This window comes from Martes martes (assembly GCF_963455335.1).
Source record: "Martes martes genome assembly, chromosome: 4".
Classification (NCBI taxonomy): domain Eukaryota; kingdom Metazoa; phylum Chordata; class Mammalia; order Carnivora; family Mustelidae; genus Martes; species Martes martes.
Genome location: NC_137891.1, coordinates 190503282 through 190605819, shown reverse-complemented (window position 1 = coordinate 190605819; position 102538 = coordinate 190503282). Strand labels below are relative to the sequence as shown.

The 102538-nt window shown below is 60.1% G+C and overlaps 5 protein-coding genes across 19 annotated transcripts; 2 read left to right on the top strand and 3 right to left on the bottom strand.

The window, feature by feature from the left end:
* Positions 1 to 8997: 8997 nt before the first annotated feature.
* MIB2 (MIB E3 ubiquitin protein ligase 2) lies at positions 8998 to 21172 on the top strand. 5 transcript variants are annotated; one of them, XM_080800463.1, is made up of 20 exons: positions 8998 to 9430; positions 10447 to 10600; positions 14585 to 14854; positions 14938 to 15109; positions 15981 to 16087; positions 16172 to 16366; positions 16515 to 16657; positions 16774 to 16869; positions 17823 to 17927; positions 18010 to 18172; positions 18254 to 18387; positions 18478 to 18626; positions 18712 to 18868; positions 18955 to 19115; positions 19220 to 19346; positions 19450 to 19683; positions 20149 to 20327; positions 20409 to 20596; positions 20675 to 20740; positions 20831 to 21172. In XM_080800463.1, the coding sequence occupies exons 3-20, from the start codon at positions 14608 to 14610 to the stop codon at positions 21067 to 21069; spliced, it is 2862 nt and encodes a 953-aa protein (XP_080656589.1). In that variant the 5' UTR covers positions 8998 to 9430; positions 10447 to 10600; positions 14585 to 14607; the 3' UTR covers positions 21070 to 21172. The 5 variants fall into 5 exon arrangements, with proteins under 5 accessions (XP_080656589.1, XP_080656587.1, XP_080656588.1 ...); XM_080800461.1 differs by having other exon boundaries at positions 16762 to 16869; XM_080800464.1 differs by lacking the exons at positions 8998 to 9430; positions 10447 to 10600 and adding an exon at positions 14317 to 14391 and having other exon boundaries at positions 14585 to 14637; positions 14765 to 14854; positions 16762 to 16869.
* Positions 21173 to 22614: 1442 nt separating this feature from the next.
* Positions 22615 to 25111, top strand: MMP23B (matrix metallopeptidase 23B). Of its 3 annotated transcripts, none has more exons than XM_080801240.1 (8): positions 22615 to 22932; positions 23336 to 23406; positions 23506 to 23645; positions 23710 to 23877; positions 24213 to 24377; positions 24453 to 24563; positions 24678 to 24804; positions 24893 to 25111. In XM_080801240.1, exons 1-8 carry the CDS (start codon positions 22780 to 22782, stop codon positions 25065 to 25067), a joined length of 1110 nt encoding a protein of 369 aa, XP_080657366.1. In that variant the 5' UTR covers positions 22615 to 22779; the 3' UTR covers positions 25068 to 25111. The 3 variants fall into 3 exon arrangements, with proteins under 3 accessions (XP_080657366.1, XP_080657365.1, XP_080657367.1); XM_080801239.1 differs by having other exon boundaries at positions 22637 to 22932; positions 23264 to 23406; positions 23779 to 23877; XM_080801241.1 differs by having other exon boundaries at positions 22765 to 22932; positions 23264 to 23406.
* Positions 25112 to 25985: 874 nt separating this feature from the next.
* On the bottom strand, positions 25986 to 42145 carry CDK11B (cyclin dependent kinase 11B; the record flags this gene model as incomplete). 5 transcript variants are annotated; one of them, XM_080801233.1, is made up of 20 exons in its annotated part: positions 42033 to 42145; positions 41437 to 41560; positions 40600 to 40715; positions 39591 to 39718; positions 38395 to 38533; positions 31969 to 32105; positions 31351 to 31473; positions 30941 to 31036; positions 30696 to 30857; positions 30339 to 30404; positions 29691 to 29866; positions 29279 to 29369; positions 28248 to 28369; positions 27917 to 28022; positions 27503 to 27624; positions 27313 to 27420; positions 27119 to 27235; positions 26851 to 26999; positions 26645 to 26763; positions 25986 to 26479 (listed from the first exon to the last, which is right to left on the bottom strand). In XM_080801233.1, the coding sequence occupies exons 2-20, from the start codon at positions 41545 to 41547 to the stop codon at positions 25986 to 25988; spliced, it is 2682 nt and encodes an 893-aa protein (XP_080657359.1). In that variant the 5' UTR covers positions 41548 to 41560; positions 42033 to 42145. The 5 variants fall into 5 exon arrangements, with proteins under 5 accessions (XP_080657359.1, XP_080657361.1, XP_080657360.1 ...); XM_080801235.1 differs by having other exon boundaries at positions 29691 to 29860; XM_080801234.1 differs by having other exon boundaries at positions 41714 to 42132.
* A 1509-nt stretch (positions 42146 to 43654) lies between these two features.
* On the bottom strand, positions 43655 to 67597 carry SLC35E2B (solute carrier family 35 member E2B). Of its 5 annotated transcripts, XR_013966684.1 has the most exons (10): positions 67544 to 67597; positions 56137 to 56568; positions 55781 to 55916; positions 55243 to 55370; positions 52943 to 53063; positions 51204 to 51257; positions 50642 to 50714; positions 48435 to 48580; positions 46359 to 46682; positions 43655 to 44881 (listed from the first exon to the last, which is right to left on the bottom strand). XR_013966684.1 is itself a non-coding variant. In XM_080800859.1 (9 exons), the coding sequence occupies exons 2-9, from the start codon at positions 56456 to 56458 to the stop codon at positions 46445 to 46447; spliced, it is 1218 nt and encodes a 405-aa protein (XP_080656985.1). In that variant the 5' UTR covers positions 56459 to 56568; positions 67544 to 67597; the 3' UTR covers positions 43655 to 46444. The 5 variants fall into 5 exon arrangements, 4 of the variants coding, with proteins under 4 accessions (XP_080656985.1, XP_080656988.1, XP_080656987.1 ...); XM_080800859.1 differs by having other exon boundaries at positions 43655 to 46682; XM_080800862.1 differs by lacking the exon at positions 67544 to 67597 and adding an exon at positions 66989 to 67072 and having other exon boundaries at positions 43655 to 46682.
* A 4105-nt stretch (positions 67598 to 71702) lies between these two features.
* On the bottom strand, positions 71703 to 96993 carry NADK (NAD kinase). Its single transcript, XM_080800672.1, has 12 exons — positions 96810 to 96993; positions 83329 to 83547; positions 81616 to 81699; positions 78153 to 78282; positions 77252 to 77360; positions 77009 to 77094; positions 76055 to 76157; positions 75534 to 75688; positions 75212 to 75311; positions 74972 to 75129; positions 74212 to 74294; positions 71703 to 73835 (listed from the first exon to the last, which is right to left on the bottom strand). The coding sequence occupies exons 2-12, from the start codon at positions 83478 to 83480 to the stop codon at positions 73655 to 73657; spliced, it is 1341 nt and encodes a 446-aa protein (XP_080656798.1). The 5' UTR covers positions 83481 to 83547; positions 96810 to 96993; the 3' UTR covers positions 71703 to 73654.
* Between the last annotated feature and the right edge of the window lie 5545 nt (positions 96994 to 102538).

Here is a 102538-nt window from a genome sequence, read left to right as displayed (position 1 = left end):
CTCCTGCTGCGGAGCAACGTCCGCTCCACGACTTGCTCACGGGGTCCCCTGCTGGGGGACATCGGCAGGCTTTAGCGATGACAAATAAGCCACTTGGTTATGGGGCAGAGGATATGAGTGTGATGAACACAGCACTCGGCCGGGTCATCTTCCAAAGTAGCCGCACTGGTTTCCAGTTCTATCAGCACCGGCACCTCGGAGCCTGACCCTGGGCTCTCAGCGTCCTTATCCGCAGAACAGGACGGAGGCGCCTCCCCAGCTCCTTGGCCTGGGTAGGAATTACGTGTGAAAACACGCGTGAGGCAGTTCTAACAGGGGCCACTATGCACTGAGCACGGAAAACAATGACGCTGATGATTCAACTAAAGAGAATCGCGGAGGGAAGGTGGTGAAAAGGGAGAGGTTAGGTGGCGGGCGCCTGGGTGGCTCAGTGGTTAAGCATCTGCCTTCAGCTGGCGTCACGGGATCAAGCCCCGCTCGGCGGGAGACCTGCTTCTCCGTCTTCTCCGTCTCCCCCTCCTCCTGCTTGTGTTCTCTCTCTCGCTGTGTCTCTGTCCAATAAGTAAAAAAAAAAAAAAGAGGGAGGTTAGGTGGAGATCTGCCCCTCGCCTGTGGGGCATACTGTCCAAGCTTCTTTCCCGCATTCTGCTTCCAGAAGGCAGGCCGCCAGGCACGCCCCCCAAGGGCGGAAAGAGAGCGGCCCAGAGCGCAGCGAGGAGCCTCACTGCGGGAAGTGGCCCAGGAGGCCTCCGCAGGGGCTGAGCTGCTGCGTCTGGCCCAGGCAGGCGGGGCTCCAGCACAGAGGCTGCCGGTTTTCCCCGACACCTGTTCTTCCCTCGCTCCTCGGTAATACCTGCACTAGCTTACCCGACGCCTATCTCCATAGAAACCACACATCCCAGCCTTCCTTGCAGCTGGGTGTGCCAAGTTCTGGCCGCCGGACACCAGCTGCTTGAAGTCCCCTTGCTACCGGGCGGCTGGCGTCCGGGCAGGAGGGAACCAGGAGGACAGGAGAGCAGCAAGGAGAACAAGACGGGGGCCCTGGGGACTCGGGACCTTCGACACCGGCCCCGGGGCCACCTCCGCTCAAGACAGCAACCATCCTCTGTCTGTTTTATTTTGGGTGTGTGGGTGGGGAGACAAGAGTAGAGGGAAGAGGAGAGGCCGGCCCCCCGCCGAGCAGGGAGCCTGATGCGGGGCTCGATCCCAGGACCCCGGGATCATGACCCGAGCCGAAGGCAGATGCCCAGGCGACAGAGCCACCCAGGTGTCCCTAAACCACTTTTGTCTGGAAGTTTTCCGACATGCTTGCTTGAGCCTGAGCCTACCCACTGCAGTGTCTCTTAAATTTGAACAGAGAAAGAAGGCTCATCAGACACTCGAGGAAAGCGTTCAACGTGGAGCAGAGGGACCAAAGCACATGGAGGACGGGACACTGGATGGAAGAGAGTGCCTGCAGGAAGCAGAAAAAACAGGCTTGAAAACTCGATCGTTAAATATAGAAGTAATTCCAATTTCTCCATAAGTGAGAAAAAGTGCATTTATGAAAGAACATTGTCTACGAAAAGGAACCAGAAAAAAATAAACACGCACTCAGGAAGATAAAATACACGAGAGTTTCCGACGTGCCGTTCCAGCACCGACGGACAGGTCCGTGACTCCCGGCAGATGCTCACTTGGTGCTTTACAATTTAACTAAAAAAGAAAAAGAACAAAAATTAGCAAAAATGAACTAAGAGGCTCTCCTCGGTGGCTCAGTTGTTAAGTGTCTGCCTTTGGCTCAGGTCATGACCCCGGGGTCCTGGGATCGAGCCCCGCATTCAGTGTGGGCTCTGCTTCTCCCTCTCCCTCTGTCCTTCCTCCTGTTTGTGCTCTCTTGTGCACTGTCTCTCAAATAAATAAAATCTTAAAAAAAAAAACCTTAAAGAAAAAAATTATGGTTTCACACAAACCTCACGGGATGTTTTATTTATTTTATTTTTAACTTTTAAATTTTTATTATTTTTAAAAATATTTTATTTATTTATTTGACAGAGAGAGAGACAATGAGAGGGAACACAGGCAGAGGGAGTGGGAGAGGAGCAAGCGGGCTCCCCTCCGAGCAGAGAGCCCAACACGGGGCTCGATCCCAGGACCCTGAGATGGTGACCTGAGCCAAAGGCAGAGGCTTAACGACGGAGCCACCCAGGCGCCCCTTAATTTTTTTTTTAAAGATTTTATTTATTCATTTGACAGACAGAGATCACAAGTAGGCAGAGAGGCAGGCAGAGAGAGAGGGGGAAGCAGGCTCTCCGCTGAGCAGAGAGCCCGATGTAGGGCTCGATCCCAGGACCCTGAGACCACGACCTGAGCCGAAGGCAGAGGCTTCACCCACGGAGCCACCCAGGCGCCCCTTAATTTTTTTAAGATTTATTATTTGAGAGAGAGAAAGAGAGAGACAGTGAGGAGGGCAGAGGGAGAGAAGCTGACTGCCCCATTGAGTGGGGAACCTGACACAGAGCTTGACCTCAAGGCCCTGAGATCACGACCTGAGCCGCGATCAGGAGTCGGGCCTTTCCTCGCGGACGCCCCGCACGGAACGTTTCGCACGTCGCGGCCGCTCACCGCACCCTTCCTCGGCGCTCCCGACGGCGGGGCGGCCGGTCTTCACGCTCCGGCTGCTCCCACGAGGGTGTCCCCGTTGGGCGGCATCGGCTCCGGCGGCTGCCCGGCCCCTGGGCTCCTCGGCCCCGCGAGAGCCTCCCTCGCCGCTCCCCGCGGGGTCCGCGCTGTCCGCCTCTCCCCGCCGCTCCCCGCGGGGTCCGCGCTGTCCGCCTCTCCCCGCCGCTCCTCCTGCGGCTCCAGATCGTGATTCTGAGGGAGGGACTCGCGCTCCGACCGCGCGTGGCTTAAATGTCGCAGATCAACCAGTCTCTTCTTCCTTTTAAGGAAGGTCTAGAAGTGCGTCCCTACCTGGAGCCGCCCTTCTGGAGAGTCACCCTTGCAGGACGGGAGAAGAGCTGGGGAAAAGGTCTGCTCCTTCCTGGTTTCTCTTACGCTTTTGTTTTCCGTCTAAAAATGATGCTGTTTCGCTGGGAGTTCTTCCACGCACGTCGCCGACCGGTCCCCTGGCTTCTGGTGGTGACGAGTCACGGGCGCACCGACCCACCTCTCTGGGGACCCGTCCGTGGCTTTTCTTCTTCCCTTCGTTCGCGCTGTAACAGCCGCTGTTCTTTCCCCAGAAAGCTCCCGGGGTTCGCCGGATCCAGCGCCGGCGGGGCCCCCATCTTCACGCTCTCCTGGCCCAGAAGCACTGGCCGGTCCTTCCAGGGAGGGAAGCCGGCGTGCAAGGTGTGTCCTCTTTGCAGGGGTTTTTGCTTTCAGGGTGGCTCTTTGGCTATGTGACAAATGTCTTTGTGTGGGACATCCAGTAGTACAGATCTATTTGAAGGCACGCACACAGGCGGGCAGGAGAGAGGGAGAGAGAATCCCAAGCTGGCTCCCCGCCCAGCACGGAGCCGGACACGGGGCTTGATCTCACGACCCTGAGATTGTGACCTGAGCAGAAATCGAGAGGCTGACACTTCCCCGACTGAGCCCCCCCAGGTGCCCCCAGTCAGGAGCATTTTTGTCATTTGATTCCCTGTTCTTCGGTGCCCTCGGGTTCCCTCTGCTCCTCTTGGGAACGGACAGGGACCTCCAAGGCGTGCAGCTCCAGCATTCCCAGTGTCTTGGTCCTCCCTCGTCATCATAAATGTACTTCTCTGAGGTAAACAAGGGCCATCTTCTCCATCAGCATCCTCTGTGACCTTCTTTTCTGTTTCTGGAAAATTGTGACCATTATTGTTCCATTTTTTTCTTGCTCCAACTTCTGCTTTTCCTTTTTTTTTTTTTTAAGATTTTATTTATTTGACACAGAGAGAAAGCCTGAGTAGGGGAGCAGCAGAGGGAGAGGGAGAAGCAGGCTCCCCGCTGAGCAGGGAGCCCGACGTGGGGCCGATCCCAGGGCTCTGGAATCATGACCTGAGCCGGAGACAGATGCTCAACCAACTGAGCCACCCGGGTGCCCCTCAGGTTCCAAACCCTCTTGAATCCAAGCTGGAAGAGTGCCGTGTTTTACTGCAGCAGTCGGTGGGGACTCTGGCTTCACAGGGCGGCCGTAGGTGAGCACTGCTCGTCCGGGATGAAGGTGGCCCTTGTCTCCGATTCTGGCAAAGTGCCAGAAGTCTCGGAGGTTCTCAATGCCAATGAGGAGGACGAAAGTCACCGTGCAGGGGACCAAAAACAGCCCCATGCTGATAGTCAAACTGTTACACTGGCCCCATTGCAAAATTAGTGCGTAGCCACCGAAGCCGGGATTGTTCTGGTGGAATAGATCCCCTGTCAGGGGTAAATTCCCCGCTGTCCTTTTTTTTTTTTTTTTTAAGATTTTATTTATTTGACAGAGATCACAAGTAGGCAGAGAGGCAGAGAGAGAGGAAGGGAAGCAGGTTCCCCACTGAGCAGACAGTCCGATGTGGGGCTTGATCTCAGGGCGCTGGGATCATGACCTGAGCCGAAGGCAGAGGCTTTAACCCACTGAGCCACCCAGGCGCCCCAGATTCCCCGCTGTCTTGACTGTTGCCATCTCCAGAAGGAGAGCTATGTCCTTAGGGCCTGGTGCTGACGGCGCCCATGGCTGGACTGGGCAGTGCGGGTGGGTAGCACGGGCATGCAGACATGCTCTCCTTTCTGGTTGCTGCATTCTGTTAAACTTTGAATCCCCTTAAAAATTCCCACGACTTTTTGGACCAAATCCCATTGTGGACAGGTCCTGTCGCTTCGGCATCGTTCCCAGTGGTTGTTCCAGCACCACAGTGTCTGCTGTCCTGAAGCTTCTCTTTGGTCAATCCATGTTTGAGCCAATGCACTCGGGTCAGTGCGGGTGCTTATTGGTACTGGAGTAACCGCACCCATTGTGGTGGGTTTGAGGCCCGTTGCTGCCAAGGCTGACCACCTTGACCCCATATCCTAACTCCTCAATTTATTTCATTTTCTATCTTGGAGGTCGGCCTTCTGTATGAGGGTTAGGTTGACCCAGACTACAGCTCAGAGGGGAGCAGCAGGCTCACCTGTGCCCTCCCTGGTTCAGGAACACACGGTCACCACATTTCCTGTAATGTCTCTCTGACCCTACAATGCTCCCACTTCCTCACAAACAATTCAATTTAACTCAATTCTAACACTATTTAAGTGGAGAGAGCATCGGATCTCACCGGCTCATAGGTCAGTCCCACAAGACCCCCCCCCCAAGGAAATATTTTATTTACTAGATTACTAGCTTATGATCAGCGGCTGTAACTCAGGAGCAGCCCTGTGGACCAGCTGCCTGCGGTCGGGGTGGGGGAAGGGTGCGGAGCTCCAATGCCCGTCCAGGCACACCACGTGTCCACCACCCCACGCTCCAGACCCCGTCCTTTGGGCTTTGAGACTTCATAACAGGGGCACGATTGATTAGGTATTGGTCACTGGAGAATGGGCTCAGCCCCCGCCCCTCTCCCATCCCTGGAGGAGGTCGGGGTGAGGCTGAGTCCCAAGCCTGCAGTCACATGGATGGTCTCCCCTCACCTGCCCCTAGAAGCATGAACATTTTCAAAGGGAAGCCTCACTAAAGTGGACTGCTAATGCTAGAAGGGGAGGCTGGAAGGAGCTGTACCCCCTCAACCTCAAATACAGGAACGCGTGTCTCCCCGAGGAAGAACCATCGACAAGAACCACCAATCACAGGCCCCACCAGGAGGTGTGCATTGCATCTCCTCCAAGAAATCCACTGCCCTGCAGCTCAGGCAGTGAGAACCCATCTTCGCCCTGACCTCCTGCTTCTCTCCAATGCGCTTTCATTCAGTCGGTGAAGCCTCTGCCTCCGGCTCGGGTCGGGTTGTGGTCCCAGGGTCCTGGGATGCAGCCCCCATCAGGCCCCCTGCTTGGTGGGGTCTGCTTCTCCCTCTGCCACTTCCCCTGCTTGTGCTTTGACAAATAAATAAATAAAATCTTAAACACAAAACCAAAACCAAAACCAAACCACCCTCCCAACCTCTTCCTGCTCCCTAAAATAACGTGAGCCTCTCCTTTGTTCTCTGGACCTGCCTGCCGTTTTGCCATAGCTCTCTGATCCCAAATCGTAATTCCCTGTTATTCCCAAATAAACCCATTTTTGTGGGTAAAAGAATTTTTGTTTTTAAAGTTAACAAAGACTTTCCAAAAATAACCTTATTAACAAACTCAGGAGCTGCTGAAAGAGACTTTTTATGAGTATCAAAACACTTTTATGACTCTTCTCACTTAGGAAATTCAGAGGTTTTAGGAGCCAGAAACAGAGGATGAAAACCAAGTGTAGGTTTCTTGGTGCAAGTCACACACCCGTCGAGGTTAACGGATTAACAGAAGGGACGGACGGTAACTTCCAGGTCTCCCAGGAAGGCACAAGGTGAGAACCAAGTTACAGGTTAGTGCCAAGAAGTCCAGTGCCCACCTGAGAGGCGGGCACCCACCACGAGCAGAGCCAGGGGCCTGGGTGACAGTCGGGGTCCTGATCGCGGTCATGAAAGCGGGACCAGAGCCCCGGGGACGAGAACTGCGTGCGGAGACCAGAGAGGGCCCCGCGCAGGCCCGCCGCCGCCGCCCTGCAGGGCACCGAGGAGAGAAGGGAAGGTCGGAGGAGAAAGCGCCGGCCCCAGTCGCGAGCGCCTCGGACTCTGCGGCAGCGTCGCCGGAGGCTGGACGCACAGCGCCGGCCCCAGACCTCCCCAGGCTGAAGGGTCCCCAAGCCGCAGGGCCGGTCCGAGCTGCGCTCCGAAGGAGCCCTCTGCACGGAGCCCGGCGCCTGGGCGACGGGAGCGGGAAGCGCGACGGGGGCGGCGCAGACGCCGGGAAGACGCGGGGCGCAGGAGCCGCGGCAGGGGCGCGGGGGGGAGATGCGCGGCTGGGCCGGGGTCGGCGCGGCGGGCCCGGGCCGGGGAGGTCGGGGGGCTCCGGGGCCAGGGTCCTCCGGGGCCGGGGAGGTCGGGGGGCTCCGGGGCCGGTGTCCGGGGGGCTCCGGGGCCGGGGAGATCGGGGGGCTCCGGGGGCGGGGAGGTCGGGGGGCTCCGGGGCCGGGGAGGTCGGGGGGCTCCGGGGCCGGGGAGGTCGGGGGGCTCCGGGGCCGGGGAGGTCGGGGGGCTCCGGGGCCGGGGTCCTCCGGGGCCGGGGAGGTCGGGGGGCTCCGGGGCCGGGGAGGTCGGGGGGCTCCGGGGCCGGGGAGGTCGGGGGGCTCCGGGGCCGGGGAGGTCGGGGGGCTCCGGGGCCGGGGTCCTCCGGGGCCGGGGAGGTCGGGGGGCTCCGGGGCCGGGGAGGTCGGGGGGCTCCGGGGCCGGGGAGGTCGGGGGGCTCCGGGGGCGGGGAGGTCGGGGGGCTCCGGGGCCGGGGAGGTCGGGGGGCTCCGGGGGCGGTGTCCGGGGGGCTCCGGGGACGGGGAGATCGGGGGGCTCCGGGGCCGGGGAGGTCGGGGGGCTCCGGGGCCGGGGAGGTCGGGGGGCTCCGGGGCCGGTGTCCGGGGGGCTCCGGGGGCGGGGAGATCGGGGGGCTCCGGGGCCGGGGAGGTCGGGGGGCTCCGGGGGCGGGGAGATCGGGGGGCTCCGGGGCCGGGGAGATCGGGGGGCTCCGGGGGCGGGGAGGTCGGGGGGCTCCGGGGGCGGGGAGGTCGGGGGGCTCCGGGGCCGGGGTCCTCCGGGGCCGGGGAGGTCGGGGGGCTCCGGGGCCGGGGAGGTCGGGGGGCTCCGGGGCCGGGGAGGTCGGGGGGCTCCGGGGGCGGGGAGATCGGGGGGCTCCGGCCGGCGGACTCCAGGCGCCGCGGGGGAGGACGGCCGCGGCTCCGCGGGAGTCAAAGCCACCGGCCCGCGTCACTCTGGTTTTCAGACAAACCTAGTCGGAGGAGTCCGCGGCCGGGACGCCTCCGCGCGCCCTCCGTCTCCACGGCAACGGGCAGCGTCCCCGCGCCGAGGGCCTCAGAGCCGCGCCACGTCGTGCCGACGCGAGGTGACGCACTTCCGGCGGGAGTCCCGCCTCCTCCCGCCAGGGGGCGTGACCGCGAGCTCCGCGTCCCGGCCGCGCTGGCCTCGGGTCCCGGCGGCGTGGCCCCCTTTGCCCGGTCCGCACGAGCCCGGTCCTCGGTGGCCTCCTGGGTGCCAGGGCCTCGGCGCCCGGCCGGACAAGCAGCCCGGCTCCTTCCAGTCCAGGCGCCGCTGCTCGGCTCCGCGCCCCCGGCCCGCGGCGCGGGGACAGGTCCGCCGAGGAGGCCGCCGCCGCCTTCTGACGACGTGCACTACACGCTGTCCGATGTGAACGCGCCTTCCGTCGGCGTTTGGCGCAGAGGCGAGCCCGGGCCGTTCCCGGGAGCAGGGCGGGAGGCTTCCCGTCGCTCTCGGGACACCGGCCGGGATTCCTTCCCTCACGTCCCGCCTCCTGCGGCCGCGTGCGTCACCGCCGCCGCGGAGCCTCCTGGGAATTGTGGTTCAGACCCTCCCCGCCGCCTCCAGCGCCAGTGGGCTGCAGACTACAACTCCCGGCAGGCCCCGCGGCGGCCCCAGGCGCTCCGGGCTCGGGGTCCTCGGCGGCCTCAGCCGGTGGTCGCGGCGCGGCAGGGCGGCCTGGCTGGCGGGGTTGAGCAGCAGCGGGGCCGCGGGCGGGCTGTCCCACACACCGAGGCCGCTCGGCAGGCCATTGGCAGATAGACTCGGCGCTTTTCGGCCCCTGGAACCCCCAGGCCGAGCGGGCGGGACGCAAACTTACGGGCAAGTGGAGGGGTCGACGGGGGCACTAGGGTCTGGCCGCGACCGGGGCCCGGGGCGGCTTCCCGAGGAAGGGGGATGGGACGGCAGGAGGCGGGGCGGCCCCGGGCTGGTGGGGCGGGGTCACGCTTGGGGGTGCGCGTCCGCCCTGCCCAGTCCGGCCCGACCCGCCCCCGCTTGTCCCCGCGGAGCCTCGGCCGGGACGCAGCGCCGGGCCCTGACGTCTGCAGCGCCCGGGCCGCCAGCCCTCCGGCTCCGCTCCCGGCGGCAGGTCGTGTTCGGGCGCTGCGGCTCCTGCGCGCGGCAGAAGGACTGCTGCAGCGGGAGCGAGGCCGCCAGAGCCCAGGGAAGCCCTGCAAGGCGGGAGGCAGGCCCCCGGGACAGCGCTGGGCGTCGCGGTGTTGGCACGGAAATGGGCATGTAGGCAGCGGGCAGCCCAGGAGCAGACCGGCCGGCTCCGTCCGCCCGCCGCGGTCCCGTCGGCGGTGCTAACTGTGCGTCTTGGCATCTCCCAGGCGCCACAGGGCTGGATGGCTCTGGGCTTGGACGCTCGGCAAGGCTAGAGGCCAATCCCCAGGTCTCCAGGCGCCAGGGCTGCAGCCGGCAGGCTCAAGGCGGGCAGGGGGGGCGACTGGACAACCGGACAGGTGAGCTCTTGAGAAGCTTGTGCTGTGACGGTTTGGATCTGCTGTTTCATCCTGTGGTTTCTGTTTGATGCCGTGTCAGAGGAGTTTGGGTTGTTGCTGAGTGTGTGTGTCTGTGCGCGGGGGGCTGATAGATGATGCGGCTTGCCAGTCCTCTGCGTTCAGAACCCATTGAAGAAATAAGGAGGGGTGCCGGAGCTGCGGCACCTGGTGGGCACCTGCGGGGCAGGGGGTGAGGCAGGCCAAATGGAAGCCTTGGCAGATGCGGCCCTTCCTGGCAGGTCCCCTCCTGGCCTGTTGCTCCAGATGCAACAAGTGTCTGAATGCCTTGCCCCCGCGCGGAGTGGCCAGTGCAGTGGTTGGGGCAGGACGTCCCAGTCTGCAGGGTGCCTGAGGGCCTCCATCTCTGCCGAGATTCAGGTGACGACGGCCCCGGTCTTCCTTCGGGCCTTCCGCCAGCTGGTGTCTTCTTGCTGGGCCAAGCTGGGGTTCCTGGGTGCTCTGTCTCAGGGCTTCCTCCCAGTCGCTAATGGGTCAGACTCCCCAACACCCAGAATGTCCACCTTTGCCTTAGCCAGACCTGCTGCATGACAGGAGCCCGTGATGCACCCAGTTTTGCCGGTTGACTGTGCCCCACATGGTGTCGCTCAGACAGCATCGCCGGGCACAGCCGGAGGCACAGGGAAAGGAGTGGCGGCCGCCTGTCGCACGTCATGTCAGTGTCATGTAACTGTGTTCTTCTGAATAAAGGCAACTTGCCAACCTCCTAGCTAAATGGGATTGGATCTTTATGGCTTTTAAAAGTTTTTCCAATAAAATATTCACAAATAGGGAAAACTTCTTGTTTCTGTGCCGCCCTAACGTGTGTTTTGGAAGTCGTTCTGCCCTCCCAGAGCTGGCGGTTCCTTGAGACAAGAGAGACTAGTGCCCGACAAAACAGACCCAGATGCCTGCCTGTTTGCTTGAGGTGGTTAGACGCTAAAAATGTAAAACTGCCTTTTAAAAACCGTTTTCTCCAGACTTGCTTGTTGGCTGCCTGTGTGGTTTGCTGTGTTCTGTGTCGGCATGGCTGCTAGTTTCCAACAGGAAATCTCGGGGGCTCTCCGATTTGTGACCCGAGAAGTAGCCGCTGAGTTTCTGGAGCGCTGACTCGAGGCTGGTCTGTGTTCTAAGGTGAGTTAACTTTTGCTAAGTGTGCGTCTGTCCTTCCAGTCCCGTGCTTTGACCGGCTCAGAGTCTTTCTCTTTTTTTAGAGAGCGAGCGAGAGAGCCCATGCGTCCTCGCATGTCAGTGAGGGGGAGGGTCCGAGGGAGATGGAGAGAGATTCTTAAGCAGACCCCGCTGAGCGTGGAGCCGGAGGGGCCTGATCTCACGACCCTGACGTCATGACCTGAGCCGAAATCAAGAGTTAGACGCTTAACCGACTGAGGCAACCAGACACCTCTGCTGCAGAGTCATTGTATTTTATTTTATTTTTTAAAAAGATTTTATTTATTTGAGAGAGAGAGAGAGAGAGAGAGGGAGAGAGAGCATGAGAGGGGAGAAGCAGCAGACTCCCTGTGGAGCCGGGAGCCCGATGCAGGACTCGATCCCGCGGCTCTAGGACCATGATCTGAGCCGAAGGCAGTCGCCCAACCAACTGAGCCACCCAGGCGCCCCCACAGAGTTATTTTAAACAAATGTCTTGACAGTCTCTGCCGGGGTTTGGGTGCCCGGCAGGGGTATGGCCTGTAAGCTCTGAGGAAAATGTCAGAATACAGCTTTTCCGGCAAAGGAAGAAACAGAAAGCAGTCTGCCGGGGAATATTCCCTGTGAAGTGGGTGCTCCCTCCCTCTGTAGCCTCTCTGGGTTTGGTCACTGCCTCCCGACTCCTGAGCCTGGGCCATTCCCCACTTGCCACCCCCTCCCCACACACCCTGGTGGGATCTGCCGAAGAAAAGTAGTGAGCCCTGATACCAGGAGAGCTGGGCACCTGACGTCCCATGGAGCCTTCTCAGCGCTGGGCCCCAGGGACGACGGTGACGACAGCGACAAAGACCAGGCAGACGGGTGGAGAGACTTGGAAAGCCCCCCGGCCCCCCATGCTCGAATTCCGTGCCAGGATGCTTCCGAGGCCCTGTAGGAAGGGACAGCGGGGGGGCGGGGGGTGCTGTTGGAGGCTCTGCTCGGGCCTGAGTTGAGGTGGCACCGTGCTGGATGGAGATGCTGAAGCAGAGGTCAGACGTCAAGACCTGTGCGGGGCAGGGGAGGGGAGGAGACCAGGAGGCTCCAAGGTAGCTTGCTGTCCTTCTCAGGTGCCCCTGGGTCCTGTTGGAAATGCTCCTGTAGCGTGTGGCCCGGGGATCCCTAATGCCAGCAGGTGGGCAGGCTGAGCGGCCGGCCCTAGAATGGCCCAGGACACTTGGGTCCTTTCCTGCCCTGAGTCCTTTATTTCCGTGTGGAGCCGATTTCTGGGCTCTGCAGGTGGGGTGCCCCTGCCAGCAGGGGCCTGCAGTGGGGCTGTCTGCTCAACGCACGTTTGGGCTCGTGGTTGCCTGGGACGGGGCACACTCTGGCTGAGTGTAGCTCAGAGGGGCCTGTGGGAAGGGCAAGGAATAGCGGTTCTGGTGGCTTCCCAGCGAGCAGGTTCCCCGAAGAGGGAGGCAGGGGAGGAGGCACGCAGGCCGCCAGCTCGGACTGTGCGGCTCTGCCCGGCTTGCGTATCTGTAGCAGCTGCTGATGGGGACCCGGCCGGCGGGAGCCCGTGGCGTCCCTCCCCCGTCTGGAGCTTGTTGGTGCCCGGGGGTCCCAGGCTTTCTCGGGGGTGTTCTTGCGGCGCAGGCCTGGGCTTGGCACTGCTCTGTAGAAGAAATGAGAAGCTCTTGGCTCAGGTGCCCCATGTTAGCAGGGGCCAGAGCACGGAAGGGAAGACAGCCAGGGAGTGACAGGACAAGGAGGCCGAGTGGCCCACGAGGTGAGGAGTTTCTTCATGGAAAGGCTCCTGATTAGTCCGTGGGTTGGGAAGGTTTATGGTTCCAAAACACCCACCTGCTTCTGCGGAAGCCCCTGGAGGTCCTGCGTGGGCAGGGTGGAGAAGCCACCGCCACAAGGAGCCTGTGCAGGAGGGAGGAGAATTTGCAGAAGTCGGAGCTGGATCCTACCCATGTGAGTCTGGGGCACAGACTGAGTCTGGCCCAGCCCTGCCCACCCTGTGCTGGATACGGGTCTCGGAGTGGAGCTGGGCAGAGGGCGGGTGTCAGATGGCCCATGGGGCTCAGCTCCTACCCCTGGCAAAGCCTGGCCACCATCCCTCCTCTCTGCCCACCAGTGGCCTCCGGTGGGTGGCAGTGTTTCCTGGGGGGGCCAGGCCTGGGATGCCTAGGGTCGGCCTTGGGGGTGGGGCAGGATGCGGGATCCTGGGGAGGGGCCCAGGCAGAGGGGCGACGCGTGGTTTCCCTCCCGTGTTGTTGGCCAGTGTCCTGTGGCTGAGGGGGGCCCCCGGGCCGTAGTGGGAGCTGGCAGTGACCTGGCTGGTCCTCAGCCACACCCAGCCAGCCTCGGTCTGCCCCCAGCCTCCTGGGCGCACCGTGAGGAGACGGCCAGACACACCCGGGCCAGCTGGTTTTCTAGCCTTAGAGCCCTGCTGGCGGGATGGCAGACCCCCTCCGGAAGTGGGGTGCTGACTGCCCTCTTACAGTCTGGGAGTCCCTGGGCCTCTCCAAGTCCTGTTGATTTTCTCTCTTAACCGTCATTCAAATCTAGCTGTGTCATTAATTACAAAACTACTTTATTAAGAAACATATAATACCAGGTTTCCAGGCGCGCCTGGGTGGCTCAGTGGGGTAAAGCCTCTGCCTTCGGCTCCGGTCATGATCCCCGGGTCCTGGAGATTGAGCCCCGCATCAAGGCTTCCTGTTCAGCAGGGCTCCCGCCTGCCTTTCTGCCTACTTGTGATGTGTCTGTCAAATAAATAAATAAGTAAATCTTTAAAAAATAATAGTACCAGGTTCCAGGTCATAAGTGATTGGCCTGTAATCAGCAGCTAGATTAGGAAGTAGGACGGTCCTGTGTCGCAGAGCCCCGTGGTGGCCTGCATCGCTGTCTCCCTGCTTCGGGAACTTTTTGTAAATGGATTCCAGTGGTGGGCACGTGGCTGCTTTCCTTCAGCATCTGCACAGCTCTGCCTCCCAGCTGTGGGCTGTGGATAGTACGGGGTGGGGGTTGAGGCTCCCTTGGGGGTAAATCCCATCTCATGACCCAGTTCACCCTTGAGGAGAGGGGACGGTGTTGCTGTGAACACAGGTGCCCCCTTCTTCTGGTACAGTCTGGAGCGGGTGGGCCGAAGTCCTGCAGAAGCTCAAGTGACCTCAAGGCACTGTCCCCCGACCTGGGTGGCGTCCCCCTCGTGAGTAGTGGCCTGGTGACCAGAACCCTGATGAGTCTGGCAGGGGGCACCTGTGCCAGGGCTGTGCCCCTTTACCTCAGGGTGCCTGCGTTCCCTGCATGCCGTGGAGACAGGCCCCCTGTGGGCAGAGGCGGCTTCTCGGGGCTGCGGACTTTTTAGTCTCTTCATGGTGTCTTGATGGACGCTGGTTCCTGACTTGGGCGCAGCCTAACTCCCCGGCCGCACGAACGAGAGTCTGTTTTCTTCTGAAAGCCTGGTTGTCTTACTTCGTGTCGATCTCTGCAGTACAGACCCACCAATGTCAGAACAGTAGGTCCTGGTAGCCCCCTGTGTGCCAACCACCCGGAACTGGGTCTGCCCGCACAGGTGGACCCCCTGTGGGCATTTGCCAGGTCTTGTTCCTGGGGGTCCGCCGTCCTCTCGCCAGGACTGCCCCCCCCCACTTCTGCCTGTGATCACCTGGAGGCAGGGTGTCATAGTGGCTGGAGGGGCCTTTCCACAGAGGTGCCCAGCTTTCCTCCAGGACAGGTGCCACTTGTACTTCCCAGACTAGTGTCCCCTGCTGCTGGCCGTCGGCCAGGTGAGCCTCCTTTGGTCCATAGCGCATGCGCTTACCACTCTTCCTGCAGCCTCGGGGCCTTTGCACATGCTCCCCTCCCCCTCCCTGCCTAGCTCTCCCAGACTTGTCCCCACCTGCCTCCGCGGCAGCCCTCCCAGAGCCGGTGAGAGCCTGTGTGGCCTCGATGTGGCCTGAGGGTGCCGTCTGCCTGCAGGTCCTGGAGCAGTGCCACCCACCATGGACCCAGACCCCCAGGCAGGCGTGCAGGTGGGCATGCGTGTGGTGCGCGGCGTGGACTGGAAGTGGGGCCAGCAGGATGGCGGTGAGGGCGGCGTGGGCACGGTGGTGGAGCTTGGCCGCCACGGTAGCCCCTCGACCCCTGACCGCACGGTAGTCGTGCAGTGGGACCACGGCACCCGCACCAACTACCGCGCAGGCTACCAGGGCGCGCATGACCTGCTGCTCTACGACAACGCGCAGATCGGTGCGTGCGTGAGTCCACGGCAGCGCCTGGGGCGTGGGGGTGGGGGCGGGGCCCGGGGCCCCCTGACCTTCCCCTGCCCCCAGGCGTCCGCCACCCCAACATCATCTGCGACTGCTGCAAGAAGCACGGGCTGCGGGGCATGCGCTGGAAGTGCCGCGTCTGCTTCGACTACGACCTGTGCACGCAGTGCTACATGCACAACCGGCACGACCTGGCCCACGCCTTCGAGCGCTACGAGACGGCCCACTCCCGCCCGTGAGTTCCTAGCCGGCGGCCCCCCGGGCCTGGAGCCGGCCTCACGCGCCCCAGGCTGCAGCTCGAGCCCTTCCTGAGCTGCCTCCTGGAAGAGTGACCGAGGTCGCGGTCCCTCCAGTGGCGTGGTCACTGACACCAGCCCCCACGCCCCATGGAGGTTAGCCCTGTCCACCGGAGCGGGCCTGCAGGGGTTGGTGCTGGGGGCGGGGTGTCTGTCCTGGCACCAGCCCTAGAACCGGGTGTGGCTGGCTCCCCCGGGCAGCTGTGCTGGGGGCCCCGTGATGGCCTGTGTGGCCAGCATCCCCGGTGGGAGCCCCAGTGGCCCGTGCTGGGAACTAACCCAGAGACACAGCTGGGGACACCCTGCTGGCCAGCCTAGGGGGCTCTGTCGCTGGAGGGGGCGTGTGGAGGGAATGAAGCTGGGAGGATCTCCTGGGCTGGGGCGGCCACCCAGAGGCCCCACCCACAAGAGGCTGCTGCCCCATCTCCTGGACGGGTCCCCACGCCGAGGGGAGGGGTGTGTGTTCGATCCCAGCTGCCTGCCGGCCAGAGCAGGAAGGGGGACCAGCTGTCTGGGCGCCTCTGGGCAAGCCTGTGTCCTCACTCTTCTGTTTCTCTGTGCTGAGCCCTCCCTGGGCCAGGCTGCGCCCTGAGCTCTGGGGCGACCCTAACAACTCAGCAGCTCACTAGGGAGTAGGGAGCAGCAGGTGTGGAGGGAGGACGGCGCATGTGGAGGCCATGCTGTGAGGGGGCCCAGAGTGGAGGGCACTGACCAGCGGGGCCAGCCCTCCTCCCCGAGAGCTGGGTGGGGCCGGGCTCACACCCTCGCCCTGCCTCCCACGGGGCCCAGCACCCACTCGCTCTCTTGCAGGGTCACCCTGAGTCCCCGCCAGGGCCTCCCAAGGATCCCGTTGAGGGGCATCTTCCAAGGCGCGAAGGTGGTGCGGGGCCCGGACTGGGAGTGGGGCTCACAGGACGGTGAGTGGGGGTCTAGGCTGCCGCTGGCTACGTGTGAGCCTTGTGGCACCGGCTTAGCCTGCCATGGGGCCTTTGTCCCTCCAGGAGGGGAAGGGAAGCCGGGCCGAGTGGTGGACATCCGTGGCTGGGACGTGGAGACGGGCCGGAGCGTGGCCAGTGTGACGTGGGCCGATGGCACCACCAATGTGTACCGTGTGGGCCACAAGGGCAAGGTGGACCTCAAGTGTGTGGGCGAGGCAGCTGGTGGCTTCTACTATAAGGAGCATCTCCCAAGGCTCGGTAGGGTTTGGCCCCAAGGACACCACACCTGCTGCCCAGCTGCCCTCCTGCCCTGGCTGGGTCCTGGGGCAGCGCTGGGTCGGGGCTGGGTGGCGTTGCCGAGTGGAGGGACGCCGCTGCTGAAGGGGGGCCTGTCGCCCGCCCTCAGGCAAGCCGGCGGAGCTACAGCGCAGGGTGAGTGCCGATGGCCAGCCTTTCCAGCACGGGGACAAGGTTAAGTGTCTGCTGGACACAGACATCCTGAGGGAGATGCAGGAAGGCCACGGCGGGTGGAACCCCCGGATGGCGGAGGTGAGCCGCCCCGCCTGCTGAGCCCCCGTGCCCGCCCTCCCCACACCCTCTGGACCCCCAGCCCTCCCGCTCCACCCAGCCACAGCCTCCGTGACCCGCCACAGTTTATCGGACAGACGGGCACCGTGCACCGCATCACGGACCGTGGGGACGTGCGCGTGCAGTTCGGCCGCGAGACGCGCTGGACCTTCCACCCTGGGGCTCTCACCAAGGTGCATGGGGGGCTGGGCTGAGCCCCGTCTGTTCGCTTCTGCACCCCTCCGTGTACCTCATCGGCTCTGGGAGTGCCTTTCTCCAGTCCCTAGGGAACAGGGGAGGGCTTTGTGGGGTCCAGAGGGGCTGAGTTTCGTAGGGAGGGGATCCTGGCGTGAAGGGACAGAGGCAGGTGAGGTGCTGGGCACTGGTGGAGGCTGGCGGCAGCCCGGGCACTCGCTTTCATCCTGCTGGGCCAAGAGGCCGCTGCAGCACTACGTGTGGGGAGTCACCTTCTAAAATGTTCCTCAGTGGTGTGGCACGGGGAGCACTCGGGGGCGGTGGAAAGGCCCTTTAGGAAGAGGGTGGACACAGCCCCGGGTGGCGGGGACGGGGTGGGCACAGCGTTACGCGGATCAGGGCCCTGGGTGAGGCGTGTACCCCTAGCACTGGGCTCTGGACCTGGAGTTCTGGCCCCTAGAAGGTGGGGGGGGTGGGGGGGTGCCGTGAGACCCATGGTTTGCAGTCAGTCTCATACAGGGGAGGGCGCAGGTGTGGGGGAAGTGACCAGGAAAGGTTTGGGGATGGGGGAGGAGTGGCTCCTGACCCCCACTCCCATGGTAGTCTGGCCCCGCCCCCTGGTTGTCCCAGGGTCCCACCCCCACCCCCTGTGCCGTGCCATCTGCTTCTCCGTCTGAGTGTCGGGACAGGCCCACCTTGGCTTTCACCCCGGAGTTGGTTTTGGTCTGCTCCGGATGCCACTGCCTGGCTGGCTGGCTGGCGGTCACCCCCACGGCTCCAGGGCTGCCCGCCCAGGACGGACCTGGTCACGTGTGACTCTCCTCCACCTCTGAGGCAGGGGCTGGGTCGGGTTCAGGTCTGCCTGTTCGGGGGAGGTGCCCTCCTGCCCCATGGCCCAGGGCAGCCACACCTGCCTGGGGGTGCCCCTCACGTGCCTCTCTCTCTCACTCAGCACAACGCCTTCTGGGTGGGCGACGTGGTGCGGGTCATCGATGACCTTGACACCGTGAAGCGGCTGCAGGCTGGGCACGGCGAGTGGACAGATGACATGGCTCCTGTGAGTGCCCCGGTGCCCAGCCCCACCTCCCCTCCCGCCCCGCGGGGAGACCCGCCTGTGACCTTCCTCTCTCCCCGCTCAGGCCCTGGGCCGCGTCGGGAAGGTGGTGAAGGTTTTCCGGGACGGGAACCTGCGTGTGGCGGTTGGCGGTCAGCCCTGGACCTTCAGCCCCTCCTGCCTGGTGGCCTACCGGCCCGAGGAGGACACCAACCTGGACGTGGCTGAGCGTGCCAGGGAGAACAAAAGTGCGTGAGCCCGGCTGGGGTGGCCGGCAGGAGGCTGGGCCGCCCTGGGCCACCCCTTAACTGGAGCCCTGCCCCGCCTAGGCTCCTTGAGTGTCGCCCTGGACAAGCTGCGAGCCCAGAAGAGTGACCTTGAGCACCCGGGGAGACTGGTGGTGGAGGTGGCCCTGGGCAGTACGGCCGGGGCCCTGGACCTGCTGAGGCGGCACCCCGAGCAGGCGAGCTCCCGACACCCCCCTGCCCTCTCTTTAGCCAGCCCCGGGGAGCGGGGAGGAGGACCAGGGACTGACCGTGGGCTCTCCCGGCAGGTGGACACCAAGAACCAGGGAAGGACGGCCCTGCAGGTGGCCTCCTACCTGGGCCAGGTGGAGCTGGTGCGGCTGCTGCTGCAGGCCCGGGCGGCCGCGGACCTGCCAGATGACGAGGGCAACACGGCGCTGCACTACGCCGCCCTGGGGTGAGGCCTGGGCCGGGGTGCGGTGTGGGCGGGGCACGCCGCAGGGCAGTGGGCATCGCGCCCCTGCTGCTCCCTCTCCTGTCAGGAACCAGCCCGAGGCTGCCCGCTTGCTCCTGAACTCCGGCTGCGGGGCCAACGCCCTGAACGGCACCCGGAGCGCAGCCCTGCACGTGGCTGTGCAGAGGGGCTTCCTGGAGGTCGTGAGGGTCCTCTGTGAGCGCGGCTGTGATGTCAACCTGCCTGTAAGTGCTGGGTCTGCTGGCCCCGGGCTCGAGGACACAATGGCGTGGACCTTCCTGCCGAGTGATCACTGGCCCCCCGCCGGCAGGATGCCCACGCCAACACGCCTCTGCACTGTGCCATCTCGGCGGGCGCTGGCGCCAGCGGCATCGTGGAGGTCCTCACCGAGGTGCCGGGCATCGACGTCACTGCCACCAACAGCCAGGGCTTCACCCTGTTGCACCATGCGTCCCTCAAGGGCCACACGCTGTGAGTTGGGGGGTAGGGGCACAACCCGTGGACCACACTCCCGTGGTGCTGTGGGCCACTGCGGGCACAGTCCGGACCCCAGGCACATCTCCCCGCTCCCCCAGAGCTGTCAGGAGGATTCTCGCTCGCGCACGCCAGCTGGTGGATGCCAAGAAGGAGGACGGCTTCACAGCCTTGCACTTGGCCGCCCTTAACAACCACCGGGAGGTGGCCCAGATTCTCATCCGCGAGGTGTGGACACTGGGTGCTGGAGCAGCCCGGGGCCCTGGGGGTCAGGCCCCAGCTGGGGTCCCTGGGCTGAGCCGGTGCCCACCCCCCTCCGCCCCTCCCTCAGGGCCGCTGTGACGTGAATGTCCGCAACCGGAAGCTCCAGTCCCCGCTGCACCTGGCCGTGCGGCAGGCGCACGTGGGGCTGGTGCCGCTGCTGGTGGACGCGGGCTGCAGCGTCAATGCCGAGGACGAGGAGGGGGACACGGCCTTGCACGTGGCGCTGCAGCGTCATCAGCTGCTGCCTCTGGTGGCTGATGGGGCCGCGGGGGACCCAGGGCCCTTGCAGCTGCTGTCCAGGGTGAGGAAGTGTGGATCTGGGTGCTGCAGAAGTGGGCCGGACTGCCCGGCTGCAGGCAACAGGCGGGCCTGAGGGACTGTCCACCTCGGCTGTGGGCGACTGCCCGGGGAGCCAGGCCTTCGCGGGGGCAGGTTGGGCTGGGGCGCTGGGGTTTGCCAGAGGCGTTTTCTGCCACCCGTCAGGGCAGCGTGGCCTGACCAGCCTAGGAAAGGGGATGGGGTGTGGGGTGGGTGTGGGGGGGGTACCGTCTGGGAACTCAGCCCCTGGCCTGGGGCTCCCTGGTGGGGGCCCTTTTCCTGTCTGCCTCCCTCCTGCTCCAGCAGCCTCAGATGGCGATGGGGTGCCTGAGGCTCTGACCGAGGCCCAGGCAGTCAGGAGCTGGTAGGGCGTCCCCGACGGCCACTAGGCCGGCCCTGGGGCCTGCTCCGGGGCGCCTGCCTTCACCGGCCTCTGTCTGCCACCCAGCTACAGGCCTCGGGCCTCCCGGGCAGCGGGGAGCTGACGGTGGGCGCGGCGATCGCCTGCTTCCTGGCGCTGGAGGGCGCCGACGTGAGCTACGCCAACCATCGCGGCCGGAGCCCGCTGGACCTGGCCGCCGAGGGCCGCGTGCTCAAGGCCCTGCAGGGCTGCGCGCAGCGCTTCCGGTGAGCCCGGCGGGGCGGGGGGCGGGCCCGGGCACCCTCCCCGCACCGGGGCCGCCTTCAAGCCCCCTCCTCCCACCGCAGGGAGCGGCACGCGGGCGGCGGCGGGGGCGCGGCCGCGGGCCCGAGGATGGTGCTGGGCCCCCCCAACACCGTGACGAACCTGCACGTGGCCGCGCCGTCGGGGCCCGAGGCCGCCGAGTGCCTGGTGTGCTCGGAGCTGGCGCTGCTGGTGTTGTTCTCGCCGTGCCAGCACCGCACGGTGTGCGAGGGTGAGTGCGGGGGCTGCGGGGGTGCGGGGGGGGTGCCCGAGCCCACGCGCACCCGCCCGACCGACCCCCGCCCCGCAGAGTGCGCGCGCAGGATGAAGAAGTGCATCAGGTGCCAGGTGGCCATCGGCAAGAAGCTGCGCCCAGGTGCGTGCCCGCGCCCCGCCCCGCCCCGCCCCCCCGGCTCGCGGCCCCGCCTGCCCTCACCCCTGCCCCCTCCCCGATGCCGGCCCGCAGACGGCACGGAGGTGGCCAGCGCGACCCCGGCGCCCGACCCGCCGCGGCAGCTGGTGGAGGAGCTGCAGAGCCGCTACCGGCAGATGGAGGAGCGCATCACCTGCCCCATCTGCATCGACAGCCACATCCGCCTCGTGTTCCAGTGCGGCCACGGCGCGTGCGCACCCTGCGGCGCCGCGCTCAGCGCCTGCCCCATCTGCCGCCAGCCCATCCGCGACCGCATCCAGATCTTCGTGTAGCCCCCCCGCCCCGCGCCCCGGCCGCGCCCGCCGCCTTCCGGAGCCACGTCCCCCCGCCGCCTTCGCAAGCCCCCGCGCCGTGTTTTATAAAAAGATTCTCGGACTTTTGCGCTTGGTGCCTGCCTGGGGCGGGCTCGGGGCGGCGGAGGGGGGGGGGGTGTCCGCCCCGGGGTCCCGCCCCGCCCCGCCGCTGCCCCCCACCAGGGCTGGCCTGCGCGGCGCCCCCCTCCCCGCTCCGCTCCGGGCTCTGCGCTTTGGCTCGTGCCCCGCGCGTCCTGCCCCCGGGGCGAGACGCAGGCCGCCTCCCAGGCTCCCGGCCTGGGGCCGCGGAAGGATGGACCCTGGGGACGTGGTGTCCGCCAGAAGTCCCCGTGTCCGCCCCGCTGGTGGGCTGCCGCCGACCCGCTGCTGCGTCGCCCTCACTGCCCCTTTCTCTTCCCCCGGCGGACTGTGAGGTCGTCTCTGACCCTGTTCTCTCCCGGCCGGTGGGGTCCCTGCTAAGCAGGGAGTTGGGGAAGGGGTTGGGGGGGGGGCGGCACGGGTAGGGTCTTACCGACCCTTGAGCGTGGTAGGCCGGCACAGGGCCCCGGGGAGAAGGCAGACCCAGGGCAGAAGGGAGCCATTTGTCGGGGCACATATTCCGCCATGAAGAGCGGGGCGCAGCTCTCCACTGGGCTCGGCAGCCGGACAGGGCGCTTTCCAAGAACCACCCGAAATGCTCCCCCGGAGCCTCCCAGCTGTCGGCCAGCAGCTTGGCACTGACCCCGCTGGCCTGGTGTGCCGCTGTCACTCTGGGCGCAAGGCCTGGATGGAGAACACGGAGTGCCAAGCCCCCCGGCCTGGTCTGGCCGAGTGCCTCTTCCTCTGCTCCCTCCCCACACCAGTCCCTGTCTGCTCCGGCCCTCTCAGGCCTCCCGAACCCAGTTCCCCCGGCCCCAAGGAGCCCCCGCCGGCATCCCACCTGGCTCAGCTCCTCCAGCCCGCAGGCCGCCCTGTCGAGGCTTCCAGCCTCGGGACGGTGATCCCCCGGCCCCCCAACCCAGGCCCATTCCAGACCTTGGCCGCAGCCGGGGCTTCCCTGCTCCCACAAAGCCCGCACCTCGTTCGCTTCCCTTCTAGCTCCATAGGGTCTGCTGCCTTCAGCTCCCCCAGCCTGGTCCTCTGGGGTGCTGTCCCCATGCCCCTGCCTCTGGCCCCCACCGTCCAGCACCCAGTACTCACACTCCTCATCCCCACCCCTCTCTCCGGGACCTGGGTCAGGCAGCCGCTGGGGCAGGGGACAGGTCCTGAGTTGGCAAGAACAGAGCCTGCTCTCCCAGGTCTCGCTCGCTGGTCAGGGAGCTGGAGGCGCTCCATCCCGTGGAAGAGCGGGACTCGGGACCCCAACTGCCCACCCCTGCCCACCCTTCCCTTCGCCGGCGCCTCTGGCGTCTACCCCTTCTCTCGCTGCCGGGCCCTCCTCGCCCCCACCCCCCACGTGACCCCGCCCAGCAGGCCCTGCCCAGGCTGCTGCCACCGACCCACAGGCCCCGGGTCCGCACCCCAGGCTGGCGGCAGGACTGTCCTGACAGTGGGGACGGCCGGCCAGCTGGTTCCCTTCAGGGGCACGCACCTCCCCCCCGCACCCGTCCCTGTAACCCGAGCCGCTCGCAGCGCCTCCCCGCGCAGCCCCGCTGGGCCCGAGGCCCCGACAGTGAATCCGCAGGCGCCATGGGCCTCGGGGCCTGCGTGTCCTCAGCGGCGTCGGGGGCCCAAGCCCGCCGGCTGGAAGCTGTGCTGGGCACCCTGTGCCTGCTGCCCGCGCTCCTGCTGCTGGCCCGGCTCGGGGCCCCTGCCGCCCGGTTGGGGGCCAGCGGGGCACAGGTGAGAGCGGGTGTGGCCGGGCGGAGGGGTGGGTGGCCAGAGGGTCCGAGAGCCTGCGTGTCCCCGGGGGGGGGGGGAAGGGAGGGGGAAGCCAGCATCAGGCCTCCAGCTCCGCCCAGTCTGACCCGGGCTGTGGTCAGTAACCTCCTTCTCCTGGCTGTGGAAGCGCTGGCCGGGCTGGAAAACCCGGACTCGCAGAAGGACCAAAGGAGGGAATTTCAAGGCTCCCTGAACCACGCACCCGCCTGCTTTCTTTAGTTCTTTTTCCAAGCTTTTTCAGACGTGGGGACGGTCCCTACTGTGACCCCACGAGCACTCGCTTTCCTTGAAGGGAGCCGTCGCCGCCGCACCCTACCAGGCGGGTGTCTTTGCCACTCCAGGACCCGGTCCTCCGCCCCTCCAGGTGCCCCGCAGACGCCGCTACACGCTGACCCCAGCCAGGCTGCGCTGGGACCACTTCAACCTCACCTACAGGTGTGACGGTGGCCCAGGACGGTGGGTGGCCCAGGACGGTGGGCACAGGGGAGCGTGCCCTAGCCCTGCCACCACCCTTGACCTTAACCCCCATCCCAGGATCCTCTCCTTTCCGCGGAACCTGCTGAGCCCCAGTGAGACCCGGCGGGGCCTGGCTACCGCCTTCCGCATGTGGAGTGACGTGTCCCCCTTCAGCTTCCGAGAGGTGGCCCCCGAGCAGCCCAGCGACCTCCGCATAGGTGCGCGCCGTGCCCCCGCCCCCGCCTGGCCCTGTGGCCCCCTCTCAGCCCTGTGCTCCCCCAGGCTTCTACCCGGTCAACCACACGGACTGCCTGGTCTCCGCGCTGCACCACTGCTTCGATGGCCCGACAGGCGAGCTGGCTCATGCCTTCTTTCCTCCGCACGGTGGCATCCACTTTGACGACAGCGAGTACTGGGTCCTGGGCCCCACGCGCTACAGCTGGAAGAAAGGTGATGGCCTGGACTCCTGCGGGGCCCTCTGCACCAGGGTGGGCACGGCAGGAGAGCTTGGGGGGTGGCGGCTGCGATTTGGGGTCAAGTAGGCAGGAAGGGGGAGGCTGGGAGGAGGCCATAGGCCTGGGTTCCAGGAGCGCTGAGCACCCACCCCCACCCGCCGCCCTGCTGCTGGAGACGGAGCTGGAGCTGCATTCCTGGGGACCGAGCTCACTGCCTCTGGAACATTCTTATCTTCCCATGGCTGTGCTGAGGGAGGCTCTGCGGGCCGCAGCCGGCAGAGCGGGGAGGGCTGGGCCGGGGCTCGAGGGGCTGACCCGCGGGCCCCGCAGGCGTCTGGCTCACCGACCTGGTGCACGTGGCGGCCCACGAGATCGGCCACGCGCTGGGCCTGATGCACTCGCAGCACGGCCGGGCGCTCATGCACCTGAATGCCACTCTGCGCGGCTGGAAGACGCTGTCGCAGGACGAGCTGTGGGGGCTGCACCGGCTGTACGGTGAGTGCTGAGGGGGCCGGGCGGGCGGGCCGGCGGGCGGGAGGGGAGGCCTAAGGCCAGGTCAACCTCCCGCAGGCTGCCTGGACCGGCTCTTTGTGTGCACCTCCTGGGCGCGGAGGGGATTCTGCGACACCCGCCGCAGGCTCATGAAGAGGCTCTGCCCCAGCAGCTGTGACTTCTGCTACGGTGAGGCCGCGGCCCCACTGCCGGGTCTGGCCGGAGGTTGGGCGGGGGGGGGGGGGTGGGGGGTGGGCGCCGCTCTGGCCCTCTCTGAGCCCGGCCCCTCCCGCCGCTCTGCAGAGTTTCCCTTTCCCACGGTGGCTGCCACCGCACCGCCGCCCAGAACCAAGACCAGGCTGGTGCCCGAGGGCCGGAACGTGACCTTCCGCTGTGGCCAGAAGATCCTGCACAAGAAAGGCAAAGTGTAGTGAGTGGCCCTGCCCTGTGCCCTCCCCACCGAGGGTGGGCGGTGGGGACTCGGGACCCCGCCCAGCCCCGTGCCCTGCTCCCCGCAGCTGGTACAAGGACCAGGAACCCCTGGAGTTCTCCTACCCCGGCTACCTGGCGCTGGGCGAGGCGCACCTGAGCATCATCGCCAACGCCATCAACGAGGGCACGTACACGTGCGTGGTGCGCCGGCGGCAGCGCGTGCTCAGCACCTACTCCTGGCGGGTCCGAGTGCGCGGCTGAGCTGCCCGCGGGGCCGAGGCCGCTCATAAAGCACTTTCTCTCTGAAGTCTGCGCGCCTTTCTTGGGAGGGCGGGCGGCCAGCCTTGGGGCCTGTGGGGTGGGGCCGCTCGGCCTGTGCTCCGCTTCACGTGGGGAGCCTGGGGCCGGGACACCCCAACTTCCCCACAGTTCCTTGGGGTGAGGATGCGGTCCTCAGGCCCGGGCCAAGGCGGGCTTTTCCCGGGCTGGTCCTGGGGAAATGGGGTAAACGAAGGCGCAAACGTGGAGAGCATCCCCCAGAGAGCAGGCTGAGCCCAAGCAGCCCGGGCTCCCTGGGAGTGTCTTGGGTTTGCTCAGGGGTGCGGGAGGCAGGAAGGCCGAGAAGGGCAGGCCGCTGTGCCCGCAAGGCCGCCAAAGGAGTTGGGATGGGGGTTGGGGCAAGTGAGGCCCGAGAGCGAGGGCCGACACCGGAGTTGGGGGAGGAGCTGCTGGTGCCAACAGAAGGGACAGAGTGGAGCTGGTGGACGCCCTGGGCAGTGGCAAGCAGCCCCCCCGCTTTGCCACAGTGACGCCCTGTCCCGTTAGACCGGGAGCTCGAGACCTGGCAGGCCAGGAAGAACCCGGCCAGCAGTGGGTCCGAGGCCACCCTTCTTTCCCGGGCGCCACCCAGAGAACGCAGGCCCGAGGCCCCGCCAGGCAGCACGAGGCCAGGCCTCGTCCACTAGGGGCCAGCTGCGGAAGGACATGCCAGAGCTTCCCTCCAAGAACGTTTTACTGCCATCTTAAAACAGGTTAACAACTTTGTACAAAACCCACCGTGGCCAAGAGCTTGCACACCGGCTCCGAGGGGCCCGGGGCCACAGATGCCCTGAGTGAGGGGCAGGAAGGTGTGAGGCAGGAGCCTGAAGTTCAAAAGTAGAAAAAATCCTGCCCCCAACTTCATTGCACACCAAGGCCAGTCCGCCCGCGGCGAGCGCGGGACCCCGCGTGTCGAGGGTGCGCCGTCTGCACTGGCCTCTGATGGCTGCCCCGTCCGCTCCCTGCGTGGCAAGTCTGACACATTCGAAAAAATACAGCCTTTCCTTCCACAACAAGGAAAATGTGATTTAATTCTACAAATTTACAAGCCAAGATAAAATAAAACGTGGAAAAGCAAACGCGACGGGCTGTCTGGGACTCGAGGTGGAGATCCGCAGCCACGCCAGCCCGCGGCAGCTGCGTCCAGGCAGAGCAGGGCCTGGGTCTGGAGCCGCGCGCTGCCTCCGGCACCCGCCCTGGTCCCGGCCAAGTCTTGCTGGGCGGCGGCCCCCACGGGGCTGGTGTGGGCTCCGTGCCAAACCTCAGAACTTGAGGCTGAAGCCAGGGCCCGCGGCCGAGGCCCCCTGGTTTGTGGTCGTGAGGTGGAAACCCGTCTCCTTCAGGTCGTCGTCGCCCTGGGGAGCAAGTGGCACTGTGGGGCCCCGGCCGGGCCAGCCTCGCCTCGGGGAGCCCCCACATCTTCCCTCCTCTGCCAGCCCGGCCCCTCACCAGCTGGCTGTACCCCAGGCCTCCCTCTGGGGGCCGTGGGCTTGTGCCACGCTTGACCCTTTGCTGCTCACTCTTGGCGGGCCACGTGGGGAACATCGAGGGGTCGATGGGGAGGGGGGTCTCTCGGAAATACTCATGCTTGAGGCCGTCCTCTGCACTGACTCTCCGCCCAGGGAAGTAGGTTAGGAACCTGGGGGAAGAAGAGACCTTGGCATCCAGCACGGGGGGGTGGGGGGTGAGGGCACGGGGCAGGGGGTGCACCCACAGGTTCACACACTTGTTCATGAGGTCAAAGCCCTGGTCTGAGAGCAGCGCCCCAAAGCGTTTGCGGAGATTGTTGTAGGGGTACTCGGTGAAGGTCATCTTCTTGACCGCGGGGAGCTCATTGTAGCCAGGCCAGATTTTCTCACTGGGGGTACCCAGGTCCTGAGAGACAGACAGACAGATGGGTCTCAGAACGGCCCCGGCCTGCAGGGGAGGGTCTGGTCCCGGGGGCCTGCATGTACCAGGCAGGGCGCTTTTGCAGGCGGGAGTCACAGACGCACCTTAAACACTTTGTTGATCTGATCGATTTCCGACTTCCCAGGGAAAAGCGGCTTCTGGGTCAGCAGCTCCCCGAAGATGCAGCCCACCGACCACATGTCCACAGCCGTGGAGTACTCCTGGGGGGCCGGGGGGGCACTCAGGGGGCTGCACGGGCAGCGAGCACGGGTCAGGTCCCCCAGCCCCCAGCACTCACCTTGGCGCCAAGCAGCAGCTCCGGGGCACGGTACCACAGGGTCACCACGACGGGGGTGTAGGCCTTCAGAGGGGACCCGTATTCCCTTGCCAGCCCGAAGTCCCCGACCTGCAAGGACAGAGGGCGGGCTGTGGGCAGGCCGCTGAGGCCCAGTCGGGGGCGGCCCCGAGGGTGAGCCGCGGGGACCCACCTTAAGGATGCCCGCGTGGCTCAGCAGCAGGTTGGAGGTCTTGAGGTCCCGGTGCAGGATCCAGTTGTCGTGCAGGTGCTTCACACCCCGCAGCAGCTGGATCATCAGCGTCTTGACCTCCCCTAGAGGGCGGCGGGGTCACGGTCCTAGGTCATCTGCCTGCCTCAGCAGCGACCAGGCTCCTCGGGGCACGTCCCTCCTGGGAACGAGCCCGGCTCGGCACGGCCCCGAGGCGCGCACACGCACACACACACACGCATGCGCGCGGTGGGAGCGCGCCAGAGTTCCCAGGTCAGGGACACCGCCTGCAGCCCAGACGGCCCAAGGGCGGGGCGCTCCTGGGGGGGACAGCGGCCAGAGCGCCACAGGTGTAGGAGTGACTTGGGGCTGTGCCCGCCGCGCCCGCAGGCCCACCTGGCAAGAAAGGCTGCTTCATGGTCTCCATCAGGCTCTTGAGGTCGTGTTCCACGTAGTTCATCACGATGTAGATCTTGTCCATGTTGCTGCCCACAACTATTTCCTGAGAGACAAAAGCCAGCGGGTGGGTCACCCGGGGCTCACCTCTAGGCCCCAGCTCTGTAACCGCTGACTCCTGGGGCCTAGACACACACAGACGGCAGGGACCTGTCAGGTGTGGTAACCTTCAAGGGGCTGACGTGGCGGGGGCGCGAAGACTCCATTTTTGCACGACACAGGTGAGCGTGACCCCCGGCTGCCCTTGGGGCACAGGCCCGGGAGGCCTTACCCGGACCGTGACGATGTTGGGGTGCTGCGCCTTGAGGATGGTGTTGATCTCCCTCAGAGACGTGATCGGGAAGCCCTCTTTCTCCTTCTCCATCTTCAGCCGCTTCAAAGCCACAATTTCATCTGAAAACAGTTCGGAGGCAGGTTGAGGACACCTCCTTCCACACACACGCACTTGGCTGGGACTCGGGAAGTGCTTCTTGTGCACAGAGAAGTCTTGTTTTAACGGATGTCTCACATCCGCACCAAGAGAAAAAGCCCAAACCTGCTACCCTGAAAGAAACACGAGGCCGATTTCCAAACCGGCTTTCGTCCGAAACAGGTAAGAGTTTCCCATTCTCCCTGTCCCTGCCGTGGTTTGCCGGGAGACACCGCAAACCTCAACATCCCAACACAGAAACATTCACCAGGGTCTCAGGATCTCAAGGGGCCTCCTTGAGTTTCCAAGACCCAGATGCGGTGCCAGGGAAGCTTCCAGGCCACGGCTCACACACCCGTTCAGGTGCTAGCACTCGAAGTGGACTCCACACCCACCCCTGGAGCTGAGGCACCTGCCGCCACAAGCAAGCAGCAGAGCCTCCCGATCGCGCTGACCTCTGGACTCCACAGACGTCAAGAAGTCAACTGCTCAGGGGCCCGTGAGTCATTAGCTGGTGCTCGCCAGGTAAGGCGAGGCCGTGACTGGGCATCTGCGGAGGGAGGACTCCCAGGAGAGTAGGAACTGTGTGTTCAATGACCTAGACACTGAGGGTGCCAAGGGCCAGGATGGCCCGGGCTTGGATCTCAGTCCCTGCAAGCTGGCTGTGGCTTAAGCAGAACACCCTGCCTGCCTCCCTCCCAGAGTCCACGTGGGCCCGGCAAGACTGTGCAGGGGAAACACGCCAGGCCTGAGAAAGTGCGGCGGGTACGCCCAAGGACAATGCGCCTCAGGAGAAACTCCTTCCTGCCCGAGGACAGGTTCTCTGTGCCACCCGGTTCCTGCCCTACATCTCCCTTCCCCCACCTTGGGGGACCACTCGATACTGCACCCACCTGTTTTCTTGTCCTTGGCTCTGTACACCACCCCGTAAGTGCCTTCCTCGATCCGGTTCAGGCACTGGAACTCCTCCACGCTGCGACAACCCTGGAAGGAAGCACGCTGTGAGGACGCAGTGGCCACGGCCCTCCTGCCTGGCCTCCTCAGTGAGCACGTGCTCCTGGATCAAGAAATAAAACCAACCCGCCATAAAACCTGGCCCCGGGCGCACCCTTCTGAGCCAGGCCTGGTCCGCCCGCTCTGCGCTAGGGTAACACCAGGGATGACACCGCCAAAGCCCCGGCACCTTCCCTCGCGGCACGGGTGACCCCAGTGGCAGGTGCCCACAGCAGAGGTCCCGCTCTCAACCCCCAGCCCTACCCGCCGTCGGCCAAGCCGAGCCAGCCTTGGGGGGGAGGGATGCCTGACCTGCAGGGCAGGGAGGTACTTGGGCAGCTCCTGTTTGAGTTCAATGGGTGACAAGGCGGGAGAGTCGGGCACAAAGTCGCCCTCAGTCAGGGCGCTGCTCTGCGGAGTGCCCTCGCCAGCTTCTTCCTCCCCTTCCTCACTTTCTCCGGAGTCTCGGTCAAATCGGGACTCTGGAACTTCAAACGTTAAACCCAACTATGGAACCAGGAATAAGCAGTGTCATCGTCCCTCTCGTGCTCTGGGGCGGGGGGACACCAAGTGCATGCCAGAGCCGCTGCGGCGACCCCAGATGTGTGTACCCCACCAGCCTGGACAGAGGGCACTGGGGTCTTGGGGTTCACCAGCTCAGCCAGAGGTCTGGGAGCCGCTGACTGGAGCCGGGGCTCGAAGGTGGCACACCCGGGACTCGTCTCTCAGGCCCTGAGGGCCCAGCCTGGCTGCTGCCTCCCTGCCGTGTCCAAGCCACGGGGATGCCGAGGACTTAGGGATGCCGGCCCTCCACGGTCACGAGCGGGTCTCCCAGGGAGCTGGCTGCCTGTGCCTCGGGCGAGGGGTACGCACACAAGACGGTGACCTGCTGGCTTTGGAAAGGGTCACAGAGCTGAGGGGCAGCCGAGGGAAGGACTGCCTTGCGGGGGTGCCGCTCACCGACTAGGACGTGGTTCTCGCTCTCCCGCTCTCCGTCCTCACTCATCTCGTCCTCACTCACTTCCTCTGCAAGACAGAGCGGGCGTCCGCTCACACCTGCAGGGCCTGGGCCCCGCACAGGTTTGGGCTTGGCCTCTTTCTAGGGCTCTTCAGACCCTCCACGGGCACAAACAAGGGTCTGCTTTAGCTAATGGACAGCAAAAACCGCTGCAAATCATCACTTCTGGGGTCTCATGGGAATCCCAGATACCAAAGCATTTTCCATTTGGGAGCGTTTTTGAACGGGGAGCGCCGGTGATTCCTCCGCAGTTTGTGAACACCAGACGCGACGGCTGGGGAGCCCCGCGCCCTCCTCACCGGCCGACTGTCCCGACGCGTCCTCGGAGTTGCTGCCCGTCTCCTCCTCCTCCTCCTCCTCCTCCTCCTCCGACTCTTCACTGCTGCTCCCCTCCTCCTCCTCCTCCTCCTCCTCTTCCTCCTCCTCCTCCTCTTCCTCCTCCGAACCCGACCCTGACTCCGCTTTGGGAAGAAAACAGCTAGAAGAGCACAGCGGGGATGGGCGCCCCCCCCTCCCCCCGTGCGGCCGCGGAGCCGGCGCTGACCTGACGAGGACTCGGCAGAGCTGGTTTTCCTTTCGCTGTCGCTGACGTCCTGCAGGTCGGACAGCAGGTCTCGCTCTTCCGTTTTCTCTTCTTTCACTTACGAAACAAACCATCAAAGTTGAATGTGGGAAGCGTTTGACCACAAACAAGACCCGACGGCGTCTTTCCTGCTGAGGCTGACTGTGTCCTGGGTGACACACGGCCCCCCACTGAGCCGGAAGACCGCTCTTGACACCTGTAACAGTGTCTCCGACACACACAAATGTGCTCCGCACTAACGACGGTCCCACCGCGCGTTCTGGGAGTACCACAGCCCATGTCAGTGCACAACAAAAGCAAGTGTTCGTGAAGTCTTGGTTTGCCGAGAGCCATGCCACGCTGGCCCGCAGGCAGGCCCCGTGCGCCCTTACCTGGCTTCCGGCCGTCTGTCAGCTCAAACCTCTCTCGGGGCGGCCGCAGCGGGCTGCGACTCCAGTGGCTCGCTTTCACTTTGTCGCCGTAGTCTTCTCTCATCGTTCGGTGATGTGCAGACACTGGGGCACAAAACACAGCGGGAGGCGGGGCTGGCAGCACCCTCTCCAGCAGGGCCCTGCCTCGGTCGGGTCTCAGCCGCACCCCTGCCGGTGGTGACGCAGAACATGTGCTCATAGCTCTGGCGACAGAGGCTGGAGGCTGTCCCTGAGGACCCACAAGGACCTTCCAGACTCCTCCCCATCGGTCAGAAAGGCAGGGGCCGAGACCCACCTCTTCGAGTCCGTGCCGGGCCAGTGTGGGCAGCAGACACAGCAGCCCGGCACCGGGCCCGGGAAGGCCCCGCCGCGCACCCTCACCGCACACCTCAAGTGCCCACGGCCTTCCTCGGCCAGGACCACACGGTCACGCTCAACTCCTGAGCCTCACGGCCTGCCCCCGCACCGCACGGCCACCGTCCGGAGCACCTCGTCCCTCAGTGTCACTCGTGCGGCCCTGAGCTCGCCCACGGGAGCAGCACCCCAGCCACCCCAGCCACGAGGCGCGCCCGCCCGCACCTTCCCTGCGGGCCTCGCGCTCCTTGCGCCGCTCCTCGGCCCGCCGCTCCCGCTCCTTCTGCTCCCGCTGCTCCTTCTGCTGCTCGCGCATCTTCCGCTCCCGCTCGCGCTTCCTCTCCAGCTGCTCAAGGCGGTCCCTGCAACGAGCACAGGCCAACGCTCTCTCCGGTTTTCCTTTTTTACCCCAAGTGCCTTCTGTTCAAATTTAAAAATCGCCCATTTAGGTTATTCAAACCATAAAGGGCTTTTCCAGAGCCACCGATATCCGTGCACATGTCCCCATAGACACGGGAGAACCAAGCAAGGGGCGGGGGGGGGGGGCGGCGCGGTGTCAATCCTTGAGCGTCGGACTCTTGATTTGGGCTTGGGTCACGACCTTGGGGTCATGAGACTGAGCCCCGCGTCAGGCTCCATGGTCGGCGCGCAGTCTGCTGATCTCCCTATCTCTGCCCCCCTCCCCGTTTGTACACTTTCTCTCTCAAATAAAAGTTTTTTTTTTAAACATTTTTGTCGATTTGACAGAGACTGAGAGATCGAGAGAGAGAGCTCACACACAAGCAGGGGAACAGCAGGCAGAGGGAGAGGACCCAGTAGGCTCCCCACCAAGCAGGAAACCCGATGTGGGGCTTGATCCCAGGAAGCCAGGATCATGCGCTGGGCTGAAGACAGAGCCACCCAGGCGCCCCTCAAATGAATAAAATCTTTAAAAAAGAAGAAAAAAGGGGCGCCTGGGTGGTTCAGTGGGTTGAGCCTCTGCCTCCGGCTCGCGTCATGATCTTGGGGGCCTGGGGTCGGGCCCCGCATCGGGCTCTCTGCTCGGCGGGGAGCCTCCTTCCCTTCCTCCCCCTCTGCCTGCCTCTCTGCCTACTTGTGATCTCTGTCAAATAAATAAAGAGTCTTTAAAAAGAAGGAGGAGGAGGAGGAGGAGGAGGAGGAGGAGGAGGAGGAGGAGGAGGAGGAGGAGGAGGAAGCATGCGCCGGCACGACGAGCCCAGTGCTTCCGGACGCCGGTCTGGCGGGCCTGCGAGGCGCGGCCGGCAGCACAGCTCACGTCCACCTTTACGGCGGTCTAGGTCTTCAGGGGCTACAGCGGGGTGGAGGAGCCCACCTGGGGAAGGTGCGGAGGAGGATCCGGACGCAGGCCCGGGCCCTGTCCCTCCTCCCCACCGGATTCCGGGGCGGACGGACCCCCAGGCGACTCGCCAGCCCGGTGGGCACGCGTGTGGCATGAGGAGGGCAGTGGGGAGAAGGTGCTTCACGAAGGCGGCGAGTCACCAAGGACCGCGTGCGCCGCCTGCCCCACCGCACAGGCTGGCGGTGCCAGTGGGCCGGTTGCAGTAAACTTTTATGTCCCTACAGTTATGTCCAAATATAAAAAAGCCAGTACGCCGAAAACGCAGCGAGCATGCACCAGTACACACAAACAGAAATGAGCACGAACAATGGTGAAAATGGAACAAGGCCCGCGGTCCAGTCCCCGGGCCTGTGCTGACGCTGGGGCCCATCAGAGGGCCCTGCTGCAGAAGCCTGGGACTCTGGGAACGATTCTGTAAGTGCCTGAGTCCAAACTGTTGTGAGATAAAAGCTGTAACATGAGATCCAACCAGAAAACTCCATTTTTCATAAACTTATGAAGTCGTGCAACCATCACCGTGAGCCAGTTCTAAAATACGCCCATCGGCCTGACAGGCCCCCTCGTGCCCACCTGTGGCCAGCTCCTAGCCTGCTCCACGAGCCTGTTTCTTTGTGCTTGGGATTCTGGGGATATTCCTTCTGCTTTCTTTGGGTTGAGTCTGCCTCTCTCTTCTGCTAAGGGTAAAGGCTCAGCTGCTCACCTGACAACTTCTCCGTTATCGGTGCCTAAAAGCCAGAACATCTCACTCCGTGCACAGCCGTTTCTGCATCACTAACTCTGGGCATCCTGCTTCTGTTTTCGTTCAGTTCAAAATGTTTTTTTTCTTCTTCCAGTAGGTTTCATGTTCAGGGAGGCGCCCAACGTGGAGCTTGAACTCACGACCCTGAGACCAAGACCTGAGTTGAGATCAAGTTGGAAGCTTGAATGTCTGAGCCCCCGGGCACTTGTGTTTCCTTTTAATTTATTTGGGCCATAGATTATTCAGAAAAGGACTGTGGGATTTCTAAACATTTGAGGATTCCCTCAAGTTTGTTTCTTTGTGTTGATTTCTACTTTAACCCTTTTGTGGGAAAAGGGTATACTTTACACGACCTCAGTTCTCAGATCTGAAACTCGCTGTGTGGCCCAGGCAGGATCCACGCGGCACAACCTTCCCTTTCCGGGCGTGTACCCTGCAGCTTGCTGTGGGGCGCTATATGCAAGGTCAGTGAGACCGAGCCTGTGCAGGCTACTTCCCAGATGTTTTACATCCTTTTCTCTGGTTGTTCTGCCAACAGTGACAACACGGTATTGAAACTGCGACTGGCACTGACGAACTACCCACTTCTCCCTTCAGCTGTCAGGCACATACACGTTCGCCGCCATCACCCCTTCTGCTGTACGGACCCTTCTGTCATTGGGAAGCCCTGTGTCGGCGCTGGTCTGACTTCTGTCAGGTAACTGATGTCTCGCCTGAGCCACTTGTGCTCTGCGGCTGCTGTGGGTGTGGGACATCTCTGTCCGTATGTTTACTTTTGACTTATTTTTGTCCTGGACTAAGAGGTTCTCCTTACAGACAATATACTGGATCTTGCTTTGCTGTCGAAGAACCTCTCCTCTGGGGTACACAAACCACTCCACGTTTCACGTAATTATGGATTTGGCTGAATTTGCTTTCTGTTGTTGTTTGAATTTTATGCCTTCCGTTTTTTTGGTTTAAGTAAGGGTTTTCAGAAAGCCCTGCCGAGTCCCGTTTGCAGCAGTCAGTCAGTCACTCTTCGTGGCTGCTCCGGGACGGGCAGCGCGCATCTTCTCGGACTTACTTCATCCCAGGGAATGCGGGAGCCCCGAGAACAGCTTGGGCCCTCCCCTTTCTCTGTGCAGCCCACACGCACGGTGTCACACCACAGCATTTCCCTCATCACTGTTTCATGCAATCGTGTCTCTTACAGAAATGAAGACGTGAGAAGAAACGTTTGTGGATTCTGTTACATTAACCCGAGCCTTTACCATTTCCAGGGCTCGTCTTTTCTTCCCGAATTTGATGCTTTCTGCTGTCATTTCCATTCAACATGAAGGTCTTCCCTGAGTATTTAAGGCAGGTCTTGCTAATAATGAATTCCACTGGTTTATCTTTCTTACTCCCCTCACTTTGGAAGAAGAGTTTTGCTGGATACAAAATTCCTGGTGGCCAGGCTTTCTTTCGGCAGCGGGGCCTGCCGCGCCACCGCCTTCTGGCGCCCACTGACTCTGAGAAGCCAGCCATCAATCACACTGAAGCCCACCTTCTTTTTTTTTTTTTTTTTAAAGATTTTATTTATTTGACAGAGAGAGATCACAAGTAAGCAGAGAGAGAGAGAGAGAGAGGGAGAGAGAGGGAAGCAGGCTCCCTGCCGAGCAGAGAGCCAGATGCGGGACTCGATCCCAGGACCCTGAGATCATGACCCGAGCTGAAGGCAGCAGCTTAACCCACTGAGCCACCCAGGTGCCCCTGAAGCCCGCCTTCTACGTAGATTTTTCTCCTGCTTCCTTTTAAGATTTTTCTCTGGCTTTCACCAGTTTCACTGTGATGTCACCTTATGGATCCTACTTGGGGTACTGAGCTTCTAGGATGTGTAGATAAATGCTTTTCATCAGATCTGGGACGTTCTCAGGCATCATTTAAAGAAACATCTTTGTGCTGCTTCCCTCTTCTCTCCTGGGACCGCCAATTACACGGGTGTGGGAAGAACAGATGCTGTCCCACAGATTTTTTTTTTTTAAAAGATTTTATTTATTCATTCAACAGACAGAGGTCATAAGTAGGCAGAGAGGCAGGCAGAGAGAGAGGGGGAAGCAGGCTCCCCTCTGAGCAGCCCGCCCGATGCGGGGGTCGATCCCAGGACCCTGGGATCATGACCTGAGCTGAAGGCAGAGGCTTCACCCACGGAGCCCCCGGGCACCCACGTCCCACAGATCTCTGAGGCTCTGCTCGTCTTCTGTTGACTCCGCGCTTCAGAAACCCTAACTTCTACTGCTCCATTCCAAGTTCCTTGCTGACGTGGAACACTCGGTTTCTACTGATGTTTTTCTTCCTTCGTGCAGAGTCACACTTTCCTGTTTCTTTTATGTCTCAAAACTTTTTGTTGAAAACTGGACATATTTCAGGGGCGCCTGGGTGGCTCAGTGGGTTAAGCCTCTGCCTTCAGCTCGGGTCGTGGTCTTGGAGTCCTGGGATGGAGCCCCGCATCGGGCTCTCTGCGCTGCGGGGAGCCTGCTTCCCCGCCTCTCTCTGCCTACTTGTGATCTCTGTTGAATAAATAAATAAAAATCTTAAAAAAAAAAAAAAAAAGAAAAGAAAACTGGACATATTTTGGGGTACTCTAACAAAATCTTTTTTTTTTTAAGACTTTGAGTGCGTGAGAGACAGTGTACATGCACACGTGCAGGGGAAGCAGCAGGCAGAGGGAGAGGCAGACTCCCCGCTGAGCAGGGAGGCCAACGCAGGGCTCGATCCTAGGACCCTGGGCTGAAGGCAGACATTTAACCGACTAAGTGACCCAGGTGGCCCTCTTAACAACAATCTTAAAAAAAAAAGAAAGAAAGAGGGGGCGCCTGGACGGCTCAGTGGATTAAAGCCTCTGCTTTCAGCTCAGGTCACGATCCCAGGGTCAGGGGATCAAGCCCCGCTTCTGGCTCTCCGCTCAGTGGGAAGCCTGCTTCCCCCTCTCTCTGCCTGCCTCTCTGCCTATTTGTGATCTCTGTCAAATTAAAAAAAAATTAAAAATTTAAAAAAAAAAAGAAAAAAAGAAGAGAGAGAGAGAGAAAATTGGACATTTCGGGTAACACACTGTAGCAACTTTGGATTCTCATTTTTCCTCTTAGTTGCTGTTTGGTAACATGCTGTGCTAATCTGTGAACTCCGTCTCCCGACTAGAGTGCGGCCACTGCTCTTTTTTTCCGATACGTTCTTTATTTCCAAGCTTGGCTTCCTTGGGTCACCGCTGTGTGTGCACAGCTGTGCTGTCAGCCCATCCTAAACAGAGTCAGCACAGAGCCAGGCAGACGTGGGCGATTCACATGCTCGCCATGAACCTGGCCACAAAGCTCTGCTCGCCTCGTGATCTCCGACCTTCTCCTGAAGACTCAGTCTGTCCCGTCCCACACCACCTCCACGAGAACAAAGGCTCTTGTCACACCTTCTTCAGTTCACCCCTTCGGCCTTTGTTGCCAGGAATGTCAGCAACATCCACCCTCCTACTTCTCCCTTCCTTGTAGCAGGCCAGCCACCAAGCTTTCTCTGGAAATGACCTCAACGGACAGAGGTGGCCCTCCTATTTACATCTGGCCCTTAGGAACAGATCTGGGGCTATACAGATGCTTTCCTCTGGGAATCTGAGCCCACAGAGGTATACTTGGAGACAAAGGTCCAAGAGTCTGGGGTCTCAGCTCCCAGGCCTTTGGATTTCCCTTTATTTTGTTTGAAAGAACTACAGTGTAACCTGCAGTCTACAGTCTTTTAGAGAACCCCAAGCAACGTATTTCCTTAGTTTTCCTGGCTTAGGCCACCTACAACAGAGCTTGGTACAGACCATGCACTCGGTAAGTACTTCTGCAGAAATCACCCTAAACTAGACTTCTCTTGGGTGTAGATTCTGTGTCAGAATTCCTAGACGTGCACTGGGCTATCTCCGAGAGGGCCTCACTACCATGCCTCGAACACAGCAGCCCCTGTCCTCTCACGAGGCATGCCCCATCCTGATGCATCAAGCTCAGAGGTATTTACAGCTCCTCCTCCTCCTTACCATCATCAGCTGAGAGGCCTGGGAAGATCACTTCTCCCTCCTCTACCTTCCTTCCCCTCTCCACTGTTAGGCGTTTGGCCCCCAAACTTCATTCCTTGTGTCTGAAATTCCTATCTCAGACCCAGCTCCTGCCAGCAATGCCCCTTCCTTCAGGTCCACATCACACTCTTACACAAAATCTCAGGCAACTGCTGGCGTGGCCTGGCTCCTGAGTACCTTCCCCAGCGGCCTGCACCCGGAGAAACTGACGCCCAGGGTTCCATTCCCTTCTTGATCTTTTCTCAGGAAGATTCACACCTATTTCTGTCTTGGGGATGCAGTAAAAACTTAATCCCTTCAGGACAAATCTCTTGAAAGCACCACCCCACGTTCACTGCACTGGGACTCTGGGCCCACAAACCACTTCCTTGTCACATCTGTGTTATGCTGCCAGCTCACTGTGTGTCAAGATGGTCTCTTCTGCCACTTTGACGGGCTGCTGTCCCCAGGAGCGCTCCATTTGGGCTCCTTAAAAATGTGTTCGCTCACCTCTCCCTTCTGGAGTGTTCCCGGGCCATCTCCCTCCTCTTCTGCCTCTCCCACTCCCGACGAGCCTTGTCCTGCTCCTCTCGGTGCCGTTTCCGGCGCTCGTGCTCCCGCTCCTTCTCCTTCGCTCTGGCATGCTTCCCTAAGGAGAAACAAAGTGTCACGCAAAGGGGCCCAATTCCCAAAACATAATTTGCAAATACACAGTGAAGAGAAGAATTTTAATTAAAGACTTGGAGCCTCCAAATCAGGGGAAAATAAGGTGGTGACCACTGAATAGAATTGTAACTTCATCCTGTCTTTCAACTTTCTGTATTAGATAACCTACGACTGGACGACAGCTGAGCCCTGAACACAGGGCAGGGACACGAGTGCCCCGACGCAGCCGGAAACCCAAGGGTAATTATGAGTCCTGAGCGCCCAACTACAAACAGCCTACTGCTGACCAGAGGCTTTACTGATGATGTGTCTTCTGTGTCACATGTGTTCCCCACTGTACTCTAACAACTGCGTGAGCTACATCCAAGAGATTATTGTCAGAAAAACAAGAAGGGAAAGTGCATTCACGGCACTGTCCCGCGGTTACTAGGAAACATCCATGTAACTAGGAACTCCATGTACATGGAGTTCCAGCCCGTGCTGTTCAAGGGTCAGCTGTACACCAGTTCCGTAATTAAGCACCACCACCAGCATCATTCATGAAGAACACAGGAGAGAGCTCAACTCCTGGTGGATTTCCATCTTGTGTGACAGAACCACGCTCATCAACTGCGTCTGTAACAATGACACTTAAACCGGGTGCCGGGGCCATGTTTCCCAGCACCCTAAGAACACTTAATAATGGTGGGAGATCAAACCTACTGGGACTTGATCAAAGATCTTTCTTTCTTCAGGTAATTCAACACTGAATCTCTATAAAAAATGCATATAAATCCCCTACATTTGTTGAATTAACACAATATTACGTTTAAATGAACTAACCGACAACAACGTAACAAGGAGAAAAAGACACCAGAAGGAAAATGAAACAGCTATTTGGAATGATCTATAATAAATTTATGCTTTCAGCTAAAATTTTACTTTCTCTTCTCTTTCAACTGTCCTCTGGATGAATCTGCAGATCGTGATACAGGAAACAGACGACACCTGAACATGATACCAAAAAGAAATAAAAGTAAAAATAAGAAAAACTTCTGTACCCCCTTCTGCTGAATGGCTACGATGCCTACGTTTCTCTTTCCTCTTTTCATCTTTCCTGTGATGAGCCTTTTCTTTCCGAGACATTTGCTGCGGTGGTTTGATAGCCAAAGAATCATCCTCCTCTCCTCTGAAATACACGACAGCATCACATCACGCTCGAGAGTAACGCGGGGAGTCAGGGCGCTGCGGAGCTCCTCCGCCCCAGAAACACGCACCGTTCAGAACACAGGAGTTCAATCTGACCCACCGTTTTAAGCACTGTTAACTATTAAACTTAAGCCAAAACGGATTATCAAATACAGACTCAGATCAGAAGTATAAGTGAAAAATCAGCACTCACACGGGACAGTAAGTCTCAGGAAAGTTTAGGGGGCGATGGACATGTTCGTTACCGTGACCATAACTGCACAAGTATGTACAAGTATCTCAAACCGCATACTCCGTGTATACATACACACACACCTTATCATTTACATACCCATAAAGATGTTAAAATACAGGCATCACAATCTTAATAAAACTTAATGACCCCAAAGGGTCCCTCAACAGTATCTTCAATCGCCTGTATGACTGGAACCCTAGAAGACTTGATGTATGTCTCTGTACCTTACTTTCTGGTTACATTGTCTTTAACTTTCTGATGATGGATAATTTGGTGCTGATCATGGGTACAAGAACGAATCAAAAATGTAAGTAAAAATCCTTACAAATAAGTAAACAAATGAATAAATGTAGCTTGTAGACAGTGTGAACTTAACTGAAGGCTGAGTGCAAGAAAAGAGATACACACTCAGCTGAACTTTCCTAAGACGGGTGAGGGGGGACAGTGATCACACAGAGTCCGTCTTGACTGTGAGGCAAACCTGAGGTCACAACTACAAACGTTTCCGAAGTAATGCGGAGAAGAGCCCAACGGGCCCCCAGCAACGTGGTGGGACCCAGCCGGCCTCCGAAGCGAAGAGCATGTGCGGCCTGGACCCTCCTCCTCGCTGAGTCCCTCTCCCCCACCTGTCTTCCATGGAGTCCTCCCGTCTGTAGGGTGAGTTCCGGATCGTAATCTCCATGCGGTGGTCCCTCAGCTCCCCTTCCTCCAGGGAATCCCGCTTGGAATCCCGGTCATCAGACTAAGAAGCAAGGAGAAAGTCATTTTCCTCTCAGATAGGTGTCTTCTCAAGGATAATCACACCCTGCCAACATCCGAAAACACGTCTCCCATCCGCTCGGAACGCGCCAGTGTTCCGAGACACAGAACCCGCCCCGCCGGCTCACACGATGCTAGAAGGGAACTCTGTAAACCCGACCTGACGCGAGAAGTCCGGAGCCAGCGCGGCGCCGCAGGTACTAGACTCTAGGCCGAGCGGCCCGTGTCTACGCAAGCCAGACCGGCTGCAAGACGCGCCCTGCGCCGGCCGATCAGTCGCGAGTGGCGACTGCGGCGCTCCGAAGCCTCCCTCGGCCGACACCCCGCACAGCTACCCGGTTCCTCCGAACGGCATTACGCACACCGGGAAGGGAACGAAGGATGAAACGTTAACCCCAACGCGGCCTCCCGGCAGACTGAGCCGGACACCGGCGCACGAGCCCCGCGGGGGCGAGTCCAGTCGCGCCAGGACTAAGGGTCTCGGCGCGGGCCCCGCCGCCCGCACACGGCCGCCCGCGCGGTCCCGCCGTCCCGGCCGAAGCGCGGCACCTGCACGTCTTCGCCGAGCTCGGCCCGGCTCGGGCTCCCCTGCGACCCCGGGAAGCCGACGGCGCTCGCGCGAAGGCGCGCTGCTCTAACGGGACAACGAGCGCAAAGAAACGGAACGTCCCTCGGGACAGGCACGCTCCAGGGGCGCGGCTCACGTTTTTTAGGCGTTTGATCTCCGCTTTCTCCTCCTGCTCCTTCCGCCGCTTCTTCTCCTGCAGGATCTCATCTAACGTCTTCACCTTCCAGGAGTCCTTCTCATCCCCCATTGGAGTGAGGACGCTGCGGAGGCACAGCCGGCCCGTCAGGACGCGGCGCCCCGGCCCCGGCTAGCGCCGCTCCGACACGGCCCCGCGGGGGCAGCGCCGCCCGCGCTCGGACCGCCGTCGCGGGGGCATCCCCGACGGCCCGGGGCGCGCCCTCGCCCCCGGTTACCTTTCCGCCAGAGCTCACGGCAGCCCCGCCGGGGGCTACATGAGATCCTCCGTGCGGAGCTCGCGGCGCGCTCCCCGGTCCTCCCCGCGCACCGGGCTGGCCGTCAGGAGGGTCCGGGAGCCGGGGTGGGGCGCTGCGACACGGCCGCGGCGCCGGGACCCTCGCCCCCTGGGCTCAGCCGCCACGAGCCGGGGTTCGGGCCCGACGCCGCCTCAACCCCCAGCTCCGCGCGGGGCGACGAGGCGGGAAGCGACGCCCGGACGCGAGAGGTCAGGGAGCTGGCTGCGCCCGCCGCTCGTTCCGGCCCTCCGCCACTCACCCCTGCACCGCTGCTGCTGCCGCCGCCACCGCCGCCACCGGTCCCGGAGCCTGAGGAGAAACAGCGCCCGGCGCGCGCCAGTAGCGTCGCCACTTCCTGCGTCGGCGCCGGCTGATGACACACGGGGGCGGAGCCCGCCGCCGGCTCGGGACCGAGGGCATCCGGCGCGTTGGCTTGGCGTCACTTCCGTCCTGGATACCCCGCGGCCGTCCTCCACCCCCCACCCCGCCGCCGCCGCCCGGCCCCCGCCGGCGCCCGGCACGTCGCTGGGCCCCGTGCCCGTCCCTGGCCCGCCCGGCGCCGGGCCGGCCTGCGTGGTTTCAGGGGGCCACGGAGACAGGGAAGGGGGCGGGAAGGTAGGCGTCCACGCTATGGCGACCAGTTCCGGCATGAAGAGGGCGAGTGGAACAGGGGCTGGTCGCCCCGGGCGCCTGGGGACGGGCCCCCCTCGCTTTTCTCCTCCGTGCTGAGAACGGCCCCGTCGCGCCGACACAGGAGGGGCCCCGGGGGAAACGCAGGCGGACGGGGTTCGCTTTATCGTGCTGCGGCAGAACGGGAGCCCCGGGGGGGGCCGAGGCGCAGCGACGTGTCCCCGCAGCGGGCTTGGCCGACGCAGCCCCCGAGCACTGCCCCGGCGACCCGCAGCCCCGCACGCGCTCCGCTCGCAGCTGTGCGGCGAGGAGCGACGTAGCCGGGTTCGGAGGCCGACGTCCGTGTGGGGACGCCGCGGAGACCGGCCCTCCGCAGCCCCGCGCCCAGGTCGCCCCGGGCAGGTTCACACTCCGCTCCCACGTCTGCAGACGGGACTAGAAGCAGCCAGTGAACACCGATGTTCCTCAAAACCGGGAAAGAATAACGGGGGGCGCGTGGCGGGCTTAGTCGGGGGGCATGTGGCTCCCGCTCCTACGGTGTGGAGATGACTTACAGTCTTTCAAATAGTGGGCGCTTCTGGTTACTATTACTATTTTTTAACCAATTAGAATAGTTTCCAACTCCTTTTGGAATCTGGGCACTGATCCAGTGCCCACTAAACCCACAATCAGACCCTCAGGAGAAGGAATAAATTCTGCAGAGATGGTAACGTCTCCACCCAAGCAGCAGGTGGTCAGCGGAACGTCCCCCCGGGGCTCGGCTCCTCAGCCGAGAGAGAGAGAGAGAGAGAGAGAGAGAGAGAGAGAGAGAGAGAGAGAGAGAAACAGGGAGACTCACCAGGGGAGCTGGGCATTCTTACTTCTAAACCAAGGGAAGGAAGAGGCCCCAGCCAGAGCAGGTGCGGACTTGGTGAAAGAATGAAGCCCTCAGTGCACTGCTCAAAGGCAGAAGAAAAGACCCCCATGTGCACCAACTCCTCGTTTAGTTTTTCCAACCCAGGGAAACCATGAAAACACTTCAGGCCTTGGGAAAGCACACCACCAGCCAGATGTAAAACGCCACGTGGTGCATGTGTCATCCCTACCGGCCCATCCAAGGGGCCACTCACAGGCAGAACCCACTGGTTCTGGGAAAAGCATTTCCAGCGCGGCGGATGTTCTCGGTGCTGCGTGTGACTGTCTCTGATTCACCATGTGTGTTGTTCTCAAATTAAAGACACATTTTGGATTGTGCAAGAGAATATTCTCAGCTTTCCAGGTCAGATTATTTTAATGCTGATATACAGGGAGTTATGACTACCGGAATTTAAAAAAAAAACAGCTTTTTAGGCCCTTCAGTGGAAGCTTCCTTGAAAGCCAGACATACTACATCTCTACGTATTAATGTAGGTAAGCAAATGACCTGACTTGACACCTGTTTGAAGTGTTTCTTTGCAAAGGCACAGACAACGAGCATGGACACAGGAGGAACTGACCCAAAGAAGTGGTGACACCCAGTGTCAATGTTGATACAAGCACATCTGGGATGGCTCAATGAGAACATACTAGAAACACTACTACACAGAGTTAATAAAAAACATATCATGTCTGTACATTCATTCCACACATGGCCAACACAGGCCATGGGTTTTGTCTCCTGGCAGGGCTGCCCTCGACGGAGACCAGACACCAGACACGGGAACAAGGATCGTTAAGCCCCGGGCTGGCGCAGTGCTGGCCACAACTTGTGTTCTGAGGAAATGTCTCAGAAGCAGCTTTGTTGGAAATGACCTCATTTGCTAATAATTCAGGAAAATCTTCATTTTGTTTCTGATTTTGGAAAATCGCACCTGTAGACAGCCACTTGTGAGAGGAGACAGGGCACAGGTGACATGCAGGGTACATGGTCCCTTATGAGGCTCAGAAGCAGGCGCTGCCCATCAGGTTACATTCCGATGATGACATCCGTGAGAAAGGCAGCATGAAATCATCTTGTAACAAGACGACCGCAGGTGTGTCCTCTGCTCCCATCCCCTCGGCAGCTGGTCGCGGCGGCCACATTCTTGAGGGGGGGAGGCACGGTGCTGTGCAAGCCGTGCCTTCACTCTGGTCCTCCCAGACCCAGGCACATCCTGCCACCCCAGTCACCTCCAACGAGTCCTCCTCAGTGTTGTTTGTGGGGGAAGCAGCGAGGAAAGGGGATAGAAATGGGGCAAGTCTCATGATAAACGTCTTCACAGTGCAGGTGAGCTCAGCACACAGGCCAGCACACGTCTGCCTGTCCACTGGGCGCAGGAAGTCAGCTTCATGAAAAGGTTGTAGTTTCTTGTTTTGTTTTGTTCGTTCATTTTTGGTGGAAAATGTGGGCATTGAGAAAAGGCTGTAGTTTTAAAGGCCTTGCTTTAACCTGTCATCATGGCACGCTTCTTCAAGTAGGCAGAAGTTAATAAGACATAATTATTGCTCTTTGTTTCCAAGAGATGTGACCTTTAGGAGGGCCTGTTTTCATTTTCCCAGCAGAGACGCCAACCGGAAAACCAGTGAAGAGATGATGGGAGCCAAGGACGGAACAACAGGGAGGGGGAATCAGACGAGGGGCTGTTAGCGCCCGAGGCCCTCCTGTCGGCTACTTCGCTCAGTCATGGCAGGCAGGTCTCAAGCCGCCGTGTTGCCGGCTGCAGGTGACACACCCCAGTGTCTGAGCGTGGCACCACAGAGAGGTCTTAAAGCCTGGCTGGCAGTGGACAGAGCCCTGATCAGAATCCCACCAGGATGTGAGAGGAGGAGCAGAGTGCAGAGGCCTAGAGCCTGAACCTTGCAAAGGGCTCAGATGCCCAGTGTGGTGGTCCGTCTGCTCTGGGAGCCGAGAGCCAGGCCAAGCCAGCCTGTGGGCTCAGTGTGGGTCACACAGCACATCTTCCAGAAGCCACTTGTCCCTGGCCACCTGTTTCCTTCTTTAAAAACTCCACTGTCATTGTAAATGCAGTGTGACAAAAACTGTGAACACGCCAAATGTTCTTCCCAGCACCCCCCTACTCCCTCATTCATGAGGGAAACCCTTAGCATCCTTGTCCAAGAGACAAGGTATGGCGCGGCCCGACCAGCGGGGTGATGGCAGGAGTACCTCTAGAGAACCCTTCAGAACAGCCCGTGTTACACACAGGGACCCAGAAAACAAAAGGGAATGTCCGTATATCCTTGTTCTGAGCTAAACACCACAGATGCCTGTCTGTCCTTCACCTCTGTGACCAGCCATCACCGCCATCACATCAGGGGTCCCTGAATGAAGGCTAGCCACGGGTGAGAGTTGGGACCCTCAGGAGGTCTGGGGCCTAGTGCAACAGAGACCCTGAAAGGGGTGGGGCACCTTCCCTTCCATAAGTGGCCTTTCCCTAAGTGGTACCGGCTGCTGACAGCTCTGGGGTGCAGAGGACGCCTTGGGTGGAAAGGCAGAAGGCGAGGGCCCAACGGCCTGCCCTCGTCTGTGCCCCTCCCCCGCCCTCGTCTGTGCCCCTTCCCCCCTCTCCTAGCTCTCTCCTAGTGGTCACCTGGCTACTGTGGCCTCTGGCCCAGGCAGTGGCACCTGCGCCTTCTGTCTCAGCACGGCAGCCCCGCCAGACGGCGGAAGGACATGTGCAGGCCCGGGGACACGGAGCCGGCACCAAGCGGTGGGAGTGGCGCATGTTGGCACCTGTGGCCATCCCCCCGCCGAGGCACCGGGGCCCGGCCTCACTGTAGCCGGACTTGCGTACTGGTGAGGGCCTGCGCACTAGTGTGGGTCCCTCGTGTGTTCATCATGGGGTCAGCAGGTGGGGGTTTTCACATTACACGGCTGTGGCTCAGCTGCTGGCTTTGGTCTCTGCCCCAGGAAGCTGGCACCTGGGATCCCTGTGCAAGTTCCCGGTGGTTTTCACTGAAAACTCAAGAAAGGAGCAGGGAAGGCAGCACGTCCCTTGGTCTCCTGCACCCTACTGACCTGAGGGGCTGGGTGTCCGCGTCAGCGAGGACAGCAGCGGTGGGCAGCACCTCGGGGGCCCAGGCGCCTGCCGGGGTTTCCACGGCTCAGTGGTGTGCCCGGGGGTCCTCGGGGGTCAGCGGCTCTGTGTCGTTCTCTGGCATCCGGCTGGCGGCCGCAGCCAGGCTCTGCATGGCCTCCCGCTGGTGCTGCTTGGCTTTGTTGTAGAGCAGGACGCCAGCCGTCACTAGCGCGGTGCCGGTCGCTGACAGGCTGGTGACGCTGTTGCCGAACACGATGACACTGAGCCACGTGGTCGAGGCGTGCTTCACGGTGCTGGCGACGCTGCAACGACAGGGGTTACAGCCCGGGCTTGGCCCGCCGCCCGCACAGCCCAGGGGCGCTCCCTCGCCGGCTCCCTCCTCCTCGCTTTCACTAGCAAAGGTGTCGGGGACAGGTTATGACGAACGGCCTTACTCCCATCCTGTAGACTAAACTGACATTTTGCTTTATTTGCTTCATCCTATTTGGGGGCTGAAATATTTTTAAGTAAATCACAGACATTATGGCATTTTCCCCTAAAGAGCTCAGCGTTCTGCTGAAGGGCAGGAGAGCTCTGCAGACGCCGCCGGGCGGAGAGGAACAGGAGGCACCCCAGAAAGGCCCCTCGGGGACTCTGTCTCGTCAGTGAAAACAGCACTGTGCGAGCAGGGCTAGGACCCGCAGAAACGCAGTTAATGTGAAAGACGCTGACATTTTCACTGCACTTGTGTCTGGGGATCGTGGGTTACGTGTGCTTTACTCTTTGCACTTTTCTGTCTTTTCCAAACTTCCAATGACGAATTAAGTCTTGCTCTTACAATATGAATAAGACACACACCAAAAAGCTATTTTCTTTAAAAAGAACTGGTTTTCTGCTTTTGCCCTTTTTGAACCATTGTTAACAATCACGAAAAAACAAAGCTTCAGGGATATTTGGAAATAATTCCTGGCCCCAAATGGATACCAAAATGTGTGACAGAGACAGTGACCACCCCGGACTTCAGAATGTAAAAGTCCTGACCGACTGTGGCCGGCACTCCCGCAGACCTTCCCCAGTCAGGAGCCAGGAAGGGGCAGGGCCACGTGGGTCACAGGGCAGGGTGCGCAGCTGGTGCCCCACACTGGGCCAGAGCTGCCTGAGCAGGGAGGGCGACAGCCGCCCCAGGGAGCCCCAGAGAGACAGAGGCCTGGCTGTCCCACGTCTCTGCTGCCTGTTCACAAGTTAAAAAAAAAGGCCCACTGACTTCCACGACACGTGGCCGAAGCTAAGAATGTGGATTTCTAAGGCTTCCTACGGACACGAGCTCATGCTTTCCTGCTTGTTACTGAAAACTCTCTAGTCTTGAAATGGTGCTTTTATTAAACTCTTTGAGTTACAGAAAGGAAGAGAAGCCAGCAAGGCCTCTGGCTCGTCTCTGTTTCCAGAGTTGTGCCTCCAACGTGGGAGCCTACGGCTACATGTGGCTATTCAAACTAAAGTTGCTTAAAATTAGATGAAATTAAGAATTCATCTCTTGGGGGTGCCTGGGTGGCTCAGTGGGTTATGCCTCTGCCTTCGGCTCAGGTCATGATCCCAGGGTCCTGGGATCGAGCCCCACATTGGGCTCCCTGCTCCGCGGGGCCTGCTTCTCCCTCTGTCGCTCCCCCTGCTTACGCTCTCTCTTTCAAATAACTAAGTAAATAAATAAAACCGTAAAAGAAGAGAAGAATTCTGTTCCTTATTGCATTCACCCCACGTCAGGTGCCCATGCCCCCCCCCCACTGGACAGCCCAGGAGCAGAACATTCCGGCATCACAGGCAGTGCCACTGACACGCTGATGCAGACAGAAAAACACTCAATCTGCCCCAGTTTCCGGGTGGGGCTCCCTCCAGACTGATGTCCTGGGCCTCGCCGTACTTCAAACAGCTCTGGTGGTCCAAGTACAGCCTGGCGGTCCCAGCATGTGGCTACGGCCCCCCCTTCACATCTGACGAGCACAGAGACGGTTCGTGCAATCCCTGGGCTTCAACGAGCTGGACACACGCTTTGTCTCTTGGGAAACTGCTGTGCTCACCTGAACGTCACCGGCGAGATCTTGCCCATGAGGGCGTAGGCCGTGACACTCTGCAGGTGGAACAAGGCGCCGTCCGCCAGCAGCAGCAGCACGACGTCCCGGCTGTAACTGAAGCTCCTCCCGCTCCGGCCGATCACCGGCAGGTCCTGTGGGTCAGAACGGAAGCGACGCTCTGCCATTGCCGTCTTCCCTGCGCAGAGCACCTCGGGGAAGCCTGGGGTCACGGGTACCCAGTCTTCTGGGCCCACAGGCTGAGGACGAGCAGTGGTCTGCAAACGGCCTTCTCGTGCGGCTCCCAAACAGCACCCACCAACCTTCTGAATGTGCACACGCACGCGCACGGCCGAGAAGCCCACGAGAGGGCGCTCAGCATCACTGACCATCCGGGAAATGCAAACCCGTAGCACAGCGGAGACCGCCTCACACCCGCGAGCACGTGACCATCGAAAACAGAAAATGGAAGGGACAGGCGCAGGGGAGGAGGGGCGGCCGGAGGCCTTGAGCGCTGCTTGCGGGGAAGTAAAACGGTGTAGCCACCACAGGGAAGTCCTCAAAAAGTTCGACAGACAACTCCTGCGAGAATGGCAACCCCACGTCTGGGTGCACGCCCAAGGAACCCAGAGCGGGGTCTTGAATCGTTATGTGCACACCCAGGTTCACAGCAGGACTGTCCGCCAAAGCCGAAATGAGGAAGCAACTAGGCACCCATCAGTGGAGGGATGGACGGACAAACGTACTCGGACGACTCAGCCCGAAAGAGGAGGAGGTGCGGCACCGGCTAGAGTACGGAAGGGTCCTGAGGACACCATGCCCAGCGACATAAGCCAGTCCCCTAAGGACAGATCCCATAGGATTCCACTTATATGAGAGACCTAGGGTTGTCAGATCCGCACAGACAGAAAGGACAGCGTGGGTGCCACCGGCTGGGGGAGGGATGAAGGAGCTCAGAACACAACTATGCCACTTGGGCACCAGGATTATTTTGGGCTGAAGACCCTTAAAAACAGCAGGAACACGAAGGGCCTGAGCTCCCTTCCCGTCCCTGAGAAGAAGACAGAGGCCACGTGGAGGCCGTGCGCGCCGTAGGAAAGCAGCACGCTCCTCACCAGAGACTGAGAGCCGGGCGGACAAACAGCCGCTCCCCTGCAGTCACCTCTCCCTGCTCGGCCTGGAGTGCGCGCACAGACTCGCCCCTCCTTTGGTCTCCTTGTGAGGCTCCCGTGTCACGTAAAGCTTATGTTAAATCAGTCTGTGGGCTCGTGCCCTGTTCATCGCCCAGCCGGAGGCCCTGGCAGGGAGAGGTAAAGCCTTGCTCCCCCAGTGGGGCAAGCGGGGAGTTCCTGTTTAATGGGGACAGAGTTTCAGTCCGAGATGATGAAAGTCTGCACACGGATGGTGATGGCTGCACCACAACGTGAACTTATCTGACGTATACTTTAAAATGGTTAGAATGGTCAAGTTTATGCTTATGTACGTTTTACCACAATAAAAATATTTTTAGATATGTACATCTTTCAATCGACCATTTCAATTCCAAGAATGTATCCTAGAGAAACACCCTTGTCTGCTAAAGACACGACAAATGAAACTCGCTGTTCATGTGAAATGTGCCAAGCAGTCAGCTGTCCGTTCAAGGGGCTGTGACAGATCAGGCACAGCCACACCCCGGAGCACAAGCATAGGACAGAAGAGCCCAGTTCCATTTGTGTTTTTTTAAAAAAAAAAAAAAGGTCTGCATGGACATGGACACACAGCTCCCCAAGACTGCTAGAATCATACCACACACGTGTCTACCCGAGTACGATCCTAGCCATGGAGACTGGGCTGGCAAAGGGCTTTGCAGGAGCAGGTCCAGGGGTGATCCGGAGACAGACCGTCTCTCTGCTTTATCTACTCCTGTCCTGTTGCTTGCTCTAAGTGGGCACCTGTTACTTTAAACCAGTAATAAAACAAGCCTTAAAACCCTCACGCTAAGACTTCAGGACACTTCCGCAGCCTCAGGTTGGCCTTGACGGGCACAAGCCAGCATCAGGTGCCTCTCTGAGCTTTGGCTTCTCGAGTGCACGCCGCTGACCCCCTGTGAGCGATGTGGCAAGCAGCCATCCCCGCCATCCCCAACCCCGGACAGTTAGGTAAACCCCCGGCTCGCCCGTCACCGCGGAGACACGACGGCGCAGGCAAGCACCCAGCGGCGTCCCGAGACTCACCATGAAGAAGACCCAGGCGGGGACCAGCATGGCCACGGCCGCGGCGCTGGTGTAGAACTGTAGCTCTGCGGCCCTGCAGGGGCAAGAGAGGCGCCTGACGCTCCTCCAGCACAGCGGAGGCCAGGCCCCCGCAGCCCGCGCGCAGCTCCCGAGGGCCCGCATACTAGCGTCTGTGCCGCGCAGCCCGCTGGGGAGGGCCCGGGAGCGCTCGCAGCAGCCACCGCCGGCCCTTCAGGTGCCTCGGGGGCGGCTGGAAACAGGAGGCGTGTTCCTTCCAAGTTTCCACAAAGTACTTTTATTTATTTACTTATTTTTTAAGGCTTATTTTTTTTTTTTAAGTAATCTCTACACCCACCATGGGGCTTGAATCCACACCCTGAGATCAAGGGTCGCCTGCTCTTCGGACTGGGCCGGCCAGGCACCCCCTCCACAAAGTACTTTTAAAAGCCACGTTAGCCCAGGTGGGAAAAGCGTCAGGCCCGTAGGGGACCCTCCATTCAGATGGGCAAGAAGTCCTCTCGGGCCTACACAACTGGGAGCTTCACGGGCGAATGATACTTACGAGAACCTGTATTTGTCCCCACTGAGGAGCTTTTTTGAAAAAACATTTTGCAAACTAGAATAGAGGAAAGAAGAGGTTAGCAGGTGATACAAGGAGTCAGCGTGGACCTCAGAGGACTCAGCATCTGCACCCCTGCACCATGACAGCCCCTAGGGGACGGCCCCCGCCCGTGCACCACGAGCCAGGCCCACGCTGCGGGGTTCCTGGGCATTGCTTCACTGTGAGGGGGGAGCCCCATGACTGGCCCCTTTTACAGAAGGGTAAACTGAGGCACTCAGCGATTAAGTGGTGTGCCTGAGGGTACCCAGCTCTGAGGGGTCAGAGGAGCCCAAAGTCCCTGCTCTAAGTGGGTACGAAACCCCGCCCTGGACCTCGAGTTCCCATAAATCAGTACCTGCCGTGGGCCGGGCCCCGGGGACGGACTGTGTGGGAGGGAGCGGACAACGGTCTGAGCTCTTGAAGACACCAGTGGAAAAATAATGGACAAAACTCCGGAACAGAATAGACCCACCAGAGGACAAGAGGAAATAGTGCCCAGCTCGCCCAGGAACCAAGGGGCTTGTCACATCTACCGGGGACTCGGCCCTCTGGGTCCCAGAAGCAGCGGCTGGTTTCATTTGGTTTTGATGCAAAAACTTAGTTGAGGACAAGGTAAGACCAAAGCTCTGGCTACAGAACTAGAAACCAGTACAATTGTCTGGGAAACACCGGCAGTGTGGGTCAAGGGCCCTTGTCCATGTTCATGGGCTCTGTGTCGCTGCTGGGAATTCACCCTGATGATGTCAGACACTTCAATGCAGCCTCGTGTGAGGAGGCCCTCCCTGCACATCCAGACAAAGAGGCATTAATCCGCAGGCGTCTGGTGCCGCACCAGGAGGCGGTCACGGGGCCCAGGCTTCTGAGAGCCCCCGGTGCCAGCACGCGATGCTCACAGGACCACACAGAGGGAGCGGAGCCAGACCCTGACCGAATGCACAATGAGGCTGTACTGGATTTCTAGGAGCTACAAACGTAGAGGGGAAAAGCCAGAAGGAAATACATCTAAATGTCAGAAATGAAATTACAAGTGACTTTTAAACGTCTACTTGGCCCAGCACCGGAAACCTCAGGGTGAGCCTGTCTGACTTCAACAGGTATGGCAACAATAAACTCCCGTGTGGCTATCTCCGCCTTCCCAGAAGCAGGACAGACCCGGTGCCAGTCAGGACTTCTCCAAGAGCAGGGCTAGCCGAGGCCTAGTGTACACTCGGCACGGCAGCCCAGGTGCAGGGTAGTCGCGCTCACTGATCCAAAGAGAAGTCTGCGACACGGTGTCTGTCCCCTCTCGCTGTTAGGACCAGGAAACTCCCAGGCAGTGCTTTCCCTCCGGCACCTGACAGGGGCTGCCCCCTTCCTAGCGCCGGCCCTGGACATGGACCAGAAACTGCCCCTTTGTTCCGGCCGCAAGACGGCCTCTTCCCCTTTGCTTAGCTGAACGTGGACGGACGTGTGAAGCCACAGGGCACTCCGGCATGCTAGCTGACCGTGTCCTTACGAGGAGTGTTCTTCGTACCAAGACCACGTGTTGTCCAACTCTGGCTTGTTTTCTAAGAAAAGGCTGCCTTACGGGGACACAAACTGTTTGGTATTTTGGAAAAGCCAGCATCAGGTGTGTCCAGTGTGAATTATGGGATGTGATTCTGAGTTAATCTGGACTTGCACGTCCATCACCCTGATCACACCACGTGCCCTCGACTCACCAGTCCATGATGTTCGTGGACAACGCGGCTGAAAACCCCAGGACGTTGAAACTTATCTCCGTGGCCGTGCACAGTGCCAGGCCCCCCATGATGGGGATGAGGGAGAGGTTGACCAGCAAGCCTGGAAAGGGCAAAATACACAGAAGGGAGGCCGCGTCAGTCCCCCCGCTGAAAATCTTTGCTGGGCGCCAAGGCTGTTTTCATACCGCTCACGAAAGCTGCTAACTTCCACTTGTGTTAAAAACCCAGCAGTTAATGATTCTTTACACTGGAGAGAAAAAGAACGCATCCACGTCCACGCCTGCTCCCAGCCCACCGCCCTCTCCCAGGCCGGGAACCTCAAGAGGCTGTTCTCCGTGAGGCGTGTCTGCAGGCCCGCAGGCGAGACGCACGAGGCTGGGCCCTGCGCCCCGAAGCCCTGCCCTGCCCGGCACGGCCGTCGCCCAAACTCTCCCTTGAGAACGAGCGGTCTCCGGACCAGTCTGTCCACACGGGGGGGCCGGGGGCGGAGGCTGCTGGACGCCCCGGCGCGGGGGGTCTCCCGTCAGGAGCTGTAAATGGCGAGGAGGCGACTTCTCTCGCTTCGCTCTGGAGCCCAAGGAACAAACTTGAGGCGGAGCTGAGGAAGCCCGTTGAGCAGAACGGACAAGCACATTCACTCTGGAAACAGGGCCTTGGGCCTCATGCTGCTTCGACGCCAGACCCCATTTTGTTTACTCTGAAATTCAGTCGATGAGGGAAGAAGTCTTCCGTGGGAGAGGTCCCCGCTGACCTCTGAGGACGATGGCCACCTCCCAGCACAGGACCATGCTGTCCAGGCTCCCGTCGCTAGGGAGCCCCCAGACACCAAGGAGCAGCCCCCAGGCCCACACGGCTGCCAGGCTGAGAGCCGGAGGAAGGGAATCTGGCATGGTGGGCCTCCCGCCGGCCAGCGCCCTCTCGGCTTTCCAGCATACGGTCTTGGCCTCCAGTCTGCCCCGAAACGTCTGCTCCATGACCGACTGTCCGTGTGAAAACCCGGAGAATGTGAGGCCACCGGCACCCTCTTGCCCTTAGGAAGGACTTGCTCTGCTGCCGGGAGGCATCCATGGGCATGGGCGTGTGTGGGGTCTCGGGGGCGAGCCCAGGGCTTTCCTGGGGTGCCCCCCGGGCAGGCCCCACTTGCCCTCAGGCCTGAAGCCCCACAGGCCGCTCTGCCCCGAGTCCCAGCCACTGCTCGAGAATCAGCAAACACCTCCGTGGGAAGGGTGCCACACACTGGGGTCCCTTTTGCGGGTGACCCTCAGCTCTGGAGTCCTGGCCCCTCGGTCTTTCTCCCCAACAGATTCTCTTTGCTAAGTTTTATCGAGACGCTCCCACTGTTGTCAACGAGAGCTTAGCACCATGACAGCTGGAAGCCGAACCCTGCTGTCTTCAAGTCCCTGAAGCCAACTTCGTGCAGCTGAGCAGCCCCCCACCCCCCGCTATGCAGTCCGTTTCGTTTGTCTCTGGAGGCTTGTGACTTCCAGGGGCTGCTGTTCACGCTGATCGGACCGTCTTACCACCACCTCAAACGTGTGTGGTTCTGGACGCACATCTGCAAGAGGTCCAGCTGTGTACTCCTCCCTCCGCCACCCACCTCGAGATTTTGTCCTTTTCTTAACTGAAGCCAGTGTGTATCTGCACCTCCACGTCGATCCGTCCTGGCTTCAGATGAGAGCCCGTGCAGCACACGCATCCTTCCGCTCCCTGCTTGTTTCCGTGGAACAATGTTGGACGGGCTCCGTTTTCAAAGGCTGGTGGGAAAAGCAGGAACGTGTGTGTCACGTGTAGTTGGAAACAGTCTGCTGTCGCTGAAGGCCGGCGACTTGTAATAAATCAGCTTTTGGGCCCTTGTGGAGGACGGAGCCAGGCAGCTAACAAGCAGGGACGAGCAGGGACTGTCAGAGGAGCTCAGGAAGGATGCAGGAGGCGGCCAACCTGGGCAAGACTGCTGGGCACACCAGCAGGTGACTGTCACCAGGCAGTCCCTTGCGTGACACAGAAGGCCGTCTCACCTTCTGGGACCGGTGACTTCTTCCTTCCTTCCCCGGCTTCTATGTACCCACCAGCCACGAGGCCTCCGCACATCCAAACAGCCTTGCGCTCAGCTGAGGCGAAGAGGCACTTGCTGAAGCGAGTGTGTGAGGCACTGTCACTGCTCAGAGATGTTCTAGGACAGAAGTCAAGAAGTCCACCTCGGAGAGGCGAGCCTCCGCGCCCGGCTGCGGCTGGGGAAGGGGGCAGAGGTAGGTGCGGAGGGGCGCCAGGAGACCACTCACCCGTGTACTCTCCCAGGATCATCCGGGACATGATCACGGTGAAAATGGGAGCAGAGCTCTTCACCGTCTCCGCAAACGAAACTGCCACATTTTTCAGGCTGACCAGGCCTAAAACCACTGTCGCGAACCTGAAAATAAGCCAGAAGTGTCACCGCGATGCAGGAGGCCGTTCGTAGCTGCCCTCCTCCTCTCCGCTCCCCGCCCTGCTTGCCTCCCCCGTGAAGACTTAGGTCTGGCCCCACGGCGAGGGGCCGCTCCACACGCTCAGAGTGGCAGGCCCAGGGAGAGCAGGGGTGTCACTCTCAAACCATTCTTAAATTAGATTCATGGCAGTTCCAGAAGGAATCTGACTGCATTCAGATCCACAAAACCAATACATTCGTCGTCCTAAAATCTAGACCGCCCTAGGACCACATAAACTTTGCACTGAAAACACGCCTGTGATCACGTAATTACAGCGTCAGTCAGCCAGCCTCCCGCTCCTGGTGACAGCCAGGACATTCTCTGCAGCACTCAACCAAAAGGCCAGATCCCTTACCTCATGAGACCCACAAACAGCATGATCATGACGAAATTGGGTGGATAAGAAAGCCGGGTTTTGTGCTGATACAAACAGCAAGGAACAAATATTTTAACGCAGCCGATGAATGTGGTCGACAGCATCTGCACGGCACCTGAGAGGGGACAGAACAGACTCGCCTCCCTTCCTGGCACACAGGTGCACGGGGCGCGCCGCTCCGCGAGCCAGACGCGCCTGCGCCCCGCGCCGCCCGCGCCGCCCGCGCCCCCCGCCTCGGGCTGGGCTCTTCCGTGCGCCTCTCCCACGGACCCAGCAGCCACCTGCAGGTTCCAGGGCCTGGCCCGTACCCCCCGAAGGCCATGGACCTGCGCTACCTAGCATGCTGGGCTCCCCTTCCAGCAAGGACAGGATGTACTTGTTGAGGAAGAGGGTACAGAAGCTGAAGAAGAACCAGAGCGTGAGGTAGAGCAGAGCCCGGGAGCTCCACACGCCCCGGTCGGACTCGATGACGGTGGTCTCGGTGATGGTTACGGTGAGCACGTCCTCCTCGGGGGCTCCCGCGCTCCTGGTGAAAACGATTTTCTCGCTGCGGTGGCCCAAGAGAGAGCCCCAGGCGAGGAGCGGCTTCCCCCCGGGCTTGTCCTCGGGGCCGGGGGCCGGCTCGGCCGGCGCCAGGGATTTTGCCGAAGCCGACATGCCGGTCTCCTCAGGACTGCGGGCAGCACAGGCCGGGCCGACTCCCAGCTGAAGCTCTGCAGGGCGGAGGGCGCGCGGGCCACGACTCGCCTCTCCCTAGAGGCCGTGGGCTGAAACGTGAAGAGCCCGCGTTAGGGACCGCGGTCATCTTAACGTCCTTAAGAAGTTCGAACCACCCGGCCGCGGCAAGTGCGGAAACGCAAGCGTGGAACTCCAGCCTTCTTCCCGCCTCCACCCGCCCGTCCACCGCGCTGCAAGGACGGGGCCCCGACAGCTCCCGTCTCCCCTCCCCAAGGGGCTGAAGACCGAAGGTTCCAGCAGCTCTGCCCCCCCCCCCCGCGCCCACCGTCTGCACAGAGGCCCCAGGAGGACTCCGCCCAGGCTGCCGCCCCCCTGAAGCCATCCCAGGGGCTCTGCACCTTTCCGCCTGATCTGGGACCTGCCCAAGTCCCCAGGGCCAGGCCTCGGCCCCCGCCCGCTCCGCGGGTCTCCGTGCTGCGTCTGCACACTTGCGGCCTCCCCCCGCCCTCGCCTCGAGGTTCATATTTTATCCCGCTTTCCCAGATGTGCCCTGTCAGAGACACCGGCTTTTTAATCTGCCCACTGGGCTTTAAGTTATGATCCCTCTGTTTTTCATCGTAGACGTTCTATTTGGTTCCACCTGAAATCGGTCTGCTTTTCTCACTGCATCTTGTTCCTTTTTGTTTTTAACATAAAAATTTTTTTTAAGATTTTACTTATTTATTTGACAGATGGCGATCACAAGCAGGCAGCGGCAGGCAGAGGGGGAGGGGGAAGCAGGCTCCCTGCTGAGCGGAGAGCCGGATGCTGGGCTCGATCCCAGGACCCTGAGACCATGACCTGAGCCAAAGGCAAAGGCGTTAACCACTGAGCCACCCAGGCGCCCCTTAATGTAAAAATTTTTTAAAAATAAACTTGACACCCAACATGGGGCTCGAACTCACGACCCCAGGATCTCCGACGGAGCTGGCCGGGCGCCCCGTGTCTCGCTCTTTCCTCCCTTCTTACGTCTTCTGTCTCAGGTTCTCTAAAGGCCCCACACCCAAGACCTCAGCCGCGGCACCTGGGCCTTATTCGCGGGCTCTGGCCTTGGGGTTGTGTGTGGTGCACGTCAGTCACCTCCAGCAGATCCTGCATGCGGGGCCCTGTGCGCCCTGGGCCCAGACTGAGGGTTTGGGGTCTGCTTCTGTCACGTGCCCCAGGGTGTCACTGGCCCAGGACCAATTTTATGCTCCTTTCTAGACAAGCCCTCAGCAGACCAAACCCACCCCCGCTGGTCTCAGACCTCCGGTCACGGCTTCTCAGGCGAGCCTCCACCCTCTCCCCTAAGATCACAGGCTTAGTCAGACCTGGCTTCTCCGGTGGTGGGCAGCAAAGTTCTCCAAGTTCCTGCTTTAAGCTGGGGCCCAGTGACAGCAGCCTGCCCTATCTCAGGAGGGCCAGGGTCCCACCTCCTTTCCCAGTGACGTCAGACCCACGTCCCCAGCCAGCCTCAAACGGGCGGTGCACCAGACTTCCCGTTCCCGACACCTGGGCTTTCCTCTTGTCAGTTACCGTCCAGAAGGACGTCCATCCCACTTCATCCCTGGCTCCTGGTGTGGGCAGCAGGAGGCATCCGGGGGCTGAGTCGGCCGCACCACCACTGGGGCTTGGCAGCTTCTCCCCTGCACCCCGGCTCCCCCAGCAGGACCTCCCGTGGGAGTGCACGCTGCCCGCCCCACTCCTCTCCTGCTCATCTGCGGACAAGTGCTCAAGGGCTCCTCAAATTTAAGACTCTGAATTTCCGCACGCCCGGAAGCCGGCTTCGGTCCTGCCCCCAGGCACCGGCGGCACCGGGGACTCTAGTCATCCTCCCTCCGCCTTGCCTTGGCCCCCCGCGTTCCTGGCTCAGTCCCCCATGAGCTCAGTGCCACAGGCCCCAGCGAGCACCCGCGTCACACCCTGGCTGCCCACATGCATCCCAACCGTGGCTATACCCTACCCCAAATGCACTGCAGATCAAAACGGGGTGTGCCTGGCCCTTCCAGGGGCTCCCACTGCCCCCATGAGGATGAGCCCTTCACCACTCAGGGCCTTGAGACTGTGCCCCGCTCAGCCTCCTCTTCCCCAGCCCGGTCCCACTGTTTCGTTCGGGGCGATGAGGTGCTCTGTGCAGCTAGGACTGGCCAGGCCGGAGGGGATGTGGGGGGTCCGCCACCCCCACCGCTCTGGCTTGGAACCAGGGACTGGCTGCAAGTGCAGATCGGATGCAGGGACCCTAAGACCAGAGAGAATATCCACCCCCTACAAGGGTCCCCAGGTCCCAGACCCTGGCTCCTTGCCCCTCCCCACCTCTATAGGCTCTGCCTTCTCAGGAAAGCCTCCCCGTCAGGGGCAAATCCCAAGTTCGAGGCCCCCAGTACCACCAGGTCCTGCTCCCTAGAAACCCCATCACAGTGCCGGTCGCAGGTGCCCGGAAGCCACTGCTGATTGCAAAGCTCCGCTGTTTGCAGTGCACGGGGGCTCCGGAAACAGCCACAGACCGACAAGCACGACGAAGGGCGTGCCGGCGGGTAGCTGACCCCTTGCAGGCCAAGCACCCCTCCCACTGGGCTTCCACGGGAGAAACTCACTCTCCTCCTCCTAAAGTCCATGTCAGGTCCCCCCGAGAAGCCCCAGGACCAGGCGCTTCTGAGGGCCAGATCCTCCCTGCGCCACGTCTGCTTGTGGTTGGAGGTTTAAGAAACTGGAAACCACCACTCGATGGCCCACATACTCCTGTAAAAAGACCTTCAACAAGACGTTGGTTTTCAGTCAAGGAGAGGCCGCACATGTGGTTCCACACAGCTAGAGTCCCGCTCTCGTGCCCGAACCCCAGTGACCGCACCCCCTCTGCTAACAAACCGCCGTGCCACCAGGAATGTTATGGGAGCGTCTCTTCACGTGTCTCTGTCACATCTGTGCTTGGCAGTGACTCTGCTTGGTCGGGGGGCGCCCACAACACAGACGAGTCACACCACTGACCGGCCCCGACCACCTGCCCTCGGTGCCCCCATGTCCGGCTGCTCCGCTCCTGGAGGGTCCCATGGGAAGCAGCCCGAACAGACCCCCCAACCCGAGCAGAGGCCCTCCATGCTGGCTGCACACTCACACGCCCAAGCTCCAAGAGCTGACAGAAAGCGGCCCGTCTCTGCGCAGACCAGTGAGGTCAGAACACTGCGGGCGCAGCCCAAGCACCAGAATGATTTCTAGCTCCTGGGCTGATCAAAGGCGGCCAAGCAGAGAGCCACCACGGGGGTGGGAGGGCACTCCCTCCGAGGAGCCCGCGGTTCTGCCACTGACAGTCCCAGGCTGGAAACACCCAGCAGCACTCACAGACCGAACCACTGTCTCCACGAGTGACAAGAAATGATAAAAGCAGAGACCCACGGGCGTGTGGCCGAGGCTGCCTGCACGACAGGTGGTCCCGGGGGACCCGTGTGTGATGCTCACACAAGTCGCCAGAAGATGGGTTAATGTAGCATTTTTTTTTTTAAGATTTTATTTATTTGACAGACAGAGATCACAAGTAGGCAGAGAGGCAGAGAGAGAAAGGAGGAAGCAGGCTCCCCACTGAGCAGAGAGCCCGATGTGGGGCTCGATCCCAGGACCCTGAGACCATGACCTGAGCCGAAGGCAGGGGCTTAACCCACTCAGCCACCCAGGCGCCCCAACGTAGCATTGTTTAGAAGACTCACTGATTTAGCTGAGAGAGAGCGCGCGCACAAGCACAAGAAGGGGCAGTGGCAGAGGGAGCGGGAGAAGCAGGCTCCCTGCAGAGCATGGAGCCCCAGTGCAAGAAGGGCCCCAGGACCCCAAGGTTATGCCCTGAGCCGAAATCAAGAGCTGGACACTTGACGGACTGAGCCACCTAGGTGTCCCAGCATTTGTTAGTAGCAAAACACAACCTAAACGTCTCCTGAAGAAACCGATCCCAGCACATCATGGGACCAAGGCCTCTGCCACAAGAGCCAAAGGGCAATCTTAACACGGCTGGGGGTCCGAAATGACGGGACCGAGCACGGAAGGCAGTATACAACGTGGTTCCCCACAAGGCGGTGAAACATGCCAAACACCCAATACTGATTCGAAACCAAAATATAAAAAGTTCTGGAAAAGATCGGGGACCAGGGAACCCGGGCCGGAGTTCGTGTGGTGGGGGGCACGGCAGGGATGGGGCCCAGGGGAAAACCAAAAGGCGCAGGGAAGTGCAAGCATGTGCGCAGGGAGGTGTCGTGCTGTTTTCCAGACTGTTCTACAGGCTTCAGAGCATGAGGGCCTCTCCTGGTAACTGGGGGGTCGCCTCACTCACCATCTGCCCCTTGGTGACCAGGTCTCCTTGGCCGCCTGGGAGCTTTCTCACTTTCCCCTCCTTCCACCCACACAGAGGCAGCCACCAGGCTTCCAGGATGGAATGCAGCCGGGGCTGGAGACCCGGACGGAGGCCCCATCACACCAACCAGCAGACAACGCACCAGTGCGCCCTTGCCCCATGTCCAGAACAGCGCCCGGAACCCCAAGGCGAACACTCAGGCCACGGAGACACACGCACCTTCCGGCGCAAGCTCCTTTCATGACCATCGACCTCTCCACAGACAGCCCACCCAGCTCGGTGATGAAGCCACGGGACAACCGGGCCCAGGGACGGAGAGACCCCAGGCCTCATGTCCAGCAGGGTGGCTGAGGGGCAGCAGACCTCCGAGGGTGCATGGTTCCCACATGCAAAGATGTGGGAATTTTCCAAATTCCAAATGGAAACAAAGATGTTCCATTTTCCAAAGATGGAAAATCAGGTCTGGAGCAGTCTAAGGCGTAACAGACACTGGCCCTGCCTCCGCCCTTCACGTCCAAAGACTCACGAATCACACCAGGATTCCTGGCTGCTTGTGGGCTTTTGTTTGGTGAGACAGAAACCCACAGAGGTGGGGGAGGGAAGCAAGAAAGGAAGAATGTCAAGGGGCTTGGCCAGGAGAGTGACCACACTCAGACTCCTCCTGGGGCTCCGGGGGCCCAGGGTCGGGGGCTGAACCAGGCCTCAGCCTACAGGGAAAGCAGGGACTGAGGATCACAGAGAGGCCAGGCAGCACCTCCCTGCTTCCGAGAGGAGACCAGATGATTCTTCTCTGGAGGATTCAGCAAGTGAAGGACAGACCTTGAGTGCGGAAATCAGGGCCCCAGGGAGAGGCTTGGACAGAGAGCGTAGCCGGCAGAAGAGCAAGACCAGACGCTGGAGGAAAGATCTGGAAGGAGGGCAGAGAAGGCGGGAGTAGGTCCCAGGAAGGAGCAGACCGGAGAGACGAAGTGCTCAGCGACAAGGAGACACCACCAGAAAAGGGGCCTTGCGGATCAAGGGCGGGGCGGAAGCGAAATCTCACCGGAGGCTCCCAGGAAGTTCCAACTCAGGACAGGAGCCCCCCCCCAAAAGCAGCCGGGGGTGCCTGAGGCAGGTGGGCCCAGCCACACCCACAGCCGCTGGTGGCAGAAGCAATAGGCTCTGGAGAAAATCTTGCTCAATTCAGGCCTGAAGACCTTGGCAGCTAAAGATCAATGGATGTGGGTCAAAGATCAAAGGTTACCTGGAGAGGGTGGCCAGTGGGGGAGGAGCACCTGCCTGGCGGCTCCAGGGAAGGACAGATAGAGCCCAAGGGCGGCAGGTCCACAGGACAAGCCCAAGACACCGTCAGGGATAAATGTCCAGAGAGGAGTCACCCGACTGCTGAGCTGTTAACAAGGACGTGTTTGCATCCAAACCCTCGCAGGGGCCAACGCATGACAGAGGGGAGGAGCGACTTTACCGTGAGACACTGGCGGACACTAACCCCAACCCAGCGACCAAAGTTGAAAATACTACAGACAGAGCGCCGTCCTGTTCGCCCTGACCCGATGCACGAGGAAGAACGTGGCACGGCTGTGGATTTCGTGCCGCGGACACGTGACCACAAATCTAGTCGAGGGAACATGTCAGACAAATAGCAAAGTACACGGGTCACAAAGGTCAAGGACTGGAGACCACGGGGACACGGCCACTGAATGCAGGTCGTACGCAGACCGGACAGCATGCCGGAGAAGGGACACCAGCGGCCTTTAGGCATGCGGCCTGCAGATGAGCTGCTGGTTCTGTGGGGACGTCCGGACGGAGCACTGCTGCCGTGGTGCTTCCCCGGTCTCGCCGAGGCCGTGGGGGATGGCGGCGGGAGGGAGCTGAGGGAACGGCGTACGGGTAGGGTGGTTTCCTCTGTCAGTCTACAAGTTCCTCAAACTGAAAACTGAAAAATCTGGAATACAAAACAACTCAGTTGATGGGTCACACAGAAATGACAGAACTGAAAAAAGTTACTGCATTCGAGAAAAATGACCGAGGAAAGTATCTGGAATGCAGCAAAGAGATATGAAATCAAAATATTAAAGAGACAGTAACCCGGGTATGGAGAAAATAATGAGAATGAAAGTTCCAGCAGAGAAAAGCAGGGAAGACGGCGATTTAAAGACATGAAGCTGGGTACCGGGCCGGCTTGGCGGGGAGCATGCGGCTCTCGGTCTTGGGGTCATGGGTCTGAGCCCCACTCTGAGTGACTAAAAATAAATAAATTCAGAGATGACAAGCAAGCAAGCAAGTCCAATCACACTGAGCAACAAGAGACGCGGGAAAAGCCCGAGCCCGAGACTGGTGGCAGAGGCGACAGCGTGGAGAGGGAAACGAGAGCGGACCACAGTTCTCAAATGCCTCTGTTCAGAGAGCTACGACTTCTGGAACTATATCAATGTCCCACAAGCTTAAAAAACAAAAATAAACTTCTGAAGTGCAATACGAACAGAAAGAGGGGAACCAAGCCACGAATCAAATCAATCACATCGTCGCACTGAAGAGAGGAGACAAAACGCATCCACGTACCTTCTGAACGGTTTGCAGAATATATGTGCTCAGATTAAAGACAGACGGACCCCCGACAGTGAACTCAGATGGTGGGCTTTTGTTACAGACTCATGGCTCAGGGGTTCTGGACTGAGCAGTGACAATTCTGTGGCTACTGGGAGTGAGACCTCAGTGGGCCTCCGGACGCAGAGCGGAGGGAGAGTGCAGCGGACTGAGCTGCTGGGATCGGCGGGGGAGTGGGGCATCGGCACTTGTGGGTAGGGACAGGCGGAGCCACACACATCACGCCTGTCCACAGGCCATGTGTCTCTGCATCTGCTTCATCATCTGGCCGCTGAGGGCCCAGAGGCAGGGACAGCCCAGCCACAGTGAGCACCCTGTCCTGGTCGCGTTTCTAAATCTCATCCTCCACAGAAATAACCAGCCCCCACAGAGAAATGGCCGATTTCAGGGCTCGGGCATCAGCTGCGCCAGAAGGGGAAGTGCTCAGACACTGACAGCACAGGTTAAAGGACACAGAAGCACACGAGGGAACGCCCTCTGGAGGAACCCAGGGGCAGCGTGAGAGAGAGTGAGAAGGGGCAGCACACGACCGGAGCCCACTAAGACAAACCCGAACAGCCACGGCAATACCGGGGAAGAGAAGGAAGCCCTTGTTTACAGGGCAGAGTCAACGGACTGATGTAAAAGGGGAAGGCAGAATTAGAGAATCACCAGCCGGCCACCTTCCTCATGGTCCCACGAACCACTGCATCCCGGAGACCTTCCCCTAGAGAAAGTCTTGCCCGTGTGCACCACGAAACACATATAAGAACGTCCACAGCAGAAACCCAGCCATCTGTCCACAAGAGAACCAACACGTCAGGCAGGGGCGTTCACCTGATGCCACATCGAACAGTAAAAACAGAAACACACAGCGACACACCATCGGAGACGAGAGACAGGAAGGTCTTCCCGACACGGGTCACACGAAATCCCGGTCGTCCGTCGGGAGCCTGCAGTTCCGACTGAGCAGAACACCCGCTCCAGGGTGCAGTGAAGACCCCAAGTGACCGCCGGGTATGACCCACGGCAGCCGCGGGTCGCCGGGTCCTGAGCTCGGGTCGCACTCGCTACCGGGTGGCAGAGGCCTTCCTGGACCCCAACTCACTGTCCCCAAGGCCTGTTCCTCTTGCATAGACCACGTGACCCAAGGAGATTTCAGGGGGAAGCAATTCTCGTCCTGCAGACACTGACGGTCAGCAACCCTCCTCTGACCCAGAGCCGGCTTTGAGAGCCAACGGCAGTTCTGAGTCAGCCTGGAAACAGGGCGGAGCACCGGCTCCCCCAGCTCGCTGGGGTAACGTCGGAACTGTCTCCCTTTCAGACTAGAGCACGAAGAACAAGAACTGAGAGGGAACCTCTGCGACCAGCGGCGGAGTAAGCGCTTCATGAAACGTCCGCACCAGGCCAGGGAGCAGCTCTTCTCTCCGGCCCAGAGCTGACCTCAGAATGTGCAGGACTAAAAGGAAACCAGGTCTACTGAGATGTGATGACACCACAAGAAACAAACACGGCACACCGTGACTTGGTCTGAGCGCCTAATGATGAGTCCTAAAAGGGGTTAGGACACTGCTCGACTCTGCAGCGAGGGGCGAGGGGCCAGCCAGGAAGGCGCCCAGGCTCCAAAACGGAGACAAAGCCGCGGGTGCTGCTCCTGTCACCACGAAGAAAAGCTCAGCAGGAGGCTGATGAAAATAAAGACGTCCATGTTTCCCCAGCCAGTTCTGCAGAATCCTAAACCCCAAGGCTCACAGCCTGAGGTTAAGAATCCCAGTTCTAGGGGCGCCCGGGTGGCTCAGTTGGTTGAGTGACTGCCTTCGGCTCGGGTCATGATCTTGGAGTCCTGGGATCCAGTCCCACATCAGGCTCCCTGCTCTGCGGGGAGTCTGCTTCTCCCTCTGCCCCTCCCCCTCTCTCATGTTGTCTCTCTCTAAAATAATAAATAAAATCTTAAAAAAAAAAAAAAAGAATCCCAGTTCTAGGACAAGTGACTCAAGATGTTCTCAAACACTGGGTAAGGAAATCTAGATTGGTCCAAACTGTCAGCAGGGCATTTTAGATAAGATGTACTGAAAGTCTACAAGTTTTACACAGTACACCATCTCTGGGAATCTATTCTAAAGGAACAACCGAAGGAAGGTCTTGCTGGACCAATGTGCACACCAGGGCAGGTAGACGCACAGCTTTGTCTCTCAGACTGAGCCACTGGACACTATCGGAGTATCCAATAGGGAGCCTCGTGTCACACGCTGGCCTGTTACCAAGGGGACACGATGCAGCCTGACAACTTTTGACAAAAAAAATATTTGTCATAGATTAAGTGAGAGCAGAGTTATGAGACCTCTGCACCATGTGCTCTGATGTAAACGAAGGATTCGGAGGAACCTAGACCGGGTTAGGGCTGCAGGCAGCTCTGGAAGGCGGGGTCCCACGTTCCTTCACGTCTTGGTCTGGTTCTCCCCAGTTTCTAATTCGTTTACCTTGAAAGCGGCTTTCTTGCATCCAAAATCCTTTCTATTCCCACTCTTCATGCCCCTTTACATGCAGTTTAATACACTCTCATTCCGCTTTAAAAAGCTACTCGCCGGCTCCAGCACGTGCAGTGAACTGTCCAACTCCATTTTAAAAAACCAGACCTGAAAACAAGGCCACTGAACAAAAGACTCCGCCTCCGGACAGGCTTTTTCTCCCCTTCCCGGCAGCGGTGAGCCATGCGTCAGGGGCTGAAGCAGGCGGACTGCGAGGGAATCAGGGGGACGCGGCCCAGCAAACCCAGGGGCAGAAGCCATCTGAGGACGAGCGAACCAACAGGCCGCCGGCACCAGCACGGGCCGGAGCTCGGCCGCCGCACGGCGGAGTCTTACACAGCCCGAGGCAGCAAAGACCTCAATCCTGGGCGGCCGAGCCTTTAGGGCCCGGGGCGGACGCGGCGTCGGTTACCCGGTCCCGCCGCAAAGTCCTGGCGGCCTCGGGGCCCTGCGCCCGGGGAGTTACAGCGCAAGGAGCCCCGGGTCCGAGCACACGGCCCGCGCCCCCAGCGCTGCCCCCCAGCCCGCGGGGCCCCGGCAGCCGGAAAGGGCGGACGCGGGTGCGCCCCGCGGGGGCCGCGCCTTCGGACCAGCGAGGCGGGGTGAGAGCGGGAGGCGCAGGCGCGCGGCGGAGGGCCGACCCGGCGAGGTGCGGGGCGCCGCCCGAGCTACCGGCCCCAAGGCTGGGGGCCTCTCTGAGGGGTCCGCGTGGGGACGCGAGGGCAAAGGCATGAGGCGGGCCGGGGGCTGGAGCAGGCTGGCGGGCTCGGGTCCGGGGCGCGACAGGCGACCACGGGCCGCCCCCTTCGCCGCTTTTTACTCCGCATGTTCCGGGTACACCGGCCGCCCTCCCGCAAACAAACGACCCGGACGGGTGGCATCAGGGCTCTCCCGACCGAAGCTTCCCGGGAAGCCAGCCGGGGGCCAGAGCGGCCTCCCCGCGCCCCGGGGTCGCGCGCCCCAGGCCCGACTCCGCCGCGGGATTGGGGGGCCCGGCCTGGGGCTCGCCCGCAGCCCCTTGCCCCACGCCGCGGCCTCTCCACCCACCGGTCGCAGCAGGGCCGCGGGCCGACAGCCAGCGCGGGGTCTCGCGCGCCTCCGCCTGCGAGCATCGCCGACGCGCGCGCCGCCCGGAGCCGCCGACAGGCGCCCACCCAGGGGCTGGCGCTGCGCCCGCCGCCAGGGTCGCCGCCAGGGTCGCCTCAGGGCCCTCCCCGCGAGCCAGGCTCGGAGACCGGCCGCCCGACTCCGGGGAGGGCCGAGGGGGCGAGCTCCCCGAGCGGCGCGGGCGGGGGGCGCGGCGCCTTCCCGACCCCGGGCGACCCCGCCCCACGTCGGGGCCTTAATAAGGGCGCGCGGCGTTTAAGGTGGGCGGCGGGCGGCGGGCCGGAGAGAGCGGCCTCCGGGGAAACAGACGCGGCCGAGCGCTGCTGGCCGGGGCGCGGCCGGCACGCGGCCTGGGGGTCGGGTGGGCGAGCTGCGACGCCCCGAGGGCTCCGCGCGCGGCGGGGGTGGAGGAGGGGTCGCATCGCGTGCGCCGGGAAGCCCCGAGCAGACCGTTCCGTCCCGTGTGGGGCGGAGGCCGGGCGGGCAGCGCCTCACCGTGGGGCGGCCATCGTCCCTCCGCCCCTCTCAACGCGACCGCCGGGCCGAGGCGGGGGGCGGGCCGAGCCGCGGGCGGAAGTGCTCGTCGCCGACCGGAAGCGACGCGCCGGAAGTGACGTGCCGGGCGCCCCCCGCGACGCGGGCCCCTCGGCTCGTCCGAGTCGTGGGCACTAGAGCTTCCCTGCGGCCGCGGCTTAATGCGCCTGCTGCGGGCGGCGGTGCCCCCGGGCCGTCCCAGCGCGGCCCAGGTCGGGGGGTGTGTTCCGGCGGGTCCCGCTCGTGTGAGGCGGCTCCGGCCTCTCATTCCTGCGGGGCCGCCGCGCGGTTTTGATCTCAAGGGACGGTAGAGGGAGAGACGGAGGGAGCGCCCTGCCGGGGGGCTGGTGCCTGGGAGCGCCCCGCACAGCTGGGTCCCGAGGCCGCGCGGAGACGCGGAGCCGCGCCTGTAGCCCCGCACCTGTAGCCCCGCACCTGCAGCCCCGCACCTGCAGCCCCGCACCTGCAGCCCCGCACCCGCGCCGTCTGCCCTCCCGCCGCGCCCCTGCCCGCGGCTAATGACCGCTCCTTCAAGACCAGGGTCGTTCAGTTCTCACTTGCTTTACTCTACAGCGATTTACAATGAGCACATTTTCTCCTTCAGACCAGTTAGCGTAAGGTGCCCGCAGGCCTAGCTTCTCCGGGATGGTCCACAGGGCCGCCAAAGGGAGCCCCCAGGGCTGGTCCCCAGGTGAAAAGCGGGAAGAAAGCAGCAACAGTGGGAGTGTGCGGTGCCGTCTTCGTCATCCCTCAAGTGTTTAGGACGACCTCATCTGAACGAAGTTCGCAGGGTAGATTTTTCCTTTTTGCACAAAACCCTGAGATGCTTGATGACTTCCCAGTGGTCCTGGGTTGTGGTGGTCTGTGAGTCGTTTATAGTCAAATAATTTCAAGAGCAAATTTATAAAAACATTTTTACAGCAAAATCTTTCTTAGGTGTCATCCAGGGACACAGTTTTGAAGTGATGTCATGTGAGCCCGGGGACCTTCCCTCCTGCCCTCCGGGCTTCTGGTTGGCCTCCAAGCCCACTGCCTCCAGCCACTGCCTGCAGAGCGCTTTGCTCCGCAGACACATTCCAGAGCTGGCATCCTGTCCCCTCTCTCCGCCTGCCAACAGTTCTTGTCTCTAAATACTCAAAGGAAACACTGCTGCCCGCTAAGGTGGCCTCCGAGATTTCACTACGGGGTCATGTTTGAGTTGTTCGTGATGGGTGCCACACGGGGGTTCTTATCTGAACTTGCTGGAGTTCCAACTTCTTCCTTTGACTGGATTCCAGGAAGCAGAATTTTGGGTGAAAGAATATAGACTGGCCAGGATTCTCCATACTCTGCTGGGTTTCAAGGGGGGTCGTTCAAAAAATGCCTCTGCTCATCTGCACACCCAAGGCTGCAGCGTAGATGCCAGTGTAGACACGAATCAGTTAGGTTGCAGTCCTTGTGAAGGAGGAGACCTGACCCACAAAGACTCTGAGGCCGAGACTCCCCTGAAACCTGCCTGTGAAGCTCTAGCTGGGGCGTCAGGCCCTCTGCCCAAGCCCTGCCTCCCTCCAAGACACAGGGGACTTCTGACCCCTGGGCCCCCTTCTGACAACGATCTCTTCCTTTAGGGTTTGGATGACGTTTAAAGGGTGATCTTCTGGAAAGCAGGAAGGAAAGCGTCCGTGGCAAGTTCACGGGTCCCTCCCAGACGGCTGAGCTGCTGTGTGTGCAGCTCCTGGCTTCCTGGCCCTCACCCCTCTCATCAGGCTTCATCTGTGTGTGGGTCCTAGTCTGATGGCCCCACCCGCGTGGGATGATGGGGTCTACAGGCCCAGAGGAGCCCCATTCCCAGGCAACAGTGAGGACAGCAGAGAAGTCTGGGTAGGGGCCCAGGAGCCCCCAAAGCCCAGAGAATGGGGCCTGGATCAAGTTCTGTTGGGTGGGAAGGAGGAGGAGGCCCCCTTTTCTGTGCTACCAGGCCCACTGACAAAGTTGTCAGGAAGCACCGGCAAGCAGCGGGTTTGGAAAAACAGCTCTTGTCCCTAAACCAGAGACGTGAGCCCTTCCTGGGAACCCTTTGGGTACCCCTACCCCACACCCTAGTGTGACCCCTTGGCCTGACCCTGGTGGAGGTACCTGCAGCCTCTGTCCCTGGGATTCAGCCTTTGGGCACCATGGGGCTAAAAGTCACGGAAGCAAAACCACAGGACTAGGGAGCAGCCCCTTTGCTGTCTCAGGCCAGTGTCTGGGGAGCAGCGCTGGTGAGCAAGGGGCCACGCCTGGCCTCACTGTGCTCACAGGAAGCCATGGGCCGAGGTCAACCCCTGCCTTTGTCCTCTGTGCCGCTGGGGAGGAAGGCCAGCCTTGACCGGAGGCCTCCTCGGGAGGCGCAGCATGGGAGGGCCACAGCTGATGCAGGCCACCTGCGGGAGGGGCATTGGCCAGCTGGTCTGCAGGCGGCTTGGGACATACCCTGCCATCCCTCTCTTTCCCCTGCCCCACCCCAGCCTCAACCCCACTTCACCCCTTCCCACCAAATCCTCAGTGTTTCCGTGATTCTGAAAACCACCCAACTTCTGGCCTGGATCTTTCTGAAGGAGAATGTGCCAGAAGTGGCTGATCTCCACGTGGTCACTGTGCAGCTCCCACCTCCTCCCACGTCCCTCTCACCACCCCCCGCCCCCGTTCTCTCTGTGCTCCTCCAACTGATCCTCCACTCTGGGTCCCCCTCACCCCCAGGCAGACTAGCTGGTTCCTGGTATCTGGTGGCTTCCAGATCAGTAACACGGGGCAGGAAGGGAGCTACTGCTTTTTGGGACAGCACTGCTGTGACACGGCCTGTGGCCTGGCCTGAGATGGAAGGGAGGCCAGCCAGGTGGGGAACTCAGCAGAGGCCTGGGTTGGGGTCTGGCCCTGTGTTGCTCCAGCCTAGCCAGCAAAGGCCAGAAAGGGTTCCAAGGCTACCGCCCTGAAGCCTGGAAGCTTGGGGCGGCCTGAGACCCTGTGGCCTCTGTGCCCCACCCTCCTCCTTTCCCCAAGACAGGAAAGTCCAAGGCTTACAGGTCAACAGCCATTATTGCGACACGTGGCCTTGTGGTTAAAGGCAGCGGCCAACCCTGAGCCAGCCCCTCTAGCCAGCTGATTCTGGCCCTTGCCCTCAAAGTGGGCCTTCTGCCACCAGAGGGGACAAAGCCCAGCCTGGGATCTGCACACACCGCCAGCTCGAATCCTGAGAACCTCTGGACGCCAGGGTTGAGCCTGGGTTCCTGCCCCACCCTGCTGCTTGTGGCACCTGTGCAAACTGACCACAGGTGCCTGTATTTCCCAGCCGGCCAGCCCAGACTGCAGAGGCCTCCTGGCCACTGGGACACCTGAGCAGTAAGGTGACTTGCTCCCACATGTGCCCCAGGAGAGCAGGGTCCCGGTCAGGGCAGGCCAAGGCCACATTCGGCCCCGGGAGGCTGATGCTCTAGGACTGGCCTGGGAGGAGGGACAGGGAGGTTGGGGGAGAGCTCAGCTGCTTCTCCCCTTCCCCCCAGGCCTCTGCAGATGGCTGGGGCACCCAGTGTCCTCCTGCATGTCTGCAGTGCTCAGCTGGGCTCCTGGCAAAGCCTTCCCCCACATTCACGGACACCTAGTCAAGACCATGTGGAATGGGAGGAGGGAGCAGGGGAGGAGAGATGAGTGTGGGCCAGAGCCTGGCCCATGCCCCCTGACCCCAACAGGCCTGGATGGAGCTGTGGGGAGGACTTCGAAGCCTCTGGGGGCTGCCGGTCTCCCAGAGCCCCTCTGGGGGTCCCCTTGGGCCAGCCCTCTGATTTACCTGGGAGCATGTCCTTTCTGTAGGCTCAAGCCCGCTCCGTCACCCAAGCCTCTGCTCTACCCTTCAGGACAGGTGGTGACACCCCGTTCTACACGCCTTCTGGGGAGAACACGTGCTGAGCCCCAGGCCTGATGGTGCCAATGGCAAGGCTGACGGGGGCACCTGGGATGGGATCCAACGTGGCGGCTGCCTGGGCAAGTCCCCTCTGCCTCACGCCTCCCAACGGCACACTCGGTGTCCGCAGACTCTAGAAGCCCGGCCTGCCTCTCTAAGCATCTCTGTGTTGGTTACAAAGGACCAAATAAAGTTGTCAGCCAATCCAAGTTTTTAAACAAGTCTGTTTATTGAAAGGATCTGAAAATATTGTAATAAGGCTTTCAACGACATCTAACAAATTTTCAAGATATTAACAATATGAAACATTAAGAATTTACTTCAAAAAATCCAAAGTTTTCTAGATCATTCCAAATCATGCTGCTTTCGGACTTGGTTAATACTTGCTTTTTTTTTTTTTTTTTTCCCTAAACCAGTGACCCAAATCCCAAATGCCACTGTCTTTTGGACCTAAAGCTGGGAGTTTTGGTTCGGACCCCTCTCAGCCCAAGGGAGGCTGGGCAGCAACCCTCTCACCGCGTCCCGCCCCTGCCGGATGGCCATGCGGGCCCCTCCCTTTCCAACTCCAGGCCGTCAGCCAAGAACCACCCGGAGGGCCAGAAGCCCAGAAGCATGGATGCGGGAGGCCACGCTCGGGCCGCAGAGCCTGCTCTACGGAGGCCCCTGGCTGAGGGTGGCTGCCCGCGCGGGCCCCCAGCCTTCCTATCAGCCCAAGAATGAGGCACGTGACCCTCCACAAGACGAAGCACAGGACCGTCCCTGTCACCCCAGAAGCGGGTCCAAGCAAAAAGGGCAGTTTCTGTCCCTTCTATAAAAATGGCAGCTCCAAGAGGAATCAGTTACTCAGAAACAGATGCCGAATGTAGGACGTCTGTCAGGCAACAACAACCAGGGGCCCAAGCCACACGCACTGAGACACGGCTCCCACCAGACCACACGGGCTCTGGGTCCCATGTGGCAAGCACACGTGCCCACGCCCTACGCAGCCAGCGGGCAGCGGTGCGGCCGCCGGAATGATGGGAGCTTCCTCGCGAGCCCAAGACCCACGGGGAGAAGCAAGAGCAGAACCAACACAAAACGTCCCCAACCACCTCTCTCCTCACGAACCAACGCGTCCCCGTCTTCTAGCTGCAGTCGCCAGTGCCACGGCTGCTAACCGAGAAAAGCACCCTCTCCCCCCGTGGGCCGTCACCCCCACGGTGAGCGCGCTGAACAGAGTGGTCCCAGCACACAGTGCCACACAGAACACGTGTAAACATTGGAGCAAGTAACAGTACAAATCCCGCTCCCTCTGTCATCTTCAAAGTGTGCACAATAAAATCTGCACATAAGCAGTTCAAAAAGCTTAAAATGATCTCTACAAAGTGTACACAGGACTGAAAATACCTTCCAGGGTGCAGAGGGGGCCGCCCCTGCTTGGTGAGGAATGTGCATGGGCCTGACCTCCCGCCGGGCCACCGCGGGGCTCGCACACCACAGCAGTGGGGGAGGGGAGGGCCTGGAGACCGAGGCAGGAAGGTGTGCCCAGAGGAGGTGCAGGGGCCGGGCAGGAGGGAGGGGGACCCTCCACGTATCAGCCAATCAAATACCAAACTGCTCTCTACAGAAGCGCCCCCTCCCGAGTCCTTTTAGGGGAAAAGGTGCAGGATTTAAGGGGAAAGTCGTGGCAGCTAAAGGAAGATTTTTGGCTACAAGACATTTATTTTCGACATGGAAAGACAGATCAAGCCATTCTGATCCCCTCTGAATTTCAACAGACTGACTGAAGCGCGAGTTTCCTGATGAGGAATCATGGAAGAGCACATCCGGCTCTGGCGTCCCGCCCTGGGACCAGGCTCTGAGGGACAGCACGGGCGGGCACCACCCGGTGTGGACTTCCGAGCCCCCACCAGCACTCACTTCTCTTGTTTAGAAATGCAAAAAGAAGTCAGATTTAAAATGTTAAAAATGGCTGATCTGGTCGACAAAAGGCAGAGTCCTGGCTCTTCCCCCCACCGGCTACAAAAGAAAGTGCTGTGACTTCTGATGCCTGCTCGGGGCTCACAGCGCACGTGCTCAGGTCGGCTCAGGTCGGCTCCCGGAGAGCGAGTGGGAACGAGGCAGCGGAGCAGCTTTGGGTCTCTGGGGTCCCTAGCGTGGACAGCAGGAGCTCAGGCCTAGCCCTCCCCCTCTTCCTCCCCCTCCCCCTCCTTCTCCTCCTCCTCCTCCTCCGTGAAGTGCGCCTGCTTCTTCCGCACGTTCCAGTGGAGACACTGCGCCAGGCTCTCGAACCAGTCGCTCACGGGGTCTCGGACGCAGATGGAGGGGAGCGGGTAGCAAGAGGTAGTGATGCTGATGCTGAGGCAGTGGGAGACACAGCACAGGTGAGCCCTTCCCCACGGCCGTGCCCACCCCGGCCCAGCTGGGGACCATCTCAGCTCCCGGGGCCTGCCCCACCCTAAGGACAGGTGCAGCTGGCAGGGCACCAGGGCAGGCTGGAGTGAGGGGCTGTGGATCTGTTGCCCCCAAGGTCAGCACAGACCATGGGCCAACACGCTTCGACCTGCGTGGGAGACCAGCTGCCCGACAGGCCTGCCCCCCCGCAGCTCTCAGGGCCAGGGCTCTGTCTTTGGGGCCTGCACAAGCCAACCGCACCAAGGGTATGAAGGCGGCAGGTAGGGCCTGAGTCCACCCCTCATTCCTACTCCTCACTCCGGCCCCAAGGCTCACACACCTGTCCCCATGGCGGATCTCCTGTCTCTTTCGTCCATCGAAGGACACCCATGCAGTGTTCCTTGCTTCTGGTGACAGCATGATCTGGAGGGGGACAAGCAGGACAGATGTGGGCTCTTGAGTGCAGCTGAGCACCTTGGACCCCTGCCCTGGGAGGGCAGCACTGGGCAGGAGGACTCTTGAAGGTATCCCTACCACCCACTCTACACCAAGGGCAGTTCCGGGCCATGAAGGTCTCATACTTTTGTCTCGCAGACACCAATCCCAGGAATAAGACAGGCAGCCATCAAGCCCAGTTGCCGACTACCCACCCAGGGCCAGGGACACCATCCAGGGGTCCGGCTCTAGTCCTCTCTCCCTGTGACCTGCAGATGTAGCCCTGCCTACCAGGGCTCACAGCCAGGGACATGCCGGCCCAGGGTGGACCAAAGTGGGGAGCGCGAGGCAGGCAAAGAACAAGACGGAGAAGCAGTGGTGGGCACCGGGTACGCCAGGACCACGTGCCGCTCACCTGCCCTCATCCAGTGGGGACCAGCCCCTCCCCCCAAGGGCCCGCAGCCCTGCTGGAGGGGCTGGCCCAGCTCTCAGTGCTGCACCTGGCCAGACAGACAAGGTAGAGAGTGAAGCCCCTCCCTGCACCCAGCAAGGTGGGTCCACAACCCCGCGGGTGCTGGGGTCACAGCCGGGGGCAAAGGGGGTGGGTCAGCGCGGCAGGGCCCAGGCAACATCTTAAACCATAGAGGGTAGAGGTGGACTCTGACCTTCAGCTCGACCCCCGCAGGGACCACGATAGGCCGGAATGACAACGAGTGGGGGCAGATGGGTGTGATCATGATGGCCGGCACGTTGGGGTGGATCATGGAGGCCCCGGCGGCGGCCGCGTACGCTGTGCTGCCCGTCGGGGTGGAGACGATCACCCCTGGTGGACAGGCCGCAGGGTCACTCTCTGTGGGCTCCTGTTCCCACCCCCCACCGCCGTGGGACCCCAGGTGGCTACCTACCATCACCCTGCACCGTGGTGATGAGGTGCCCGTCCAGGTAGACATCCACGTTGGACAGGTATGAGGAGGGGCCTCTGTCAATCACCACCTCATTCAGAACCTGGGGGGACAAAGTCACTGCACACAGGCAGGGGCCGGGCATGGTTGTCCTAGGAGGTGGGCCCCATAGGCACCTGCACTGTTCCTGGGCTCTGTGGGAGGTCCTGAGGTCAGGGGACCCCACCGGGCCCGGACCTGAGTCCCACCACCCTGTGCCCCTTCCTGAGGCCGTAGCACAGGCAGGGCAGGGCCTGGAGCCGGGGCAGGGCCCACGTCCACAGACCTGGTACTGCATGACCTGCTTCCCAACCTCCGCGTCCAGGCCCGCAAGCAGCACGCCGTTCTCGCTGATCCCGTTGGGCACCGCCATCTTCTTCCCTCTGAGTTCCTTCACGACCCTGACCTTCAGCCGGCTCCGAAGAACAACGGCCGCATTCCCTGGGGGCCAGCAGGGTCATGGCCAGGGAGGTTGGTGGGGAATGGGCAGTGGCAGCCTGCAGGAGGCAAAGACACCCCTGCCCGACCAGAGACCACCCTTCTTTTCCCAAACAGAGGGCAGAACCCGAGCCATCTGTAAATGCCAATCCACGGCTACGAACCAGCACACATGGCCACTTCTGCCAGTGACCCCCTCCAACTTCTCAGTGTGAGGAAAACAGTATTGGAACTGTTCGAAAATCTTAAATCTCTGAATCTTCAAGCACTTAAATGTTGCTCTACACATCATTACAAACCCCCAAGACCAAGTGAGGAGACAATCCCATGTTCAGAACTCCTTGTGAGTTCCGGAACATTCTGACTTACCCTGTATCACCTGAGTAACTTGGGACTGAAAGTTCTCAAAGTTGAAGGGGGTCAGGAAGCCCAGGGAACCCAGGTGGAACGCCATGACTGGAGGCACGCTGCCCTGTGAGCCAATGAGGCAGGTCAGTCAGCTAGCCAATCCACTCAAGAGCCACCCCACTTGTCCCCAGCACCGACGGACCACCCCCGCCTGACTGTTCCCGGGAATGGACAGGCACATGAGTGCACGGCCAGGGGCAGGGTGCGGGAGGCGGCCAGCAGGCTGAGACCAAGCGACCGCACACGAAGAGGTCAGCCAGCAGACAGGGAGGCCGGGAGGAGCGGACGCAGAGCTGATGCAGAGCTGATGAGAAGCCATGCGACAGGACCGACCAGCCTGCTGGCCGTGGAGACAGAGAGCGCTGGTCAGGCAAGGACACAAGCCACCACGCCAGAGCCTCCCCTGCAGAGCGAGGGCGGACTGCGGGCAGCCCCAGTGGGCTTCCAGGCAGACTCTCACCCTCCGGAGCCTCCACAGGCCTCCCGGGTACCCTGGAGGGTCAGCCTGGGGCCACCGCCTTCATCCTGCTGTGGGCCCCATCCCCTAGGCCACGAGGTGCCCGCTTCTCCTCGTGGGTGCCACGTGTCCGTGGATCGGCAGCAGCCCCCCCAGGCCCGTTTCGCCACCACTGCCCCCCTTCTTCCCAGCCGGTCCTGCTGGCCAGCCCGGGCTCCCCTGTCAGCAGCACTCCCGGTGAGGACGGAGACCCAGACAGGGCAGATGAGACACTTGGCATTATCTGCAGACATGCTCTATAGCCAAATAACCACACTAAAAGCTCTGTATTGGAGTAAGAAGAACGCAGACTCGGCGTCCCCGCGGCGTCAGGTCACGAGGTACAAGAAGGGGCGGAAAGCCTCCCCGGGAAATCACCTCCTCGTGCGGCACCGGGGCCGGAGCCCCGCACACCTCACCTGGAACAGTGAAGACGCGTAGAGCAGGGTCCCGTCCCCTCCCAGGCATATGATGAAATCGATCTGATTGGAAATGTCGTCATAATCTAGAAAACACAACAAACACAAGACAAGGTGTCTCGGCAGCCGTTGATGCCACAGGGCACTATGCCCACGATGAGGCAGGAGCGCTAGAAGCTTCTGCCAGGTCTGGGGCAGGGGTGCGAACACCTTCGGGAGTGACAGAGCCGAAGGCAAACTCACCTTCTCTGAAGGTGCAGAACTTCTTCTTGACTGGTCCGAAGTTGTCATCGCTCACTATGGCAGGGTCTTCCAGAACCTTCTTCTCCACATACACAATCATGTTGTTCTCCTGCAAGGGAGACAACAAGCGCGTCAGCCCCTCCACCCAGACCCGGTTCAGACCAGGCTGGTCTTCAGGGAAGCCTCCTCTTGAGCCTCAGGACTTTACAACGAGGAGGAAACGCATTCCTCAGGCCCAGAGGGCAGACTGCTTTCAACCTGCTCATGCAGATTTCCGTCCTCCTGAGGCCCTGTGACCCTCCGTTAGGGAAGTCACTTGCCTGAAATGGGCAGCTGCTGCTGCTGCTTTTTTTTTTTTTTAAAGATTTTACTTATTTAGGGGCACCTGGGTGACTCAGTGGGTTAAGCCTCTGCCTTCTGCTCAGGTCATGATCTCAGGGTCCTGGGATCGAGCCCCGCATAGGGATCTCTGCTCAGCAGGGAGCCTGCTTCCCTTCCTCTCTCTCTGCCTGCCTCTTTGCCTGCTTGTGATCTCTGTCAAATAAATAAATACAATCTTTAAAAAAAAAAAAGATTTTACTTACTTATTTGACAGAGACACACAGCAAGAGAGGGAACACAAGCAGGGGGAGTGGGAGAGGGAGAAGCAGGCTTCCCGCTGAGGAGGGAGCCCGATGCGGGGCTCGATCCCAGGTGCCCCTGAAATGGGCTTCCTGATTTGGTCAGCTCTGGGATCACAAAGCCAGAACCTGGCTAGGCGGCCAGCTCCATGCCCACCCCCACCCCGTGGCCCAGAAGAGCACAGAGCCCACTGAGCTCCATGGAGGAGTCTGGCCGGCACAGACGCGGTGGGGGTGCCGAGGGGGTTCTGGGTTGCCACCCCGCGACCAGGCTCACTCGCCTCCATCAGGTACACGCACAGCTCCTTGAAGGGCTGCAGTAGGCTGGCGTCCCGGATCTTCTTGACGACGAGAACACTCTTCGGGGACTTGTTCCACGTCAGCCGCTGGCTGGCAGGGTCCTGGATGTGCCTGCGAGGGGAGAGGAGCGTCCGCACTGGGACTGCGTTCCCTTGGGAGGACAGGCACAGCACATCCTCGGAGGCCTTTCTCCCAGGCCTTAGACCGTGTGCGAGTCCCACTAAAAACCTCCAAAACCATGACCCAAACCACCAACACAGAGGCTTGGTGTCTCATGTCCTCCATTAGTGAGCATCACTCACCCTTGCCAGGCATTTCCGCATGGGGAGGGGCCGCTCACGACACCCTCTGTGAGTTTCATTTTCTGCCCAGGTCACGTGCTGGCTCACAAGTGCGGTACAGCGGCTTCGGTCATAGCTTTTTGGTCCCACTTTGCTAACAACAGAAGTGTAGGGCACACCAGCCCCCCAAAACTCTCCCAACAGAGCACCTGCACTATAAACTTAATTTCTGCAAACTCAAAACTGAAAGCGAAATAATCCTAAAGTTGACTTTCAAAAGGCACTATGGCAAGAAAACTCCCTAAAATTAAAAACCAAGCACATCTTACTGAATCTTTTTACCATTTACATGATCCTCTTGGCCAATCACCTATCTGAAACAAAAAGTCCTGAGATCACCTTTAACAGCAGAGAGGCCGGACGCCGGGCGCCGCGCACTTCACTGAACTAGCTGGCGGCGCTCGGCTTTTCAGGGCTGGGTGTGGTGACACAGCCCAGCCACACAGGAGTCCGAGCGGGCTGTGGAAGCGGCTTGGCCCAGTGGGAGGAGCTGTCAGGGCTTCGTCAGGTGGAGGGGTGTGTACTCCCCAAACAGCGTCCCTGTGCTTGGCCGTGGGCCTCAGAAGCAACGTGGGCAGCTCACGGACCCTTGCCTGGGTCGAAGCCCCTTTGTGCCGACCCAGGCGTGCAGGGCCTATGGCCCCTCTGGCCCTGAGACTGTGCCCAGGCAAAGCCACCACAGTGTGTCCTGCACAGGCCTGGGTGTCAACTGTGATCAGCCTCCCGCTGGGTCACCACAAGGTGGGGATGTGACCCTTCCCCGGCATATAGGTCGTGGAGGCCGGACGGGAGAGGGAGGACGCCTGTGAGCTAACAGGTGCCCGACTGGAACCACTGCCTAGTAAGCCAAGGGCAACGACAGGTTGGCAACTCCACACATTTCAACATAAAAGAAAACACACACGCATTTGTGGTGAAATTTCAGACGGTAAATTAGGACGTAAAAGTTCTCTCTGATCTCTATCCTATCTTACTTTCGAGCATTAGAGAAGTTAGGTTAGGACACTCAGAGCCTCAGCCAGGTGCAGTGCTGGAAGGGGGCAGGTCCAAGGTGGAGAAAAGGAGCCCTGTCATCCAGAGACAGCAGCAGCCCCAAGAGAAGTGTCGGGCACAGGGGCGGGAAAGGGCAGACGAGGCTGTTCCTTCCTCAGCTCCAACCTGTAGCCCTAGGGACCCTTCAGGGGCATCTGCTGTTCTGCTTGGAGCACCTGCCGGAACCAGCCCGTCTAACCCACCTGAGGCTCACAAGGCCGACTCCCCCGCCCCCCACACAGCGACTGTGGCTCGGCTGGGAGTACAGGATGGCTAATCAAGGCTGGACAGTGAGAGGCCACTCGTGGTGGCACTTAGGCCGAGCAGAGTGAAAAGGAGAGAATAGGTCTGCCAAGACCGGGAAGTGCTGGGAGGGGCCCTTGGGCAGCTGGTGAAAGGCCAAGGGAGAGCCAGGCTGGGCCAGAGCAAACAGGAAGGCATGGGGCACGGGAGACGGCAGGGCTTGACACAGCAGCAGGCTGCTGGGGCTCTGGGTTTGGGGGCGCCGGGGGTGGGGGGGCAGGTTACCCATGTGGCTGCAGTGCAGGGCGGGCTGTAGGGTACTAGAGGGGCCGCATGTGGACAGGACCTGCCCTGAGCTTTGCAGTAACCAGCAGCCGCAGACAGCACCTGGATCTGGCAGAGACACTAAGACTTCATTCCTGCGCCTGTAAGATGTGGGACGGCCTTGTCGCTGGGTTTCCTGGTCACAGGACCTAGCAGTTTACACGGCACTCGCCTGGGGAGCCTGGAGGTGGCAGCACTGCACCAGCCACCTGGAACCGGTTCAGCCTGTGACCCGAGGCCAGGGGTCCCCACTGCCGGGGCTGCCTCCTGGGACTCCAGACAAGTCAGTCGAGGAGGCCCACCTGAGCCCACGGCTCTCACCCCTGTGCAAAATGTGGGATCCCCACAGCTTGCCCTGAAGGAGAGGAGCCTGTGAGGGCCCCTCAAAAGGCCTAGACTATAGGGGCTGGGGAGCTCCCACAGGTGCCAGGCAAAGGCTCAGGGTGGGATGGAATTCTGACTGTTTAACAGAAAGCACCAACGCCAGGTAAGTGATGTCAGCGCGTTTTCCTCAGACATGAAGCACAGCCGGACCACCGCACAGAGGCCTTTGCGGAGCTCCCGGCCTTCTGGAACCATGTGACTCTTTGGACGTGAGAAGTCAGACAGTCACTGAGTCCAGAGAAATGACCCTGATTGCTTCATTTTTATAGTTTCTCATCCAGGCACCACGGGGCCCCCGAAGACGCCCTGGTGGCCTGGGAGCACTCGTAACGCCTGCAAGGAGGCACCTCTCTCAAAGGTAGACGCAGAAATCTCAAATAGCCGACTGATGTCTGTTTTAAGAATAATTAAAGGAGGGGAGCCCGGGGGGCTCAGCAGGTGAAGCCTCTGCCTTCGGCTCAGGTCATGATCCCAGGGTCCTGGGATGGAGCCCCGCATCGGGCTCTCTGCTAGGCGGGGAGCCTGCCCCCGCCACCTTGTGCTCTCCCTCTCTCTCAAAAAAAAAAAAATCAAATCAAATCAAATCAGCGGAGAAGCATGTCTGACCCTATTCCTGTGTGAAATACATTGTTTCCGGGGCGTCTGGGTGGCTCAGTGGGTTAAAGCCTCTGCCTTCGGCTCAGGTCATGATCTCAGGGTCCTGGGATCGAGCCCCACGTCGGGCTCTCTGCTCAGAGGGAGCCTGCTTCCTCCTCTCTCTCTGCCTGCCTCTCTGCCTGCTTGTGATCTCTGTCTGTCAAATAAGTAAATAAAATCTTAAAAAAAAAATAAAAAGAAATACATTGTTTCCTCCTACACTTTTCATTGTCAAAATGAAACAGTAACTCTGAAGATAGCAGCTGAAGTAGCTAAAGCCATCCAGCTTCGGTGCCCTAGGAGCGGGACCGGCCTGACCCCCACGTGCCGGCGGGAAGGCAGAGAGGCCCGTGCCTGCTGGAGCCGTCGGATGCCCTGTGGCTTCCCTGACTAGAAAAGTGCACTTCTCACCCGGAGTCAGAACCTTCCCCGGTGCCGTGACCCCACGACAGCACAGGCCCCCACAGAGCCCCTTCGCACTCACATGATGGTCTGGGGGTTCTGCAGCACGCAGGCCTTTGGTCCAAACGTGGTCACTGGGCATGGCCCGTGCAGAGAGCGAGTCCTCCTGTGGGGAGAGGGGACACAGCCGGTGAGCAGACCTAATGGACCGTTAGACTCTAGAAGGGCTTTTAATCATAATGACTTTACGCCCATCATCTGCCCAGCATCCAGTGGCGGCCCCAGGAGATCCCGCCCTGGAGCGCCACACGCCGTTTGTATAGCATCAACAGTCGGAGAGTGCGCCTCAGAGAAAGGCCCCCAAACCAGGGCAGGTGCCCAGGCCCTACCCCAGGAACAGGGAAGACTCCCTCTGGGGACAGGCCTGGAACTCGGAATCCGAGCAGTCCCTCTGACCAAGTCTGTCTGGCGACTGGTCCTCCAGCCTATACTTGAGAATCAAAACCTGAGAGACCAACCCTTAATGACCTAGATGAAAATTCTAACAAAAGTGCTCACACTGAGTTGCACGGTCACTAAAAAAGATACTACTCGAATGGCCCAACTTGTCCAATAACTGAAATGTGACTCGGCCATAATCCAATAACCAAACGAAGCGACTGTGGCCAGCTCATGTCACAGGGACCACCTGGCTGGCCTGCCCCCTCCCTGCTCGAGAGGGCTCAATGCCCACCCTGGCACAGGCTGGAGGGAGCGACAGGGACATCCCCACAGTGATAGGGTAATGGAACGTGTTCAACCCCAAGGGCCTTGCCGTCGCCTTCTGCACCCAAAGACGGCCGAAGGGAGCAGACTTCATCTTCAACTGTCTCGTGGGGTCCACAAAATCTTCGAATTCAATGCAGACGAAACAGATTTTCTAGCTGTCTCGGAAAGGGCACCCGACCTCCGAGAGAGCCCCGGAGTCCAAGGAAAGCTACGGCTCACGGGCCCTGCACAGGCCCAGAAGAAAGTCAGCTTGCGGTGGGCCTCGCCAGCGGGCTCGAGGACCCGCGCGACAGGACACACGCCCGTCCGCCTCCTCCGCGGGGGCCCCCTCTGACCCGCTGTCGCCGCACCCCGCTGCCCAGCCTCGGAACTGGGGGGCCGTGAGCCGAGCCGCACAGGACCGACAGGCGGACGCAGCGCGGCTGGAACACAGAGCCCCGCACCACCGGGGAGCTGCGGCAGCACGGCCGCCCCCACGCACTCTAGAGCTTTCCACGCGGGGAGCGGCCCGCGCGCCACCCCCGCTCCACTCGCCACCGAGGGAAGGCGCTTCCCCCCGAAAGCGCCCTCGCGTCTGAGAGGTGGGACCCACTTGAGAAGCAGCATCGGCTCTGGCCGCTTCGGCCGCGGCCCCAGCAGCCAGGGCAGCGGCGCCACCAGCACAGCAGGCCCGGCCGGCCGCCTCGTGGGCAGCTGTTGCTCAAGCGCTTGTGCAAGAGCACGCGCTGCGGGGCACGGGCCGGGCCGGGCGCTTGCCCAACTCCCCTGCGGCCACACGCAGCCCCGTGCCAGCCCCGTCACCGCGTGGGTCCCGCCGCCGCGCCTTCAGGGGCCACCCACACGGCCTCGGACACCAAACGTCGGGGCGGGCTCTGGCTGAGAGGGGAAGGAAAGGAAGACCGTCCCGGGCGGGTGCCCCTGGGGAGCCGCGCCAGCTGGGCGCCGGCCGCTGCTCCGGGACACACGCCGCCGTGTCAGTCCGCGCGACCGCACACCTGACGGTGGCGGCTGGGGGAGGGCCTCGTACCTGAACTCTTTGGTGCTCGCCAGGGCGGGCGAGGCAGACAGGCTGCGGGACTTGGCCCGGCCCCGGATGGGGTGGTTGGGCCCCCAGTCCTCATCCCCATGGCACGCGGAGCAGCGGTACGAGGCCGGATCTGCGCTCTGCGCCTTACTCATGTTGACTTTCTTGTGTTCCGTTTCCACAGTCGGTAAACAAGGACTCCGATCAGAAAAACACTGATGCCTTAATTTAATAAAACAAATAAAGTAAATAAATATGCAGGCAGAAAACACTATATACACATAGACGTACCCGTTCCACCAGGAGACAAAAATGGCTGAAGCCCCGCCTGCTGAAGCACTTGAGAACAGTCTCTTTCTATCCCGAGACGGTTAAGAGCTCAGGGACCTGTGTTTCCAGTGCGCCCAGAAGACCTAAGGGCCGCAGGGTGGGAAGAGCTAGCGGGCTGCGGCCGCCGTACTCCTCCCCCAGACGAGCGAGGCCCGGCGCCGGCGAGAGGAGCAGTCACCGGTGGGGACACCGCACACCGCTGCGGGGCGAATCCCCGCAGGGCTGTGCAGCGTTAATCGCCCCTCGGGGCCGCAGAGCCGAACGGTTCACTCAGTAAGACAGACAAGCGGATACACACTGGACTCTAGGCCCTGCGAATGAGCCGATAAAACATCTGCCAAAACTGACCTCTTTTAGCCTCAAAGAAAACATCAATTTCCAAACACTAGTAAGGCAGAGAACCTTACCATCCAACCACAGTACAATACAATCAGGAAAAGACCAAAAAGTAGGAACAAAGAAAACAATCCTGCAACCACCCAGAACCGCCTCAACTTTGTCCCAAGCCTCTTGGGGCTCAAACCAACACGGCAACGCATCGAAAAGACCAGAATAGTATGAACACAAACCAAAGTCTATGCCGCCCCCGCTAAGGTGTGCTGGAGTTTTTGAGAAGAGTAACGAGCGGAGATTCTCATAAAGCTAGAAAAGGAATAAAATCAGTTTAAGAAAGGCAGAAGTGGCGACAAAGAGAGGTGGAAATCAGTACATTGAACATGGAAAAAGAAGGGTGGAGTTTGACGAAAACCCAGTGTAGATCAAGGGACCAAACGGGGAATTCTCCAAGGACAGGAAGGGCCACCACAGGGTCACGGCGAGGGTCCTGCAGCTACAGAGGCACCTGGACCTGCCCAAGGGGGAGAGAAGGCGGCGCAGGCTTGTCGCGGGTATGAGAAGGTGGCACCCAGGGGGAGCCAGCAGGATAACCAGCCACACAGCCCCCACCGCAGGGACAAGCGAGGCAAACGAAGGCCCCCAGCAGGGACCGGAGTGCACAGGAAAACCCCTGTTCCCAAGGAGAGGCTGAGGACGTGTCAGAGGATGACGGCCCCGCAGGAGGTGAACTCGGAGCGGCAGGGGCAGAAGGGACCCTCAGAGACCACAGACAAGCCCGGGCTTATGTGGCAGGAGAAAGGTGATGGCGCCCTGTACCCCTACCCTGGCCGCACCTTACAGCTACCGGAGGGGCTTCAGGAAATCATTCCCACACCCAGCCCGGACTGAAGGCATCAGTAGTTTTATGAGCTCCCACCCGGGGGCGCCTGGGGGGCTCAGAAGGTGAAGCCATTGCCTTCGGTTCAGGTCATGATTCCCGGGGTCCTCGGATCGAGCCACACCTCGGAGCCCCACGTCCCCCAGCCACACGTCCAGCTGCTTGCTCAGCAGGGAGTCTGCCTCTCCCTCTCCCTCTGCCCCTTCCCCCTGCTCACACACACTCTCTCTGAAATAAACAGATGAGCCTTAAAAATAAATAAATAGGGGCGCCTGGGTGGCTCAGTGGGTTAAAGCCTCTGCCTTCGGCTCAGGTCATGATCTCAGGGTCCTGGGATCGAGCCCCGCGTCGGGCTCTCTGCTCAAGCGGGGAGCCTGCTTCCCCCTCTCTCTCTCTGCCTGCCTCTCTGCCTACTTGTGATCTCTGTCAAATAAATAAATAAAAATCTTTTAAAAAAATAAATACATAAATAAATAAGCAAAAATACCATTTACAACAGCACTGAAACATAAGCTATATAAGGAAATAGTTGGCAAAAGAGGTAGAAAGCCTAACTCGAGTTATAAAGTCAGGCGTGGATGTAGTGCACGGCGTGTGGCTCTAGGAAACTGTAACGGAGCATACACCTGAACGTCGCTGCAACAAGAGCTGTCGCCCTAAGAACACGCTGTCTGACCGTGTGCTGATGGACGCTAACCAGACCCACCGCAGCGGCCACTTCCCGACGCATTCACATCGCATCAGCACAAGGCGCGCCTGAGACCGGGGGGCCGTGGATCAGTGGCGTCTCCCTAGGAGCCGCACAGAACCTGTACACCGGGGACTACGAAAGCTGCTGACAGAAATGAACGGAAGCAAATAAGTGGAGACAAAAGCACGTCCACAGATCGGAGAGGCTGACACTGTTAGATTTCAGTTCTCAAACTGACTTAGGCTCTCCACAATTCCCACACACAAACCCCTGCAGCCTCTTCTACAGAAAATGACGAACTGGGTGGCTCAGTCGGTTAAGTGTCCATCTCTCTCTTTTTTCAATTTGAGAGAGGGGGGGACAGAGGAAGGGAGAGAGGGAGCACCCGCAGGAGAGGCAGCGGGAGAGAGCATCCCGACCAGACCGCATGCTGAGTGCAGAGCCTGAAGCGTCCAACTCTTGATTTTGACTCAGGTCACGGTCTCGAGGGAGACCGAACTCCGCGCCATGCTCCACGCTCAGTGCGGACTCTGCTTGAGACTGTCTCTGCCTCTGTACCACCCCCCAACCCATGCTCTTTCTCTTTCTTAAAAAAAAAAAAAAAAGACAAACATTCTAGAACTCACATGGAAATGTGGACGACCTAGGCCTAGGATAGCTAAAAAGACTGAAAAAGAACAAAGTAAGACTAACATTTCCTGACTTCATGATCTACAGTCAAGCTACTGTACCCAGACAGCGTGGTACCGACACACACAGGCAGATCAAGGAAACAGAACAAATTCCAAAATGACGCCCTCACAGAGGTACAACCACCAGATTTTCTTTTTACATTAAATTTATTTGTAACTAAGTGATGCCTACACCCAACGTGGGGTTCAAATCCACAACCCGGAGATCAGGAGTCAAATGCTCCAACCGAGCCGGCCAGGCGCCCCTCGATCAACGGATCTTCAACAGACGCGCCAAGGGGATTCGACGGACAGAGCATCATCTTTTCCTCAAGCAATGTTACAAAAACTTGACAGCCGTGTCTAAAAGAATGAAGTCAAACTCCTTCTTCACCCCACCCACAGGCATTACGCACTACATTTTCTACAAATTGAGGGTCTGTGGCTGTCCTGCGCCAAGCGCATGTACCAGCACCATTTTCCCACCAGCATCGCTCATTCACTTTGTGTTTCTGTGTCACACTGTTGTAATTCTTGCAATACTTCCAAGTTTTTCACTATTATATTTGTTACGGTGGGCTGTGATCAGCGGTACCTGCTCTGGGGCACCACTCCCTTGCGCCCATTTAAGTCCGCCAACTCACGAGCGTAAGTGTTGTAGGTGTTTTGACACAGACCGGCTGGTCCAGCCCTTCCCCTTCCTCAGGCCTCCCTGGTCCCTCAGACAAGACAATACTGAAACTGGGCTGATCAATACCCTTACAACGGCCTCTAAGTGGTCAAGTGAAAGGAAGAGTGGCCCATCTCTCACATCACTTACCTGTTTTTTTAAAAGTAGGCTCCATGCCCAACTTGGGGCCTGAACTCATGACCCTGAGATCGAGAGTCGCACAGTTTATTGACCGAGCCGGCCGGCCAGGCCCTCTGCACGTCTCTCACTTTAAATCAAAGCTAGACATGACGCAGGGCTGTGAGGAAGGTTGAAAACCGAGATGGGCCAAAAGCGAGCCTCTTGCCCCAGTGGGCAGAGCTGTGAGTTCAAAGGAGAAACTCCCAAAGTGTCACTCCAGAGCACACAAAGACAAGAAAGCGAAACAGCCTTACTGCTGACAGAACCAGCCACAGTCTATGGCTTCTCGGCCTTTTGGCTAAGCTCAAGTGAAACCAGCCACAGTCTAATCCAAAGGAAAGCCCTGACTCTCCTCGACTCCGTAAAGGCTGAGAGAGGGGGGCAAGCTGCAGAGGGGAGCGGGAAGCCAGCGGAGGCTGGTGTGAACAGACAGCAGCCGTCTCCGTGAGGCTGAAGTACACGCAGAGAAGCACCTGCCGGCGCAGAAGCACTGTCAAGTTCTCCAGAAGGTCCGGCTGAAATCACCAGTGAAGGCAGCTTGCTCAACAGATTTTCAGGGGCGACAAAGCCGCCTGACTTTGAGAGAAGATGCCATCTAGGGCTGTCTTAGCCAGAGAGTAGAAGTCACTGCCTGACTTCAAAGCTTCAAAGGACAGGCTGACTCTCTCGTCAGGGGCTAACATAGCTGGTGACTTTAGGTTGAAGCCAATGCTCACTGACCACTGAGAAAATCCAAGTATCCTTAAGAATTATGTTAAGGAAAAAAAAAAAAAAAGGAAAAAAAAAAGAATTATGTTAAGAGAGGTGCGTGGGGGGCTCAGAGGGTGAAGCCACTGCCTTCAGCTCGGGTCAGAGTCTCAGGGTCCTGGGATCGAGCCCCGCATCGGGCTCTCTGCTCAGCAGGGAGCCTGCTTCCCCCCACCCCCCGCCTGACTCTCTGCCTACTTGTGATCTGTCAAACAAATAAAGTAAAATCTTAAAAAAAAAAATATTATGCTAAGAGTACCAGCCTGAACTCTAGAGATGGAACAACACAGCCAGGGGGTCTGCTTACAACGTAGCTGACTAAATTTTTTAAAAACTGATTATTGATTTGAGGGAGTGAGCGAGCGAGCATGCGTGTTAGAGTGTGTGGGGTGGGGCAGAAGAGAGGAGAGAATCTCAGGCAGACCGAGCAGGGAGCCCAACGCAGGACTCCATCCCATGACCCTGGGATTATGACCTGAACTGAAACCAAGAGCTGGACGCTTAACCGATGGAGACACCCAGGCGCCCTGGGTGACTGCGTATCTTAAGCCCACGGCCGACTGTTCAGAAAAAATTCTTTCAGGGGCGCCTGGGTGGCTCATTCGTTTAAGTGTCTGCCTTTGGCTCAGGTCATGATCCCAGGGTCCTGGGATCGAGCCCCACGTCGGCGGGAAGCCTGCTTCTCCCTCTCCCACTCCCCCTGCTTGTGTTCCTTCCCTCACTGTCTGTCTCTGTCAAATAAATAAATAAAATCTTTAAAAAAAACTCACTAAAAAAAAGATTCTTTCAAAATATTACTACTCACTGATAGTGTACCTACTCACTCAAGAGCTCTGGCGGAGAAGAGCACGCACGCCAACACAACGTCCATCCTGCAGCCCACGGGTCAAGGAGTAATCTCAACTCCCGAGTTACTGTTTAAGAAACGCATTTCATAAGGCGACAGCGGCCCTAGCTACGAATTCCTCTGGCGGATGTGGGCAAAGTCAATGGAAAACCTGGGAAGGATTCACCATCTGGATGCCACGAAGAACATTCAATTCATGGGAAGAGGACAAAATGCCAACAACAACAGGAGTTTGGAAGAAGCAGATTCCCACCCTCACGGACGACTCTGAGGACTCCGGGGGAGGAAGTCACGGCAGACGGCGGCCGCGAGAGAGCTAGAGCGGGACGTGGCGCCCGAGCAGGGACGGACCCGCGGACGGACGAGGAGCTGCTCCTGACGGACGAGCCGGGAAAGCGGCATCTTGAGGGGGAGTCTACGGTGCGGAAGCCGCGAAGGCTGCCGGAGTAACAGCGGACGACCGAGGTCATCCCGTGCGCGGAGTGCATCAGGCAGCGGCAGGGGAGAGAAGACGGACTCCAGGGCTGAAAGACGTCGTCCTGCGGGTACAACGCGATCAAACGGCATCGCCTGCCACAGAGACATCGTTTGTGCAAGAGTCAAGGAGGCAAATTTCATTAGTGTCTTATTTTAGGAAAGGACCGCGGCCACGGCAGCCTCCAAGTAGCTCCACTACCTGATCAGTTGGCAGCCCTCCCTGCTGCTCACATGACAGCTGGCATTTTTTAGCACTAAAGTTTGTTTGTTTATTTATTGATTAATTTGGCTCCCTGCTGGGCTCACGACCTGAGCTGAGAGCAACAGTCGGACACTTGGGGGCACCTGGTGGTCCTGCTGGTTAAGCATCCAGCTCTTGGTTTGGGCTCGGGTCATCTCAGGGTTGTGAGGCTGAGCCCTGCCTCGGGTTCCACGCTCAGCAGCATGTCTGCTAAGACTCCCTGGCCCTCACCCCACGCTCCAAAATAAATGATATTTAGGGGCACCTGGGGGGCTCAGTGGGTGAAGCCTCTGCCTTCAGCTCAGGTCATGATCTCAGGGTCCTGGGATCGAGCCCCGCATCGGGCTCTCTGCTCAGTGGGGACCCTGCTTCCCCCCTTTCTCCCTCTGCCTGCCTCTCTGCCTACTTGTGATCTCTGTCTGTCAAATAAATAAATAAAATCCTAAAAAAAAAAAAAACTTGATTGCTAGGGTGCCTGGACAACTCAGGCAGTTAGAAGTCCAGCTTTTTTTTTTTAAAAGATGCATTTATTTATTTAGTTATTTAGAGAGAGAGAGAGTATCAACATGGGGGTAGAGGAGCAGAGGGAAAGGAGAATCCCAAGCAGGCTCCGCACCCAGCACAGAGCCCAACGCTTGATCTCACAACTCTGAGATCATGACCTGAGCTGAAATCAAGAGTCCAACACTTAAACAACTAAGCCACTCAGGCGCCCCTTATTTTTTTTTTTTTTTTTTTAAGATTTTAAGTAATCCCTACACCCAACATGGGGCTGGAACTCACAACTCGAGATCAAGAATCATGCTCTCAGGGTATCTGGTGGCTCAGTGGGTTAAGCCGCTGCCTTCGGCTCAGGTCATGATCTCAGGGTCCTGGGATCGAGCCCCGCGTCGGGCTCTCCGCTCAGCGGGGAGCCTGTTTCCCCCTCTCTCTCTGCCTGCCTCCCTTCCTATTTGTGATCTCTCTCTGTTAAGTGAATAAATAAAATCTTAAGACTCACACCCTCCACCGACTGAGCCGGCTAGATGCCCCTCATTTGTGGCCTGTTTCCTTCCCCTTCTGAGAACGGAAGCTCCAGAAATTCTGTGTTCCTGAGGCTCTCCCGGCCTGCAAGGAGCCTCACCAAATTCACCTGGTTATTGCCAGCCAAGACAAGGAGAAGACAAGCAGGCAGCTGTATGTTTAAGGTCAGAGCTCTGGGGACAGGCTGGTCTGGGCACAGAGATCTGGGCCCCATCAGCACGTGGTGAGTGCTTACAGCCCTGGAACTAGATGGACTAGAACTAGAACGAAATGGACTCCCTAGGGGGTTGGGCAGGAGACCCAAGGGCTGAATCTGGGGCAGGCCCCCGTTGAGGAGCCACATGGAAGGGTCAGGAGAGAAGTCTGGGAGGAAACCGGCAGTGTGAGGTGGGGAACGCAAGAGCAGCGAGGATTTCAGGAGGCACAACCGGGGGCAGCACCAAGTGCCAGGACGGGAGGACAGAAAGGCCGTGCGGGGCCCAAAACAGTGCCAGGACAAACTGGTAATAAGAGATTCAAGATGGCAGAGTTTTGTTCAATATGTAAAAACAATTACGTGCATGTTTACCTCCTTACCGCGTTAAGAACTACGCAAAAGCTGCGTAATCAGTAACTTAACCGAGCTTCTTCTCTGTGCCCAGCACTGCCCCAAGTGCTTCTCTTTTGTAATTTACTTAGTCCTCACAAGGACCTGGGGCGCCTGGGAGGCTCAGTCAGTTAAGCCTCTGCCTTCGGCTCAGGTCATGACCCCAGGGTCCTGGGATCGAGTCCCAGATCGGGCTCCCCGCTCGGGAGGGAGTCTGCTTCTCCCTCTGCCTGCTGCTCTCCCTGCTTGCGGGCACATGCTCTCCCTCTCTCTCTCTCATTCTCTCTCTTTCTGACAAATAAATAGCATTTTAAAAATAAATATATGTTTATATAAAATAATAGTGTCATAATGCTGAATGGTTACAGACGGTGACTGCACTTATGTCGGTGAACACTGAGTGACCTACAGAAACTGCTGGGTCGACACTGTACGCCTGGAGTTAAAGGGACGCTGTACGCCAGCTATGATGAGAGGAAAACCCTCTAAGGGTCTGACATACAAGAGGAACCATCTTAGAGTTAAGTCAACAGGACTGTACGTAAACTTCGCTCAAACCCAAAGTCTGATTTACGGCCCCCACGCATGCACTGCACACCTGCTGAAGGAGCAGCCTAAGGAAAATCAGCTCGTCCTTGAGATGTCCGTCAACACTCCCACTCCCCGCATTCCTTCCCAACAAATTTGTTGCTCCTGCCTATGTGCTAATCTATAATCTTTTGAGCTTTTACAAGATGTAAAAAGTATATGATGCTGCAAAAATCATTCATTTCCTCGAGTGCCCTCTTCCCTATGAAGATGCATTTCCAGAGCAACTGTCCTAACTTGAGCTCAAATAAAACTTTTTTACTTCTAGAGATTCTTTTTTTTTTTTAGATTTATTTATTTGAGAAAGAGAGCGTGCACGTGCGCGAGCGCAGGGCGGGAGGGTCAGAGGGAGAATCTCAAACACACTCCCCGGTGAGGGCAGAGCCTGACCTGGTACCTGACCTCACAACCCTGAGTTCGTGACCTTAGCCGAAATCAAGAGTCACGGACTGGGCCATCCAGGCGCTCCAACTTTGACTCTAAAAGGTTTGTTCACTTTGTGTTGACAACTCTACATGAATTAAAACGAACACACTAACATTCTTTGCCAACAGAAGCTCAGCAAAGTAGGGGCAGCTTCAGTTGGGCGCCAGGGCCGAGGGGCCTCGCGGCAGCCTCACCTGCCGCCCTGCGAGGTGAGGCCAACCAAGTCCTCTCCGGACCCGCAGCTCCAGCGCAAGGCCGCTGAAACGCCTCACTGTGCAAGGGACTCGGAGCTACTTACTGCCAGGAAAGGACAAAAGAGGCACGTCAGTTAAAGGAGCCTACTAGGTGGGTTGTAACAGTGCGCCCTTTAAAAGGAAATAACCAGCACGGTCGGAACCAAAGACGTCTGAGAAAGGAAGGACAGGCTGACCGGTGACACACAGGCTAGCTACGACCCAAACACGGGTGAACGCAGGGAGGTGTGTGACTGCCACCTCAACGAGCGCAGCCGGGGCTGTGGTGTTCTCCCGCAGGTGCGCTGCCGTCCGTCCAAGAACGGAGGAGGAGCGGAGGCAGGGCTGCCTGCAGGAATATGGACCCTCATCCAAGACCAGGACGGCCGGCGAGCAGCAGAAACACATCCAGGCCCGGTGCCCACCCTGCCAGGTCCCAACCGAGCGCTCACCTCGTGGCACCTGACACACGCTCAAATGAGGCGCATGGGCGTGTCTAGGACACGGAGGACCAGGGTCACACAGCTAGGATGGGGCAGAGCTGGCATCTGGGCCCGTGCTCCCAAGCCCCTGTTCAAGGCCACGGCATACAGACGAGAGTTCCCGTGCAGCGCGTGGTGTGCTAAGCCGCATTTCAACCAGGCCCAGATCACCTTCCACCAGCTCCTCGCCCGGCCCGGGAGAAGTGCTGAGCACAAACCGGTCTGTGGCCGAGCGTGCGGGCGACGCCATCTCAGCTTCCAGGCACAGCTTAACAACTCGACCGCGCCGAGCCTCGGACACCTAGTGCTTTGTACCAGACAAACGTGCTCTGCTCAGGCTCACACGGTGATGCGCGTCAGTTATTTGGCCGTAAAGCTGGCGAAAGAAGAGTGAACCTCAACCTGAACTTCACACTTCCAACAAACATAAACACAAATCAAAATGGGTTATGTCAAGTGTAAAACACAACCTGTAAAACTTTTATTAGAAAATGTAGGAGCAGGCTGCCTGGCCGGCTCGGCTGGTGGAGTGCAGTCTTGGGGCTGTAAGTTCAAGCCCCACATTGGATGGAGAGGTTAACTTAAAAATAAAATCTTAGGGGCGCCTGGGTGGCTCAGTAGGTTAAGCCTCTGCCTTCGGCTCGGGTCATGATCCTGGGGTCCTGGGATTGAGCCCCGCATCGGGCTCTCTGCTCAGCGGGGAGCCTGCTTCCCCCCTCTCTCTCTCTGCCTGCCTCTCTGACTACTTGTGATCTCTCTCTCTCTGTCAAATAAATAAATAAATAAAATCTTGGAAAGGAAGAAAGAAAGAGAGAAAGAACGAACGAACAAAGGAGAACTTTCTCCTTTGACCTAGGACTAGAGAGAACTTTTTACACATGATGTACACAGTCCACAAAAGGTAACAAAAGAATCATCAATACACTGGACCTCACTGGAGCGAGGTGCTTGCTCTGGGGAAGACCCTGTGAAGAGAACAAACGAGCTACAGAGTGGGAGAAAGTGTTTGCAAAGGAGATATCCAGCCAAGGTCTTCATCTAGAATATGCAGAGAAATCTCAAAAGGCAAAAGTTTAAAAAGTAAAAAAATAAATAATCCAATTAGAAAATGGGCAAAGGACGGACGACGCCGAGGCCGTGCACACATGAAGCTCCGTGGCACTGGCCACCAGGAGATACAAATACCAGTGCCATGACACCTGCCGGGATGCTAAGACAGCCGGAGCCAGACTGCAGAGAAACCGTCACTCACTCGCACGCTGCTGGAGCACGAATGGCAGTCAGTCTGGAAGTTTGGCGGTTTCTTACAAAATCTTAAAAAAGAGAAGTACAGAACCCAGCAATTGCAAGGTGGCTTTTATCTCAGAGTAATAAAAACGTCTGTCCACATAAACACAGCTCGGGAGTGTTCCCAGCAGCTTCACGTGCAGTTGCCAGACTACAGCTGGCCACCCCAAGGTCTCTCTCTTTAAAAAAAAAAAAAAAAAAGCTACTATTCTATGGGTGTGTAAAATGAAGTCGGGGGGGTTACAAGGGTCTCTGCACTATTTCACAACTTCCTGTCAATGTATAATTATTTCAAAACAATAAAAAAAATAAACCTATCAGGCACCTGGGTGGCTCAGTGGGTGAAGCCTCTGCCTTTGGCTTGGGTCATGGTCCAGGGGTCCTGGGATCGAGCTCTGCATCGGGCTCTCTGCTCAGCAGGGAGCCTGCTTCCTCCTCTCTCTCTCTGTCTGCCTCTCTGCCTACTCGTGATTTCTCTCTGTCAAATAAATAAATAAAATCTTTAAAAATAAATAAACTATCAAAACTACAAAAGGCAAATATATTTAAAAATCTTCTATTACCCATTATCTAGAATCTGTTAATCTTTACTCACAAAAACTAATGTGATGACAAGGTTGTTCCAGTAGTTAACTGTTTGAAAAGGATGAGATTCGAATTCCATCCAAATTCATGCACCTTCCTAACAGGATTATTTTTTTAAGTTTCTTTTTTAGGGGTGCCTGGGTGGCTCAGTCAGTTGGGCATCTCACTCTGGGTTTCAGCTCAGGTCATGATCTCACTGCTGTAGATCGAGCCCCCCGTCGGGCTCTGAACTCGTGCAGAGTCTGCTTCAGAGTTTCTCTCCCCCTCCCTCCCATTGTCTAATAAATAAATAAAATCTTTAAAAAAAAAGTTTCATTTTTAAGTCATCTCTGCACTCAATATGGGGCTCGAACTCATACCCCTGAGATCAAGAGTGGCATACCCCGCCAAAGGAGCCAGCCAGGTGCCACAGCACAAATCTAATTTTATTTTATTTTTAAAAAGACTTTATTTATTTATTTGACGGCGATCACAAGTAGGCAGAGAAGCAGGTGGGGGGGGGGGAGCAGGCTCCCTGCTGAGCACAGAGCTCGATGTGGGGCTCAATTCCAGGACCCTGTGATTGTGACCTGAGCGGAAGGCAGAGGCTTCACCCACTGAGCCCCCCAGGCGCCCCACAAATCTAATTTTAAAAAACAACTCTGGCACTGGGGAATTTTATTAGGAGAAAAGTGTTGGGCAGCAACGTTTCCTAGAACTCACACATGGTGGGCAGGGGACAGGCGGAGATGACACCGAGAAACCCAAGACAGGAGTCAGACACACCCACAGACCGACGGGACGTCCGTGACATCCACGGAGAGCTCTCAGTTTGTACTGGTTAAAAACACTGAACGAAAAAGAAGAGCAATTTGGTGACAGAAACAGGAAAGTGCTGAACCTCACTAGCGGACGCGGAGGTGGGCAAGTGTGCGGATCGCCCTCCCCTCCTCCCATCCGCGGCGCCCAGGGCCGGCAAGGATGCGACGGCACCGGGCGCCCGCAGGGGCAGCGTGGGAGCCAAGGGAGGCCTTTCGGAAAGTCCTCTGGCCACCGAGCCAGGAGCCCGACCCGCAACCCCACGAGCGGAGCAGGTGGAGACGGGAGGGGCTGTGGCAGGCGCGCGGCCGAGGCGCAGCGGGGTCGGCGGCTCCGAGGGGAGCCGGCACCTGCCGTCGCGCGCCGCAACACGGTTCGCAGACACGCATCCGCGGGGCCCGCAGGCCGCTGCCCCAGCCGCCCCCGTGCGGGCCACTCAGGAGCCGGCGGCCGCGCCTCCAGCGGAACCGCGACGGGCTGGGCCCTCCCAAGCCTGGACGGCCAACGGGGCCTCGTGGCCTCGACAGGCGTGGGGAGGGCAGCGGCGAGGCTGCCGGAGGGGCCCTCGGGCGCGGCTCCCGCCTCTCCGGGGCGCCGGGGCTTCCCCCCGAAGCTCCCCCCGGCGACGGTCCGCTTTCAGGAAAGCCCCGGGACCTCGGGGCATAAAGACGCGGGGCCGGACCCCCAGGACGACCGACACGAGCGCCTGCGCCTGCCCTCGGCGGGGGAAGCCCGGGGAAACCGACGGCTGCTCCCCCGCGGCGGGGCCGGCTGCGGCGGGGCGCGGAGCAAGTCGGACGCAGAGCCGAGCCGCGGCGAGGGCTCCCCTCGGGCGGCACCGGCTCCCCTCGGGCGGCACCGGCCGCCGACCCTGCCCAGGCGCCGGCGGCGGGGGCAAAGGTCACAGCGAGGGCACGGCCGGGCGGCGGGACGGCGTCCGGGGAGCGAGTCCGCGGAGGGCGTCGTCCGCAGACGGGCGACAACTGCCCTCCGGGGCCCGGGGCGCACGCCCAGGCGAGCGAGCAGGTCCGCGGCGCGGGGCAGAGGCGCGCCCCGGGCGGGCGGGGAGCGGGAACCTGTTACTCAGAACCCCGGCCCGGGGCATCCGTCCGCTCGCGCCGGGCCGTGCTGCCGTCGCCAGGCGGGCGTCCCCAGCCACCGAGGGCGCGGCGACCCGCCTGCCCCCGAGGGCCCGACCCTCCCGGCTGCCCGCCGACCCGACTCCGGAGGCGGCCGGCGAGGGCGGCCGTCGCGCCCCCAGGCCCACACCCGGGCGGCGGGCAGGCCCCCCGCCCCCGCCCCCGCCCCCGGCCCCGGCCCCCGCGCTCCCAGGCCCCCGGGCCGCCCCGCGACCCCGGACGGCGGCGACCGCGGGCGGAGGGCCGGGCCGGCCGGCCGCGCGCACTCACCGTTCGCTGCCCGGGGCGCCTGCGGGGCCGTCCCGTCTCTGGGCCGAGCCCGCGGGCCACGCCGCCCCGCCGCCGTTCACCGTCGCTAGCCGGGCCCCGACGCCGCGGCCGCCCCCCGCCCCATGGCCGCCCCGCGCCCCACGGCCGCCGGGACCCCGGCGCCGGCCCGCCGAGCAGCGCTGCAGCCAGTGCGCACGCGCGCCCCGCCCACGCAAGCGCCCGCCCCGCGCGCCCGCCCCGCCCCACGCATGCGCCTCGCCCCGCCCCGCTCGCACGGCCCGCCCCCGCGCATGCGCCCCGCCCTCGCACGTGGGTCCGCGAGCAAGGACCTGGGGCTGGGGGCGGGGGCCCGGGGGCTGCGGCCCGGGGGTCCGTAGGGCTGGGGGCGGGAGGCCCGCAGTGGGACATCGGCTGCCCCGACCCCGATAGCGGCCGCCGCGAAGAAGAACCTTGGTTCCCACTCATCCCGCCGCGTCGGCAGCACGTCCACTCGCGCCCCTTGCCCCTGCCCCCTTGCCGCTCCCTCCACGCGGGCGGGGTGGGCCGGCTGCTGACCCCCGCGAGGGGTGACAGCACCCGCTTAGGATGCCGTCACTGACGGGGTGTGAATCTGCTCAGAAGGCACATGTTCTGGGAACTAAAACTGGTTGCGGGCAGCTGCGACAGCGCGGCCCCTCCCGGCCGGACAGCCGGCGGGGGCGGCGGGGGCGGCGGGGGCGGCGGGGGGGGGAGCACCGCGGGCCTCTCCCACCCCAAGCAGCCTGGCGGGGCCCTACACGCCACCGGGACTACAGGGGCTCTGGGCCTGGGATGTCAAAGGGGGCCCCTCCAGGGTGACCTGCTGGCCCCGTCATCCCCCACCCACCTCACCATCACCACCTGAGGACACAGAGGAGAGAGGAAGGGGACCAAGGACACAGTTACCCACTTTGTAGCTTCAGGGGGCGCTCCAGGCCTCCCCCCAGTGCACTCAGTAGTCAGGTGTCCCAACAGTGTGCCAGGCTCCAGGGACACGTCTGCGAAGGAGGGGTCGCTGTGGAAGAACTGGGGTAGCGCACCGTTCGGTCCTTGGTGACCTGCCTGGCTCCCCGTGTGCCCACCGTTATTGCGTGTGTACACGCGGGGCTCCCCACCTTGTGTGGAGTGGCGTCCTCTGCAGCAGGTCGCTGCCCGTTTCCCCTGCGCACATACCTGTGGTGCTCAGCCTCCTCGGGTGGGGTCTTCCGGCCCTGCGTGCAGAGACTCCAAACACAGATGGGCACAAAACGGGACATGTCTCACTACTGTCCTGGGACCACTGGGCAGTGGGGTCACCAAGAGTGAGTAGAAAGGGGGGCAAGGATGTCAGGAATTTGGGGGGATTTCTCAAGCTCTGTAACTTCCCCATCTGGTTATTTTGGAAACCCAACCACTTCCCGAAAGTGACAGCCAGCCACACCCACAGGGGGAGAAGCCTTTTGAGCTCTGTATTTTGGACACGTTCATTAACGGAAAATTAAGGCTTGATCCAGCACTTACTACGTTCTAGGGATTGGACTGAGCCTCCGAAGAACCTTCTGGAGCAGGAAGTCTATAGAGAGGGCACCAGGGCAGGAGAGCCAGTCTGGTAACTAGCCAAAGTCACACGGCAGGCCCCTTCCTGTGTGCCCCTCCGTAAAGGGAACTTGTGCAGACAGCTATGGTAATGGAAAGCCTCTGTCCACCCCAGACCTCAAGACTTCACACGGGAGTGCTTCCCCATTTCAGAGATGAGAACACGGGGGCTGTGGCTTCCTGCTGCTGACCGGATTGTGCAAGTTCTCCCAGCAGGCCCTAGCCCCACCCAGCCCCCTCAAGGGCTGACCAGCAATAATGGAAGCCAGTGCTGGGAGGGGTTCCTTACGGCACCGGAAGGTTCCTAGAAGTTTTGCTTGGGCTGAGTCCAAAGGTGGAATAGGAATAAGCCAGGCCTGCTGGGGACACGGAAGGGCCCGCAGCAGGGACAAAGGCCAGTGTGGGGGTGGGGGATGCCAGGCAGGTTAGTTTGGGCTGGGCTGAGGTTGGGGGTTCTGCCTCAGAGGCTCTCAGGTAGAGCTTTCCCAGCGCTAGTATTTGTTTCTTTGCGTTTTTCTGAAACGTGACCTGTGACTCTGGTTTTATTGAACCCTCAGGCCCCTAACCCTAGATGCACCGTCTTCTGAGGATGGAATGACGGCGGACAGCAGTGTCAGTGGGTTAGGTGGTAGGAGAAGGGAGCCTGGGCCATGGAAGGTAGAGCCAGATAGGCTACCTGCTCAGACCTGGACTCATTCAGGTAGGGTGGGGGGTCCTGGATTTTGGGTGCAGTTTGGTGGTCCCGTCTCTCGGTGGAGCTGGGTGCTCTCAGCTCACAGGGAAGTTGGCCTCAGCTGTGCCTGTCAAGGGTGGGGGTAGGTGAACAGAGGCTGCCCAGTATTCAAAAGGGGAAGTGGCCAGGAGCCTTGGGTGACAGAGGTGGCAGGGAGGGACCAAGGCTCCCTGTGGAGGACGGGGTGTCTTGGGGTATGCAGAGGTCATCTTCTCCATCCCCAGCCTCAGGCCTCTGGTTAGTACCCATGGGACAAGTCCAGCCCCTCCCGCATGGCCATTGCTTCCTAGGGGCCAGTGTCTGGAATTGCCAATGTCGCAGTGTCCTGTTTGAAGCAGTTTTGGGGGACGGAGTGGAGCAGCCCCTCTTCCTGCCGACCTATGAAGTACTATGCACACAGTTCAGCAGGGAACAAGATCTTCAAGTGGACGGTCAGCTTCTCACCGGGGTGCTCCGTGAAGGCCCATGCTTTGCCAGCAGCTGGGAGGAGCCCCTGTGGGGCAGAGGCAGTGGCAGCCTGGGGCGGGTGGGGTCTGGCACCTGCATACAGGGGCTCAAGGAAGCAGGTGCTTTTGTTGTCTGTGGTTTTCACTTGGGGAATCCCGGGCACAGACAGGCCAAGTAACCTGCAACGAGGACATGAAGGGCACAGTCTGCCCTTGGCTCCAGAAGGGGCGTTGACTGGACTCAAGAAGCAGGCAGTGGTGGGGGCAGACGGAGTGCTAGGAAGAAGGGAGACGCTGCCTGGACGGCATACCCCTCTGGGCAGCCCCCGGGGCTGGTGGGGCCAGGTTGAGGGTCAGGGTCTATGGGAGGTGGCAGGAGACCCCAGTACCTATCTGGGGCACAACACTGAATGGGTGTGGTGGGGACAGGGCCCTAGAAGTCAGAGAGAGTCTCCCGCTGGAGTCTAGCCTCCGAGGGCTCCGTGCGGGGCTTGGACAGTGTGCCTGCAACAGGTGTGCCCCCAAGGGCAGGGCCACGACTGGAACAGGAGGGGCAGTGGTTGCAGGGGAGACTGGAGCAGTGGAAGGGAGCAGGGTGGGCGCCCTGGAGGGGGACACGTGGCACGGAGCGAGAGGTCACTTCCCGGGACTGTCCCAGCAGCACAGGCCAAAGTGCTAAAGGGTCCACTCCGTCTGGGCAACCCTGAGTTCTGTGACTGAAGGTTGACAACTAGCAACTAGCACAGTCCACCCAGGCAGCGCGGGTGCCCCTTTCTAGATGCCCTTACTGATGCCTGTTTCCAGCGACTCCTTTGGTGAGAAGGTGGGACAGTAATCTCAAAGCCAGCAGAGGGCCGCACCATGCAGAGGCCATGTCAGCTTCTCTGCCCTGGGGTCAGGGAACAGAGGGCATGCTGGGTGCCAGGCTGGGGCACCGGAGAGAGGGAACAGGTAGGCATCCGAGGGCTCCCAGGTTCCGTTTTACCCCATGCCCACTTTGTGCCCACTCCAGGGTGTGCCCCTGGGCAGGCTAACCACCTGCTTTCTTTTTTTTTTTTTTTTAAAACATCGTACTTACTGGACAGAGACAGGGAGCAAGAGAGCACGTGTGCACAAGCAGGCGTAGTGGCAGGGAGAGGGAGAAGCAGATTCCCCTGCTGAGCAGAGAGCCTGGCGTGGGGCTTGATCCCAGGACCCTGGGATCATGACCTGAGCCGGGGGCAGCCGCTTTAACTGACTGAGCCACCCAGGCGCCCCTAACCACCTGCTTTCTGATCCTAGGAGAACCTCCCTCCCAAGGACTCTGGCTGTCAGCCCCAGGGGCACCTCGGATGCTCTCTGGCATTTCGTAAGACAGCTGGCAGTGTCTTTCAGGGAGCTGTGGGGGAGGAGGTTGAAGGCAGGCAAACCCGCCATTCAGGCTGCCAGTCTCCGAGGAGACAGCACCCCTGGTCCTCGCGGGAGCACTCAGGAAGCCCCCGCTGCTCCGTCTCGCTGATCACGGGAGAACAGAGACGCAGGTGGGAGTCCTTCCCATGGAGAGCAGTCTTCCCTTATTTATGAAAAAGTGCCAACATTTAACCCATGAAAACGACCAGGTTACCGCTGACAGCTACCAAGAGTGAGGAAGGAACGGGGCCGCCCCGGTGCGGGGCCGTCGGGAGCGCGGCCCGTTCTGACTCGCCGCTCACGCTTTGGCGGCAGATGCTTCTTTTCTTTCCGAGCTGCGATTCTCTTTATCCAGACTGAGATCAAAAACAGTCAGCAGGAGCAACGTCCTCAGACATCTTCCAGAGGGAAGAGGAAGAAGCAAGGGGCTCAGGCCCAGAAGACAAGAGACCGGAGGGAGGGTCACCTGGGGACACCCCATGCACCCTGGGCAGCGGCCTGAGAGGTCGGGGGTGGGGGGGGGCATGGTCTGGGTGGTGGCAGAACTGCTGGGACCCGGCAGAGGACCGGACCCTCCTGTCATGGGCTCTTGGTGATGGGGATGAAAGACCTGGCAGAGAAAGGGGCAGCCATGGGGCAGCCCACACGACAGGACCCGGCCGACCTCCCGGGGCAGGGCGGCCAGGACGACATGGCTGCGTCAGGACCCCAAACAGCCTGGCAAATAAGCAGCCACACCAAAGTCCCTCATGTCAAACTGCTTTATTACATCTTAAATAACAGTACAGTTTAATATAGTATCTATCTTGCATCCAGCCTCCTTGCAATACACTGACTTTAAAATTAAATACAAACAGTGAGGGGCACAGGGTGCAGAGAGCTCTACAGAGGTGTCGATGGAAAGGAAGGAGGGCTCGTGCTCGTTCTCTCTGCCAGATCCAGGCCTACTGCATGTCACAGCACAGTTCTCTACGGGCTGCTGCAGAAACAGAGCAGAGAGAAGCCACCACTGCCGCTGGGAAGTGGGCTCGGGTGCAGGGACGCACCCCCAGCACTGCCGTCCCAACACTGCTGCCGGCCACGGGCCTCCAGCGGGACCGGGGAGGTCTGTGTGTTCGAGAACGATTGGCCTCCTCACAGAATGGTGCAAAAGGCTGGCTCCATGGCCGAGACAGGCCAGGAGGAAGTTACAGAGGAAGGCCGGGGTCTCCAGTCCCTGCCCCCCACCCCCGCCCCTGAATCCAACAGTGATCATTTGGAACAGGACTTTTTTTTTTTTTTTTCCAAGAGAAAGAAAGAAACAGTGACAATCCCGCTGCCCAAGCATGTAGCGCTGCCGGCCGCCCGGCTTCCGACGCTGGTGCAGAGCAGCAGTGAGGGGACAGAGCCGCAGTGGTTACAACTGTAAAGAGGTTATTTCTTAAAAGAAAAAGAACATCTAAGGACTGAGTCCTGTATGCGCTTTTGAGCATTTCTACAGCATGCGATTCTAAGAGTAAACCCACCCAATATGGCAAACGATCAAATTTTTTAAAATTTAACTTAGAAAGTTTGAGATCATTATTTTC

Coding starts and splice junctions, on each gene's coding strand:
- MIB2 (XM_080800461.1), top strand. CDS start 14,608: ATGGACCCAGACCCCCAGGCAGGCGTGCAGGTGGGCATGCGTGTGGTG. Junction 15,110..15,980: donor GAGACGGCCCACTCCCGCCC/GTGAGTTCCTAG, acceptor GCTCTCTTGCAG/GGTCACCCTGAGTCCCCGCC. Junction 16,367..16,514: donor GGAGCATCTCCCAAGGCTCG/GTAGGGTTTGGC, acceptor GCCCGCCCTCAG/GCAAGCCGGCGGAGCTACAG.
- MMP23B (XM_080801241.1), top strand. CDS start 22,780: ATGGGCCTCGGGGCCTGCGTGTCCTCAGCGGCGTCGGGGGCCCAAGCC. Junction 22,933..23,263: donor TGGGGGCCAGCGGGGCACAG/GTGAGAGCGGGT, acceptor CTTTCCTTGAAG/GGAGCCGTCGCCGCCGCACC. Junction 23,878..24,212: donor GCGCTACAGCTGGAAGAAAG/GTGATGGCCTGG, acceptor CGGGCCCCGCAG/GCGTCTGGCTCACCGACCTG.
- SLC35E2B (XM_080800859.1), bottom strand. CDS start 56,458: ATGTCGGCTTCGGCAAAATCCCTGGCGCCGGCCGAGCCGGCCCCCGGC. Junction 53,064..55,242: donor GATCCTGGGAGAGTACACGG/GTGAGTGGTCTC, acceptor TGCCCTTTCCAG/GCTTGCTGGTCAACCTCTCC. Junction 51,258..52,942: donor TCCACGAACATCATGGACTG/GTGAGTCGAGGG, acceptor CCTCTATTCTAG/TTTGCAAAATGTTTTTTCAA.
- NADK (XM_080800672.1), bottom strand. CDS start 83,480: ATGAGTAAGGCGCAGAGCGCAGATCCGGCCTCGTACCGCTGCTCCGCG. Junction 81,700..83,328: donor GCGAGCACCAAAGAGTTCAG/GTACGAGGCCCT, acceptor CTCTCCCCACAG/GAGGACTCGCTCTCTGCACG. Junction 73,836..74,211: donor GAGATCCGCCATGGGGACAG/GTGTGTGAGCCT, acceptor CCACTGCCTCAG/CATCAGCATCACTACCTCTT.